Source organism: Phoca vitulina, unplaced genomic scaffold (assembly GCF_004348235.1).
Source record: "Phoca vitulina isolate PV1807 unplaced genomic scaffold, GSC_HSeal_1.0 scaffold13, whole genome shotgun sequence".
In the NCBI taxonomy this organism is placed as follows: Eukaryota; Metazoa; Chordata; class Mammalia; order Carnivora; family Phocidae; genus Phoca; species Phoca vitulina.
The window spans coordinates 43,505,202-43,629,598 of NW_022589716.1; the positions used below are offsets into that span (position 1 = coordinate 43,505,202).

At 52.3% G+C, this 124,397-nt stretch overlaps 1 protein-coding gene across 4 annotated transcripts; it reads left to right on the plus strand.

The window, feature by feature from the left end:
- The first annotated feature begins 23,949 nt into the window (after positions 1–23,949).
- GRIP2 (glutamate receptor interacting protein 2) lies at positions 23,950–119,811 on the plus strand. Of its 4 annotated transcripts, none has more exons than XM_032411999.1 (24): positions 23,950–24,016; positions 90,973–91,053; positions 91,324–91,459; positions 92,311–92,456; positions 93,095–93,181; positions 93,685–93,760; positions 94,953–95,098; positions 95,973–96,120; positions 96,234–96,403; positions 98,538–98,663; positions 99,018–99,167; positions 101,554–101,740; positions 102,231–102,376; positions 103,177–103,257; positions 104,439–104,505; positions 104,598–104,743; positions 105,620–105,764; positions 107,604–107,743; positions 108,427–108,606; positions 109,625–109,799; positions 111,455–111,560; positions 115,134–115,277; positions 116,053–116,199; positions 117,226–119,811. In XM_032411999.1, exons 1-24 carry the CDS (start codon positions 23,962–23,964, stop codon positions 117,382–117,384), a joined length of 3,144 nt encoding a protein of 1,047 aa, XP_032267890.1. In that variant the 5' UTR covers positions 23,950–23,961; the 3' UTR covers positions 117,385–119,811. The 4 variants fall into 4 exon arrangements, with proteins under 4 accessions (XP_032267890.1, XP_032267894.1, XP_032267891.1 ...); XM_032412000.1 differs by lacking the exon at positions 23,950–24,016 and adding an exon at positions 61,269–61,505; XM_032412001.1 differs by lacking the exon at positions 23,950–24,016 and adding an exon at positions 77,557–77,646.
- Positions 119,812–124,397: the final 4,586 nt, after the last annotated feature.

Here is a 124,397-nt window from a genome sequence, read left to right on the forward strand (position 1 = left end):
GCCCATCTGGTCCGTCTCTGACATCTGCTTCCCAGTCCAAGACCTTTCCTAGGGTATGTGCTGGGGAGTATTTGCTTTGTGCATGTGCACATGGAAGTCTCCGGGGATGTATGGATGGCGGAAGGAGATGCTGCCTCTTCTGGGTCAATGAAAGTAAATCTCTGGGGCCTCTCAGAGCCCAGAGACTCAGCCATTTCCGTGTTTGGGGCCTCCTGATAGACCAAATAATGAAGAGATGGTGTTACAAAGTGATATATTTTAAATGGTACAAATCAACGAATGAAGGTTTTGAACAACACAGCAAGGAGTATGTGAGGGAGGTGTTGCTGAAGACCTTGCATAATTCAACCCTCAGAATTCAAGACCCAAGAGGACAAGACAGAGGCAACCCGTGTCTCCGGCTGGCGTGGCGCCATCGTGTGGCAGCAGCTCAGGGCAACTTACAATTCTTTTCCGGCCCACGTAAATGTGAGGATGGGATGAATTGCCACTCTGCAACCTGTGACAGGTCCCATTAGTCACCATGTTCAGTGTTCACACCCCTCTCTCACTGGGTCCCGTCCCGGGGACATGGAGGCATGAAGCCAGGATGGCTGTGCCCCCCAACCCCAGGGGGTGCAATCCACACTGTAGCAATGAGTTCCTGCAGAGGCAAGCCCTTTGCTCCCAGGCTCTGGAGTGGCCCCACACCAGTCTTCAGTTTGGGATCCAAGACATCTCAGACCATCGAATCACGCATCCGGTGAGTAAATATTTAGTGAGCATTTACGACATGCTGGAGGCTGTGCTGGTACATAGAGCTCCCTCCCTCCCACTGTCCAGGGGGCTGCTTTCCCACCTTTTTGACATGCTGCATCTCACATCGGGGATTCATACAGCCCATCTGGGCAGTATAAAGGCAATGCTAGGTTTTGCATTTTGTAGGGGGTGAAGAGAAAGCATTCAATGTTGAACAATATTGTGCGAGCACCTCCCATGTGCCAGGCAGTGAGTGTCCTGTGTGCCAAGGACCCAGCCCTGAACAAAACAGGCAAAGATCCTGTCCTCTGGAGCTGCCATTCCAGTGGGGAGAACGGAAAAGAAACCACATAAATAAGTAAAATACATCCTATTTCATCGATTCTATGATGTGGATTTTTTCCACCCATTTAACATGTCTGAAATCAGGGTGTTTCCTACCTTCAATGGTGTCTTCGCATTGTTCTACAGTTTAATTGGTGGTATTTTTTCCTCCTTTGTGGTACAAAACTAATGGATCCTCTTGCTTTTGACGATGTGTGAATCTGATGAGCTGTGGAGTAAATTATACAGTGCTAAGTAATGAGGAGAAAAATCAAGCAGGGAAGCAGGATGGGGAGTGCCGCAGAGTGGGGGCTGCATTCTCTAGACAGACCTGGCAGATAGGGAGAAGGTGAGTTTCAGCAAAGACAGGAAGGAGGGGAGGGAGAGAGCCATGTGGCTCTCTTGGGGGAGAGCACTGCCGGTCAAGGGAATGGCATATGCAAGAGCCCGGAGGAAGCAGCCTGCCTGGAAGAGCAAGGAGGCCCACATAGCTAGAGGAAAATGAGCAAGGGGGTGCTGCATAGAGGATGAGTTCAGAGAGGGAACAGGGGCCAGATTATCCAACCTTTACCATCTTTGATTTTTACTCTGAGTGAACCTCAACAGCAATCTTGGTCATCTGATGCCCATTTTCCAGATGAGAAAGCTGAGTTTTAGTGAGGTTTTTAAAAATGTCCCAAAGCAACTCAGGAGAGCAGCGGAGCCCGGATTTGGAGCCAAATCTGATTCCCAGGGCTGCTGTCACCCAAAGCAGGTAGACAAGTGATTGGTGTGGGGGATGATGGTTGGTGCCTAGCCAGGGCCAAGGCAGAAGCTGATGGGGGACCTGGCATGGAGGAGGCTCTGAAGTCCAGAGGGTGGTCAGCAAGACTAGAGTGATACCTCCTTTAACTCCCTCTGATGGAATCCCCTAAAGCTCAGGCACCCTAAATTCACACAAGGAACACCCCTTACCATATAGTTCTTGAAAGAGGGATTAAATGAGCATGATTATCGTGGCAGCAATGACAGTAGAACGGATTTCGTGTGTTTATCTGGTTGCTCAAAGACGTGGGTAAATATGCTAAACAATTAGTTGCTAGTTTATGCACCAGTAATGCCCTATTAAACCAACTTCTAGAACTGTCTCAGGGATTCACTAAGTATTAGGAGCTCCAAGTTGGATGCCTGGAACACGCAGTGACAGAGCAAATCCCTCCCAGACCCTTGGCTGTTGGCAAGGACATGGAGGGAACACAGTGTTACCAAGATCCCAATCCTCTCTTCCTTCTTCCCTCTCTCCCTCCCTTCCTCTCTGGAGCAAGGCTGAATCTGCCAATTTGAAGACCCACATGCCTCAACTGTGGGTAGTGGCAGAGGATAGGCTGACCATTCCAGAATGCTTCCCTTTTGTAGTAGATTCATTGTATTAACGGCCTCCCTGTCCTCACGTCCCTTTGCAATGTGACTTTGCAGCCCCTCTCACTGAGAGATGAGTCTATTTCTCCACCGCTTTGAATCTGAGCTGAACTCATGACTTGCTCTTGCCAGAATGTGGCAGAAGCCATGGTGTGAGTTGTGCAAGTTTTGAGTACTTGCACACTTCCTCTCTCATACCATGTGAACAAAAGAGGTTAGTCTGCTGGATGTAAAACCACTTGGAGGAGAGCCCCGATGTCCCAGTTTACATCCTGGACTAGCTTCCAGCCATCTGAGCCCCAAAAGTACAAGAGGGCCCAGAGGAGATCAGAAAGCTCCTTACATGACTCTCAGCTGACCTCAGACATGTGAATGAGCCCAGCTGAGACCAGAAGTATCACCCAGCCGACCTGTAGTCTCAGGAGCAATAATGTTCATTGTTTCAAGCCATTGAGACTGTAGTGTTTGTTACACAGCAGGAGCTAACTGATACCCCTCTGTTCTAAAGTTGTTCCTGATGGGGCTGGGCAGTGTGACTTAGGATGTAAGGTCTTTTAGTCTTTTTTTTCTTGGTAGTAAGGAGAAAAATAGAAACTGGAGGATTTCTGAAGTAATGTCAGGATATTTGGATATTACTGTAACAGGATAAAAATGACCAAAAATTACTGTGACAGGAAAAAAAATGTAACCAGATAAAAGTGTGTCAGGGGACAGTATCCACTGACATGAAGTTCATGCACATGTTTTGCCCCTTACACACACACACACACACACACACACAACGAGGACACCTGTGTAAACAAATAAATGAGTATTTCCACTGGAACAGACTCATACTCATGAGCCAACCTACGTGACCCTTCCTAGAATAGCGGGAAGTGTGTATTCTTGTACTTGCTTGCTGACAAGTCTTGAGAAATGGCCAGCCTTGCCTATACTCATTTTTCACTAAGAACTCTATTGTGCTAGAAACATCATGAGTGAAGATTGCAGCCATTGAAAATGGAAAAAAGATGGAGACTCTTCAGGCTTATCAAGAAATGCAATGAAACATTTTGCCAGAAAAAAGGCACTGACCGCCTGTTTCCCCATCAGCTCACTTTCCCCCTAAGGTAGGTACTGCCATGATCCCCATCTCATAGATAAGGAAACTGAGGCTCAATGACCATGCAAGACCACAGCTGAGAAGGGCAGAGTGGAGCCTGGAAGCTCAGGTCCTGCATCCACGTCCCTAATGGGATGGTGGTTCTTGAAAAAAATGGAATCAGCTTGAAAAGGTCTAGCTCTAAAGCTTGGGGGTGGGTACATGGGTCTTTGCGACGTTACTGTTCCTCCACTTTGTATGTCTGAAATATTTGATCACAATTTTCTTAGAAGAAATTAAAAAGACTCAAGCCGTGTTGTTTACTGAACCCCAGGCACTGCATTTCAAATTCTCTGGATGCTCTCCTGGAGCTTCTTTGTTTTAAATTAAAATTTGAGGGAAACAGCAAGAAAAGTGAAGGGAGAGCAGGAAGAAGAAACAGCTTGGGGAAAACACTGGCTCAGCCAGCCACCCCCCCCCCCCCCCCGGGCCTTCCCAGGCTCTGGGGATGAGGCGGGCCCCTGATGTGCTCCACCGTTAAGGGTCTGGAATAGCCCGGATTTCAAATATTTTGGCCTGTTTTTCTGTTGAAGAGCAGTTTCCAGCTTGGGAGGATGAGGGTCGCAGCAGCCTCTGTCAGTGCCCCATGTGATGCCCCTGGCCTGGCCATCTGGCGGGGCCAGAGGCCTTTTTCTAGCTGTTGGACAGGCTGGCAAAGCGTTGCCCCAGGGAGCAGCCCCAACCAATGGCTGGAGAGAGTCAGGGTGAAAACATGCCCGATCCCCTGCCCCTCAGGTGGGACAGCTCTGAGCTCCATTCTTCCCTGACCCTCAGCTAGTCCCCACGACATTCCGCTCCAGTTGCCCCCAGCGGTGTCCACACCTGACATTTGCTCATTGGCCGCCTTTCCCTCTGGGACTCACGCGTCACTCTCCCAGCAGCGCACCCTGGACCTCCTCCCAAGTAAAACGCACGCACTTGAATCTTCGTCTCAGTGTTTGCCTCTGAGGGAACCCAAACGAAAGGAAATATTTTCAAAAAGCCCCAGAAGGTGCTTCCGAGATCCTTCTCTCTCTGTCCCTCTGAATTGAGAACCCCTTCAGCAGACCATCAGCCAGGCCTGGAAAGTCAGCCTGCTCAGGATTAACTCCCAACAATTCCACCAGCCAACTGTGTCACCTCAGATAATCGACTTAGGGCATTTGGGCCTCTCAGTTTTCTCGCCTGTCAGGGAGGGGGCACTCCTTTCCCCAGCGTTGTGAGGATTCCACGAGAGACCCACGGACTCACCCTGTTTGGGGACTGACACTGAGCAAAAACTCAATTTATGATTTAAAAAAATGTCAGGAAGCATTACCTTAATATACATGTCACAAAACTTTTTGTCAGACCCTGTTCTGATTTACTTGCTATGTAGGTCACATAGCAAGGCAATGCCTAAAATGTACAATTTAATCACCATTTATTAAGCTCCTTTTCCCTTAGGCTGGAATGGTGTTCTGGAATTATAAATTAGAAAGACCCTCGTTCCCTACTAGCTGGAGGAGGGAGATATAAACAAGTAATACGATGTGAAAAGTGCTCTAAGAGACGTTCAAGGTAGGCACTACGGGTTTGGGTGGCCTGGCCCCACTTGGCCTCTGGTTCCAAAGCTCTGATTTTCCTCCAGAAGCTGACTCTCCCTATTCTAGTACCTCGAGCTCCAGGGATGGCCATGTGACTCAGGCTGGGCCAATGGGAGCTCTTGCTCCCCTGGCTATAGTGATTGGGTCAAGGATCAGCACGTGACCAAGCCGGACCAATGAGACCCGATTCTGGGGCTTTTGCAGGGCTACTGGGAGAGTGAAGTCTTCCCGGAACTTAAAGCTAGGAGGGTCCGGTGTCGGGCTTTGAGGGGCTTCTGGGGGAGCTGTGTGAGGGAGAAGCCACACAAAGGAAGGCAGAGCCAATCCACAGCTAGAAGCAGGTCCCAGTGGCAGCTCTACCACCCGGACTTTTCCATTACACAAAGCAATGAATCCTCCCGCTGGCTTTTTCTTAAGCCACCTGCTACCCAGAGTCATGCCCTGTGTCAGGTCCGTGCAAGACACGAAGGAGGCTCGGGGCAAGAGGTCAGCCACTGCATGAGAGGGTCTGGAAGGCTTTTGAAGGAAACCTATGACTTAGGTTTTGAGGGTTAAATTGAAGCTTGTTCTTCGATGATCAAGGCAGGGAAGGGCATTTGAGACAGAGGAAGTAACATGGCAGTGGCATGGAAGTGGGGTTTGGGAGCCCTTCAGTGTGTCTAGAGTGTGGGACAGAAGAAAATGAGGCAGGGGAGTTACAAGGGGTCAGATCATAGACTGTCGAGCACCAGGCTATGAGGGGGCGCTTTTCTACTGTGGGATGCTGGGGAGAGGAGCAGATGCTGTGTGTGGTAGGCAGAAGGGAGATGATCAGCTCTCACTAGAGCTGTGGAGACTTAATACCCGTCTCTTGTTGAAAGTGCCCCCCTCCCAAGCAGATACCTTAAGGGTTTAATATGCTAAGATTTTAGCTGGGAACGCACCCAGTGGACAGGGGCAAGGCTGAGATCTGAAATCATCTGTCCCACCTCGGCAGCCAAGATTAATGAAATCCGTGTGCAGCGTTCACGTGACAGAGGGGCGGCACGGTAGGGGGAAGGGGAAGGGGAGATGTGGGTGGCAGCTTCGGTGTCTGCTCCACACCCTGAGCAGTTCCACTCTGGTCCCGGTAAGACAGAGCCCTGAAGTTACTGGGCCACCCTCCTTAGAAGGTACCAGGGCCCACCTTCCTTAGAGCCTCCCACTGGAGCCGGCTTCTCAGGAATCTCACCCCTACCTCAGTGGCTTCTCAAACCCACACAGTCCTCGCAGTGACATTTTAGCGGTGCTTAGACATGGGTGCCTTGGACACCTCTTGCTGTCAATGGTAGAACCCCTCCCCCTCCAAAAACCAGGACTTAGGAACTGGAGCAAGAAGGCTGAGTGGGTTGGAGTTGACCCCAGCTCCGTGTGATTCAGCACATGGTCCAGGACCAGCAGTAGCATCATCTGTGAGCTTATTAAAAATCCCTGGCCCTGCCTCTGACCTACTGAGTCAGAATCTGCATTTTAACAAATCCCTAGGTGATCTGCCGGTACATCAGAGTTTGAAAAACTGAGCTACACACTGCATGGAACCAGCCAAACAAAAAGACAGAAGAAAAACACCAAAAAAACTAACTTTGGTTGGGTGGAAATGAGAGAATTATAAGGAGTTGGGGTTTTTTTTCCTCTTCTGCATATCCCAAAATGTGGTTATATTACTTTCCTAATGAAAAAAAACTAGCACTTAAAAATTAAGAAAATTTGAAACACAAAATTACACACTGTTATAAAACTGGTAAATTAAGAAATGGTTACTTGCATTTGAAACAGGCCCCATTTTCGGTCTGTTATTACTTTTTATGTTAATTGCCCCCTCCCTTAAAAAAAAATACTTCTGCCTCCAAAGCCAGAAGCAGAGGTGCTTCAAAGGCAGGCTTGGGCCTTGCCCTCTGGGGTAATGGCCAGTGCAGCTAAGGGCGTCTTTCTGTCTGCAAAAGGAGCTCATCGTTATAATGTAGGTAGGTCTTATCAAAAACGAATAGAGATGAGCATGTCTGTCTCTATTGAAATGAAAGACAATGAGTTATTGAAGCATTAGGTGTGATTTGTGATTTGCCTTTTCCCCACGATGATCTCCCTTCATGAATACCTTTTCTGCACACAAGATGAGGGCCCTCCCCTTTCCTGAATTTCTCAAGGTTTTCAAGGCCCCAAACTGCTGATTTCAGAGTTGGCCTCTTTGCCTAGTTTACTCTTCTTACTCGTCCTTCAGCACTCAGCATGAATGTCACTTCTCAGGGAAGACTTCCAAGACCCTTTGGTCCTGTACTAGGCAGAGCCCTCGATTGCAAGTGGTGGAAAAACAAATTTAAACTGACTTGGGCCAAAAACGATGACAGTAGGTTCAGATAACAGAAAAGCCTAGGAATAATGGCTTCAGGTAGAGCTGGACCTCGGGTCTCAAATGACACCTCCGGGAAGCTGCCTAATGACAAATCTCTCAACTTTCTTCTGTGGGACTTCAGGGTTAGGTAGGCTGTCCTGGGGGGTCCCCATAGCAGACCCAGATTTTTTACCTTTCTAGTTTAGAAACCCCAGCGCAGAGAGAACTTACTTTCCCTAATTGTCCTTACAAAAGTCCCAGAGTTGAATCTCATTGGCCAGACTTAGGTCACATGCAAATCTTTGACCAATCATTGAAGTGGTCAGGAGGTGGAATACTCTGATTGGCTGAGGTTACGTGCCTACCTTTAACTCATCCCCACCTGAATCACATGGGCTGATGAGAGAGAAACATAAGTCCCCAAATGAAAATTGAGAAAACGAGAGAATGAGGCTGGGTGGGCAAAAGCAACAGCAGTTTACAACAGATGTCCTATGACAAATTTTTGTAGTACCCTGCAATTTGCCTTGCAACATTTGCTAGATTTCAAAAACTATACATTAATTTGAGTGGCTACTTGACTAATGTCTGTGTCCCTAACTAGACTGAAACTCTAAGGGCAAGGATTATGCGTGCCCACAGAAAATGGTATTCACAATGCCTGACATGTGGCAGGTGTTCATCAAATATTTATTGAACGAATGGACTCTCTCTAACTGCTTTAATGACAGCTACGTTTACTCACAGTTGCCAGAGGTGATTCTGGAATGCTGGCAATCAGGGTCCCCATTTTAAATCAGATTTGGCTATTGACACCGCCACCTCTGTTCTAGTTGTTCTCTGGGATAATCCGTGCCATGGAAATGCTGCTCTGCAGAATTGGGGACATCTGCCATGCAGCCAATGGCGACAAGAGACTGTTGCTAGATAGTACATTCCTGGGGTGGGTTGGCAGCAGACAGGATGGGGATAGAGGGCGGAGCTTTTAAACTCTGCTGCACTTAGCACCTGACATCTGAAAGTGGACTATCTCAAGCCTCACAGCCTCCTTGTATGGTAATAGAATTGCATCCACTTATTTCAAGGGAGAGACTGAGGTTCAGAATAGCCCACAAGACCTGCCAGCTCACACCCAACAGACCAGTACTTAAATCTGAGTCTTCCAGATGTTAGCTCTGCCATTGGTTTTCTGCATGGCCCTCAGCAAGTCCCTTTACCTCCGGGAGTCTCAGTCTTCCAATCTGTAAAATAGGCATGATTATCCTCATCTGAAGGGAGTGATATGTGATGATATGAACTCTTGTACAGTACGTGGAAGTCCTAGGCAAATAGTGGGCATTGCGTTCCCCTCCCTTTAGATGTTGTTCTAGCTAAGTTGAATATTCCAAGTGCTTTCCTAGCTGTAACTGAAGGAGAGACATGAGCTAATGGGGGAAGGCCACAGGGGGAGGGGTTTTCTTTGGATTCATCAAGACAAGGAAATTCACACCTGACCATAAGATACGCTTGTCACTCAGGACACTGTCTAAGAAATAGCCTGCGTAAGGGTAGCACCAGGACTTTCCTATCCCCAGGAGTCTCCACAGTAGTCCAAGAGCTAGTCATGTTTGGTCCCCAGGTGACAGCTTCGGTCTAGGAAATGAGATGTACATTGGGCGGGTGTGGGCCTCAAGACTCATGCCATACTAGCCAATGTCTCTTGTAACAACAGCTCTGTATACAAAGCTTCCAGGGTGCCTGCAAAGACACACCAGTTCTAGGAATCTTTGTACATAAGAAAGCTCAACATTATGGCATCCCCATCAGGCACTTATAATTCCTTCATAGTCCTTCTAGTCTAGATGTAATTCACCGGTCAAGAGCCATTTTTAACATAAGCAATGTTACCTGGCAACACAGCCAATCTGGTTTCTAGGGTTGACAGAGCTAGTACGTTAACCCAAGGTCAAATCTGTTCTTAAGAGAAGGAAAGAGTTTTGTTAACTTTTTATCCACAAATATTTACTGATGTTTCCCCCATACATGTGAACACACACACACACACCTGCCCTATCCCTGAATCCTTTGTCCTCTCCCCATCTCCCAGTGCCATTCATTCAGTTTTAAAAGTCTAGACTTTGGGGTTTCAAATGCCAAGAATTTCAGAAGCTAAGACTTTTTAGTTTGAAAAGTTGAGACTTTTGAGTTTCAAATGCCAGGAACTCTAAATTCCAAGGCCAAGATTGATAAGTTTCAAATGCCATTTTGGTTTTTCTGAGTCTGGCCTTTTGGGTTTCAAAAATTGAAACCCTGATTCAGAGCATAGGTTCATTTTCTAATCGATAGATTTGGGAAGAACAGTTGAAGAGCCAGGTTACCTGGGCCTCAGAATATTGAAGAGTTTTCTGAATTGAGGAAGAGGGGAGGTGAGGCCATGATGATGGATGAGGTCAGCAGGGTCCACACAAGGGGCCCAAGGTTGAAGGGTCTGGCTGTCCTCACTGGTACCTTATGAGGACTCTTGCTGGAGAGAAGCAGCAGGAAGGACGCTGTCTGAGCCCTGAGGCATCTCTCGGCTCTATCTGACTTACGTGGGTGCACAGCCCCCTACTTGTCCACTCCATCTACCGTGATGAAAGTGCCTGGAGCCTGCAAACTGCTCATGGCCTGAAGGGAAGCCAGTGACCTTGCACTTGGGTGGTTCTGAGCAGAGCCCACCTGTGGTCTCCCCACCAGGGGGAGCAGTGGGGAAACCCAGCCCCACTCTCCAGGAAGTCCACACCCCACAAAGATGAGAGCAGATGAAGCCTGCCTCTGTTGTGTGTATGAGAGAGGGGGATGGGAGGTCCTAGTGAGGAATACAGTTTTTCTGTGTGACAGGGGCAAGGTCATTGATTCAGTCAACAAATTGTCTTACCGCTCTGAGCCCAGGTTCTGGAGCCAGACTGCCTGGGATTGCCAGTTCTGCAACTCCCTGGGCAGGATATTTCATCTTTTTTTTTTTTTTTTTTTTTAATTTATTTGACAGAGAGAGACAGAGTGAGAGAGGGAACACAAGCAGGGGGAGGGGAGAGGGAGAAGCAGGCTTCCGGCAGAGCAGGGAGCCCGATGCGGGGCTCGATCCCAGGACACGGGGATCACAACCTGAGCTGAAGGCAGACGCCTAATGACTGAGCCACCCAGGCGCCCCAGGATATTTCATCTCTTTGTGCTCAGTTTCCTCATCTATAAAACCGGGACAAAACAATACCCACTTCCTGGGGTCATGTTGAAGTCTAGAAGAATCAGGACATGCAAAGCATTTACTGAAGTGCCAGGCACCTAGGAGCCACCCCACAAATGTTAAGTGCTGTTCTTACTCCACCTCAGACGTTTCTCGAAGCACCAGGGGTGCAGGAATGAACAAAGGATCAGCTTCATGGAACTTATGTTCTAGTGAGGAGATGGAGGATACCAGATGCAAAACCAGTACCTTTCTTGGAAAGAAAGATAAAGCTCAGATGCCTCTTTTTCTCTCTGAGCGCTGGCCCCTCTGGGGTAAATGATGACTGGCATCCAGTCAGTGCTCACTGAAAGGGACTCCATTCCCTTCTGTCTGCCCTCCTCTCTGCTGCCAGCAGGACTGGCCGTGAGCCGCCACCCCTTCCTCGGTGGCGAACCCTGGAGCACCGGGAGAATCAATAGAATCACAGATACAAAGGAAATTCCCAGAAGCACTGTTCCCACCAACCAGATGTTCCCACGCCTTTCTCAAACAGATTAGTGTCCTAGCAACTGGAAAAGGGGGGATATGGTCTGTTTCTCTCCGGGAACAGAATGGACAAAAGACATTTGTTTAAGTTCAACCTTCTGGGAAAGCCCCACGGCAGGGAAGGCATTTAGTGAAGAGAGCATTCGGTTCAGGAGGCTTCCCTTCATCACTGTCACCAGGTCACTGTCCTGCTTGGAGAGCCCTCAATGACTCCCTGTTGTCAGAGCAAATAGAATGGGACTTTTGATCTTCTCCACCAGACCTGTGCTCTTGCTAGCCTCCCGGATCTTCTCTTCCTTGTCTAGATTTAGGGGACCCTGTGCACCCAGAAACCTGGGGGTCCTCCTTGACCTCTCCCCAACCCTCACTCTCACATGCAAACGTCAGCACCTCCTGTTGACTCCCCCTGCAGGGCACTCCAGTCTGTTTCCTTCTGTATCAGCTGCCTAGTATGCTCCTGCTGTGTAACAAACAGCCGTGGACCTTAGTGCCTACAATAAACATTCTGTGTCTAGGATAAGCTGGGCGTGGGCTAGGCCATTCTGCTAACCTTAGCTGGGCTCACTCATATGTCTGGAGGTTGCTGGCTGGCTGGCTGGCTGAGGGGGGCAGTGTCTAAGCTGGCCCTGGCTGGGGGCAACTCCACACATCTCTCATCCTGCACCAGGGTGGCCCAGTGGATGGCAACGTCAGAGGCACAGGACTAGCACACCCCACGTGCATGGGCCTGTCTTAGCCCCTGCTGCTGCCACGTCTGCTGACATCCCATCAACCAGAGCAAGTCACGTGGCCAAGCCCAGCATGCGGGAGCAGGCTGCGACAAAGGGTGAGACTACAGGAAGGGGGGAGAGAATTGGGACCGAATGATGCTGACTCCCCACCTTCTCTGTGTCCCTAATGCCACTGCTTTTCCCAAAGCCACTAGCTCAGTTCTAGACCCCAAACCAGCCCCCAACTGCCACCCCGCTTTCATCCCTCTTGAAGTCTACTTCCTTGCAGAATGGACCCCACCCAGAATCCCAAAGGAACTTATAGAAATATAAATCTGACCATGTCTCTCCCCTGCCTAAAACCTCTCTGTGGTTTCCTGTTGCCCTTAGAGTGAAATCCAAATGCCTCGTGGGGGCCTCCAGAGCCTGTGGGATAAGGCTTTGCCATTTTTTCTGGCCTCATTGCCGACCACCATCTCTTGCCCCCGATCTTCCAGTTGCCGGGGCCATCGCTCAGTGTTCCGTGTGTCTCGTGATGGCCTTCTCTTCACCACTCAAATCTCAGCTTTAACACCAGCCCCTCATCATCCCCCTGATTTATGTTCTCCTCATCACTCATTGTATCTCATATATATTTTAACTTTTCTCCCATTTTCTTCTCCCTTTCCCACTAGAATGTAAACTCTACAAGGGCAAGGACTATGTCCTTCTTGTTGACTTTTTATGCCCTGAGCCAACACATAGTAGATGGCGGCTATGGACTGAATTTTGTCCCCTCCCCCCCAGCCAAATTCTTAAGTTGGGAAGTCCTAACCCCAATGTGATGGTATTTGGAGGTGGGGACTTGGGATGGTAATTAGGGTTGGATGAGGTCATGAGTCAACAGTCATTTCTACGGGTCCTCATGATGAGAGAGGCAGAGACACCAGAGCACTCTCTCTCCATGGAAGCCGTTAACGATGGCCACTAAGGGGAGAGGCCATTAAGGATACAGTAAGAAGGTAGCCATCTGCACCCCAGGGAGAGAGCCCTCATCAGACCTTTGTGGCACCTTCATCTTGGGCTTCCAGTCTCCAGACCTGTGAGACAATAAATTTTGGGGGTTTAAGCCACGTAGTCTATGGCATTCTGTTGTGGCAGCCCTAGCTGACAAAGATAATGATCACAGAGGATGAAGGACCAAAGGAACATTTTTTATCCAGTGCTCAAGGCTCTTAATATCCGGTTCTTGCAAAGACATGAGGAAGAGGGTAGGAGGGTGGTGGAGAGCAGCTGGGGTCTGGCATTAGGCCTGTCTGCTGGGCTGGGGGCGACAAACAGGATGGCAGCTCTAGGGTCTGAATAGACACATTCAGCTCAACATCCAGCTTAGCCAGGATGGATCAGTGACCAGAAAGCACAGTAATTTCTGAGCCCAAATCCAGCCCCAGGGACATCCGTTCCACACATTTCTCTTGAGCAGCCTACTCTGTGCCAGGGACTGAGCTAGGCCTTGGGGACCTCTTCTCCTTCATTCAGTGAACACCTAGCATGTGTTCTGCACAAGCACGGGGTCAAGTGCTGGGAACGCTCTTGGGGGCATTTCTCTGCCAGTCTTGTCTTGTAGTGACCCATTTACCTAGCTGTCTGTGTCCCTCACTGGTCCCCCAGCACCTTGGGGGCAGGGAACTTGTCTGAGAGACTCTGGCATCTGTGGGCCTGGCATATAGCATGGAGCTGGAGAAAGGGGCATTGACCGAAAGTGAAATGGACCAAAACTTGCCCTCAAGAGGCCATAGTTGAGACAGTGAGAGTCTGATCATTAAAATACAGTATGACAAGGCTGTGCTGGGGACAAAACGAGCTCAGATGTGAGGAGAGTGCTTATCTCATAGTAGGTATCAATATTGGGAAGTCCCCACTCTTAGAAAACCCTGGCTTATCTTTCATGACCCTGGTCCAGTGCTCTCTGCCATGGAAGCCTTTTCTCTCTCTCCTGTGCTCCACCCGGATCCCCATCACCAAAGTGGTGCACCGCCTCCCGGCTTCTGTAAGTGTTGGCTGCTAACAGCTCCCAGCTGCACCTTTCCACGGAGAATGGCTTTCAGCCAACAGGAGCCTCCCCGGGGAATTTCTGGGAAGTTACACTCTTCCCGTGGGATGGTGGGACATCCCCTCCAGTATTGCTCAGGCTCCAGAGCAACTTGTGGGATCAGGCTGGGGCTAGGCTTTTCCTGAAACCACATCTTTGTGTGATTTCTTTCCTGCCTCATCCTGCTGCCCCCCCCCCCCCCCCCGCCCCCCACACTCTTTCTAGTTACAATTGAGTTCTCCCTAAATAAATGCATGCATAAGAGTCTGGCTAAGGCTTTGCCTTGAGGAAACCTAACCTAAGATCATGCATCTCTCTCTACATATATACACTTCATGCGACGGAAGCCTCTTCCAGGCCTGGACTCCAAAGCCCTCTCAAACCTTCCTGCCTCCCGTTTCCCTTTTCACCAGCATAACGTAGATGACCATGTGGAGATGGTGGGTCACAACATGCAAGAAACTCCATCTCTGAATCCCTGCCTGGAGGAGGTAGTTTTGAACTTCACATGAGTGAGAAATAAACTGAGATCATATTTGAGCCCTAACACACTTGGGGGTCTGTTTGATACAGCAGGAAATGTTACTGTAACAAACACATGTGGGTTTCAGTCATTTGTATGCCCTGGCTGATGCTGGGAACTAATGCAAGCTTTGGAGTTAGACAAACTTTGAGTTCCAGCTCTGCTATACTTTACCTCTCTGAGACTCAGTTCCCTTATCTCTAAAGGGAAAAAAAAAAATGCAGACCATCATCTGAGGATGATTTATGAGCATTAAATAAGATCATACTTTAGCCCTGTGCTTAGCCTGGCACAAAGTTGCCAGGGATTGATAAATGCTAGTTCCTTTCCCTGAAAGTTTCACAAGGTCATCATCTCAAGCTCTAGGGGGTGCTTTCACACTACGTGTTCTAGGCCTAGGCCGGGACTTCTCCCTGAGCATGTTGGCTAGAAGGGCCCACGGCTAACATGGCATGATGGTTAATGTCATACATCAACATGACTGGTCATGGGATTTCCACATATTTAGTCAACCATTATTCCAGGTGTGTCTCTGAGGGTGTTTCTGAATGAGATTAACATTCGAATCAGTAAACTGAGTAAAGCAGGTTGTCCTCCCCAATGTGCCTGGGCCTCGTCTAACCTGTTGAAGGTCTAAATAGAATAATAGGCTGAGTAAGAAAGAATTCTTTTTCTTTGCCTGACTGTCTTTGAGCTGGGACATTGCTCTTCTCCTGCCTTTGGACTCAGACTGGAATTCACATCATTGGCTTGCCTTGGTCTGGACTTCTCAGCTTCCATAATCACATCAGCCAATTTCTTATTCATATGTATATGTAATCTTCATATATACACACACACATCCTATTGGTTCCCTTTCCCTGGAGAGCCCTGACTCATACACATGGGGTTTTTCAGCCAGCCTTCATTGCTGGAACATAGCCATATCACACAATGTCACCCATGTGAGCCTCTCTCCCTACAGCTCTCTCTGTGGTTACTGCCCCGGGACAGGCCTCCTTATGCTCACTTGGACCATCACACCAACCTCCTCATTGGTGTCCCTGTTTGTGATCTTGCCTCTGCAATCTATCCTCACCAAAGGCCACAAGAATGCAGTTTCTAAAACCCATATCAGTCCATGTTATGCTTGTACAGAAAAAGTTTCTCTTTGCTCACAAGTCCCAATTTTCTCATCTGTAAAATGGGAGGGTTGAGAAGATGAACTCTCTGACTCCTTCTAGATATTTGTTTTCATGATATGGAATGTGGTCTTCACCCCTTGGGTTAGCAGCAAAGGGATGCTCCTCATCTGACCCAATAGGGCTGCATTATTCTTCTCCCATGACTTGTGTGTGCCAATATTCAAACTGTTGTGCTCTCCTGACTGCCCCTGGCCATTTGGCCATGTTGCCCATGTCCTCCTAGCAGGCCAGCTCCACCTCCTGTGAAAATCTTTCCCATTCTTGAGGCCTGGGTCAAATACCGCCTCCTTCATGAAGCCTAGCCTGAATTTCAACAGGATAAGAGGAGATTTCTCTCTCTCTTTCAAATTCCTACTAAATGATATGGTGCAAGGGACTGTGACTCCCTTATCTGTGTATTACGCATTAAGCACAGTCTCTGCACTTAGTAAGTACTTTAAAAATATTTATTGAATGATTCCATTTTATATTTACAAACTTACTCTGTTTCCCATCTATACCACCAGTTTTATGTTCTGTTTCCTGTTTTCTTTCCTTATCTTAGACTAATCAAAAAGCAATTTTTATTATTTCATTTCCCCCTCTGCTAGTTTATTAGTTTTACTCTCTTTGGTAATTTAGTGGTTACTCTCAATATGACAATATGCATTTATCACATGACAGACAATGCTAGGACCTTATACTACTTGAACTCCTTATTTATACTTCCATTGTTGTTGTGCATTTTAATGATATATACTTTTTAACCCCCAGAAGACATCACTATAGCTTTTTGTACAAAGTTCATTTCAATTTACTCCAAATGTACCCTTCATTCCTTCTTGCATGTTCATGTTTCCTTCCAGGGTTATTGACCTTCTGCTGGGGAACTCTATAGAATGTTTTTTCATGTGGTCTGTTGGCAATGTTTCTCTAAGTTGTCTGTAAGCATCTTTATTTTACCTTCACTGTTGGAGGATTTTTTTCCGAGTACAGAATTTGGGGTTGGCGGTTGTTTTCTTTCAGTAGTTTAAAGATGCTGTCTGTTGTTTTCCACCTTACAATGTTTCTATTAAGAAGTTCACTGTCAATATAACTGTTGTTCCTTTGAAGGTCAAGTGTCTTTTCGCCTTTGATCGCTTTTAAGTTATTTATTTGTGTATGTATGTATGTATGTATGTATGTATGTATGTATGTTTGTATTTGCCTTTGGATTTTAGCAATTTTACTCTTACGGGCATATGGGTGTGGTTTTCCTTATCTCTCTCCTGCTTTGGGTTTATAGCATTTATTGGAACTGTGGCTTGGTGTGTTTTTACCAATTTTGGAAGATTCTTGGTCATTACCAGAACTAGTGCTTCTGCTCCATGCTACCTCTTCACCACGTCCCATGCATCTCTTTCCTGTATTTTCCATTCTTTTTCCTCTTTATTTTGGAGATGTTTTTCTGCATAAATTTTACTGACCTACCTTTCAGCTCACAGATCCTCTCTTCAGATGTGCAAAATCATCTGTAAACCCATTGATTGAGCTCTCAATTTCAGTGATGGTGTTTTTCAGCTCTTGAATTTCCAGTTGGTTATTTCTTACAGATCCCAGGTCTCTGATAAAATTCTTCATTTGTTGCATCTTCTTGAACATATCAATCACAGTTGTTTTAAAGTCCACATCTGATAACACTCATATTTGGGTCATCTTTGAGTCTATTTCTACCAGGTTTTATTTTTTATTATTTTTTTCATTTGGGTTCTGTGTATTTGTGTGTCTGGTGAAAAAAATTTTTTTTCTAAATTGAAGGCCAGATATTGTACATGAGATATAGAAAAGGATCTTTGTGTTGTTACCTACCTCCAGATAAGTCTTTGCCCTTTCCTGTGACATAGCTAGAGTGGGGGCTTATCATCTTAATCCAATCAGAGGCTGAGCTGATTCAAGTCTGGGTTGCAATTTTTATAAGTCTTGGCCTGCCTGTGGTTCCCTGCTTACTCCTGGGCTATAACCCGCAGTCATCCGAACTAAAACCTTGGGATATATCCCAAGACTCTTGGGAGTAGGCATCCCAGCATGCCTACTAACTGGTCTTTTAACAAAAGGGTGGGGCAGGAATCAGGCTTTTGCTTTGCTGAGTAAGATGTGCAGGCTTGTGGCTGGAGACAAGCTTCAGGGGATGAGAAAAGAAGACTGATTCTGACCCCTGCATGCTCCTCCTCACCCTTCCCCATGCTGTGTTTGGCCTTTCCCTGAATGTCTGTGACCACACGGGGTAGGTATTTAAAGAACAGTCATTTCTACGGGAGACTCAGACGCTGGGCTGCCTGGGGCTCCCAAGCCATTGTTCTGGCCCCGACACTGGATGCTGCTGTTTCTCAAAGGGAGCTGGGGATGTTTCCCTGCAATGACCACTTGGTGGTGAAGTGAGGGGGAGAAGTTGGCTTCTGGTTTTGGGGGCTGGCACAAGGTGAAGGTAGACTTGGGAGTCAGAGTGCTTTCTTTCTACACAGGACGATGATGTCCCCCTCAGTCCTGGCTGGACCATGCAGAGAGCTTCAGACTGGAGGAAAGAGGAATAAGAGAAGATCTCTGGACTCCAGTTCTTGCTCTGCCCCACCTTGGACAAGTGGCCTTGGATGAGTCGTTGCCCCTTTCTCGACTGCATTTGTCACTAGCTGCAGAATAAGGGGGTTGGACTGAGGTTCCTTCCAGGTCTAGGCACCTGGGATGCCTTCCGTCGAATGCCCCAGGTCCCAGACCTCCTCTTATCACAGCTGTCCTGCAAGGTTGGGGATTATGAGCCCCACTTCACAGAGAGGTAAATGACACTCAGAGAGGTACAGTGACCCTCCTGAGGTCATGCAGCAAATAAGCTGTCCCCACAGGATGTAAGCTGCATAAGAGCAAGGATTTTGTGTCATGCCTCGCACGTAGTGGGTGCTCAACAAATAACCATCGAGTAAATGAATACAACAGTGGAGTTGAGATTTGAAGCTAGGTCTGAGTGACTCTGAAGCCATTGTTCTTTCCAGTGCTCAATGCTGCTTCCAGGTAATCCGTTTGGAATTATTTGGATAATGTTCTTGGAGGAGCAAGGACGTATAAAAATGTAGATTACTGATCGTTTGATAGCAATAATCAGGGGAGGAGTGAAATAAAAGCTCAGGATGATGTGGAGGCCAATCCCAGACCTGAGCTTGAAAAGAGAAGCGAAGCATGAGGTCCTGTTCAGGAGCTCAGGCTAGAACACAGAGGTCTTTCTGGAGTCCTAGTGGGGTCCCACAGTAATTGCAGAGCAATTGTTAGCGGGTGATTGCACTTAACCTTCCCCTGAAGGGCTGGCTTGCATGGTGTGATTACCTTTGCACAGGGTTCTCTGAACTTTTGTAGTCTCACACACTATTGGTAAAACAACTGGGGAGCATGTACCCCCAAAATATGTACATGCTTATAAGTTAAATATATGTACTACACTCAATCCATATATTAAATACCAGTAAACTTGCTTTCTTTATTAATAAGGAGAAAGAGAAGTCATATTCGTTCCTTCCCGCACCCCAGTGGTTTGCTCAGCTCCCACACGTCATCAGACCAGGTTGAGCTTGCTGCCCTCCCAACCAAAGGCTGTTAGGTTCCCATGAAATGCAGTCAGAGTCAGGAGTCAAGAAGGTTCTAGTGTACCAGTCCTGACCACCTGGAACCAAGCCTACATGGGCCCCTTCTCCCTTGAGAGCTCTGGGAGGGGAGAGCCTGGAAGCCTGGGTGCAGCCCGGGTCCTGCCATGCCTTGGTGAGTAACCTTGGCTGAGTTCTGTCTCTGCTTTGGTTCTTGGTTCCTGCCTGTGGCAGGGCTTATAGTCCTCACCCTACCTCCTGCCCAGGAAGCTGCTGAGAGGCCCTGAGGTGAGGGGGGGGTGGGGCATGAACTAAGTGCCCTTGGGGAGGGGCCATGCCCTGGTCACCAGCGAGGCAGCAACAGGCCAGGCAGGCCTTTGAGTCAGCGGGACCTACCTCCCTGACAGGCAGCCCCTGCTGCTTCTGTTGCTCAGGGGATCTCTCCCATTTCTAGGGTATTAATAGAACTAGGAATGATGTCTAACGCTTACATCGGCCCCGCTATGAGCCAGGCACTAAATGCTTCAATGTATTAACTCACCAACCCTCATCAGGGAGATGTGATTGGGATCACCATCCCCATTTTACAGATACAAAGACTGAGGCACAGTTCAGAAACTCACCAGAGGTACAGTTTGGAGGTGGATTTGAAAGCAGGTACCAGGTTCTGGAGTGTTCCGGGTCCTAAACCACTCTGCCACACCCCCTCCTGTTACTCCTGCTCCTGCCCTCATTCATTAATTCACATCTCCCCCATACTTTTTTTTTAGATTTTGATTTATTTATTTGTCAGAGGGAGAGAGAACACAAGTAGGCAGAGTGGCAGACAGAGGCAGAGGGAAAAGCAGGCTCCCGCTGAGCAAGGAGCCCGATGCGGGGCTCGATCCCAAGACCCCAGGATCATGACCTGAGCCGAAGTCTCAACAGACTGAGCCACCCAGGCACCCCCACATCTCCCCCATTCTTACTCCTTTTCCTTTCACTATTTCTCTGATTACATCCCCATGCTGCTTCTCCCATTACTACTAGCTACATCTCCCCTGTCCTATTTCATTGCAAGATTGCTCACTTGCGGTCATTCTTCTTACTATTTCCTTTCTGTTATGCCCCAAATGCTGCTCTTCTGTTTGCACACTGTCTCTCTCTCCTCTCCTACCGTAGAAGGGCCTCTCCCATTCCTACCGCTGTTCAGGAATTCTTGGTTGGGCTGCTATTACATTTCTTGCTACTATTCTTAATGTTACCTCTCCACCCATTGTTTCTCTTCTCTTCCCTTCCTCCTACTATGACTCCTTTCATCTCTCCTCCCAGTAAGGGATTTCTTCTCTGACTCTTTCACATTACTCTTTTTCTCTTACTTCTCCTCCAGTGGATAGGACTTGCTCTATTACCGTCCCTCCTCTTCTTTCCTCTCACATCTCCCTTCTGTGGGTTTCAAACATACTTGGATCCTTCGACATTCCTCCCACAAGAGGGGGTCCGTGCCGCTTCCCTGGAATTTGGGAGGCTAAGAAGAACAGGCAGTGATGCTCCCCGATTTCCGAGGCTAGCCCATGAACGGGGATGAGGCTTCTCCCTTGAGCTGCGGCACACCTGCTCTGGCATGCCTTGCTGTGAGCCCCATGTAAGAGGTTCTGCTGCCCCGAGGTTGCCATGCTGTGAGGAAGACCAGGCCACGTGGAGAGGCCATTGGCAGACACTTGGGGCCACGGTCTCCGCGGAGCCTAGCCTTTGAGTCATGCCAGCTCAGGCAGTAGTGAGTGAAGAAGTCTCCAGATGATTCCAGCCCCAGCCTTCGAGTCTTCCCAGCTGAGGCCCTGATATCACGGAGCTGAGACAGCCCCTTTGCCCTGCCCGAATTCCTGACCCAGAGAATTCGCAACCATAACACAATGGTTGTTTCATGCCCCTGAAGTTTAGAGTGGCCTGATTTGCAACAATGGATAACAGGAACACCCTCTCCTCAATCACGCTGTCCATCCTCCTCATGTCACTTCTCTCTCCTGCCACTGCCACTCCTCTCCTGTGCCCTGCCCTCCTCACTGCCCTCCTCTGCTGGCGCCTCTTGACCTTGGTGCTGGTGAGTTTGCCTCTCTCCCTTCAGCCATCCCGGCCCTGTCATCCTCTGAGCAGCTGGCCGCCTGGCTGTGGAGCTCATCAATCTGGGTGCGGACAGCAGTGATTCACAGTTCTGCTGCCAGGGAGACTCACTCCCTTGTCAGGAGCTCACAGCCATTAAGACAAGTTCTGGAGTCAGCACTCTGCAGACCAGGGCCTGAGTGCAGATCCGCCCCTCCCTTGCCCTAACCCCCTGGGCCTGCGCCCTACTTACTGAAGTGATTAATAATTCAGAATTAATACAGGGCTGGGATATGACCCAGCTGAGGGTCTTAGGAGCACAAACAGGGGATAAATATATTAGCTGATCTGTGTGGGCAGTGCTGTCTGCGGGTGCTTGGAGCTGGGCAGATCTGGGTTTAAACGCCAGTTCTGACAATTCCTGGCTGTGCGAACTTGGGTAAGACAGTTAACTTCTCGAAACCCCTGTGCCCTCCTTTGTAAAATGGGGCTAATTATACCAACATTGCTGAAGTATTGGGGATCTAAGATCACATAAAAAGCTTACCCTCTGGGGCACCTGGGTGGCTCAGTCAGTTAAGCGTTTGCCTTCGGCTCAGGCCATGATCCCAGGGTCCTGGGATCGAGCCCCACATTGGACTTCCTGCTCAGTGGGGAGTCTGCTTCTCCCTTTCCCTCTGCTCCTGCCCTCTGCTCCTGCTCTCTCTCTCTCATTCTCTCTCTCAAATAAATAAAATCTTAAAAAAAAAAAAGCTTACCCTCACCTTACAAAAGGGCTACTTGTGAAGGCCAAAGTTTAGGTGGCTTTACTGTTAGGGTCAAGGTGCCTGGGGTTCCACCATTGAACTACCTTTTGGAATTCAAGTACCTGGCTCCAGCTTTACTGGACTCTGGTAGGACAATATGATGATCTCTGGTTTGCAGGTGGGGAATGGGAGGCTCAAAAAGATGAGGTAATTTGCCCAAAGACACACAGCTAAAAACTGACAAACCCAGGATCGAAGCAGAGGATGCTTGTTTTCCTCCCAGCATTCACAAAGGGTAGAATGTGCTCTCCACTGACCACCACATTCGTATTTTGCTCTGCTGATGACTACCAAGGCCCTCTCCCTCTCTGAGCTAGATGTGGGAGAGAGGGTATCCAGGCAAATAGGCTGACTTGTTGGGTCAGGGAGGAAACAGCTTTTACTGAGGTATAGATGTTTTTTTAAATATTGTTGTAAAAAAAATGAAAAAATAAATATTGTAAAAATGTATTTAAAAAATTTAGCTTATTTTTTGGATAGGTAATGCATTTCCAGGCTTCAAAATTTCAAGAGGCACAAAAGGGGATTCAATGAAAAGTGAGTCTCTCCCACCTGCCCCTAGCCACATGATTCCCATTCTGGAAGGGACCAGTGTTTCCACTAGAGATAATTTTCCACATATTTGAGCAAATATGAATGTAGAGCCTTCCCTCCTGTTTTCTACACATATTATAAACACTGTTCTTCATTTTGTCTTCTTCCAAAGAATATTCTCCTCCTTTTTTATGGCAGTGTAGTACTCCTCTGTCTGGATTGCACACCCACCTTCCCCTCCCCCCCTCCAACCCATTCCCATGGAGGAAGCAAATCTGACTTCTGAGGATAAGACCATCCTGTGCCCCTTCCCTGGCTGTTGTTCGCAGAATCTCTGAGACCCGGTGAACTCAACGGCTGCCAGGTAGATGGAGGGCAACTGTGATTGTGCGCAGTAGACAAAGCCTGCACACAGACCGACCTCCTTCCTGCTGGCCCCCAGCCTTTGCTGTGTGTCCATGGACAGGCCCCATCCTCCCTGGGCCTCCCCTGTCTCCTCTGCAAGATGCCGCCCAAAGGCCTCCCTCCCAGAGCAAGGGTGAGGCCTTCTGTGGAGGGTCCTACCCCTCTTACAGGCCTGAGGCCGGGGTGCACTCCCTCATTCATTGATTCACTGGTTCATTTATTTATTCCCTCAGTCACTTATTTACATATTCCTTCACCCATTTAGTCAGTCATTAATTTTCTCATTCATCAATTCACTAACTCATTCATTCATTCAGTCACTCATTTTCTCACTCATCTATACACCCGATTATTCCCTCAGCCACTCACTTCTTCACCATTTATTTAACGCATTCATTGTTTCACTCATTCATTCATTGACTAATTGGCGGTGATTAGCGTTATTAGGCTGTGACTCGGAGAGCTCAGGGGTGGGGAGCCTGGAAACGCGGGCGGTGGGGGCCGTGGGAGGGAAGCGGGGCGGGCGAGAGCGCGCGGGCCCCGCGGGGTCCCCCTCCAGCCTGGCTCTCCGCGCCCGCCCGCCGCCCCGCCCCCCCCGCGCCGGGGAAAGCGCGCGCTCTCGGGGAGCGTCGCTGCTCCGCCGCGGGCTCGCGAGCCGAGCGGAGCGCCGGGCGGCCCCCGACCCTCGGCGGCCGCCCATGCCCGGCGCGCCCCGGGCCCGCGGCCCTCCCCAGCGCTGCGCTGCGCCGCCCAGCCCGGCGGGGGCGGGGCCGGGGCCGGGCTGGCGAGGCCGGGCCGGGCCGCAGGGCGGCCGCGGGGATGCGGGGCTGGCGGAGGAACCTCGCGCTCTGCCTGCAGCGGCTGCCGGACGAAGGTAGGACGCGGCCGCTGCCCAGGCCCGTGAGCACCGGCGCGGCGCGGGGCGCGGAGGGCGGACCCAGCGCCAAGCCGGCCGGGGGGCCGCCGGCTGAGGGTCTCCGCGGGAGGCGAAGGGCCGGCGGCCGCGTCCGAGGCGCGGAGCTTGCGGGGTCACCGCAGGACACGCGGTGCGGAGCGGATCCTGGTCGGGGAAACCTGCGGGGGCGCTCCGCAGGGCGCGCGGAGGTGGCACCCGGGGCAGGGCGGCCGCGGGAGGCTGGAGCGCAGCCTCTGAACCCTCGAGGGCGCAGCCCCGGACCCGCTCGCGAGTCCGGTTCCCGGAGCGAGCCCTGGCCGGCGCGGCCGCCACGTGCCTCCCGGCTGCCGGCGAGTTTGCCGGGGGTCGGAATGTGCGGGTGCTCTCGGCGGGGGACTTCGGAACCCGGATCCCGACGCCGCAGTCGCCGGGACCCAACTTTCCTTCGCACGCCCGGCAGCAGCCCCGTGCCGACCCCACGGGCTGCAGTTCGTCAAAGTTGCATAGAGGCCGGAGGCGGGAGGGGGTGCGGGGGTGGGGTGCGGGGGTGGGGGGTAGATTCGGCCGCACTGTCCCCGGCCCGGGCCTGGCCCTGCCGCAGCGCTGCGGCGCAGCCCCCTCCGCCGGGGCGCCTCCAGGGCTGCTCCACCCCAGTACCTGTTGTCGGAACCGCGGTGGCGTAGGGAGGAGGAAGGACCCGCGCCCAGGCCCCGTCACTGCTGAGGAAAGTTCGGATTCGGTGCTAGTTAGGAATTGCTAGAACTGTGAGTCAGAGTTAGAGTGAGGTGGGAATGGCAGCCGCCCACCCTCTGCTCACTTAGGGGGGCATAATGGCGGACTTACCGGCACCCCGGAGCCTCACATCTGCTCCAGTCTTTAACCTTCACAGCCGCCCCCTCAGGAGGGCGCTGTCATTCTTTCCACTTTACAGGTGAGGACACTGAGCCTCAGAGAGAGGAAGCCTCCTGCCCAAGGTCACACGGCCAGTAGGTGGTAGAGCAGGGATATGAACCTAAGTCTTTGTGACCAACAAGATTTTGGTGGTGTCCAGCACCCCCCTTCCTGTCTGCCCCCCAAGTTGGGCCCGGCTCAGTTCATAGGAAAGGATCCATTTCCAGCCAAGGCTAGAAGCTCCTGTGTGGGCCATGGGAGAGGGGAAGAGGAGGGTGACAGCGAGAACTCATCCCTGCTCGTCCTGCCCTGTCCCCAGGGTTAAGTCTGGTCTGTAACCTCTACCCCACTGTGGCCCTAGGTTCTGAGGACCTGGAAGCAGAGCTTGTGGAGAGTCTTGTTTAGACCCTCATCAGGCCTTAGCTGGTGCCCCAAGACCCTGGCAGGCTGATAGCTCTGCCCAGCGGAGGGGCAGACCTTCCTCTCCTCCTTCAACCTGAGTCGGTACTGATGGGACAGCTATAGGGCCCAGAGGGTGTCGGTTTTTCCTTCCCTGGGGTTGAGGGAGGAGGAAGATGGATAAGGTTACCAACAAGGAGATCTTGGAGGAGTGCCCCTGAGAAGAAAATCTTGCAGAGCCAGGTGCCCATGACCAATGTTCAGTCTGAGCTTGGCCCTTTAGAAAACGGGGCAACTCAACCACAGGCATGCTCTGTGATCTTGGACAAGTCATTCCCTCTCTCTGAGGCTCACTTTCTGTATCTGTAAGGGGAGGGCCTAACGCTTGTCCTGTGGGGTTCCTAGGGGGATGAAATGAGGTCTTGGCCTTGGCATAGCACATAACCCAGAGCAGGCCCTGAAGTGGGAGCTGTGATGTCCTGGGACAGAGGATGTTGCTCTCTTGCTCCTGATTTGCACTCCCCACCCTGTGTGTGTATGTGTGTGTGTGTGTGTGTATGTGTGTGAGGTGTGCATGGAGGCATGTGGGTGTCATGTTTGAGATCCATGCGGGTATCAATGAGGCTCACGTGTGACATGTATGAGGCATGTGGGTCTTGGGATACCTACAGTCATTTTGCGTGCCACTGGCCACATCTTTTGAGAGGAGGCCACTTCTCCCTTCGTCAATGCCAGGAAGTACCCAGCATTTGAGTTTTCCTTGGAAAATCTTACTTGAGATTGATCCTTGAGCTCAGCACTAAATCAGAGGGTGGCTGGTGCATCCACCCGCGCTGGCAGGAAATTACTATTTTAAAAAGCCAAAATCCCTGGCTTTCTCTGGGCCACAGGAACATTGGATCTCAAATGAGAGGCTTTGATATATGTGTCCAGCTTGATAAGAGGCTCATGGTGGGAGGTCAGTCAAGCCCAAGAGTGACAGAGAGAGACACAGAGACAGGGATGTGGACCTGGCATCCTCAGCGAAGTGTCAGCGGGAGGGATATTTTGAATAAAACCAGCTTACCTGCTTATTCTGTGGTATAATTTAAGGCCCTGGGGAAAGAAGACCAGACTCATGTCCTGGACTTAGGCCTCTCCACTTGCCAGCTCTGTGACCTTAGGCATACTGCTTAATTCTTCTGGGCTTCATTTTTTTTTTTTTTTCCAATCCATGAAGTGGGAAGTGTAACCTTGCAGGGTGGTCTTGAGGAATCAGTGTTAACAGATTCTAGTATAAAGCCTAGCATATAGTAGATGCTCAAGAAATGCTAATCCTGCTCTTCCTTTCTTGATCTTTACATCTGCTTTAATTTCGTATTTGGAGAAATGAGCTGGTGCATTGGTCAGTGGAGTAGCTCAGGCCTCAGGGTGGATTTCTGTGTTATGAGCAGCCACCTTGAGGATCTCCAAAGCTAGGATTTGGGGGATCCAATCGGGTTGTGTCTACCATGTGGCTACTTGAATCCACCATCTGGCCTTCCCCAAGGAGGTTGGCCAAAAGCGTGGTTATGCTCCCTGTTATGCTCCCCACACACTTGCACAGCACACGTGTCCAGATCACTCTGCAGTTTTTGGAACCTGAAGTCATAGTCATGTCCATTGAAGAGAGACACGGGCTGCCACTGGGATTGGGGAACTCTGATTCTAGCTTCATGATGCTTCTGAGTTTGTGTGTGCAGGCATGCGTGTGTGTGTATGTATGTGTGTGTGTGACTTGTGTTCTAATGATATTCCACCTTGATGTTTGTGGTCCTGTAGACAGTGACACATTTTTTTTTTGTCTTTACTGCAGTAAATGCTTCCAGAGGACTCCCCCGCATGCCCCCACCGCCCCCAGGCTCTTGCTGGTTCCTGTGTGGGATCCAAAAAATGAAAGCCAGTCCTCAGCTTTGAGTTGCCCCCAGACCCTCAGATAACAAAAGTTCAAGGTGCCCAGTGCTTGGGGAACGTGAAGTTGAAGACAGCAACAATTCTGAGTGGGGAGGCTGCTCAGAGGAGGGGGGCGCTGCAGCCCGGGGCAGGTCAGCTTTCCACTGGCAGATCCTTCCCGTGGTGTGGCCTGATTAATTTTCCTCCTTATGCCAGTCCTTTCTGCTCTCTAATGGACTCTTGGAATGTGAGCCAGGAGGGTTAATAGAAGTCATCTCGTCTTATTAGAGAGATGGGGAAATACAGGAGCAGTGAGGAGGAAATGACTTTTTATTCATTCAACAAATATTTATTGGGCCCTATTCTGGGGGCTGGGGATATGGGCATGAACGAGACAAAGTCCCTGTTGTAACAGACTTCACGTTCTAGGGAGGGGAGACGGGGGACAAGGAAATATAAGTAGGACTGGGATGGTTCTAGAGTCACGAGTGAGATGAGGGCAACAGAAGAGCAGAGGGCAATGTTGTGGGAGAGTCCCAGGGGAGGGAACTTCTCCAGATAGGGTAGCCAAGGGTGTCAGGGAAAGCCTCTCTGAAAGGTGACTTCTGAGCTGAGACTAAAGAGCAGGGAGGCTCAGGCCTGCCAAGAGCTGAAGGCAGAGCTAGTAGGCGAGGGAATAGCAAGTCCCAAGAAAAGCCCTGGTCTGTAGGGCGTAGTGTGGAGAGGACCAATTTAACCTGTTGGAGGAAGAGCAAGGAGCAAGGGAGAGGGAGAGTGATGAGCAGTGAGGCTGTAGGAGGTAGATCATGAAAGGCCAGATCACCATAGGGGAAGGAGCGTGGATTTTATTCCATGTTGGGCACCTTTGGAAGTCTTGACCAAGGACATGGGCTGGCTCCGAACATGAGCAAGGTTTTGAGTGATGGAGATGGCAGTGGGGAGAGGCACGCCAGGCAGAGGAATGGCATGAGTAAAGGAGCGGAGGTGGGAAAGCTGTAGGGGCTGAGGCTGCCAGACAGGCGGGGACCAGAGGCATTGAAGGCCGCTCCCGGGAGCTGTCTAGGGTTCTGACAGGCACATCTGGTGTTCCTGCAATTATGGACGTGTGTGTGTGTGTGTGTGTGTGTGTGTGTGTGTGTCCGTGGTACCCAGCTAGCTGATGTGTCCCTGTGCCGGTTACCTAGGAGACAACGGGAAGACGATGGGGCAAGATCTGATTGGCTACTCACTCCCGCTGCTCATCTCTCTATCAGAACAGCAGGCAGAGGTTACAAATGGTCCATGCCGGCATGCCAAGTGCTGAAGGGGAGCTTGCGAATGTTCGTTGCCCTGAGTCTTGTGTGTATGTGTGTGTGTGTGTGTGTGCGTGCATGCGAATGTGTGTGTGGTTGCCAGTGCATGTGTGTGCCCGTCTTGAACAAAGCGGTGGCATCTGGAGCTAATGTGCTTCCTGCTGTGAAACATCTGCTCGTTGCCTTAAATCAGGTAGTGGGGGCCCAGATAAATTTAAGAAGAACCAGCCAGACTTGGGAAAGGTTCTTTTGTTTGGTTTTAATAACTGCAATGTCAACCTTGGAGCCGATTTTCAACGTTTCCCTGTATCTCTAAAAATGCAAATAAAGCTTTGAATGGCGGAAGTTATGTCCCGCGACACGGACTGTGATGTCAGTTGGCAGAATTGCCTCTCCCACCCCAGTCCAGAAGTTTGGTAGAAGACTGTAGGTCTGTTTTTTCCTCCCCTCTCCTTCTTTAGAACAGCAATGCCCTCTGTTTCTTCTACCTTGTGGGTAAAGGGACAAGGAATCCACACTTGAATTTTGCTTAGGAAGGGGACAAACAAGCAAAACCCACCAAAGTGTTTCCATTGCAGTGGGTTTTCTAAAGCAGCAGCAACCAGGGCAGCTTGGGAAAAAAACAAAACGTGGCAACAACAGCAACAATCAGGGCTGGAGAAGCTTCAGCATTCTTAGTCTCTTTCTCCCCACTCCTGCCTCCCATTGTGCAGGGTTTGGCAGATGAGGCAGCTGGTGAGAAAGGAAATGAGGATTTCCCTGCTCCCACCCTTGGTTTCTCTGTCCTGTGCTCAAGTTTTAATGTTCCATGTATGATGAGCCTCCTCTGCCTCTTTGTCATTGGAAAAAAAAAACATCATCCTGTTTCCTATTGGAGACAAATCGTACCATGTCTTCCATTCATTGTCTCCATTTGCCCGTCTCTCCCCCAACTAGTCAGAGGTATTTTATCTGAAACATACATCAGGGGGTGGTTTCCATCTGTTTATACATTCGTCATGTGCTCCATTACTTACAGGAGGGGTCTCACACTGACCTGCCTAAGGGGGCAAGGCAAGTGACCCAAAAGATGAGTGAAGAAGGCCCCAGGGCCTTTGCACTTGCTGTTCCCGCTGCTGGGTTGATCTTACAGGTACACGATTCACTCACTTCATTTAGATCTATGCAACTGTCTCCTCCTCAGAGAGGCCTTCCCTGACCCTCCTATCTAAAATGGAAGCTTTTTAGCCCCATAACTTTCTTTTTCTTTCCAGTGTTTTCCACTGCCTGACCTTATGTTATATCCTTGTTTGTTGCCCTCCTCTCTCACTAGTATGCAAGTGCCATGAGGGCTGTGGCTGTGTCTTTCTTATTCTCCATTTTATCTCCAGTAACCAGTACATTGCCTGACACATAGTAGTTGCTCAGTAAATATTTGTGGATGAAGGGAGTGAAATGGGTCTGGGGGACAGAGAATATAGACTTTATAGGAGCTCTGGCTCAGCATCACAGATCTGATTTTTCTAGAGAAGCTAAAAACCCACAGTTTTACATGCCACCTCCCAACTCCAGAATGTTAAACAGCAATCCAAATGAAGATCCCGAGGGTCAAGCAGCATTCCTTTTGGAGTGGAGGCCTCTGGTGTTCAAGGCCCTTTGCCATCTGGCTGCAGTAACCTTTCTAACCTCCTTAGTCATGCACAGACCTTGTTCTGCCCCACCTCCGAGCCTTTGCTCGGGCTGCCACTCTGCCTGGAGTGCCTCTCCTTCACCCTCTCCTCCACCTGGCAAAGTATTGTTTCCTCTGGTTCCAACCCCAGGCCAGGCCAAGGGGCAGCTTCCTGTTGTTCCCCTCCTCCCAACATGGCAGATTGAGGACCTCCCACCACGTTTCTGTCTTGGCCCCTTTCCTTTTGGAGCATAACTATGTCTCCTCATCTGTCTCCTCTACTACACACAGAGCTCCAGGGGCAGAAGCCTCATCTAGGCCATCTGTTGGTCTGCAGCTTATGGGCCAGCATACAGTAGGTGCCCACTAAGTGAGTGGTGCGTGAAATAGAGGAAGGAAGGGGAAGAACACACCTTTCTGAGCATTTCCTCTGAAAGGGGCCCTGGGCTGACCGTGTTCACATCCTTCGCTCACAGTGGCCTAGTGACGAGGATGTTGGGGCTCAGAGAGGCTGTGACTTGGCCCGAGATGCTGGTGGGCATGGGGCTCCCCATTGAGCAGAACAGCCTTTCCCTGCTTGCTGTAGAGTCCCCGCCTCATTCTATTCTATTCTTTCTTTTTTTTTTTTTTTAAGATTTTATTTATTTATTCGAGAGAGAGAGAAAGGCAGAGCAGGGAGTCTCGGATGTGGGGCTCGATCCCAGGATCCCAAGATCATGACCTGAGCTGAAGGCAGGTGCTTAGCCGACTGAGCCACCCAGGCGCCCCTCATTCCATTCTCTAAACAAACCTCTGTGCTTTGTCTTTCTGAGCTTCACTTTTCTTCTCTGTAAAATGGGAGCATTACCAGCCTCCAGGAGATCTGTTGTGAGGTTCCAGATATGACAGATGGGGGAGGGCTTTGCCAGTTGTGCAGTGGGGTGCGCTCGTGGGACGGCCACTGACACGGTGAGGGCAGTGCCCAGTTACTCACTGAGCAGGACATGGCTCGCCTGTATGTTCGAGCATCCTGAGGAAATACTTCTTCTTCTTTTCATTTATTCTTTCATTCTGCAATTATTAAGCCCCTACTACATGCCAGCTACTTCTCTTATACCCTTTTGTCTTATATTCCCGGAAACCTGACCCTGTGTAGGTCTTGCTATCTCCATCTCACGATTGGGAACCTGAGGCACAGAGAGGGTTGGTCACTTGCCCAAGGATGCACTGCTAGGAAGTGGCAAAGCAGGAATTTTTTACCCCAGGAATGTCTTTCTCCCAAACCAGGGCTCTTTCTGTGGCCCCAGGCTGCTTCCTTTGGAATTCTGGTTCCAGGAATTACAAGCAATGGGGCACTCAGGGAAGGGGCGTGGAATTCTGCCTGGCATTGGGGAAGTGGCGCTGACCTCTGACCGGGGTTTTAAAGAGCAAAGGTGAGTGGCCGGGAAGAGAAGGGCACTTAAGGCCAAGAGATCAGTGTGTGCAAAAGCACAGAGTTGAGAAGGACCTGGTGTGACCACAGTTGTGCAGCATGGCTGGCCTGTCGGCTGGTCGCACTATGTGTGTGGGGGGGGGGGGGGGGGGGGCACGATTCTGGCTGTGGACAGATTGTGAGGGTAGAGATGGCCACACCCCAGTCACAAATGGGTCTTGCTTGACCCTGACAGTGGTGTAAAGAAATTGGTTGTCATTAAATTTTGAGTGTGTGTGTGTGTGTGTGTGTGTATGTGTGTGTGTTGGGGGTGGGATTTGACATAACGAAAAAGATCTGCAGCTTTCTTCAGAGGATCTGGTAACACTGGGCTTACATTTCTGCTGTCCCTTGTGGGCTGGGGGTGTGCTTGCCATTGCTCCCTGTCCACCCACCGATGCATTCGCTCACTTGCTCAGCCTTAGTGGTGTTTGTGTTTGAGACCTTGAACTCACCCACTAAAGGAGTTTGAACTTCATCATCTTCAGGCAGCTGAAGGGTTTTTAAGCAGGAGGGTGGCGTGTTCAGGAAGCTACTGCTGGCTGCTGGGGCATGGGAGGCAAGGTGGGGCAGGGAGACCCGCAAAATGACCATGCTAGGAGGGTCTGCTCCACACTGCGGGGTGCCTTATTCACACTGTCTCCACTCCCCCTAACAACCCTGCAAGGTCGGGTTATCAGCCTTATCAGAGGAAATAGAAGCTACAAAAGTAGATGCCATCAAAGAAAGGATTGAAAAATTGGACTACATAAAAATGTAGAAGTTATATATGACCAAAGACACTGTTCACGAGGTTCCAAGACAAGCCACGGATCAGGAGGGAGAGTATTTACAGCATACATCACAGGTAAAGACTAATACCCAGTGTATATATTAGGATCTCCTGCAAATCAATAAGAAAAGATACACAGTCTAGAAGGAATGTCATGGATTCAAGCAGGAATTTACTAGAAGATACACAAATGGCCAGAAAGTGAATGAAAAGACGGCCGACCTCAACATTTTAGGGGATTATTCTATTAGCATGAGGAAAATGCTCAGAGAAACAACAGCTCAGTATCAATTTTAAGGGGAAGTTAAAAAATCCGTAGCATCTAGTGTTGGTGAGATCACAGGGGCCACCGAAGCTGACCTGCAGGAAGGGGAGGCATATAGGAGGGCAGTTTGACAAGTTATCTGGCAGTTTGGAAAGCACTAACACCCTTTGACCCAGCAATTCCTTTTCTAAGTATAAGTATGCTAAATATTTTCTAGTCTAGAGAAGAAAATCTAGCACAGATGCATAAGGCGTCGTGGACAGAAACATTCGCTGAGGTGTTAATGGAGGGGGGAAAAAGGAAAGAAACCAACTGTCTATCAGGGGCAGACTGGCATGAGAACACAAGGGTCATGTGGCTCAGATGAAAAACTTCCGACCACCTCAGTGGTCTTTCTCGAACCTCTGCTCCTGTTTGCCAAGCCCCCACCCCTTCTGTGGAAGGGGACGCTGTCACCTACCTGTTCCTAGCACTGTGCATACATACCCTTTCCCTTTCTTTTACACAAATAGCGGCATAACGTCATGCCCTTCTGCATCTTGCTCTTTTATCATAAGATCTGTTATCCCTAAAGAGGAGTGATTAAAACATTTGTACTTTTTGGGGCACCTGGGTGGCTCAGTTGGTTGAGCGTCTGCCTTCAGCTCAGGTCGTGGTCCCGGGGTGGGATCCTGGGATCGAGCCCCACATCGGGCTCCCTGCTCAGCGGGAGGCCTGCTTCTCCCTCTCCCTCTGCCTGCAGCTCCTCTCTGCTTGTCTGCGCATGCTCTCTCTCTCTCTCTTTCTCTTCCCCTGTCAAATAAATAAATAAATAAATAAATAAATAAAATCTTTAAAAAATTTTGTACTTTTTAAAGAGCAACATAAGACCCCAAGTTGAGAAAAAGATGGTTCTCAGTACCCACTGCCACACGGCTCTCCAAAATGGCTGTTGAGATTTGTACTCCCCTTTGGGATTTGTGTAATTTTACAAAAGAGGAAAAAAGATTTGAGGTTGGTTTGCTTGTTCAAGGTCTCAGGGCTAGATGGTGGCTTTGGTTTGGCCTGTGACCTGTCTGTTTCACAGGGTGCAGACTGCAAGCCCAGAGCAGGGGGACATGGGGGACAGAATGGACCAGACGTGGCAGTGGACAGATGTGGAGGGCCGGGCCTGGATGACACTCAGAGTTTCCGGACTGGGATTCCTCCTGGCCTGGGGGGTTATGCTGGTGCCTTTCACTGAGCTAGGGGACAGGCAGGGGTGGATTGTAGGGGGCTGAGTGTGAGAGGTCTGCTGAGCGACGTCTGTCCTGGAGGCTCCTGGATGGATAGCCCCGGGAGCTGGCAGCCCAGCTGGGGAACCCCATGGGGGGGGGTGCCCTTCGAACAGCCATTTTTCAACTGTATGAACAAATGCTTCCCCTCTCTAGTCCAGCAAGGATAATTTATCCTAGGCTGAAAGGTGAATTCTCCCAGGAAGCTTCACTGCCAGAGACCCGGGAGCTTCAAGTTTACTGCTTGCCTTCTGTGCTGATGGAACTGGGCCTCAAGATTTATGTCTGGGGGTTTGTGGGCAGCTGGCTGTGGTTGGCAGGAGTCCTAGGGGACAGGCAGGGTGGGGACAGCTGTATTTTATAGTGAGACTGGGCCCCAGGAGGGTGTAAATCAGTGTGGCCTCCTGGCCTCCCAGGAGAGGCTGCTTCCCTGAAGTGGGTGGGAAGGGGCTCAAGGGGATGATGCCTGAGGACGGCAGAGAGCACCCTCCCTCAGAAGCCACTTGGTCCAGCTCCCTCAGGTTCTAGGCGGGGAGACTGTGTCCAGAGAGAGGGAGAGCACAGGTCCCATGGGAGGCCAGGGTTCCTTAGACCCAAGGAGTCAGACTCTGGTTTGAGTGGTTTTCTTTTGGCTGTTTTGTTTCTTTCAGAGATAAACCAGCTCAAACCCCAGACGTCCCTCTGAACTACTCTCAACTGATCTCAGGGGTCTCCGCCATCCAGGAGCCCACAGACTCAGGTGGTGGTCTCCAGAGTGGGGTGGGGTGCCTCACCCAGGACAGTCTCTTGGGGAAAGAGATGGAAAAAAAAGTATTAAGAGCTTTAGTGACATTTGTTTTCTAACACATTTTAGTTTTTTCTAGTTTTGTGTATGTTTATAATATGAGTGATACATAGACATGGTAGCACATGGGTAAGTCATAAATAATATGTGTGTTTTATTGCAGAAGAATGCACAGACATTTTTATACACATGGGGTACAAGATCAAAAGGGTTTGAGGACCAGTCCCTGCCCACCTGTTGGACTATAGTAGTTGGAAGGACCCTGGGATCCTGGGCTGGGATCTCCCTTGCTTAGAGGGCAGAGGGCAACATTTACTGAACATCTACTAAGTGCTAGGCACGGGTGCATCCTTTTCTATCAAGGCTTGGATTCTACCATAACAATGGGGGTGGTTAATGCCATTTTACAGACTGGGAGACTGAGGCCAAGAGAGGAGAAGAGATTTGCCCCACTTCATGCCTGAGCTAGGACTCATTTCTCAGCCCTCCTGTTGACCAGTTTCACGGTTCATCCTTTTTCTGTTTCCAGTTAAAAAAGATAACACTTGTAAAGTGTTTGTTGGGTGTTTAAACTATTTTAAATAATTAAACACAGCAATATCAGTTAAAAAAAAAAAGACATTGCAATGTCCCTCCTTCTCCATACAGCACTAATATGTACACATTTTTCTGCCCTCTTGCTGTCATTAAAAAGAGTACCCTTTTTAAAAAAAAAAAAAAAAAGGTTTCATTTTTTTTATTTGAGAGAGAGAGAGAGAGAGAGAGAGAGCTAGCACAAGCAGGGGGAGGGGCTGAGGGAGAGGGTGAGAGAATCTCAAGTGGACTCCATGTCCAGTGCAGAGCCTGATACAGGGCTAGATCTCACGGCCCTGAAATCATGATCTGAGCTGAAATCAAGAGTTAGACGCTGAACTGACTGAGCCACCCAGGAGCCCCAAGAGTATCCTTTTATATCAGGTTACTTTCTCTCTGATTAAGTATGCAGTTATTGTTAAATGCAGACCATTTTGGAAAGAAAGAAGAAAATTAAAATCATCCTCCATCAACCCACCATCCAGGGACAGTTTGGGTGCATTTCCTTCTAGTCTCTTTTCCCACTGTCTATTTTTGTTGAGATCATATTATGTATACCATTTTATGGGTTTTTTTTTTTTTTTTTTATTTTTTTTGCTTTGCTTGCTTTTATAGGATCAGCTGCAGAGTTCCCCCTGGGGTGTCTGTACCAGGCAGAGTTTATTTACCTGCTCCCCTACGGTTGGGTAGCCAGGTTGTTTCCAGCATTTTGCTGTTATAAATGAGGCTGCAGTAAGACTCAGCTTTCCTGTGATCATCATCAGCCTTGATATAATTCTGCATGGGCTTTTCCCCCCTGCAGATGTTATTTATCTCTTACACTTGTCATTGTTAATGGCTGTGTAATCTCCTGAAGTGTTGCTGTTCCTCACATGCCAGGCCATTTCCCCCTCTTCGTATCCCACCAGACTTCCCCGCTCCCTCTGGGAAGCCACCCCCTCCCCAACCCCTCCCCCACCCCAGCACCTTCCATGCAGGGAACCAACCTCCAGTGGGGAGGGGAGGGCTGTCATCATCTTGCCCAGACCCCAGGCATTTGCTGCTTCCCTCCTGCCCTTGTCCTGGTCCTGGCATTCAGACCCTGTGTAGCTTGATTCCTTCCTTTCTCCTTTCATTCTGTGGTGGTTTAACTCTGACCTACTATGTGCCAGCCAGGGTTCTAAGTGCTGGGATACAGTAGTAAGCGAGATAGTCTTAGTCCTTATGGAACAGGGGAGACAGGCCATGAACTGGTGGAGAAACAAATAAGAGAATAGATAAGAGTCCATAGGGAAAAGTGCTACCCCTGTGACAAGGAAAGGGGCTGAGATGAAAGAGCGTGATGATGGGTGGTCAGGGAGGGCCTTCTGGAGGAGGTGACATGTGTGCAGGGACCAGTTAAGGGAGGAGCTGGGAGAGGAGGATTCCAGGCGGATGGCCTGGCAGAGGCAAAGGCCCTGGGCACACTGCATGTTTGAGGACTGGAGGCCAGTGTGGCCATAGTGCGGTGGGGGAGCAGGAGAGCAGAATGGGGTGAGGCCGGCAGGCCCAGCAGGTGGAGGGGAGGTGTTTGGGTCTCTTTTGAGAGTCACGGGAAGCCTTTGCAGTGCCTGGCACACAGTAGGTGCCTGGTGGAACTAGCTGCTCTTACTGCTGCTCTCTCTTCATGAAGAAAGTCAAGAGGCGAAACTTGCTTGCTCCAGAATGCCCTGTGGCTGCTGCCTGACCTCCTTGAGGTCTGACCTGTCTCCTCGCTGTGGCTCACACCTGTTCCCTCTGGCAGTGGCCCTAGGACAGGCTGGCTCTGCGCATCAGGAGTCCCCCCCCCACCTCACTGGGCCCCAGAGTTGGGGGTCTGATGGGCCGCTCTTTGCTCTGAACTATCTTTCTGTGTGAAATGGGCTGATTCTTCCTCCTGGGGCTATTAGGAGGTTTTGCCCGTGCCTAGTAGGGGCTTACTAATGTCAGCTCTGAAGATACGAAATCAAACATCTTAAAAAATAATATTTTACCTAGAACTCTCTATGCTGTTTGCATGAAGGGGTGTGGGAGCACCCCGCAGCAGCTCTGGCCCCGCAAGCTCCCTGGAGGGAGGTGGCCAGTGGCCCCTCGGGGAAAATCAAAAGCAATTGCATCAGATTCTGCACTTAATTTAATGAAAAGGCCCTGCAGGGAGGCAGAGGCAGTGAGGCAGGGCTTGTGGGCCTGGGCAGGAGCAATTCTGGGGAGATTTATGATGCTTCATAAAAGATTCAGATCTAGGCTGAGCTTGGGAGGTGCTGGGCTCCGCGCTCTGGGCTGTCTCCGTGACCTGGGAGGCTGATAGTCTGAGGCTCCTGATGGCCACGACTGCTGTGTGACCCTGGGCAAGTCATGGCCCCTCTCTGGTCTTTGTAGCACCATTTGGCATTCTGGGTTCCTTCCTCCCCCAGTGTCCTTGACTCTAGCCCACTGCCTGCCTCCCACCAGACCTGTGTTTTACAAGCCTTTCCACACCCGTGAGATGCTCTTCCTCACAGCCTGTGTCCTTCCCTGCCCAGTTGTTTTTCCATTTTACAGAGGAGAAAACTGAGGCTCTGGGAGGTTCCCTGGTGTTCCCAGAGTCACACAGCAGGCCTAGGGCAGGGTGGGGTCTGTCTGGGCCCTTCAGCAGGGGAGTCGGGAGCATTGGTGGTGGTGGGCTTGAAGGCCACTCAGGATTGGTGGCAATTTGAGTCTCCACACAGCCCCGTGTGAAGTCTGTCCTGTTGTGTTTTACTTTCCCATCCAGTAGAGAGGGGTCAGGAGAGTTAAGGGACCAGTGTGGGCCCCAGGGCAACTGGCGCTAGAGCCGGGAACGTAGTCACCTCCTGGTCTGGCCTTTCTCCCCTGCACACTGTGGAACTCTTTGGCGCTCCCCGAGCTTGAGCTCAGCCTCTCCACTCACTTGCTGTGTGACCCTAGGCAAGTGACCTAATGTCTCTGAGCTTCCTTGTCTTCATCTATAAAATGAGGATGACAATATGCCCACCTCTCAGGCTTGCTGAGGGGGCTGGTGGGGATCAGCTATCGGTAAATGGTGTACAAAAGTACCCCATGTCCATTTTCTCTGAAAAATTATAATTCCAGGGCTGCTCCAACCCTGGAGAAAATCATACTAGAAAGGAGCCCATTCTTTGCCAGGACCAGGGCTTTGCTGGTATGGCCCCTCCCGAGGCGGCAGAGGGAGGGAAGAAACTTACCGTAGGCTGCTGGTTGCAGATGGCAGGCAGCTAATTTATTTACCTCTTCCTAATAAATATGCACGACACATAACTAAAATACTGTACTGGTACTGCTCCTCCCGGATCCAGGCAGGCACTGACAGTCGGCAGTGTAGCTCTGAAACAGGCTCTGTGTGCGTGTGGAGTCTGGTGAGCGGGTTAATGAGCTGACGATTCCTTCTTTAACCTAATTTCTTGTCACAGATCCAGCAGCACTGAGTTCCCTGTTCCCCGTTCTGGAGGTGCTGGGCTCCCCCTCCAGACCTTCCAGCCAGGCCCTAGCACCTTTGGCTTCCCTTGAGCAGGGCAAGATTGGACTGGACTGTCCCAGGAGGTAGTGAGCTCCCCGTCAAGGCTGCCGTCAAAAGCGTTCCTGTTCTGAGGGGGCATTTGGACTCGGGTACTCTCAGGACATCTCTGGAGATGGGTTGACCACAGTGGTGGGCCTAGTTTTTCCAATTCGTGCACTGGCGCCTTGGTAGGGTCCCAGCCTCCACACTGTCCCTGCTGTAGTCCGTTCTCCCTGGCGCCTCTGACCCAGCTCACCTGGGGGCCAGGAAATCCAGTTCTAAGACAGAGTCCCGATTTCATGGAACTGCCACCCCCAGGGCTGTATGAAAACCTAGAGTGGGGCAGGAGGGCAGGGCCAGCCTGTGCAGTCAGAAGGACCGGGTTCCACTCCTGCTCTGCCATGTTTTCGGAGACCTTGGACAAGCTACCTCGCTTCTCTGAGTCTCATCTGTGAAATGGGCACAGTGTTGACATTTACCTGACGGGGTTGTTGTGAGGCTCGTTCATTCATTCACTTGACAAATGTTTACTGAGCAGCTGCTAGGTGCCAGGCACTGCCTCAGGCCCTGGGGATATAGTGGTGAATAAGACAGAGTAGTACCTTGGATGGATCTTACATTCTGTGTGCAAGCCAGCCAAGCACCATGTCAGCAGATAGATGTGTGCTCTAACAATGGTCATGGAATGAAAATCAGTGAAGCAGAGTCGGGTCACCGAGATGGTGGAAATGCTTTCTCAGTTGCAGTGCTCAGGGAAGACTTCTCTGGGGAGGTGATATTTGAGCATGCACTTGAATGAAGAGAAGGAGCCAGCTCTGCAAAGAACAGCACAGGCAGAGGGAATGGCACACACAATGGCCCTGAGGTGCAGATGAGTCTGGCATGTTCGGGGAAGGCCGGGGCAGCAGGAGGAGTGAGATGAAGCAGGTGACACATCTGGCACAGGGCTTGGTGTAGGGCAAACACTTGTTGGCTCTGTCTTCCTCCTTCCCACTGCCCTCCTGCTTCTTTGCTCTGCCTGGCCTGCGCTTAAATACTCCATGTAATCTAGATGTGAGGGTCAGAGATTCCTATAATGTCCAAGCTGGAAAAGCTTCATAATTTGTCCAAAGACCTCTTTTAGACCCATCCCAAATAAACCTAAGTCCCATGAGTAGCCTATTGTCTCTGTGCCCAACCTGTAGCCATATTTAGCATATATAGTCTACAAAGGACTCATAGCCTAAATATATAAAGAGCTCCTATAAATCAACAAGAAAAAAACCCCAGACAACCCAATAGCAAACTGGACAAGAGACTTGAGTAGGTGCTTCACAAAGGAGATCCCAATGACCAGTGAACATATGAAAAGGTACTCAACAGGATCTCACAAAGGGAAAGGGAAATTAAAACTACAGGGATATACCCACCAGAAGGGCTGACATTAAAAAGACTGACAATACTGAGTGTTCGCGTGGAGGTGGAATAGCAGGACTTTCATGCACTGAGAGTGGGAGTGTAAATGTCACTTTACTAAAGATTCCCTGGAGAGACAAGGAGCAGCTTACATCACACCCCACAGAGCAACATGGCGTCACATTCACCCGGCCATCCACTCTTCTCTCTTCCAGCCTGTCCCCTGGCAGCCCTGCTGCTGGGTCCCTTCTCCCACTCCTTCTCCCTTCCCTTCATAGCCTTTCCTCTGTTGCCCTGCTCATCAGCTTTGCTTCCAAGCTTGCACACCAGTGTCCAAAACAGAAGCCAGGCTCTTTCTCAAGCCTGCTTCAGGAGGTGGTACCAGGTTATAAAGTACAGAAACCCAACCCCAACTGGCCCAAGCCAGGGAGAGACCTTAACTGGCTCACATCAGCTTCAGGAAGGGTTGAGTCCAGGGGCTCAAAGGATGACATCACAGCTTGATCTTTCCATTCCTTGCCTCTTTTTCTCTGTTCTGCTGGCTTTGCCCAGACTCCTATTATTTTACATTCTGATGGGGAAAGAATATACAGATAGCCCCAGCCTGGGGCTGTGTCCTATTGGACAGTATTGGGTCACATATTCTGTTCCTTAGCCAGTCACTGTGGCCTAGAGAATGTCCTGCTCCTATTGGCTAAACCTGGCTATGCCCCCCTTGGAAGCAAGGTCAGCCCCATGAAGTACCTGGACAGAGGGTGGAGGAGGGCATCTCCCCACCCAGAGCAAAATCAGGGCGTTGTTACCAGAAGGAGGTCTGGATGTTGGATGGGTAGAAACAACTGATGTCCACTATGGGCACCTCCATTCACTTGGATGAGGAGAGTGGGCTCAGAGTTTTATCAGTCAGCGTTCTCCAGAGAACCGGAACCAGTAGGAGATCTATATATCTATGTATCTATCTATTGAAAGAGATTTTATTTTAAAGAATTGGTTCATGTGATCGTGGGGCTGGCATGGAGAAATCTGTAGTGCGGCTTGGGTAGGCTAGAAACTCAAGCAGGGTTTCCATTCTGAAGTCTTAAGGCAGAATTCTCTTTCTTCTTGGGGGAACCTCTGTCTTTGCTCTTAAGACCTTCAACTGATTGGACAAAGCCCACCCACAATATGGAGAGTAATCTGTTTCACCCAAAGTCAACTGATTGTCAGTGTTAATCATATCTACAAAAATACCTTCACAGCAACTTCTAGACTGGTGTTTGACGAAACAGCTGGGTTCCATAGTCTAACCACCTTGGCACATAAAATGAGTAATCACAGAGCAACAAAGGTGTGTATTTAAGTAAGTATTATATGATAATGTAAAAGTGTGTTTGTCCCCTTCCCAGCTAAGTCTGGGAGAACCACTCAGGGAAGGACAGGAGAGGCCACATGGCCTCAGCACAGGGAGAGGGGAGGAGAACCTTCCGGGGCCACCAGGACCTGGGTGTGGTTTTCACTCACTATCATGGAGTGTTGGCTCAGCATCTGCTCTAGGAGGTGGAGCTCAGGGTTGGCCAGACCAAACCTCTGTCCTGCAGAGACCCCAGGCTGGTGGGGAGGTAGCTCTGGCATCCAGCATGAAGTTTCATGGTGGGGTTGGCAGCTCTCCCAGCACCCTGGCACGAGGTGATTTAGCCATCAGCCGCTGTGCTGAGAGCAGGGGGCCTGCTGGTCACTGATGGAAGAATCACAGTAATTAGCGACAGGGAAACTGTTATACATGCAAAGGACAGGCCTGCCCCACTTCCCAGTCTGGCACTGACCACAGCCCGGAGGAATGGTGTGGAAGAGCATGGGGTTCTGACCACCTCTGCCATTGCAGAGTTGTGAGTCGTGGGAGCTTCTCCCTTCTTGGCACTGGTCTCCCCATCGGTGGGATCCTGGAGAAGTCCACGTTTGATGAGGGCCAGTCGCATGCCTGGTGTTCAGCCCAGAGCTGGGAGTTTTGCTGACTTTGAATCAGAGGACTATTCTGGAAGCTGAGACTCCGGAAGGGAAACCACTCCTTTGCCCCAGGTTGCACAGTGGATTGGGGAAAGTGGGAGGCTGAATTCTAGCCCCAGTCAGCCTGGCTCTAGAGCCAAGTCTCTTGTTCATGGGCATTTGGGTGGATTCTAGTTTGGGGCCGCTGTGAGTAAAGCTGCTACGAACACCCATGTGCAAGTTTTTATGTGAACACATTTCCATTGCTCTGGGCTAATTCCCTAGGAGTGGGACCCTGGGTTGCATGCTAAATGTATATTCAATATTTTGTAAGAAACAGGCCCATTTTATGGATAAGGAAAATTGAGGGTCAGAGAAAGCAGTGGGCCTGGGTCACCCAGTACAAAAACAATCCAGCCCAGAGCTCTTTTTTTTTTTTTTTTTAAGATTTTATTTATTTGCGAGAGAGAGAATGAGAGACAGAGAGCGTGAGAGGGAGGAGGGTCAGAGGGAGAAGCAGACTCCCTGCTGAGCAGGGAGCCCGATGTGGGACTCGATCCCGGGACTCCAGGATCATGACCTGAGCCGAAGGCAGTCGCTTAACCAACTGAGCCACCCAGGTGCCCCAGCCCAGAGCTCTTTTACCTCGCTATTGACTCACCTAAGAAATAAGAGACTAAAAAACCTCATTCACTCATAAAATTTTATTAATACCTACAAATACACCATTTCACTTAATCCTCACAACAGTCCTGTGAGATGAATCACAATATTCTCCCCATTTCTCGGGTGAAAGACTGAGGCTCAGGGAGTTAACAGGATTTGTCCAAGGTCACCAGCATGCCGTGGTGTAGCTGAATCTCAGTCATCTATGCTCTGGGTCTTTGCTGTGCACCAACTAAAGATGCAGAAGACAAGAAGACATGCTCTCCAGGCCAAGGCCACGGTGGATATTGCTAATTGATTGCTGTGCTCTCTCCTGCTGACTCAGCCTCAGAGGCTTTTTTAACGCCTAACCTCATGCAATCAACCACTCGTGATGGTTTGGAGACAGCAGGCAAGAGAAGAGCAGTCAAGACCAGCACAGGGTCCAGCTCTGCCCTGCAGCAGGGCCGCTCACCAGCCTGAAGGTGAGCCGGGAGGGACCCCAAGCTCAGATCCTCTTCACCCCACAGGCCTCGGGGTGAGGATGGGGCCATTGCTCTGTTGCCAGTAGGCAGTGCTGAGAGCGACTGCGCCGTCCTCAGCCAGCCCAGCAGCGTGGGGGCCACAGATGCCATTGGGGCAGAGGGACCTGTTAGGTGCTTCCCACATGGAGCCCCAGCCTCACACGCACCCTTGCAAGCTGGCTGTTTATCCCCAGTTCTCAGATCAGGCAGCTGAGAACTGAGGTGGAGAAACTGACAAGAGCTAGAACTTGAACCCAGCCTGCCCGGCCCCAGTGCCCACGCTCCCTCTGCCACGTCGGCTGTTCTTTCGCTGGGATTTCCCTGGCTCCAGGCTGAGGGCTGGGACTGGTCTTACTTGGGCCTGGGGTGGTGTAGCTGGCCAGTATCTGACCAGAGGCCCTCTCTACTGGGACACAATCTGAGCGACTTTTTTTTTCTTATTTTGGTAAAACTTTCCTGAGTAATGGAATAAGCAAGCCCCCAGCTGAATGTCAAGAAGGGAAGGGCCTTCTGGGTCAGGAGATGGGAATGTCCAGACTTCGACAGGAGAGGAGGCAGGGCCCACCAGTTTGGACATTGCCCTTTGACTGCTGAGTGGCTGGGAGTTCACGGGTCTCTCTCCCCCGACCCGTATCTCTCTGTCTTTGTCTCTTTGTCATTCTGTCTCTCCCTGTCAGCCCGTCTGTCTCTGGATCTTGCTATCTTTAGTCTTCTTTTATTTTTCTGCTCACAAACATGTTTCAATTTTTCATGGATTTCCTAAGAAAGAAACACAAACCGTTTGTCTCTGATCTAATCCATCATGAACATCACTGGTAGAAATAATGAACACAAAATAAAACTGACATCGGCTACAACTGTGCACAGTAAGAATAGTTATTGACCTAAAAATTGACAGGAGAATCAAATCTCCATACTGACACGAAGATCTGCAAAAATCTGACCCGAGAGAATTGGGGTTGACAGGAGTCAGGGCCAGAATGGGACGTCCCTGGTGGCGATTGTCCACAGTCGGTAGTACGTGCTATGTGCGAAGAGAGTGATTGATGAGTGAAGTCTTCATTACGAATTTTAATTAGGAAAGACTTGATCTCAATGAAATCGACCTCAATAAAGCAAAAATGGCAGTGGAACAATGTGGAAGTGGTTTGACGGCATTTTGCAGGGAATTAATCAAAGGTTTAAGTGGGGTCTTTGGGGTACGTGCCAGAAAGCTCTTTCTCATGTTCATCACAGGCAGTAGAGTTCATGTGTTTGTATTTGAGATGTCCCTGCCATCTACTGGGGAGCCAAAATGGACCACGCCATCTGGAGAGAATATCGTGGTGCCTGAGGTGTTCAGTAAATGCTGAGTAACTGAGGGGGTGTTTTTTGATAGTTCTGTGTTGCTCAACTCTTCAGCTCTACCCTGGCTGGACAGCATCTTTAAAACGCCTATCTGATGATGTCACTTCCTCCTGCCTTCCTTGGCTCCCCACTGCTGCCAGGACCCAGTTCATCATCCTCCCGGGTGGCCCGGGTGCCGCTGGCCCTCCACTCCCATCCCTCACGGTTCTCCCCCGTGCTCTCTGGGCTCCAGCCACACTGGCCTCCTTTCCTTCCTTGGGGGGAAAACAAGATGAATGAGAGGCAGTGTAGTGCAGTGGGTTCACATCCAGTCTCTGCTACTTAGGAGCTGTGTGACCTTGTGCAGGTTACTTAACCTCTCTGAGGCTCGGTTTCTCCATCTGTAAAATGGGAATAATAGCACCTACGTCAGAGCATCATCATGAGGATGAACTGAGTTAGTGCAGGAAAACCTGCCACGTGGGAGCACTCAGGACCTTATTCTCTTATTCCCACCTCAGGACCCGTGCCCATGCTGCTCTCTTAGCCTGGGGGGAGAGAGGGCCTTGGCTGGTTAGCTCCCACTCATCCTGCAGGCCTCATCCCAAGCATCTTTCCTCCAGGAAAGCCTCTTGGAGCTCCCTGTTATACAAATTAGGGGCTGCGGCTGGGGGGGGGGTGGTTTAGAGCCCTCCCTTCCGTGATGACCGGTGGGTTCCAGACACCACGCCAGCTTGTCCTGGCCAATACGGAGACATGATGTTGACACAGCTCCCTGTCTTCTATGGCTTGTCACACACAGGGTGGGCCTGATGGTTCCCGGGTCCCGTCCCCCCACCTGGGCTCTGGGGAGACAGAACAGTCTTGGCAGATGCCTGAGCAGATGCCCCCTGCCTCCCTGATGACAGACCCTTAATTGCTTCCTCCGATCCTTTTTGTTTTCCTTAAGGGGCTGTCGGCCTGGCCTGGCATCCAGGGTGGGCACACTGAGCTGCCAGCCCCTCTGCAATGGGATTTCAGTGACCGATGGACTCCGACCCACCCTCCCTTCCAGTTTCCCCTGCATCCATGGTGGCATCTTATTTTTTTTTTAAAGATTTTATTTATTTATTTGACAGAGAGAGATAGCGAGAGCAGGAACACAAGCAGGGGGAGTGGGAGAGGGAGAGGCAGACTTCCCGCGGAGCAGGGAGCCTGATGTGGGGCTCGATCCCAGGACCTTGGGATCGTGACCTGAGCCGAAGGCAGATGCCTAACGACTGAGCCACCCAGGCGCCCCATGGTGGCATCTTTAGAAATGCCCTCCTGGAGCCCACGACCACTCCTGATACAGCAAGCAGCCCACAGGGCCATTCTTTAGGGCACCAGCTTTGACTGAGGACCTACTGTGGCCCGGCCCCTATTCTGGTGGCCCGCTTGGCTCTTAACTCAGGTGCTACTGACTACTCAACACCTGTGCTGGCCCAGCTTGCTTTGAGATGCAGGACCTGTCAGTTGGGGGCTGGCTGGGCTCCTCACCCCAACATGTTCTCAGCTCATGTGGCCCCAGAACCTTGGAAATCAGAATCTCCTAGGAGTGGAAATGGGGGCATGTTTAAGATGCTCATCCCAAGGCCCCAACCCAGCTTGCGGAATCAGCTTTGCTGGGAGTGACAGACACCCCCTTTTTCCCCTTTTATTTAAAATCATTAAAAGTACACGTGGGTATAGCATGGAGGTATAGTATAATGAATGGTGAAAAGTGAACACCCTTTAACCACCCTGGTTAGGAAATAGAACATAGTCAGTCTCTTGCACGTTCCCCTCAGGTTCATCTCAAATTGTGTCCTCCTCCCTCCTCCACCCAGATGTACCACCATCTTGACTTTTCGATGGTTCTCTTGGTTGTCTTTATGGTGTTACCACCTTGTACATATCACTACACAATAAAGTTTGTTTTTACCTGTTCTGAACTTGATATAAATGAACTCTTATAGTGTGTGCCTTTCTCTGTCCAGCTTTTGTCACTCAATATCAAGTTTTTGAGGCCCATGCATTGTGTTGTGTGTAGCAATGGTGCATCCTTTTTCACTGCTGTGTGGTATTCCATTTCATGAATGTGCCGCCATCTTTATTCATCTCTTCTACTGTCGATGGACTTCTAGGTTGTTTCCAGTTTTTGACTCTTATGGAGAATGCTGCTATGAATATTCTTTTTTTTTTTTTTGAAGATTTTATTTATTCGACAGAGAGAGAGACAGTGAGAGAGGGAACACAAGCAGGGGGAGTGGGAGAGGGAGAAGCAGGCTTCTTGCCGAGCAGGGAGCCCGCTGCGGGGCTCCTTCCCAGGACTCTGGGATCATGACCTGAGCCGAAGGCAGATGCTTAACGACTGAGCCACCCAGGCGCCCCTGCTATGAATATTCTTGAACGTGTCTTTTGGTAACCAGGTGTACCCATTCCTGTTGGATACATACCTTCAAGTGCAGTTGCTGGGCCATAGCGTATGCATAGTTTTTTTTTTTTTTTAAGATTTTATTTGTTTGTTTGTTTGTTTATTTATTTAGAGAGAACATGAGCTGGGGCAGGGGCAGAGGGAGAGGAAGAGAATTTGGAGCAGACTCCATGCCGAGTGGGGAGCCCAGTGCAGGGCTCAGTCCCACAACCCTGAGATCATGACCTGAGACAAAATCAAAAGTCAGACACTTAACCAACTGAGCCACCCAGGTGCCCCAGCGTGTGCATGTTTTTTTAAACAGTTTTACTGACGTATATTTTAGGGTGTGTATATTTAAAAATTTCAATAGATACTGCCAGATTCCTTTCCAAAGTAGTTGTACCATTTTCCATTTTCACAAGTAGTGTAGGAGAGTTCCAGTTGCTCCACATCCTTACAATACTTGGTGTTGTCAGACCTTTAAATTTTTTTTTTTTTTTTTTTTGGCCACGAGTCTATATTTTTCTCCAGCTTCCCAGGGGATTCTGATCCACTCAGAGGGAGGTCTCAATTCTTGCTGTGCATCGAAATCATCTAATGAGCTTTAAAAATCCAGACCCTGAGGCCCTGCCAGGTCATTCTGAATCAGTATCCTCCCAGGGTTGGGGTGCAGACACCTATGGTTTGAACAAGCTGTGTGCTCCCTGATATCCCCTATTCAAAGCTTCTGCTCCACCAGCCTCCTTGCCAACCGTGTTGACCTGAGGTTCTCGAAGACCACTCCTCTCAAGCTCAGTCTGATGTGCTTCAGGTACCGAGCCCCTTCCTTCTGGCTGGACGCCATGGTTTCTGTCCAGCTGCTGATCTTGTCTACTGCCCCTGGTACTCTGGGAGCTGGAGGTGGCGGTAGGAGGCATTGAAGGCAGTTTTACCCCTGCATGGACTTCAGCTCTGCGAGCCCTGGTTCCCATGGCAACCTCCTTAGACCCATCCTCAGTGATAGTTTTGCCGCTTCTGTGGGCCAGCTTTAGGGAGGGGAGATCCCACGGGCACCCCTTAAGAGTAATGAGTGACACCAGAGGTTGCAAACTACAGATGTCTGGCCATGCGCGTGAGGAAGGTGGGCCAGGGATAACACACACGTACATATACACACACATCACCTGGATACACACACACACATCTACGCAGAGTCAGACCATCTAAGCCGGCAGTTCTCAACTAGGGGTGATTTTTCCCCCTAGAGGCAAATGGGGACACTTTTGGTTGTCACAACTGGGGAGGGGACGTACTGGCATCTAGTGGTAGAGTCCAGGGATGCTGCTAAATATCCCCCACAGCAAAGTATTTTCTACAGTCCAAAATGTCAGTGGTGCGAGAGGCTGAGAAACCGTGATCTAAAAAAAGTGACTTCTGCTTCAGCATGCATAAAAATTTGTGTCCTTTTGAAAGCTAAACTTTTTATGTTACAGCTTTATTTTATGTTGAATTGCATATTGGGCCAGGTACCAGCTTCTTGTCACTGGTTAGCTCCTCTAAAGCAGGGCTTCTCAGACTTTCTGGTGAAAGGCCAGTATTTTCTGTTCAGTTTCAGTCTCTTGGAGACTGATACGGGTGGAAACTACACCGGCAATATTGAAAAATGAAATAAAACAACAAAGGCATGAAAAACAGAAGCCACTGGCCAGACGCTTGGATACTGTAGCAATGTTAAATTGCTGTACCAGTCTCTAACCATTTATTCTGTGTCTGAGCTTACCTGTTGCTGTCCGTTGAGAAATAGTTCCAGAAAGGCCAGGTCCACAGATTGCACTTTATATAGCTCTGCTCTTCATATGGCTGAGGCTGTTAATTGCCTCACACTCCCTAATCCAGGCCCCAAGCAGCTCAAACACCCTCCAGCCTTTCTTTGTACCCCGGGGCAGCCCCCCACACCCTCTGACTTTCTCAGGCAGCTACGTCCCCTGCTTCCTTGGCTGCCAGACCGCTGACCATCACAAGCTCTCTGCCGGAGATGTCCCCAGATACGTCTCCTCCCTGAGGGGAGATCTGGAGCCAGCTGTTAGGCAGGGCTGATTTTGCTCCCCAGACATGTGGGGGCAGAACCTGGCCACCAGTGCCTAGTGGAGCAAGCCGGAGGAAGAGCTCCAGAGAGGGAGGCCCTAAGGTAGAGGCTAGAGCAGCAAGAGGTCAGGCTTTGCTGTCAGGCAGTCCTGGGCTCAGCCCCCAGCTCTGCTGCTTATCGGCTGTGGACTTTGGGCCAGTCACTTCTCTGTGACTGATGGTCGTTTCATTAATACCGCCCTCCTCCACCCTCACAGGGTAGTCGTGAGGATCTGGAGGGAATATGCATATAAAGGTCGCATCTTGGAGCCAGATCCTAGAAAGGAACTCCATACATGGAGGAGGAGGAGCGGGGAGAGGAAGCCCCCAGGCCTTGCAGAGTGTGGCTGCGTATGAAAATGATGAAGTCTTTCCGCATTGATCGGGGACCAGCTCCCATGATCCCGCAACCAGAAGATGAATTCGTGGCCCAGCCAGGCCCTGTCTATCCTGACTGGCCCCCACCATCACCCTGCCTGGATCTCCTGTGTCTCTGGGAGTCTGGTGGCTCAGGAAACGTCCCTCCCCGCGCCCCCCCCCCCCCCGGCCAGGCCTCAGTCTCCCATGTGTAAAATGGGTGGGGTGCAGTTTGGACCCGGAGCTCTCTCTGGCACAGGATGATTCCAAGAATCCAGCCTTCAACTACGTCATTTAGTCAATGTCCTCGTTTCAGAAGGGGCATTAATCTTTTTCTTCTCCTGAAGCCATAATCCCAGGCAGGCAGGCACGACGCAGTCATGGCTGTCACTCCTGAATTAGGGGCAGGGAGAAGGCCCTGAGTCACTGTAAAGGATGGAAAAAGGTGTGAGGCAAAGCTCCAACGGAGGGGGCAGTGGGGACAGCCAGCAGTCGGGGGAGGAGGCTCTTGCTGTGTCCCCTGCCTGGGATCCCAAGGGCCTTGTTGCTGTCTGTCCAGAGCACTTTCCATATATCTCCCCCCACAGCAGCCCCATTTAGTAGGTGAGGAACTGAGGCACAAAGAGGCTAAGTGATAGGCTGCAGGTCCCACAGCGAGTGAAGGCAGAGCTGGGATGGGATGCCCGGGTCATCTGATTGTATACTGCCTCCCCTTGGGAGGTGTTTCCAGAGTACTCCCTACATGTCCTGTACCCTGCTCCCCTTGCCCTTCACAAACAGACCTGGGGAGCTGGAGTTACATCACTGGCCGCCTCCTCTCTCACTCACCTGTCCGATCTTCCCCTCCCTCCCTCCCACACAAGCATCCCTCTGATACTCTTCCCAACTGTGCTTTGCAGCGGACCCAGGAGCTAGTGATGGGATAGGGATGCTTTTCTTCTGATCTCAGACCTTGGACCTCCTGCCACGTGAGTCAGGCATGGGCCCTGAGGAGACTCTTGACAGTCACCATGAAAAAGCAGAGGCTTTGGAGCCAGATGGCTGAGTTAGAATCCCAGCTCTGACACTTCCTCACTGTGTGACGTTGGGCAAGTGACTTAACCTCTCTGAGCCTCAGTTTACTTTCCTATAAAGAGGATGTTCATCTCCTGGCCTCACAGGACTATGTATGTCTGTAATGAGTCACCAGTTTTCTTTAAAACATACCCGGATCCCCCACATCTCACCCCCCCCATCCCGGCCCAAGCCCCCAGCATCTCTTACTTGTATGGTTGCAGTGGCCTCCTTACTGGTTTCCCTGACTCCATCCTCACCACCCACTATCTATCCTTCCCCAGCAGCCAGAGGGATCCTGTTAAAACCTGAGTCAGATCACATCCCTCTGCTCAGCATCCTCCCATAGTTCCCACCTCCTTCAGAGGGAAAGCCCAGGTCCTCACTGCACCCACCCTGGCCATCTGTCATCTGCACCTGTGACCCCCTTGACGTCCTCTGAGACATCTACTCACTCAGCACCAGCCACACTGGCTTCCTTGATAGTCTCCAAATATGCCAGGCGTAGTCCTGCCTCAGGGCCTTTGCACTGGCTGTATCCTCTGTCTGGCTTGGAGCTCTGCAGGGCTGGGTCCCCCAGTTCTTCCATTTGTCTAAAGACTTGCTCAGAGAAGTCTACCCCACAAACAATTCTCTCAGCCCACTTTATTCTTCTTCAATGTGCTTATTTCAACCTATATTCTGTTGCATATTCTGTTTATTGTCCGTCTCCCCTAGTAGAATGTAAGTGTTACATGTTTTATTCTGCACTGGAAAGGAAGAGCTGCTCGGCAACTATTTGGTGGGGGAGTGAATGAAGGATGGGGTACAGTTGAATGCGTGGGCTCTGGGAATAAATGGTACCAGATTGTTACTGCTGTCATCATTATGATCTTTCTCTCGATGCCTCTGCTGGCCAAGCTCCAGGCAGACTCTGGTTTTGGGACAAGAAGATCTCCCTCCCCCTGACAAGAGTAGTGACCCCCCCTCTGATCCCGGGTTTTCCTTATCTCTGGAGTGGCATCAGCCTGAAACTCTTGCTGTCTCTCGATTCCCTGGATGCCACGTGACATAGCAGCCCAGAGGCCTGCAGTGTCCCCAGGGAAGGCCGTGGCACTTAATAAACTCATTTAATCTAGCCATGACGGATGGTTGGCCTCACTCAACGGGAACCCACGTGGTGGCCAGGACTTTGAATGACTTGTGGTCAGGATTCCTTGTGGGGGCCTTCCTCCTTCTTCCCTGTAAATACTTTGTCAGTGTCCCGGAACAGATCAAAAGGGTGCTTGGAACCAAAGGTCCTGGGTTCTAATGCCAGCCCTGTCTCATTGCTGTGTGACCTCGAGCAAATATCTGCCCCATGTGAGGGGCCATCGAGAGGAATGAATTGTGTCTCTGGTCCTGAAGTGTGCATCTCTGGGTGATGTTGTACCCCTCAGCCAGCGAAGAGCAGGACGATGCCTCACTGAACACATCATTGTTGAGCACCTACTCTGTGCTGGGACCGGGCCCACGGTGGAGGTGGTCTCTGCCGTGATGGGGCTGACACTCCAGTGGGGGAGACAGGCAATAAATAAATATAAGGGAAAGGGGTTTGTCACATGAGAAATGCTAAGGGACAAAAATAGAGAAGGGGGTGGGGGTGCTGAAGAGTGGGGTGTGCACCTTTCCATAGTCACGGAGAAGGCACTCTCTGGGGCCTCTTTTATAAGGACACTAATCCCATTCATGGGGGTCTCCACCTTCCTGACCTAATCGCTGCCCAGAGGCCCCATCTCCTAATACCATCCCCTTGGGCCTTAGGTTTTCAACATAGGAATTTTGGGAGGACCCAAACATTCCATCTATAGTTGCCACTAACAGCCAGCCGTGTGACCTTGGGTCCCCTCCTTTCTCTCTCTGTACTTGAGGTTGGGCTTTTGAGGGTGAAGTGCATGGCATGATAAGGGTTGTGCTGGTGACAAGGTAGCAGGGGACAAACCCTGCTGCCCCATCGTGTGCGCTCAGAGTCTTCCGTACGCCCGGGTGGGGGACACACGCCGCTGACCACCGCGGACATTACTCCCTCCCGGGGCCTCCCACCCACCCGCTCTCTCTCCCAGGGCGGTGCTGTGATGTTGTCCACTTACAGCCCAGGATGCAAGTCCCAGAGCAGCTAAGGGTTACACGGCCTCTTCCTTGTGGAGGCTGCTCTCCTGCCTCTCTGGGTCTGTGGGACTCGGGGCATAGGGTCCACCCCATTAGGAGGGCAAGGAGCAGACAGGCCCTCAGGCCGGTCCCTCAGTGCACTTTCCGTTATTGTGTGGAGGCAGAGGCCTTTCCTGTCTGTTGTGAGGAACCGAGAAGCCCTCCATCAGTAAGGAGTCCAGGTGCTGCTTGAGTCACCAGCCTTGATGCGCACGTCTGCTCAGTGGGAAGGGCAGCCCTGCTGCGAGCCCAGCACCTTGGGTTTGCGTTCTGACTGCTTTCCACAGACTCCATGACCTTGAAGTTGTTCCTCACCTGCCAAATGGAGACAAGAGCCCCTCATGTGGCACCGTGTCTCCCCAAGGATGGACCCATCTTTACCCCCTTCCACTGATTCTTGCCTCAGTTTCCCAGATGTGGGTCTCACTGGCTGGTGCCAAGGGGAGAGAGTGGATGTGATACCAGCTCCCACATCTGACCCGGATGAACCTTTGCAAACCCCTGATATGCCAAGTGGATGCCCCCCCAGTGTGGATGGGGAGAGGAGCCCAGGGTCAGGGAGGGGTCCCGTCCCGTCTGCCTCTAAGTCCAGGCACATTGGCTGTTCGGCCTGCAGGGACGGCCAGGCAGTAGGAAAGAAGGTGGAAGGGCCCACAGGCCAGTGTTGCTGGAAGCTTCCGGAGCCCGGCCGTGGGCTGGGCTGTGCCCCCCAGTGCTCATTTCGCCACATTTGCTGTATTTAATCACACCCACCCACACGCTCGCGCGGAGAACGTAACAGAGGCGTCTGTGTTTGGAAAGTACAGCAGAGTGGGTATGAGGGTGGGCTTGGGGCCAGCCTGCCTGAGTTCAGGCTCCGAGCCATGTGACCTTGGCCCTTTGCCCTGCTCCATGCGCCTTGGTCTTCACGTTCATAACATGAAGCTAATCATAGTCCCCACCTCATGGGGTGACAGAGAGGGTTATTGTGTGCACAAGCTGGAACAGTGTCTACTGCAGAGTAATGCTTAATAAATGCTAGTTATTTTTATCCCCATTTTTCAGACAGGAAACTGCAATCTGAAAGCAAATGCCTGGCACATAATTAGAAGATAGGTCTTGGGCACAGAGCCCTCCCGGGCCTCAGACTTGCATTATTTCATGAAGGTGGCACAACCACCTGGTGCCTGGGTGATGCTGTAGCCCCTTTCTGGACACCCAAGCGCCGGGGCCAAACAGCGCAGGATTTGAACCCAGCGCTGTCGAACTCTAAGCCTCCCCACCAGGCCGTCCTCTCCCTAGGACCAGGGCGGGGGGGCGGGTAGGTGTGGGGAGTGAGGCCCAGGAATCAGGGTGGGAAAGGGCGGCTGGCGCTGGCACGGCCTGGCACGAGGAGTCCCTATGGGGCCATAACTGCGGCATTTCTGCAACTTCTGCCCAAGTGCCCCACGGCTTAATCTGCAGCCTCGTTAATGGTGCCTGCCCAAGCATTTGCTCCTAATTATTGCGCTGTGAAGGCAAAGCCAGGAATATTAACAGGCATGCCACCTGTTTCCTGGCAGGTGGCCCTGTTGGTGCACCTGTCAGACAGCCGCCCTGGCCCATGCCGAAAATGCTTGGTGGCGTTTTATTTCTTGGCTCAGAAACGTCTCAGAACTATCAGACAGATGAGCTGCTTCTCCTGGCAGGGTTTGAGCCTCCTGTGGGGTTGCATTCTGGCTCTTGGCCTTGGAGGGGGCTCTGGTGAAAGTGAGGGGTTCTGGAGAAGGTAAGAGGGGCTGGGCTCTGTTGGAAATCCCTCCTCTGCCACTTGGAAGCTGTGTGACGCTGGAGTAGTCACTTTCCCTCTCTGAACATCAGTGCCCCATCTGTGTTACAGGGCAGCAAGGAAGCGGTGATTCTCCACCCTCGTACCCGCAAAGTTTCTGATTCAACCGTAGTTGTTTTAAGCTCCCCAGGTGATATCACCTGTGATAGGGTGAGGCTTGATTCCAGTAGAGCCCTGAACTCTGTGCCTGGCTTGTTGTAGGCACCCAGGAAAGGCTGCCTAATGATTGTCCGAGTCCGTAATCATTATCCTCATTTTACCAGTGGGGAAACTGAGGCCCAGAGTGGGGAAGGACACACACAGAGCAGGGGCTAGCATCTCAGCTAGCACAGGCTTTCTTGACCCCAAGGCTCTTGCTCCTGACCCAAAGAAGACTGTCTGCCATTCTGCCAACGTTTAACCCTGGCAGAGGAAGGCCAGAGGAAGGGGCTGGACCTTCAGAAGAAACCGGATTCTGCCCATGTCGTCACTGCTTCTGTCTCCACCCCCCCCCCCCCCCCCGGTCCAGTGGCCACTGGTGCTCCTGGGCCTCCAGCAGTGGCTTCCTCCCTGTCTCCCTGCCTCCACCCTCCCCCGCCAGCAGCCAGAGGATGTTGCTAAATCATAGTCAGACCATGTCCCTCCTGTGCTCCAAATGCTACAGTGGCTCCCACCTCCCTCAGAGGAAAGCCAGAGGCCTTAGGAGGCCCTGCATTACACCCCCTCTCCCACCGCTCGCATACTCCGGGCCTATTCTGTCCTCTCCCTCTTGGAGCAGCGCCTTCCCTCCCATGGCTCCCTCCTTCTTTTCAGACTTTTTCAAATGTCACCTTCTCAATGAGCCCTTCTATGCCCCCCATTTATTTTTATTTTATTTGAAATTTTTATTTACTTCTAAATGGCACATATGACACAGGAATAGCCCTGGGGCATTTTAAAGGCACAGTGTCAGACTTTTTTTGTTCCGTCTGTATCTTCAACAGATAGACTTTTCCCTAAACGTACTTACGAGAACAGCATCAACCCAGCAGAATTCAGCAGGATTCGTCCCTATCAGTTGATACTCCATCCTTGTGCAGTTTCCCCTGTTGGCTCCCGAATGTCTTGTCACACTTGGTTTATTCAGATCAGGGTCCAGCTAAGCTCCCCGGATTGTATTTGGTTGATGGATCTCTTAATTCTCCCTTAATCTGTAACAACCATTTCCACCTACCCCACCCGTTTTTTTGTTTTGTTTTGTTTTGTTTTGTTTTTTTAACCCTAATTATTTGTTGAGGAAACCGGGTTGTTTGTCCTGTAGAAAGGCCTCGTGGTGTCATTTCATACATTCTTCTGTCCCCTGTACTCGCTTGTCAACTGGTATTTGAGTCTAAAGCTGGATTTGATTCAGGTCTAATTTTGTAGGCAGGAATATGTCATGGATGGTGCTGTGGGCTTCCTTCCACATCCTATCAGGAGGCACATAATGCCAGAATGTTCCACTTTTGGTGATGCTAAGATTGGTCCAGGGGTTCAAGGGCTGTCGGCTTGCCTCTCCGTCATAGGATCTCTTTCAACCTTCGACGGATGGTCGATGCTGGATCCTTTATCTCCTTAGGACTGCAAAAAGGTGGTTTTCCAATTCTCTCATTTCCTCTACACTTATTTGCTGTGGTTTTTCTGCACAGAATGACTTTCCCTTATTAGGTTCCCCCCAAATGCTATTCATACGGGAGGACAGGATAAATGCTTCATTTTTTACCTTCATTTTCTGTTTATAGAATAAGGAACTGGTACCATAACTACCTCCAAGGGGGCAGATTTTTTTTTCTTCTGAGAATCCCAAGCACATGGATCTTTATAGTTTTGCAGTCATTATTCTTTCTGATGCTCCAAGTGACCCAGAGTCGGCCAGTAGGAGCCCCTCAAGCTGGCGTCTGCGTCCTGTCAACCTTTGCTCATCAGACTTTGAGCATTTCCTTACTTTCTGGCGCCACAAAGGTGTTCCAGGATCATCTTGTAACTTTCCCCGCCCCAGTCCTGGGATCAGCCCCTTCTCTGAGGAGCCCTGGGGGCCCTTTTAGTGGGACAAGGTGTTTAGAGACCACAGTCTGGGCTCTGGAGAGACCACCCCTTTATAATCAGCAGCATCTCCCTCTGTACCCTGATACCTCTCACCCTTCTCTATTTATTTCTAGCATGTTTCAGCTCTAACATATTGCAACATTTACCTAATCATTACATTTGTCATTTCTTCTCTGCCTCCCCCACTAGAATGTACACAAAGACTTGATTTTGTTCATGGCTGTACCTCTGGGCCTGACACACAGAAGGTGCTTAATAAATGTTCATTGAATGAGTGAATGGATGGATAGATGGCCCTCATCCTCTTCCTCCCCCAGCCTGGAGAAGTGGTGAAGAGGGGTCTGCCCCTCCCCACCCTTCCCCTGCATGCAGAGCCTGGGGGCCTCTGTCTTATTTAGATCCGCAGAGCTGGGCAGCAGAAATGTCACCGCTTGGCCCACTGGGAAGAAAGGGCCAGCCCCCGAGAAGATTAAAGGCATGTCTGATGAGATGTTAATTTGTTTCTGGAAGCAGGTGGGGGTGGCAGCAACCCCAGCCTCTGGGGCTTTGTGAGGCTGAGGCAGGAATGGAAAAAACAGAATCTGAGGACTAGAGGCTGGTCTGCATCCCTCTGTGATTCGTGTCCTTCTTTTAGTCCATCCTTGCGTTCTGTCAGCTCATTTCTGAGAGAAGTCCGATGACCCTGTGTTTGAATCCTGACCTGGCTAGCTCAGTGGCAGCCATAGGAGGAAACTCTCTGGGCCTTGGGACAGAGGAAGCAAGATGGCACCTGGAGGGTGAGCACAGCAGGGATCCTGGAGTGTAACCCAGTGGGGGCTAGAGGACGGCAGAGACTTGCCCAGGGCCACATTGTAGTCCAGGGCTGGCCTGGACTTGAACTCAGGCCTCCTGGCTCTCCCTCTGGGCTGATCTGCTGTTCACCCCTGGTCGCATCTCCTTTAAGAGGTCCTGTGCTCTCCCACCCTCTCCCTGGGGCTGCCATTTCTGTAAAAGGAGCCCTTTGAAAATCTGGGGACCACAGAAGGAGGGCACGTGGCAGGTTGCGGCCGAGATAACAGACAAGTGGGAAGTGCCTGGAAACCAAAACCCCAGATCTCCATTCCTGACTGCTGACTCTGCTGTCAGCCGGGCCTGCCAGGCAAACTGCTCAGGGGAGGAGGCTAGGAATCCATCATCCAGCTGTGGCCTCCTTTGACTGAGGTGCAGGGCCCAGGGGCCACCGCTGAAGGCAGCTTAGGGAGCATGTCCATCCATATTCTGTTCATCATTCATTCATTCATTGTGCATTTGCTGAACCCCTGGTCTGTGCTGGAATCTGGGGCTCTTGAGATGAGGAGGGTACTGGATGAGCCAGGACTCTTTTGGGTCCAAGTTACCAAAAATCCAACCCAAACTGGCTTAAGCAGAGGAAGGGATTTATTGGTTAAAGCAGCTGGAAAGGGGTATTACTGACTTTAGGTGTGGTGGGTTGCAGGTGCTGGGAGGACCTCATCATCAGGGTGCCTGATGATGACAGCCTCAGTCCTCCCTCTCCTCTCTCTCTACCACCCTCAGCTCCAGACTGACACCGCTTCCCTGTGCCCCCGCCCGAGGAAGGAATTTCCTTGAGTCCCAGAATAGCCTCTCATTGGATTGACTTGGGTCATGTGCTCACCCCTGAGCCAGTCACTGTGGGGAGGGTGCTGTCAGCAAGCTCTGGGTCAAGGGCTCTTCCTGGAGCTGGGGGGCAAGTTCTACCCAGACTGAGTGCAGGAGGGGAGCAGCTCCCCAGGGAAAATGGGAGGAAAAAGGAACAGGAGGTGGGACACCAGGAGTCTGTGCAGACCCCCGGCTGTCAGAGAGCTCACCACCTGGAGAAGTTGGCCTGCACATGGGGAAAGGGGGGTGCATATTGAGCACCTACTGCATACAGATGCTGTGATATGTGGGATCATCTTTTCCTCCCTGTGGCCCCATGAGGTGCAGATTCCTGTCCCCTGCCTTCACATGGAGAGGGAGACTCAGGGAGAAGTAGCATCTTCAGTTAGGAGCTCGTAGAGCGTAGGGATTGTGTCCTCCTCAGCTCTGCTCTTGGGGTGGCACCCAGCACAGAGCCGGGAGCTTCTCAGTAGGACCTGGGTCTTCTGGGCCCCATGGAGCCATCTCCCAAATCAGCTCCGAAGGGCTGGGCCTGCATGGCTTCCGGGTGTCTCCTGTGCCCTCTAGATGGGGGCGACCCATGACGCCCTGGACTTGGGAAGAGATAAGGAAGTAAACCTACTCCTTCCCATAGTCCTTCCTCTAGAGCCCCCACAACGTGCAGGGGCCCACCCATAGGGACTCTGGGGTTGCGCTCCTCTCCCTTGGCTCCTTTTTAGGATCAGTTCTTTCCCAGGCCACCCCGCAGCTCAGCTGCCCTGCTCATTCGCCCAAGGCACCAAGGTCTCCCTGAATTCCACTAAACTGAAGTTGGAGCCCTGCTACACCTCACCACAGCCCTCTTACTGATAACGCTTACATGTATTACTTACTGAGTGCTTACCGTGTGCCTGGTACTGTTCTAGGAGCTTTATGTTCGCTTTAGCTCATTTCGTCCTCACAACATGTAAGGTACACACTATAATCATCTCCGTTTTACAGGTGAGGAACCTGAGGCTCGGGGAGGTTAAGTGACTTGCCCCGTCATGCAGTCTGAAAGTGGGGGAGCTGGGATTTGAACCCAGGTGGGCTGGTTCCACAGTGCATGGCCTTCAGCACTCCGTGACTGCACTCCATAGCACTGAACACCCTCAGGCCCTCTGTCTGTGCCAGGTGTCGTGGACAGTCCCCTACTGCCCTCGGAGCTCCCTTTCTTCATTTGACCTAGCACAGTCCTGGGGGCAGGTGAGGCGAGTTACTGTGTCCATTTCACTGCTGAGGAAACCAAGGGAAACTTCCCTAAGGCCACACAGGGGGAGTGTCTGAGCTGGGTTTCATCCCCAGGTGTGTGTGTGTGTGTGTGTGTGTGTGTGACCCCAGTCTCAAGGCTCCAGCTGTGGGCCCTTCAGCCTGTGGGCTCTGGGGTGGGCAGAGTGGGACCTCCAGCTGGGCTGACCCACCTCTACCCATGTGTGGATCTGGCCCCTGGGACGTCCTCCCCTGTGGGGCGTGCAATACTTGCAGAACATCCTCCTGGGCCAGCCTGCTGGATCTCTCCCCACCCTGGTGCCCAGTGCCGCCTCTCTACGCATCCTTCTTTATTGCTATACTTCCCACGTGTCTGTCTCAACTGGTCCCGGAGACTGTTGGGGCCATTTGTCTTCTCACTAAAGGCAGGGACGGAGGTGGGGAGCAGCCTTGTTCTTGGCCAGAGTTCTTGCTCTGGGCTCGGACTGCGTGGGCTCCCGCCCCAGGTCTGCTGCTCAACAGTGTGCATGACGCTGGGTGGGCAGCCTCGCTTCCCTGCGCTGAGCCGGCAGAGTGCTCCTCACAGCCTGGCACACAGTACGGGTTGAGCAAGAGCTTCATTACGGCCTGGATGTGGGCAGTGGTGTAGTCTGGTGGCTGGTATCAGACCCTGCTTTGCCCCTTGCACGCTGGATGAGCCCGGGGCTATCTTGTACCTCTCTCGGCCTCAGTTTCCTCACTTGAAAAATGAGGATGACCCCTGGAGCACTGTGATGTTCATGGAAAGCACTGGATTCCTGACTTTCTTGTCGGACTTCAGCCAGGCCGTCACCTCAATGAATTTCCTGTCTCCACTCACACACAGGGGTTGGGCTCCATGCAGAATAATCACAATATTAATAGCTGCTACTTATTATTTATTAAGCACCTACTGTGTGCCAGACTCAACTAAGTACTCTTTGCACAGGATTTCATACAGGCCCCACCATATCGGAGACAGGGACTGTTAGCCCCATTAGTCAGATGAGCAAACAGGCTTCGTGGGGCACACTGAAGTAAGATTCAAACTCGGGTCTGCCCATCTCCAAAGACTTGTGTTCTGTGAGGCTTCCCCTCACTCTCTCTCTGCTAGGCGGAGCTTTTCTGTCTAGCAAGAGGAAGGGATGCCAGATGCATTTATTGAGTTCTTGCTGAATGCCTGGAACACTCACTGGTACTCCTGTCCACTCCACGCAGTCAGCCAGCTGGGTGGATTCTCTCGTTATCCCACGTTTCCAACAAGGGTAATTGGAGAGATGAGTGGAGAGGCAGGGCCTAGGTCTCATCGTACACCGATGACCCCAGCAAATGTCTGTGCTGACTGTAGGGGAGACGGGACAAGTGGACCCCATCCTTGGTTTCTGGGAGCTCCAGGTTTCGGGGATAGATGGACAGCCTCTACCTGGTCTGAAAAGCATTATCGAGACCCAGCAGGCAAGGACTTCCGCAAGCAGGGCTCTCTGAAGGCTGAGCGAACATTCCTAGGCAGAGAAGTCCAATGGAGCCAAGCCAGACAGGACAGGTGTCCCAGGTGGAGGGCCCTGCAAGTGGAAAGGCCTGGGGGCCTCAAACGGCACAGCCTCGGGAGGGCGGGAGGGCGGATTGGCAGGTTTGGGCAGAAGGGGAGCTCTTTGGGAGGAAGAGGGCTGCTGCGGGTGGGGGGCGAGCACCCAGTGAAGGTTTGCCGCAGTGTTCGGAACGCCCTGGTGCTTCACTCCCCAGGCTGGGGCTGTGGTTGGAGGAAGGGACTCGCTGCCACAGATGTCACCACCCATGCCACCGCGGCTGGCTCTGGGGAGGATTATCTATTTTAGCAACTCGGGAGGGTGGAGGCTGGGAGCGCCCAGCCCCTGCCAGTTAGCACAGCGGCTCGGGAGTGCACAGAGGAGTGCCGGGTTCCAGGAGCGCAGCACGCTTGGGCGGGCGTGTCCCTGGCCCTGGGCCCCAAGGACCCGAGGGGGCGATGCTGGCTGTGTCCCTCAAGTGGCGGCTGGGCGTGGTGAGGCGGCGGCCCAAAGGTACCGAGGGGGGAGGCCGGGCACGGGGCAGCCCTGCTGCCTGCCCAGGGGCTGGGCGGCTGGACCTGGATCTGATTGGAAGGCAGAGGCTGGGGGCGCTCCCACCCCCCCTTCCCCAGCACCTGGGGCCTCGGGGCCCCCCTCCCTGCCCTGGCTCTGCCTCCGCCCCATCTCTTCTGGTGCTGTTTGGGTTTCGCTTTGGTTCTGGGTCTCTTTTTGAATCTGTATGTGTGTCTGGCTTCTCTCTGCCCAGCTGGCTCTGCCATCTTCCACATCTCTCCATCTCTCTCTGCTTTGTGCCCCCTCCACCGCCCCCACCCCCATCTCTTTGTCTCGCTGAGTCTCTCTAACTCTCTGTCCTTTTTTTTCTAATTGTTAATCTAATTTAATGGACTATATTGTTTTCTGATTGTTGCCCTCTGTCCTTCCGTCTTTCTCTCTGCCTCTTTCTGTCTCCGTCTCTCTTTGTATGGTTCTCTCTCTCTCTCTCATATCTGGTTCTCTCTGCCCCAACCTGTTTTTCCCTGTCTCTCTCTCCCTCTTTGTCTTGCTCTTCTCCGTCCCTCTCCCTCTGTGTCTCTGTCATGGTCCCTCTCTGCACCTGAGTGTCCCTCTCCCTCTCTGCCTTCCTGTGCCACAGTCCCCTTCGTTGCCCCCTTCACGTGGCATGTCCCTGACAGTCTTTTCTTTCCCCTCTCTTTGGGGCATGAAGTTGTCCTGGTCGAACTGGGCCGGCAGGGGTGTGTGTGTGTGTGTGTGTGTGTGTGTTTAGGGCCAGTGGCTGTGTGTGGGCATTCGGGGTAGGGGGGGTCATGTGCAAAGGCAGGACTTGACCCTGGGTGAGATGGAGTGTATGCTGCGCCCCCTTGTATGCAGGATCCCATCCTGTACCGGCAGCCCTGGGAGGAGACTCAGGATGGGAGAAAGGCTGGGGTGGGAGTCGGGGTGGAAGGAGGGTCGAGCTGGGAGTCAAGCTGCCCAAGCCATGTGACCCCAGGTTTCATCTGTGGCTTCCGTGTGCTGCCATCTCTCCATCTACAATGTGGAGGGGAGGTGGGAGATGGTGGGTTCACAGCTTCTATGCTGCAGGCCTCAGAACTCAGAATAATCATGCAACAGCATGCAACGAACAACAGTGACTGCCATCAGGTCAGCACCGCTGTGTGCCAGGCAGTACATTCACTTAGTAATTCCTCACAACAACCCGGCAAAGTTGGTGCTATCCTTATCCTGATTGTGCGGATGGGGGAACAGGCACACGGAGGTTAGGTAACTTGCCCAAGGTTACACAGGTGACATACAGAGGCTCTCTCAAGCCCGCTCTCATAACTGCCATGAACATTTTCTAGACTCCCAGGAGTCTGCAGAGGGAGGGGTAGCAGGGTCTTTGGGACCACGGAGGGACTCTAGGCTCTGCACTGGCCCAAAGGCCGCTGGTGGTCTGACACCCGAGAGGTCTTTGGAAGCCCCTTCCACACAACGGAGCAGTCGAAGCTTGGAGAGTACCAGAAACAGTTTCCCTTGGGGCTTTCCAGGGACTCCTGTGTTGGGACCACCTCCAAGGGAGAAGCCCCTCCCCCTTCGAGGCTGTTGTCCTCTTCAGGTCCACAGACCCTGAGAACCTGGTGGGATCCTCCCAGGCTGGAGGAATAGATACATCAAGGGCTGCTCCAGATTTGAGCTTCCCTAGTATTACTATTTAGCCAGCTAAATACTGTGGCTCAGGTTCTGCGCCTTTGGAGATGCAAGAAATACTTGTATCGTCCCCAACAGACCTGGATTCACATCCTACCCCAGCTCTTACTTCCTGTGTGGCTCACTCAGAACCTCCATTTCCGCATCTGTAAGATGGACCCAAGAAAAGCCACCTTCCTGGCATTGCAGTGATGACTGGGAAGACGGGGGCGGGGCCTGGCCCACAGGAGACACCTGGTAATTTTGAATTCCATCTTCTCATCAGAGGCCCAGCCTCTTGCTTCCTCCCCCCTTCCCCCGTATACACACCACCGACCCCAGGGTGGTGATGCCTGGGACCAGCGAACCCCTAACAAAACAGAGGGGAGCATACCCTGACTGGGGGCACACCGTGCACTGGTGTGTGCCAGGCTCCTGTCTGGCATCTCCACTTCTTGGCGGGGGGGGGGGGGGGGGGGGGCTCTGATGGCGGCACAGAGAACTTGTTTGCCCTTACAGTGAGCCTCTGCAACCGTTTGTGAAAATATAAAAGCTCAAGGGAGAAGGTTTTAAGAGATTGGGGGAAGGGGAGGTGTTTCTTCAGTCTTCATTTCCAAAATACTGTTTTATTTCAGAGAGAGAGAGAGAGCAAGCAGTGGAGAGGGGCAGAGGGAGAGAGAGAGAGAGAGTCTCAAGCAGACTCCCCTGCTGAGCTCAGAGCTGACATGGGGCTCAATCCCAGGACCCTGAGATCATGACCTGAGCCGAAACCAAGAGTGGGATGCTCAATTGACTGCGCCGCCCAGGCATCCAAACTATTGTATTAGATGTCTGAAGATGCATCTTCCCATTTCCAGCCCATATTTTCTAATAGGCCTTTCTGTTTCCCATCTTTTCTGGGTAAGACCCTTATATTCCTTACCCTGTGATTGCTTGAGAGGGGGTCCCTGGGCCCTCTGGCCTGATGAGACCCCTCCTGTGTCCCTCTGATTGGGATTTGAGGCTTTGCTCAAACTTGGGAGCCGTACTCCCCACCCAGGCTGGGACTGGGGGAAGGAAGTGTTCAGTCCTGACTCAGCTCCCCCGGTTTCAGTCAGGGGTCCAAGAGGAGGGGGGACAGCTACTGCGCATGCACGGATGGGAGCACACCACTGCGTGGTCTCAGACAGTCCTGATAGTGTCATTGCCGCCCACATCTGGACAGTGAGGAAACGGAGGCCTGGGGAGGGGATGGGCCCGAGGCGCTGGCCTGACTCTCACGTGCATGTGCTGGACCCCAGGGCCCGCAGAGAACACGGACATTCCCAGTGCCTTCCTCCCTAGCCTGGGCAGAATGACAGCACTTCCCCCTCCCCCGGGAGATCAGATCAACGAGGTTTCCTTCAGGGCCATGCTTGGCCTCTGGGGGCATAAAATGGTCATGTTCAATTTAAGGAGTGAGGGCTTCCATTAGATGTGTGTTGATGTTAGGGAGGCAGAATATACAGAGCACAGGCCTTGGGGCCAACTGCCATGTATAAATCCAGCTGTGCAGCTGGGGAAAGTGCCTTCATCTCTCTGAGCTTCAGTTTTCCCGTCTGTAAAACAGTTAATGTTAGAATCTTCCTTGCTGGGTGGCTGCAAGGACAACTGAGGTGAAACTTTCAGAGTGCTAGGTGTCAGGGCCCCAGAGGGGATTACTTGCAGTTCCTGACCCAGAGGGCTTGGGGGGAGGGAGAAATGATGTGTAGATGATGTCAGCACTTCAGTGGGGTGTGGGGGGTGTGGGGGGTGGATGGGTCCACTGCTTTTACTTTGAGGGAGGTCAAGGAAGTCTCCCAGAGTGGGGTTATTAAGGATGAATAGGAGTTTGCTAGGCAAAGGGACTAGCCTGTACAAATACCTCGAAGCTATACCTTGAAGCTTCAAAGATCTGACTCGGGGAACTGAGAACTTTAGTCAGTGTGAAAAATATAAGGAGAGAGGGGAGCTGGGGTGGAGGAGGCAGGAGGTTGTGGAGCTCGAACTGTGTTCTGAGGTCAGTGGGAGCCATGGAAGGTCCCTGAGTAGGAGAGAGGGGAGGACAGCTTCAAGTGTTAGCACAGGCTCTGGCTACTGTGCAGACTACAGGTGAGGATGCAGGGAGGAGGCTGGGGTGGGGTCCAGGTGAGAGGTGAGAGGCTAGGGCTATAGGGGGCAGAATCAATGGATGTTGAGGCAGCAGAATACCCTTTGCCATTCACTCATTCAACAGATATCTATTAGCACCTATAATGTGCCAGGTACTGTTCTAGGCCCTGGGGGTACTGTAGGGAGCAAAACAAACCTAAATCCCTGCCCTTGTGGGGCTAACAGTGACAGCAGGGGAGCAAGGAAAATGTATGGCAGTGATGCATGCTGTGGAGAAAAATAAAGCAGAAAGAGGGGCTGGGGTGTGTGGGTGGTGGTGTGCAGTTTTAAGTGGGGTGTTCAGGGAAGGCCACACTGAGAAGGTGACATTAGAGCAAAGCCCTTATGGAGGTGAGGGAGATCATGTGGCTATCCAGCGGAAGAATGTGGCTGGCAGAGGCCACAGCCAGTGCAAATGTCCTGAGGTTTGAACATGTTGGGGGTTCCCAGGCTGGCAAAGCTAGAGCAGAAGGGCTGAAGAGGGAGGATGGAGGACATGGGCTCAGCGAGGTTCTGGGCAAGGGTGTATCATCTGGCCTCCCAGGCCAGTGGATGTATTGGAGGAACAATGGGCGATTTTTAGGGATAAGGAGGTTATCCCAAGATTGAGGATAGTAATCTTCCTGCTGACTACAGGGCCCCTCCTGAGCACAGGGAGCAGCCGTGCCATGCCCTCCTGAGCTTTGCCTGTGCCCCCTCCATGGTACACATCTGTGATGAATTATTTACTCCTTCCTTCCCCTCTGTAATGAGGCTCTCTAGCTCGCCTCCCCATCCGGCTCCTGGCATTTCTCACAGTGCAGCAGCCGCACTGAGGTCTCACATCTGACTCCCCGTGTGGAAACCAGCCCCTCCCCCAGTGCCCGAGCAGCACCCGGCTCCCAGGCCCCTGCCCTCCTCGATTCCGCGGTGGGGGCGGGCATCAGAGGTTCAGATCAACTGCAGTGTCTCAGAGACCACAGGATTTCTTTTTTTTTTTTTTTTTATCAAGAAGGCAGAGATAAGGCACAAACTTCTGGACCTGTTCTTTGTTCCCCAAGCATTTATTGAGCACTTACTGTATGTCAGGTGCCATGCTAAGTATTTCACATGTACTTTCTTATCTTCACAATGGCCCTGTGAGTAGTGACCTAAGTTGCCCCATTTTGCAGGTGAGGAAACTGAGGCCCAGAGAAGTGACTTTCCAAGGTCACTCAGCTAGGAAGGAAATGGAATCTGTGCCCTCCCTCCCCCACCCCCCTCACAGTCTGACTTCCAAGCCCAAGTGTCTCACCACAGGAGCATTTCTCAGTGGTCAGTTCTCTGGCTGCCCTGCCAGCAACAGGGGACCGCTCTGTTGCATGCCCAGTGTGTGGCTGCTGGTCTGTCCTCCCCAGGCTCCCTCAAGGTTCTCCACCCTCCCTCTGCTCCCCCCCTGCCCCGAGATAGCCCTGCAGAGTCAGCAGTAGAGCCCCCCAAGATTGCCCTTCCCGGCTGAGCAGCCCCCTTTCTCAGGGTGTCTCCCCCCTCCCCACCTGGTCACCAACTCTGTCCATGCCCCCACCTGTCTGGGTCCCTCTCGGAGGGCAGAGCTCAGAGTTGAGCCCAGCGTCTGGGGAAGTCTGAGCAGGCGGAATAGCCGGGCCCCTTCCTGATTCCGGGCAGTGGACGGTCCCGATGGCTCATTCGCCTTGCCCGTGTCACCCACCGCCGGAACTAGTGCTGATCTTGTCAGCTAACGTCCCAGCATTGTCTCCATGTGTCAGCCTGAATGTTCAGTCCAGCAGGACCATCTGCCTGTCTTAATTGCCCGGATAATTGTGAAAGCCGTGGGCCCTGTCTCCCTCCCTGAGGAAATGGCCCGATGGGGCAGAAAATGTCCATTAGACAGGAGGCCAAGGCCGACCCCACTTTCTGTGGTCCTTGAGCAAGTGGCTGCTCCTCCTGGCCTCAGTTTCCCCTCTTTGCCCCTGCTATGCTCTCCAGCAGCTGGAAACCCCCTCGCTACCTACCCCCATCTGCCCATTTGCTCTCCTTGGGCTGACTTTCTCTCTCCAGTCCCCGCATTTTGCTGTCCTGGCCCAGGTGACGGTGACTCATAAGCAGATGTCCACATACTCTGCAACCTCTCACAGCCACACAACTGGGGCAGCTGGGGTCCCTGTGGGTGACCTTGGGGAAGGTCTTTGCCTCTCTCTGAGTCTTGGTGCCCCATTTGCAGAATGGGTCTGTCGAGGAAGGTGTTTGGAAAAGGTTGAGGATCATTTAGAGCCTCAGCTGGAGCCTGAGGTGAGGTGGCCCCAGGCTAGCTGAGGTTGGAGCTGAATAGCCCCCCAGAGACCACAGGTCCAACTCTGGCTCCAGCCCACACATGTACCCCTGTTTTACACATGAGAAGGTTGAGGCCACTTTGGCTCAGGGTCACCCAGCCAGTTGGAGGTGGAATCCGGACTTGAACCCAGGGCTCCACTAAGATTCCCATGGCATTACTGCTGGAGGACGAGGTGCTAACAAGCTGGGAGGGGACAGTCTAGAATGTTCCTCACCACTTTGGTGTCAGGCTCATCTGGGGGTAGATGGGCAAAGAAGAGGGTGGGATGTTTGGTTGAGTTGACAGAACTGGGACTGAGAGGCACCCGAGGGTGTTGGGGACCCAGGTGAGGCATCAGCCAGCTGAAGGATCAGGGAAGGCTTCCTGGGGGAAGAGACAGTGGGGACTTGCAGCATTTGGCCAGGCAGGCAAGGGATGAGGGAGGGGACATTCCTGGGGGACCATGAAGAGGTGGAAATGGCTCAGGATACATGGTGCTGGGGACGGGGTGGGGGGAGGCGATGCTGGAGAGGGGGGTAGCCAGTTCTGGACACGGGTTGGCAACCTCCCAGTGGTTCTTCCTAAACAGTGCTGAGGGGCCATGGGACATGGGAGGCCTCATCTGGCAGGCAGCAGGCACGGGCCCAGAAATCTCAGGGTCAAGCCTTGTCCTCAAACAAGGGGCCTCTGCCAGGTCCCATCCCCAACCCTGCAGGGCCCTCCCACCCCACAGCTCCACCAGTGGGAGACCTGCTGCCTGGCTCTCGTGGCATATTCATGAGCTGTGTGGGACCCTTGGGTGGACGTTCCCAAATTATGACCCTGCCTGAGGTTTCACATCAGCCCCTGATTGTAGGGTTCTCTTTCAATATTCAGGTCCACCAGGAGGACACGAAATAAAACGAGGCTCTCACACAAAGCCCTTTTGAGAACATATGTCTGCTGGACTGCGATTAAGGCTTTGGAGCCAGACACCCGAGTTCCTCGGTCTCTTGCCCCTCTAGACTCCAGTTTCCCCATCTGTAAAAAGAGGTGATTATCCCAGCCTCGTGGGCCTCGTGCAGATGCACTGGAGGTGAAAGCATGCAGAAATTGGGATTAAAGGCACATGTGTGAGCATGGCCCCAGACCACTGGGGTGCGTGGCCACCCACTCGTTCCAGCCATACACCCAGGAGAGGTCCCCGAGATGGGAGGGGAGCTGGTGGGACACATGGTGGAAGCCACATCCAGACTCTGGGCTCTTCTGCCAGGGCTCAGAGGCCATGGCCTGTGTCTGGACGTGGCATCTGACTCTATGCAGGGCAGTTCTGGGGCAGGGGGTCCTGGGGCTCTGGGGGGGCCACAGGGAGGCAGGCTCCAGCTCAGGATAATGGAGGGACTCATCCCTCAACTACTCAGGAATAGGGTAGGCTGCTTATGAGTTGGTGAGCTCCCCATTTGTGGAGGTATACTAGCTGTGTCAGAAAGCAGAAAATTTTATTTTGTTATGTTATGTTAGTCACCATACAGTACATCATTAGTTTTTGATGTAGTGTTCCATGATTCTTTGTTTTCGTGTAGCACCCAGTGCTCCATGCAGTACGTGCCCTCCTTAATACCCATCACTGGGCTCAGCCATCCCCCCACCCCCCTCCCCTCTAGAACCCTCAGTTTGCTTCTCGGAGTCCATAGTCTCTCATGGTTCGTCTCCCACTCCGATTCCCCCCCTTCATTTTTCCCTTCCTTCTCCTAATGTCCTCAGAAAGGGTTTCTATGTTGGATTGAAGTGTTAGAGGGGATGAATTACCGGTTTCTTTCCAACATAGCAATCTAGAGATTATGTATAATCATCATTTATTTCTCATTCATTCATCCTAGCACTTACTGCATGCAAAGCCCACCCCTGGATGTCAGGTTGAAATCAATGAGCAAGATAGTCAAGGGTCCCCTGTTTAGTGGAAAAGAATAGGTGAGCAAATGCATTGAAGGAAAGACTGGAAGGAGGTGTGGTCAGGGTGGGCTTCTTGGTGGAGGCAGCATTTAGCATTTTCATCCTTAGATGGGGAGAGAGAGTTCCAGAAGGAGGGAAAGGCCCATCTAAAGGACCCAAGGAAGGAGCACCTGATTCCGAAATCTGACCCTCGGCCCATACTAGCTCAAGGGCTTGGCCAAGTCTCTTCTCCTCTCTGGACCTTCAGTTTCTCCTCGTAAAATGGGAGCAGCAGGGCTTTTGAAAGATTTCATAAGACACTAAACATCAAATGTGAGGTACCCAGTAGGCACTTTATACACCTTAGCCCCTTCTCTTTCTCTGGGGCATATGCATTTGGACAAGGGTAATTCTTGATCTAGAGGGTGGAAGGTGGGACTCCAGGCATTGTGTTTGCCACAGGCTGAACCTGGGCGCAAGGCCAGTCTCCCGCTCCACTGAGTCACCCAAGGACACAGGTTGAAGGCTGCGCCTGCCCCTCCCAGAGTCTCATCGATTGCCACCTGCAAGGGGGTGTCGTTGTAATCAGACTCCCCTGTGCAGAGGCTCCAGCCACTGCTCCTGACAGCTTGGTCCCCGGGTGGCTGCCCTCTGTGTCCATCCCCCAAAGCATCTCATTGGAGGGGGCTCAGGAGAGCCCACTCTTCCCTAAATGTCATGGCAGCCACAGAGCCAGGAGTGTCCCCTTCTGTGCATTCCTTCCTCCAGAGCGGGTCCCTGCGTCTTCGGGACCCGGCCCCACCTGCCTGCCCAGCCCACCTGCTCTTTGGGGCCTTCTGACCCCAGCCATGCTGGTGGGTGCCTTTCCCTACACATACTGTGCACCTTTCTACCTCCCACCCTTTGCCTAGGCTGGCCCCTCTGAGGTGGGAACCTCATCCTTGAGTGGTTGGTTCCTTTCTCCCTCAAGGCTGAGGTCAGATGCCACCTCTACCAGGCAGCTTTCCCTGACTCCTCCTTCGAGCAGCCCTGACTCTTTGGCCCCCTTTGTTATGTTTGAGCTCATAGCAGATCCTCTTTGGGTATAGTTCCTTCTGCAAGAGATGCTGATGTTCTGATATCACATGTGATGTTCTTGGCATGGAGGAGGTCCTGTGTGAGTAGTTGCCAGACCTTGAACCCGATCTTTTGACACCCAGCCCAGGGTTCTCTCCAGGGCAGGACGGGAGGGGCCACTGCCAGGGTGGCACTGACATCGTGAGATTGGAACGCACAACGCTGCTCTTTCCCAGGGCTGAGCCCTGACAACTTGCCCATTTATTTTAATGTTTTGCTCTTTTCGTTTGGAAGGCAGCGAGAGGGCAGGGGGGCAGAGCCTGAGCAGCGCCCCCGCCCCCGGGAGGAGCATGGCCGAGGGTTGACTGAGGTCAGCTGAGGCCCTCGCCCCCATGCAGGGGCACTCTTAGCACCCACTCAAGTTAGTTTTCTAAAGCACTTATCCCTTTCTCCCTCTAAACTCTTCCATGGCTCCCCAGTGTCCTCAGGAGAGAGATCCATTCGAGGCACCTATTAATTTTTTGTTTTTAATCTCAGGCTCCAAGGGTTGAGCTGAACTCCTCGGTTCGTGGTACCCGTGGTCCTGTGGTGGTCTAGCACCCACGCTGGCTCTGTTTTATCTAATTTTTTCTCCTTTGTCCCCTATCCCCATGCCCAGTGTGTCCCTTGAAACTGTCACTCTGTGAAACAGGTCTTTACACACGTGTGCACCCTTGCAGTGCTTTCTGTGTATTTTTCAGTTATATAAATGAAATGACAGGGTAGGTCTCATTCTCTTTCCTCCCCTCTCCCTCCCCCCTTCTCCCCTTCTCTGCCCTTCCTCCCTTCTCCTTCTTCCTCTCCTTTTTCTGCCGTCCTTCCTTCCTTTCTTTAACTGGACCCTTTGCTTCCTAAATCCATCCGCTGTGCTTCTAACTGCTGTGTCATACACCATGGGGAGTGGCCGCCACGCGTTACCTGTCCCCTCCCCCGGGATGGAGACCCAGGTCAGCTTCACCAACAGCATTCCCATTCCTGCCCCTTTGAGCAGTGGCGGATGACCACCAGCAGTGAGGGTGCTGGGTGACAGCATGCACCGACACCTCATCTCTCTAGGCTGCCTCAGTTTACCCCCCACCAGGAGTGTCCATGACTCTCCACCTACCCCCCATGATCACCAACACTTATTTTGTCTGCATTTCTAATGTTCGCCATTCTGATGAGGGTCAAGTGGGAGTTTATCGTTCCGTTTGCACTTCTCTGGTTGGAACAGCTCTGCACGAACTTGGGGCTGTTTGCCTTCATGCTTGGTGCCTTGCCTATTCAGTCAGTGCCTGTTTATCGTTTTTTTTTTTTTTTTTTTTTTTTTTTTACTTTTAATGGTTTTTTTTCTTTTATTATTTTTTTATCAGAATATCATTGACACACAATGTCCCATTTTTCCATCTCTTCTTGTTTTGCAAGATGCATCCTGACTCCGTGCTTTCTGACCTCTCCCACCTGGCAGTTCCCCAAACTCGCACAGCTGGCTGTTCTTAGAAGGGCTTTAATGTGTGGCAGAAGGGGAAACTGAGGCTCTGAGCAGGAAGGGGTTAACGGGGAGTATAGAGAAAATTGGGTTCCAGGTTTCCTACTTCAAGGTGCCTTTCATCTTTCCTCTCCTCCCTCCACCTGCCCCCCCCCCCCCCCACGCATCCTGACCCCGCAGCCTATTCGGTCTGGCCACCATTTGGAAGAAAGTCAGATCACACATGACCCTGCTCAGAACCCTTCAGCAGCTCCCCTCGTGCCCAAAGCAGAATCCTGACTCCTCTTCCGCCCAGCGACCTCAGCCACACTGGCCCCCTGACCGCTCCCCTTCTGATCCTTTGCCTCTGCCTGAAAGCCATCTCCCCTGGGAGGCTCCCTGGTCCCCCTGCCTTGTGCTGTCCCGACTCCCCTCAGTACCATCTCGTTATGTATCTATATTTGCATGTTTTCCTCCCTGAACTGGCAGCCAGAGAGGCAGGCTCTACATCTGTTTTGTTCACTGTAGAAAACTCGGGCCAAGCTCCGTTTCTAGCAGGTAGTGGGTGCTTAATAAATATTCTTTGAATGAATGAGTGGCCAGAGAGATGGGGCAGGGCTGTGATCACACGAGCTACTTCTGCATGCCCTGTACTCAGACAGTTTTCTAGGTGTTTTGTTTTTTCACTGAGTTTCTCAACAGTAGTCCTTTGAATGGACAATTTCATCATCAGTACTTTAGAGGAGGAACCTGACGCTCAGAGAGGCCCTCTGCACGGTTGTGGCCTTGTGTCCTCTTTTCTAGGAGGGAAGCCATGGCAGGTGTCAAGGGAAGTACAGAGGCCAAGAGAGGGCCTTAGGGAGCTGCCCTATCCATAGCTGGGCCTGGGATGGTGCCTCTAGCCCCTCTCCAGTCAAAAGATTCCCAGAGACTCCCCAGGAGCTGCAGCTTGGCCCTTCCCCTCCACCCCATAGACCTTTTGTCCTTCCTGAATCTGGGTGGGCTGGTGAGAGGGCTTCTGAGTGTGCCTTTCTCAGGGGGCTCGGGGTTGGGGTGTTAGTGTGGATGGTATTAGGAGGACCTGGGTTCAAATCCCAGTTTACCCTTCACCCCCTGTGTGACTAAGAGCAAGTGGCCTCACCTCTCTGGGCTCCTGTTTTTGTTTTTTTGTTTTTTATCTCTGAAATGGGGATGTTGTGGGATGAAATGAGGAAATAAGTATAAAATGTTGAAAGTCAGGCCTGGCACACAAGCGTTCTTCGCCTGGTTCTGCAGAACAGTCAGCTGTGGTTCCTCTCACATCCCAGAGCCTTCCCTTCCTTGGTCGGAGCACATAGCCTGTCACCTGAGTCCCCTTGGCCGGATGCTCCCGTGCCCTCCAGGGCTGGGGGAAGGCTGCTGTGAGGGGCTCTGGGAACTGGCAGGTGTCTGGGGCCGCAGCCTAGGAGCAGCCCGCCGAGGTGGCACTGCCCCTGAAGCTCTCCCCAGCCCACCCTGAAGTCAGGGGAAGGACAATGGGGTGCGTGTGGAACAGCTTGGCTGGAGTGGGGGCTGCAGCCAAACAGCACCTCCTAAGAGGGGGTCGGCTAGTGCCTCCCCTGCGGCTGCTGGAATCACAGATCGGGTCTCAGTTTCCCTATCTGTAAAATGGGGACCCACCTTGTGGAAATGTTTACCAACCAGGCAGGGGGCAGCAATTGTCCTGGCCTGGCCTCTGGGGTGGTGTGAGGAGAGAGGCAGGAAGAAGCAACAGAACAGCAGTAAAGGGTTTCTCTGTCTTGTCTTCAGATCGCCGTCTCTGCCTCCTTCCCACCCAGACTTCATTTCCGGCTGTCAGTCAGGGGCGGGGAACGGGGGGGCAGGGTGGGGCGGGCTCACACAGCTCCCCTGTGGTCATGGTGGACTCAGCCCTGGGGTCTGAGAGAAAAGGCGGAGGCTGAGGTCCAGGCCCCACCCCCCGTGTTGGCGGGGGTCCCCAGATATGGCCCCATCTGGATTTCGGTTTTCCCACCTGTGTGGCATGGGGTCAGTTGGTTCCCAATTGTGGCTGTCACTGTCCCTGGGGGAGGAGGGGCAGGGATGCCAGGAGTCCTGCGGCGAGTCCTTCAGGGACAGCCTGGCACACCAGAGAACATGATGCCCGTGGAGCCCCGTTAAGAGACACCAAGAAGGACCCCGCAGGCCTGGCTCCGCGTAGGGAGGAGGTCAGGAGTACGTGCTGGACAGTCACAGTCCGCAAAGCCCTTCCAAGTCTCTGGCCCTCACGGGCGGGAAGCGGAGGCTCATGCAGAAGTGACTTGCCCAGAGTCACATAGTTTAAGGGTGGCAGAGCTGGGATTTGAGCCTGGGTGCACCTGACCTGTGCGCTCAGCCACCTTCTGGTCTGTTTCACAGTGTTGGTATGAGAGTCTTGACAGGAGGATGGATGGATACGTGCTTTCTGACTCATGAGTATGTAGCCTCCCCATCCCTAGAGGGTGGGTGCTTATATTATCCCGTTGTACAGCGAGGAAGCTGAGGTCCAGAGAGGGTTGGACGCATGCTCCTGGTCGCCCAGCAATCCGTCCTCCAGTTGTCTCACAAAACCTGAGGACGTGTGGGTGGCAGGGCCTCTTCTGAACATGGAGGTGTGCCCACCAGCTCAGTGGCCCTTCCACCTCCCGTACATGGTCCAGTCTCCCTCTCGGCCCATTCACAGTGTTGGAAATGCGGGACAATCCAACACTCTGACTGGGAGATGCTGTGGCCCAGATCCCCGGCAGGCCTGGCTTCCAGCCACCTTGCACACCCAGCAGCAATCTGTCCCGCTCTTCCTCTGCTTCCCTGAAGTTTGGCAGCGTTCGTTGGATGAGAGGGGTCGTCTGGAGCAGGACCAACAGCAGCTCCGCCTGCTCTCGGCTCCCAGAAGGGACCCTTGCTGCTCATTGCCAGGCCCTCCTCCTTTCTCCCTCAGGCGGTGCTGCCCGGCTGAGGTCCTCGCAGAGCCTTCTTACTCCCTGGCTCTACAACCATCCTTGGCTCCCATTGCCTGCAGGATGAAAGCCAAACTCCAAACAGAGCACTACTCAAACTTCATCTGTGTCCCCTGGGGAGCTTGTTCAGATGCAGATTCTGATTCAGGGGGCCAGGGTGGGGCCTGAGAGTCGGCATTGCTGAGGAGCTCCCAGGGAGGCTGCTGCTTGTTGGCTACCCTTGGAGGAGTGAGGCCTTACTAGACCCTTGGTGACCTGGCTGTCCCGGGACATGTCCCTGTGTGCATGTCCCACTTGGTGTCCTCACTGCTCACACAGGACGGCGTGCCTGGGCGCACCCCTACAATGCGTTGTCCCTTCTTTGACTCATTCCCTCTCATCCTTCAAAGTCAGACTCAAAACACCTACCTCCTCGGTGGACCCCCGACAGAGCTAACTGCTCCTCCTCGGCACTTCCAGACCCCTTTATAACCCCTGAAATCCTGAGAGGCACACAGCAGTGCCTTTTAAAAGAGACCTCTTGGGTGTGAACCTGGCTCCACCCCATAGCTGGGTGACCTTGGGCAAGTCGCTTAACCTTTGTGCCAGATGTTTACTTAAACCCTGCCTTATTCCAAAATGGACCAACAGTTGCTTCCAAACCCACTCTTGGATAAAATCAAGTGAAAACGTGCTCCGTGGGATTACAGGGACAGAGGGCAGGGGGAAGACACTGTTTCCCACGTGTCTCCTGGTTTCTCGGTCCCCAGTGCCTGGCACAGCAGGCATTCAGAGAAACGCTGCATGGAAGCTCTCCCATAACCCATGGCGTGACCTTTCCAGGAGCTTCTCATCCACAAAAGTAAATTCCAAAGGAGCAGGAAGAGAGACAGATCACCAATCTTAATCGCTCATTTAAATGCATCTGTAGGGCGAGCAAATATTTTCTTACAAGAGGGGACGGATGTAGCTCTAAAATCTTGTGCACCAGGCAGCCCTCCACCCTGAAGGGGCTGTAAATATGGGGTGGAGGGCTGCCTGGTGCACAAGACTTTAGGGGAAGAGACTGGGGGTCTATTAAGAGCAGTTTACAGGCTGACAAGGGCCATGTCCCTTCCTGCCTGGTGTGGAGCTGAGACAACCCCGAAGTGGCCCTTTGTGTCCTGCTGATGGTCAGGGTCCTCACTGAGAGCTTCATCCTGACTATTGCTGGGCACCATAAACCACACTGAGAGCCTGCACCCCCTCCCTGCCTGCCCCCATTCTCCCAGCAAATTCCTCCCAATGCAGGTCCCCTCTCTCTGACCCAGTGCTCACCACCCCTTCCATGGCTGAGACCTTGACCTCACTGCCGACCCAACAACTTTGCCTGGAACCTGGAGCCTGCCCCCGGGACATACGTGAAGTCACCCAAAGAAGCAGGCACTCTTGGGAAGTAGGCAACGGGAGGGAACCTAGAAGGGCACCCAGTCCCTAACCACAGTGCTGTACATTTTCATTCACTGCAGCACACGGAACAAATTTGAACCCCACTTGTTCCCATGTGTCCAAGAACTCCACGGGAGCTAGGACCTCATCTGTCTTGCTCTGCCTGCATTCAGCAGGAGGGGACGTATAGTCAGGCGTACGGGCTATTGACCCTGTGTGGCTCTCACCCACCCTTCTTCCCAGCACCTATGTGGTGCCTGGCCCTCAGCTGGTGCCCACACACACTGGTGGGATGGGGAGCACAAGCAGCTGGACAGCTGGAGGAGGGGCCTTGTGTGTCCATCGGGGTTGTCAGGGTCAGTCCTGAGCTGGCGTGGAGGAATCCAGGAGTGTGCAGGGCTGAGGCCCAGCTGGGGCTGGAGTTGTGACCAGCTGCCCCTGCCCGTCAAGCCCAAGGCAGGCAGATCCTCTGCCCATCTTGCTCGGTGTTCCCCAAAGGCTGGGGGGATGCTCCATGTGGCAGGCTTTGGGCTTATCCTCCCCACTCCCCACCTGACAGAAAAGGAAACTGAGGCCGGGAGGAGGTAGTTGGAATGTCAGCAGAAGAGCCCCAGGGGACTCTGAGCTCAGGGGTTTCTAACCTGAGACCTGCAGACGCTCTCTGGCGTATGGCTGCGCTTTATCTGGCTCATGTTCTGGCATTCTGTGCAAGATTCTGTTGGAATCTGCTACTTAAAAAAAAAAGTTTGGAAGGCACTGTTCCTCTTTTCTAGATGGAAAAACTGAGGCCTGGGGAGAGCAGTCACTTACCAAAGTCCCAGGGCCAGTTAGGAGCAGAACTGGCCCCCCGGGTCTGTCTGCCTGGGGACCCAGCAAGAGGACCCGGGCGTGCCCTCTTCTGAGCTCCCCACCGAGACTCAGACTGTGGGCATGGGGGGGTGTGTAGGATGACTTCCGAGAGCCAGCCACACAGTGGCCGTGTCCCCTTTAAGCAGAGAGCCGCCCGCTGCAGTGGGTGGACTCGGTGCCCAGCCAGTGGGAGCTGTGAGCTTCCCTCCCACAGCCCCTCCCCGGGGGAGGGTGAGGGAGGGTGAGGGAGGGCTGAGCAGCGTGGCTCCCTTGGGAGTTGGTGGGCAGCCGAGGAGACAATAGCGGACATGCTGTGTGGGCTCAGCCGGGAGACCCCTGGAGAGGAGGGTAAGTCTTGGGGACCTGGAGGCAGAGTGATGGGGCTGAACCCTCTGGAGCTCCTGCTCCCAGGGAGGAGACTGGGACGGCTACTCGCCAGAGACCCAAAGCCTGGAGAGAGTTCAGGGCCGGGACCCCTGGCCCCGGGTGGGCGCACGAGAGGACTCTCTGTCTGACCTGGCTGCCGTCCTGTAGTCCTGCGGCTGGGCACTGAGCCCACCAGGCTGTCCCCTGTCCCGTGCGGCAGGGGCAGCAGGCAGGTCTGGGGCTGCAGAGGGCAGCGCTCAGCCCCTCCGAGGCGCCTCAGGGAGGCGCGTCCTGCCTCCGCATGGGCATGAGCTGGCGGGAGTGAGCTCCCTGCCCAGCGATGTGAGGGCAAAGGCCGAGCTCAGGCTGGCGGGGGGGGGGGCTCCTGTAGCAGGCGGGAGGCTGGACCGGCTAGCAGACGGCAGGAGCCCTGGCCCAGCATCTGGCTGGCGAGCCCGGGGCGGTGGGAATGCATGCGGCAGGAGCCCTCCAGCAGCCCCGTTCCTAGGAGGGCCCAGGGTTGGCCCCGCGGGAGGGGCTCTGGAGCAAACGTGGTTGCTCCATCCATCTGGCTGGCTGCCTGTCTCTCCAGCCTCATCCTGCTGGGCTGCCTTCCTCCCTTGCTCCCCCCTCCCCCAGCTTATCAAGAGCCACCAGCAGGTCACGCTGGGGCTACCCCTGTTGATCCCTTCCCACACTCAACATACTTTTGATGGTACCTCTTTGAAACAGTTCCAAGGGCAGGGGCTGTGGTCCCAATGGACAGATGAGGAAACAGGCTCCGGGGGTGGGGGGGTGTTGCCCACTCAAGGCCCCACAGCTACGGTGAAGCGGCCAAGCCAGGACTGGCACCCAGATGACTTTTATAGCCCAGTGAACTTAGTCTCCCACTCCACACCCATGGCCAGGGGCAGAGACAGGGCCACCCCCAGGTCCCCAGACAATAACACAAATAATAATAGTAGCTGACAGCTGTTGAGATCTGACTTTGTGCCAGGCTCTGTTCTAAGCTCTTTCTGTGCATTTTCTCATTTAATATTCACAATACTGTGAGTTTGGTACTATTCTTCTCTCCATTTCACAGCTGGGGAAACTGAGGCATGGAGGTGTTAAGTGACTTGTCCAAGGCCACACAGCCAGAAGTAGCAAAGCTGGGATTTGACCCCATGTAGTCTGCCCCTGCTCCCTCCTGGGGACTACACTATTAATGGGGGCACTGCCTTCCTGGCCTGGATTTATCTGTTCTGTCGACCTAAGGCTCAGGTTAGTGGGGTGACCTTGTCCTGCTGTGGTCAGAGCCACAAGGTCAGTAGTGCCCTGGAGACTTCCCCTGGAGGACTACCGGGGAGGTGTCTTCCCCCACCTCATGGGCCTATGGCCTCCACCTGGGTTCAGACCTCAGCATTGCCTGCCTGGACCTTTGCCCCAGTCTCTTCCTTGGCCTTCTAGTCTCCACCCCACCTCCCCATGCTGCTCTGGGAGGGAGCTTGCTAAAACTCAAATCTGATCACAGCTCCTTGTCTTTTTTTTTTTTTTAAAGATTTAATTTATTTATTTGTCAGAGAGAGAGAGAGCACAGCAGGGGGAGCGGCAGGCAGAGGGAGAAGCAGGCTCCCTGCTGAGCAAGGAGCCCGATGTGGGGCTCGATCCCAGGACCCTGGAATCATGACCTGAGCCGAAGGCAGACGCCTAACTGACTGAGCCACCCAGGTGTCCCACACAGCTCCTTGTCTTGGCGTTCAAGGCCCTTCTTCATCTCCCTGGCTTTTTCTCTCTCTGTTGACTTACTTGACGCCCACCCTCACCACTGCAGTCCTCACCCTAGTCTCCTCCCCAGGCCACACAACCTTATGATTACATCTGCCATAGTTGATGTCAGCACTGAGACTTTTTTTTTTTTTTTTTTAAGAAAAGTCCAAAGATGGAGCTTAGGCACAGTGGGATCCAGGTGCTCAGTTAACATCATTAGGACTCTGGGTCTCTGCTTCTCTTTAGGTAAGCTTCATTTTCATGCAGACTCACTCCTCTCCTTGAGGTGCCCAGAGGGCCCTATAACCCTTGAGTTTAAGGTCAACCAGGTCAGTCATCTCTAAGGAAAGAGAACCTGTTTCCAATTGTTCCAGCAAACATCCCAGGGCCACCTTTTGTTGGCCCAACTTGGATCACATGCTCACCCCTGACCTGATCACTAGGCCTCTGATTGACCAGCCAGGCCTGGGGGGAGGGGGACAAGAGCAAGGGGGACAAGAGCAGCCAACAGGTGGCCACTCCATACACTCTCCACATTTTGCAGGGAAGGCTGAGGCCCCGAGAAGTCAGGCCCCTTGCAGAGCTCCTCAGTGAGAGCCAGGCTTGGGGTTGGGGTCTGTGAAACGCACTGCTCAGTGCCCTTTCTCTGCCCCTGATGGACTCCTGCCTGCACATGTCCTGTCTTGCTTCTGGGAGCCTTGTTCACCACCCACTAACCCTAAGCCCCTGCGGAAAGGGATGTGACCAGGCTTGGGTGCACAGTAGGCCTGAATAGAGATTTTGGCAGGAAGCTCCACCCCTCAGCCCCTCAGTGTTCACTCTCTGCCTCCCTGCCACAAAGTGGTCTTTGTTCCCAGGGCCTACTGGGCCTCAGTGAGCACCGGCCGCCCAGCCAGGTCCTGGGAAGGCTCAGACAGGCTGTGTATGCATGTCACGGGGGTAGGGGAGGGTAGTCCTTCCGCTGTGGCCTGGGCCGCCCATCCTCTGAGGGACTCTCACCATAATTGCCTAGATCGTCAGGCAGGCCTGACCTCCTACCCCACGGCAGGGGCTGTGGCCACGGGGAAACCCCAGGCCCTTGATCACAGAGGCCGCAGTGTGGAACCAGGGAGGTCCAGCTTTGCATCCTGGCTCTGCCTCTTCCTGATTTTGTGACCTTGAACAACTTATTTCACCTCTTTGATCCCCATCCTCCTACTCTGTAAGTAGGAATTGAATTCCATATTATTTACTGAGTACTTACCGTATGCCACACTTTCCATGCTGGACGTGGTAGTGAGCAGACAGACGTAACCCAGCCTCCTGGTGGGCAGAGGCGGATAGTAAATGAGAGCATGACATTTTTTTAAAAAGTGAGGTCTGTTACATGGTGTTGAGTGCATGAAAAAGATAAAGCAGGAAAGGAGTGTATGAGAGGTGCTAGAGGTATGTCTGTGTGTGTGGGGTGGGGGTTGTGCAACAAGTTTATTGGGGAGGACCTTCCTGAGAAGATGACATTTCCACAAATTCCTGAAGGACGTGAGGGAGGGAATTTGTGAATCCTGGGGAAGAGCCTTCTGGGCAGAGGGAATAGCCAAGGCAAAGGCCCTGGGGTGGGCACAAGTCTGGTGTGGGGAACAGTAGGAAGACCAGGGAACTGGAATGGAGCTGGCGAAGGGGAGAGTGTTAGGAGGTGACGTCAGGGAGGCCGAGGGACTGTCAATTGTGGTGAGAACTTTTGCTTTTATTCTTCACAGAGTGAAATGAATCTTTTTACTGCCCCAGGCAGCCACCGTCAGGAAATAAAACGGTTCCATTGATGACCCAGTTTTAAGGTCATGCTCCTCAATATTGCTGGTTTCAGGGTGAAGCGGGAGAGCCTCGGCCCAGAAGAGGCAGAAGGCCGAGGCCTGACTCGAGCCTGCACCCTCATCCCACATGATGTTGGGGTCACCGTGGGCTCTAGGGCCATGGCAGGGATGTCAGCCTGAGCGTGGCTTCAGGGCCCAGTGCCAGGCGTCCCACACACCTCATGGAGGGGGGATAGTGGACTGGCAGGCTCTTCAGATCATGCCCACGGCCCCTGGTACTCTGCTGTGCCCAGCCTCTGGGTGCTTGAGTCCTACCTCGGGGCCTCCTGGAGGCTGGCCCTGGCTTCCCTGGTGCCACTCCTTTGGGTCCCTTAGCCTTGTGTTTAGAGGGAGAGCGCACAGCCGAGGGGTAAGGATGTGGCTTGCTGGGAGGCCAGAAAGATCTGGACTCCAGTCCTTCCTCTGCAGCTCACCAGCTGAGTGACCTCTCTGGGCCTCAGTCTCCGCATCTATAAAATGAGGAAGTCGGCGAGCTTCTCTCCCGACGCTCTCGGCAGAGTTAAATGAGTTAGTGCATGGAAAGTGTGGGCCTGGCGCTCCTTTTTCATGTTCTTTTTTCTCAATCCTTGGCAGCAAGTGAATCGGGCATCTACTTTTAAAATCTCTTGGTATATTTCTTGCTTCCCTTAAAAACATGCATTGAACAGAAGGAGGGGTCATGCTGTTGCCAAGTTGATCTTTCCTTGCTTCTCTCTCCGTGGGAGGCAGCCTCTGGAGAGACTTGTCAGCTGTGGGGATCAGGGATCGGGGCTGTCCCTCCGAGGTCGGCCTGTACCGGATGTGTCCCCGTCCAGCTATCTGCCCTGGTCTAGCCTGCAATGGCCTGAGGGGCGTCCTTCTGTGGGCAGTGCCCAAAGGAGCTGGGCTGTTGCCTGGAGTGCAGGGATCTCAGAGCCATAGGCATGACGGCGGAGTCTCCCCAGGACTGTCATGGCGTGGGAGGAGGAGGCTGGAGGGGGCCCATGGCTCTGCCACTTAGGAGTTGTGTGACGCTGGGAAGTTCCCTTGACCTCTCTGTGCCTCCGTTTCCTCATCTATCACATGGGGATGATAATGGCACCCACCACATAGGAGTATCGTGAGGATAAAGTGGTAATCATTTTAAAGGTCATAGAACATGGCTTGGGTTCAAATCTCGACCCTGCTCCTTACCATTGGAAGTCAGTTAACCTTTGTGTGCCTCGGTTTGCCCCTCTGTAAAATGGGAATAATGATCATACCATCGCAGAAGGTAGTGAGGATGAAACGAGACAATGCTTATGAAGCACCTAGCACAACACCCAGCGCTTAATCAGAAGGAGTTGTTACCATTATTAATCTACGAAAACCGTTCTAACAAGGTCAGCGATGGGGGCAGGGAGAGAACTCCTGAGTTTCATGGCTTCTGTGTATACCCCATCATCCCACTAATTCCTCACACCGCCCCAGGAGGTGAGCCCTCGCACTGTGCGGAGGAGAAGCCTGAGGCTCAGAGAGGAGTGACTTGTCCCGGATCCCTAGCCAGTGGGCAGCAAGGTTTAGAATCAGAATCTGAAGCTGGCCTAAGTCCAAAGTCCATCCTTCCTTTTCCCTGCAATGCCTGCCGAGGTGGAACAACCAAGCTGGGACTGGCAGATCCCTTGGGGGTGTGTCGGCACAGCGAGCAGCTGCTGCCCCCGGAGGCGGCCGTGGGCCACTGGGAACAGTTGTGAAGGGTGGACCCAGGAGCCCCCTTCTCCTCCTCAGCGTGGGGCTGGGCTGGCCCCGCTGGTGGCTGGCCCTCCCTTCAGTCATTTCCTCTTCTCCTCAGGTTGAGCCTCTGGGCCTTCGTTTTCTCAGTACCCCCCCCCCCCCCCCCCAAGATGCGGAATGCTGCCTCCTGGAGGCCCAGAGAGCTGGGCTCAGTCACTGCTGAGTCTGTGGCCCCGCCCTCCCGTGCCCCTCTCTTGCTGAGGCGGGATCCTGGCAAAGGCAGCCTGGCCAGGGGCAGACTTCCTTTTCCCTTTGTCAAAGCTCAATAGCTTCCTGGGGCCCCAGAGAGACGGGGATAATGAAGGCAAATTAGCAAAGCTTTCAAGAGAAATAAAATAAAAAAGAAAGGCAGCCGCCCACCCCTGGCTGCAGTGCGGGGCGGGGGACCAGGTGTACCCTGTGTTCTCAGCACTGCTTCTCTCCCTTCGGCTCCCCCGACGAAGGGCCAGCCCGCATCTGCCGGGCCAGGCTGGCATCGCTGTGGAAATGCATTTCCCTCGGAAGCGGGTTCTTACAGGACGGATTGACTGAAGGCAAAAGCTCATAATTGCCCATTGCTGGAAGGAGGAGACGGGGAAAAAAGAAACATGCGGATAAAAATATCTCTGTTTTTATGCACGTTTCCAGCTGAAAATTGGTGGGAAAGATGTTTTTGAAAAGCCTTCATCTCTAAGCATATAATTACCAAGTCCCAGAACAAAAAAGAGACAGAGCGGGAGAGAGCGAGCAGGTTCTGTGAGGGAGGAGGACTGGGGTCTGAACCCCCATGGGGTTTTCTATAAATAAAATAATTCCCTCAAATTCTCAAGCCTGGGCTGGCTGGAGCCTGCAATGGGGGGGATACACCCCTATTTTATGGATGGAGAGATAGAGACTCAAATCATACAGCCAATTGGAAATTCCGGCCCTGCCTTGATTCTTGGTTTGAATGCTGCCTCAGTTTCCCCCCACCCTGGGATGCTCATGAAAGTGGGGCAGTGTTGGTGAACAGGCATCTGCAAACATGGTAGCATTCCTCATAGGGTGCCTTCCTGAATATGGTAGGGGGTCTTGGATATCCAGAAGCCTCTTATCTAGCAATTAGCTGTCCTGAGTGGCCTCAGTCTCCAAGAGAGCTCATCAAAGCCACACACTAAAATGCACGTGCCTTCCCTAGAGAGGACTCCGTCCACTCCCTATTTATTGCCCCCCCCCCCCCCCCGCCCCCGCCGGCTCTTTGTCTGCACGCAGTTGTATGAATTCTGGTTTGCAGCACACAGTCAGCCTGCCTGACGGCCAGGAAAAGAGATGCTCACAGCCTGCCCCCAAAGCCAGCAACAAATTGTAGAAAGGAGGGAGTTGGGATCACTCAGTGTTGAGATGAGCACACCGGACACTTCTGACCCAGTGGAGTCATTGCAGCCCAATTCGGCACCGTGCACTTCCGCGGAGCAAAATCTGAATATTGAGGTGTAGATGGGGAGGAGAGGCAGTCTGGAAGCCAAATGTGGAGGACACCTCAGAGACACCCTGGACATGGGTCCTGTCTTTCAGAGCCAACATCCTGCAGGCTTTGGGGGTCCACATTTGGGGATCCCACTGTTCCTCACTCTAGGTTTCTGGATTTTTTTGTTTTTAATATCTGGGTTCCAAACACCACATTTAACTCGCTGTTGTTTCATGCTCCATTCTTTGGGATCCTACTGCTCTGAATTTGGTGAACTTGACCCTCTGCTTTCTTGTCCTCTCCTTAGGAGATAATCTTCCCCCTCCCCCCTCCCCAGACTCAAACCTGGAGCCAGCAAGCTTATCTCTGGTCTTCCCAGGACAGCCCAGGAGAGAGGGATTTTCCAGTGGCAGAATCTCATTTGCAGGGGATAAGACAAATTTTAATTCCAGAATTGCCCACGTGAAATACCAGAGATATTCACTGTCACATAGCTGATAGAACCCAGTCTTTTTAATTTTATTAGCTAACATCTTGTTGAATCTAAATGAAGTGCAAATTAGGGAACCGTAATGGGAGGCATTATACTTAATGGCGTGTTGCCTGAATTGGTGGCTGGTGTGAATAAGGGGCCTGGGGGACGAGGTGGAGGGGGGCTAGTGAGCGAAGCTGCTGGGGGCCCAACTCCAGGGGCCCTGGAAATGATTCTGGGCTTAACTGCTGTCTGATTTGTTATTAACTACCTTCTGGAAAGCAAAGGGAGCCTAGCCTTGGTCTGCAGAAGCAGAGTGCTGGGGGAGCTGGGTGGTTTCTCAGTGGTTAGAGCTGCAGGTGGTGAAGGGTCTCATCTTCCTGAGATCCTGGCTGGGCCATGATCCTGACCTCATGCTGAACCTGACCCAGTCCCAGCCTGGGCCCCACCCAGACTCTAGAGCAGTGATTGTCAAGGCGGGGGGTTGGGTGGAGCAATATTGCTCCCCTAGGGGATGTTTGGCGATGTCTGGAGTTATGTTTGGTTGTCATGATGCGGTGGGGTGCTACTGGCATCTAGTGGTTAGAGGGCAGGGATGCTGCTGACCATCCTGCAATGCAGAAGAGAGCCCCCCACTACCACGACGTGGAATTATCTAGCAAAAAAAAGATGTCAATAGTGCAGAGGTCGAGAAACCTGCTGTAGTTTGAACCCTGTCCCTGATTCTGACTGAGCCCTGACCCTGACCTCAAGCTGAGCCCTGACCTTGACCCAGGCTGACTCCACCCCCCACTGAAACCCAATCTGATCCTCTCTCTCCTGAAAAGGACCTGGCTGGGATGGGATACTCAGCTTCTGCCCCTGGCCAGGACTGAGTCCTCTTCAGCCCTGCTTCCTCTCCAGCCCTGCTTCCTCATGCCTCCACCGAGGAAGGAAGATATGTCCTGCGAGTTAGGTCTCGCCATGGCCAGAGGCCTGGGGAGAGGAGTGGCCTTCCCACAGCTGGTGAATAGCTGAGCCAGGGTTTGCCCTCGGGCTGGGCTGAACCCTGAGCCCATCATCTTAACACTGGGCTAGGGTAGAGCTGCAGGGATGAGGGCAGCTGGAGAGTTCTTCTTCCAGAGCAGGCGGGGGCGTGTGCAGGCTCAAGTGAGGCTCAAGGAAGCTGTGGAAGCCCAAGGAGCATACCTGGTGCTGGGAGGAGTGGCCCCCTGGGACAGCACGGGAGAACCTGCCAGCCTGATGGTTTGTCACTTGTCTTTGCTCAGCTCAGTCCTGTGCTGAGAAAGGACCTGGAGAAGGAGTGTGAAAAAAATAAACTGGTCCAGAGAGCCTGGAACATGGGGTAGCATGGGCAAGGGGCCTGGGGTCGGGTCCTGGTTTTTTGCAGAAGCTGCCTTGGCTAAGGACTTTGCCCCTCTGAGTCACAAGTTTTCTCCTCTGTCAAGTGGAAGTGACCGTGATAGCATCTGCCTCCTCCCAGGGCCACTGTGAGAAGTGAAGGAGATAGAAGGGGGTAGTGTGGATGGTTGGTGCATAACGCATGAGCCCCCTTTCCCTTACCTGTCAGGGCATTCAGGAGAATTCAGAATATGCATGGTGCCTAAGATAAGGAGGTGCTGAGGGGAGGCAGGGGCTCTGGCATTCTCACAGAGCAGGTAACCTGAAACCTTCCAGCTTCAAACTCCTTTGAGATGCGCAGATGAATTCACAGGAAATGAAGAGGGTGAGCTGGAGAGGAGATAAGCATGGGCTGTATAACCACTTCTATCAGTTTTGTACTGGATGTCTTGCCGGTGCAAAAAGGCAAATAACAAAAATAAAAAGTATGAAGTTTAGAAAGTAAGAAATAAAATTGTCATTTTTCACAGATGACAGAAAATCCTGAAGAACCTACAGATAAATGATTAGAATTAATATGGGGATTTTAAAGGTCAGAATACAAAATTAACTGTATTATTATATGCCAGCAACAAATGATTAGAAAATTAAATTTGAAAAACAATCCAATTTACAATAGCATTAAAACACTTCAAATATCGGGGCGCCTGGGTGACTCAGTCGTTAAGCATCTGCCTTCAGCTCAGGTCATGATCCCAGGGTCCTGGGATCAAGCCCCGCATCAGGCTCCCTGCTCAGCGGGAAGCCTGCTTCTCCCTCTCCCACTCCCCCTGCTTGCGTTGCCTCTCTTGCTGTGTCTCTCTCTGTCAAATAAATAAATAAAATCTTTATTAAAAAAAAACTTCAAATATCTAGAAATATATTTAAAGAAAGATGTACAAGGTCTTTGCCCATGAAAATACATAATATTCTTGGCAGAGATTAAAGAAGACAAAAATAAATGAAAGAATAGACCATGTTCATTGATTGGAAGACCCAGTATTGTAAAGATGTCACCTGTCCACAGATTGATCTATAAATTCTATACATTTCTCATCAAAAAACAAAGAGAAAACTGAAAAATGGTAGGATGAGTGTAGGCTGACGCTGAGGCTTCCCTTTTGGGGTGGTAGCAGGAATGAGGGTGTTAGCTGGTCTCTAACCAAGGGCTTGGGTTTTAATAGCTTAAGGATACAGGAGATGATGCCCCTTATACTTTCCCCAGTTGGAACTCACACCCCAGCAGAAAGCCAGGACCTTTAAAAAGATATACTCTCAGTGAAAGTGGGGATTTAGAAAATATCCGTGCATCTACCAAAGAGAGAGCCTGTCTGTCTCAACTAGGTCTTGGGTGGTCTCCTTTGAGAATGTGTGACCTGAGATGTGCCCCTTGGTTCTGTCGAAGGTTGTAATTCACACTACGCCCCTGGTTCCAGAATCCCTGAGCCAAGGTGTTGGTAATGATGCCTTGGCAGACACTGACGGGAAGGAATTGCAAATGCTGTCTGGACCCTGGAGGGACCTGCTCGCAACCAGGCTGAATAAGATTCCCACAGATAAAGCCCCACTAAAGATGAGCTCACAATCTAACAATTACCAAACACATGAGGAAATAGTTCCCTGGGAGGGAGAGTCATCAGATGTCCCAGACAGCAGAAACAGCCCTCAAGAGTCTGAGATAATAGAAGGCTGAGTAACAGATGAACATTGGAAAGATTTAAAATTATTAGAGACATAAAAGGCACAATAGAAAAGGACAGAACAGCATATGAAAGCAGAATGAGAAGATAAGCAAAGGGACCAAACAAAGCTTTCCAAAACCAAAAATATACTCGTTGAAATTAAAAGCTCATTGGAATTGGGAAGATTTGAATATGGAGTGGGTATTAAATTAATAATTAAGGAATCATTTTAATTTTATAAGGTGTGATAATGGTATTTTTGTTGGATAAGAAATATGTTCCTATTTTTTTTAATGCATACTGAAATATTTAGAGGTGTAATTTCATCATGTCTGGGGTTTGTTTTAAAGTATTTCAACATAGAGGGGAGCTTGAGTGGCTCAGTGGGTCAAGCGACCAACTCTTGGTTTCAACTCAGGTCATGATCTCAGGGTCATGAGATGGAGCCCTGCCTTGGGCTCTGTGCTTAGCTCAGAGTCTGCTTGAGACTCTCTCTACCTCTCCTTCTGCCCCTCTCCCCTGGTCACACAAACACACACACACACACACACACACACTAGCAAATAAATAAATAAATCTCTAAAAAATAATAAATGTAATAAATAAAACAAAATATTTCAACATAGATAAAAATATATGGAATAAGTATGACAGTGTTAATAATTGTTAAAACTAGATGTTGGGTAAATAGGACTCATTATACCAGTGGTACTCAAACTTCAGTGTGAACAGAGTCACCTTTGCCAAACACAGATTATTGTATCTGACAAAGGACTTGTATCCAGAATATATAAAAATTTGATAACAAGAAAACAACCCAACTTAAAAATGGACAAAAACTTTGGATAGACACTTCACCAATGAAGATATGTATGGATGGCAAATAAGGAGAAGCATATGACATCATTAGTCATTAGGCAAGTGCACATTTAAAACCACAATAAGAGGGATGCCTGGCTGGCTTAGTTGGTGGAGCATGTGACTCTTGATCTCAGCGTTGTGAGTTCCAGCCCCACGCTGGGTGTAGAGTTTACTTAAAAATAAAATCTTGGGGCGCCTGGGTGGCTCATTCAGTAGGCATCTGCCTTCGGCTCAGGTCATGATCCCACAGTCCTGGGTTTGAGCCCCACATCGGGCTCCCTGCTCAGCGGGAAGCCTGCTTCTCCCTCTCCCACTCCCCCTGCTTGTGTTCCTTTTCTCACTTTGTCTCTCTCTGTCAAATAAATAAATAAAATCTTAAAAAAAATCTTAAAAAAAGCCACAATAAGAAACTTCTACATATCTATTAGAATGTCTAGAATTAAAAAAAAAAAAAACAAAAAAACCCTAACTAACATTGCCAAATGCTGGTGAGAATGTGAAGCATTCATCCATTACTGGGGGACATGCTCCCCTCTATGTTGCAGCCACTTTGAAAACCAGATGGGCAGTTTCTTACAAAGTTAACCTCATCCTTACCATATGACCCAGAATCCCATTCCTGGATATTTACCTAGGTGGAATGGAATGTGATGTTCAAACAAAAACTTGTATGCAGATATTTATTACGGCTTCCTATGAAATCGCCCCAAACTGGAAAGAGTGGAAATGTCTTTCAACAGGTGAATGGCTAAGCACACAGTACATCATCCCTGCAATTGAACACCAGTCAGCAATAAAGTGGAACAGACTACTGATCCATGAAAAAACATGTGTGAATCTCAAATGATGATGCTAAATGAAAGAAACTAGACTCCAAAGCCCACACACTATGATTCTATTTATATGGCATTCTAGGGAAGCCAGAATTATTTAGAGAGAAAACAGACCATTGGTAGTTGGGGGCGGGGGTGAGGCAGGGTCTGTCTACAGAGGGGCAGCAAGGGAGAATTTTGGGGGCGATGGAAATGTTCTAAATCCTGACTGTGGTGGTGGTCAGGACACATTTCCCAAAACCCAGAGAAAAGCACACCACAAAGAATTAATTTTAATGTCTATAAGATTTTAAAAATAGATGAAAATATAAGTTAGGGTAATACACTAAAACATACGCACCTGCAGATTGCTGAACCCCACCCTCCAAGTTTCTAATTTACTCCGTCCTAGGTGGGGCCCAAGAACTTGCATTTCTGACAAGTGCCCAGATGATGCTGGGCTAGGGACCCTCCTTTGAGAACCTCTGCATTGTACTAGTCTATTTTCCTTATGTTTGAAATCTATGACAAACTTCTCCAAGCATTAAAAAGGCTAATGTTACTGCAAATGAGACATCCCCGAGAGAGACAGAAGTAGGAAATGTGATAGAGAGAGGTGATGGGTCGTGGGAGAGAAAAATGCAAAGTCCCAAGGAATATCCATTAAGCGTTTCGTAAGAGAGGGAAGGAAACAACACTTAAAGAAATAATAGGAGAGTGTTTTCTAGAATTAAAACTAAAGGAGACAGACTTATCTCTGGCTGCCTAGAATGTCTGAGAATATGAATTGTAAACCCTAAAGTTCAGTCCTCAAGAAGGAGCACTAACTGGGTCCGTTCAAGATTGAGTTTGCTCACGGTGGGCCCTGTCTCACATGTGCGGTGGTACCCGTGCGTGAGAGAGCTGCCTGTCCCAGCGGGCGTGCAAGCACGCCCCGGGCAGTGGAGTCCGCAGACCTGCATTCTAATTCAAATTGCACAACTCCCCAGCTGTGTGCCTGGGGGCCTGAGTAGTCCCGCTGGGATCCTGAGCTCCTTTATTTGTACGGTGGAATAATCCTGCCCATAATTACGTTGTGGAGATGGTTACCCACAGAACAGCTGTGAAGCTCCCTGTATATCATCGCTGTTCAGAAGGTTATTCAGCCCAAGGGCAGAGATGGAGCCTCTGGCGGGGGAGGGGGGGGAGCCATGAGGATGCCCCAGCGGAGACTTGGTGGAGCTGGTGGCAGAAGGAACCCCCTCTTCCAGGCCACATCCGCGAACCAGAATTCCCAGGGCTGAAAGGGTTCTCCTGCACTGAAATGAAAGTGCAACTCGGGGCTTTTTCTCTTTCTTGCCTGCAGACGATGGGCCTTACTCCAAAGGAGGCAAGGATGCGGGAGGGACGGACGTGGCCCTGGCATGCCGCAGACAGAGCATTCCAGGTAAGGAGCCTCCTCTCCTTCCTCCTTGTCTGTCCTGGAGGCGCGGAGAGCTCAGAGTCGGGGTCAGACGGCATTGGCTCTGCCGCTAACTCGCTCTGTGACCTTAGGCCAGTCACTTAACTTCACTGATCCTCTGGTGTAAAAGGGAGATGATCTTACTCAGCATTTTGTGGCCAGGTGCCCCATTTACCGAGTGTCGGTTTCAGTTGTATTGGAGCTGGGGGTCCGGAATTGCCCCATGCTGCCTGCTCACCCCCCATCTGTTGACAGAGGAGTTCCGCGGGGTCACCATGGTGGAGCTGATCAAGAAGGAAGGCAGCACGCTGGGCCTGACCATCTCAGGTGGCACCGACAAGGATGGGAAGCCCAGGGTCTCCAACCTGAGACCGGGGGGGCTCGCCGCCAGGTGAGGAGGGGGCTTGGTGGGGCAGTAGGAAAGGGCCAGGGGCCAGTGGAAAATGGACCAGGGCTGTAGGCAGAGCGATTAGGTAGGTGTTTCTAGGAGCACCCAAGTGCTTCTCGGACGGAAGCGTCCAGTGGAGGCTGTAATTCTGGGCCCCAGCTTCTCTTCCCTTTACGTAAGGGGCTGACTTGGCCACAGCATCCCACTCTTGCCAGGCCCTCCAGAACTTTGCACGAGCAGTTACCTTCTCAGAAGGCCTGTTCCCCACTGGCAGACTCTTATTCACCCCCCCCCCCACCCACACCGCCTCTGGGAGGCCCCCCATCCCAGGGCGAGGCCGCTGCCCTGCTCTGCTCACACGGCCCTGGGTGCCACTTCTGGACACATTGCTCTGGATTTTCCTGTCATCTTACCTACGTGGCTCCCTTAGACCATGAATTCCATGAGACCTAGGGGTTAGCCTCTCTGGGCCTCGTTCAGGGCAGGCGCTGGTAAGTGTCCGGTGGAACAGAACAGATTAGTAGTCAGAAGCCAGGGTGAGTGCTTTAGGAACTAGCAAAGGGGGAGATGATCTGGCCACTCTTGCAGGCTCCTTGGGGCTGATCAGAGCCTTCATCAGGCGGGTAACACCCCAGCAGGGGAAAATGCCAGGCCTGGGTGTCAGACAGGTCCAGGTTAGAACCCACGCTCTCTTACTAACTCGCTGTGTGACCCTGGATGATGTCTAACCTCTCTGAGCCACAGCTTCCCCATCGGTAAAATGGGGATTCAGAGATCAAAATGATTCAACAGAAGAGCGGGTGTGGATGCTGGCACTTGCCACCATGCATGTGCTCTGGCCTCCTTGCTCCCAGGAGTGACCTGCTGAACGTGGGCGACTATATTCGGTCAGTGAATGGGATCCATCTGACCAGGCTCCGCCATGATGAGATCATCACCCTGCTCAAGAATGTGGGCGAGCGCGTGGTGCTGGAGGTGGAGTATGAGCTGCCCCCGCCCGGTGGGTGCCCTTGGACTGGGAACTTTCTCCACTGCCTTAGTCGTGGGTAGATACAGCCATCTCCCCACCAGCACCTGGGTGGTGGGGTCCATGCCAGCTGGGGACCTGGGTGGGTGGGACCTGAGGATTGGCCACAAACAACTAAGCCGCACCTAGGGACTTTGCCTACAATTGCAGTATGCTGTCACCAGGAGGTGGCAGGGCCCTGTTTATAAACCAGTGTCATTTTGTATATTTAGTGCTCAGATGCTTTTCCTTCAGGGGGGAAGGTTTGGGGAATGTTGGCTAAAAAAATTGTTCCCTGTCCTACTGCTCTCTCCACCCTACCAGCCTGCATTGAGTACAGTGGCCTAGGGTTTAGCCTAGGTCTGAATTTTCAAAGTTGGTCTAAAGTCTTAAGATTTGAGTAACTAGAATTCAACCCTGGCCTGAACCCATAGCCACGGACTCAAGTCTGAGTTCAGCAGAACTCTTGAAGTCTTACTTGTCCTACCTGTAAATGGGTGGGGGTGGGGGGAGTTTACCCTCCCTGTAATCTCTGTGACTGGTCACCCAGCTCTCCCGGAATGAGCTTTGGGGATGTCTGTGGCTTGATGATGTGACTGAGGGACTCAAAGGAGCCCTCCATTTCTCCCCAGCCCCTGAGAACAACCCAGGGATCATCACAAAGACAGTGGACGTCTCCCTGTACAAGGAAGGCAATAGCTTTGGCTTTGTCCTCAGAGGTCAGTGTAAGAGAGTCACACTTGGGGTCAAGGGGAGGGAAGGAGGCTATTGCCTATTCCATGTGTGTTCTGTTTTGCTTTATATGGATAGATAGATTAATAGATAGATAGCTTCTTGCTTCTGACTTTAAAAAAGTGAGGACCATTAAGTCAAATGTTAAATGGAAAAATTTGCCAAGAAATGAAGTGTGCATGATTGCTGGGAATGAGATTGAGAATAAAGTTTAGAGCTGCCTCGGAACCAGGGCAAAAAGGAAAATAGGATGGCGTCATAGGAAGGGAAGCAAACCATTTAAGAGAGAGAGAGGATTTCAGTCATGTCCCTACTTTCTGTCACACTCTGGGGATTTATAGTTGGACTCTTATAAGAGGGCCTGTGAATAGCAAGGACAGGTCCTCAAACAGATTTAATGAAGGGAGCCGGCTTAGGGCTGAGTCAGGTCCTCTAGGTGTCAGGGAAAGAGTGGGTAGATGACTGCCACCTCCTGTTGAATTCTGTCCAGGGGGTGCCCATGAAGATGTACACAAGACCCGCCCGCTTGTCCTGACCTACGTCCGGCCTGGTGGCCCCGCTGACAGGTGAGCCTGAGCCGGAGGAAGCTGGAGGAAGCCTTTCCCTGCCCTGACTATGCCCAGATCCCCTGTGAAGAAGGCAGACCAGAAGCCATTGTGCCCATTCTCCTGATGAGCAAACTGAGGCCCAAAGAGAGGATGCCCGTTGCCCCAGAGTCACTCAGAATTGTTGGTGGAACCAGGACTCCATCCCAAATGAGAGAGACCCCAAGCTCTTTCCTCCCTGGCATCCTACTGTCTCAGGGGTGGGGAGGGAAGCAAGCCTTGGTGTTATGTTGTTCTTCCCCCATCTGTGGAATGGGTCTGATTCTGCAGCTCCTAGGAGTTACTGTGAGAGATTTGGGGCACCGTGAGCAGCACCACTGTGGCCTCTGTCTTGCAGCCTCTGAGTCCTGGCTGTGCCATCCCGCCTGGTGCTGCCTGGGCTGAGCGGGCAGGGCCAAAAGGAGAGAATGTGGGAGAGGAACATGTCCAGTTCCCAGCACCCGACCCCCTGACCTCCCCAGTGGGAGATTCTTGGCCATTTTAAGAGAAGCCTGGAACAGCCTTGTCAGAAGTCTAAACCCGTTCTTGGGACGGGGCCCTGTGACGAGCTATTCATAGAACCTCCCAGAATAGCTTTGGCCACCTGTTGGAACAAGCATTCCAGGGTGGGGATTTGACCCAAACCGAGGTGAACCCCTGCTCGGCCCTTCTCCGGGGGCCCCTGCCGAATTCGTTCCCAGGCGCATTTGTCACCAGGCCAGACTCGCTGCTGAGAAACCAGAGTGGGGGCAGTGAGAAGGGACCTCAAGATGGGCAGCGCGAAGCCTCCAGGCCGCCCCACCCCTGACGCTGTGTGGCCCTGGCAGGGCTGCTGTCCTTTCTGGGCCCTGGCAGTCCCCAGTGTCCCCGGGGCATCCCCACGCAGACATTCTTGGGTTGAGCCGGCGCTCTGACTGTATTAAGCATCGAGCAGGGTGGGAGATGTCGGAGCTGGTCCCAGCTCTGTTTGCATCCCCGCTTCATTGACTTAGCTGCTCCCTCAGAGCCTCCCCCATGCGCTCCCTCACTGCGCCGCCCCTTCCTCCTTCACCCACTGCCTGCTCCTCTCTGTGCCCCGCCACCCCACCTTTCCCAGCGGCCTCTCAGCCTCTCACCAGGGCTGTGGCTGGTGCTCGCACGGGGCCGGGCTGGCTGACCGGGCCCTTCCCTGCAGGGAGGGCTCCTTGAAGGTGGGGGACAGGCTGCTCAGCGTTGACGGGATCCCGCTGCACGGGGCCAGCCATACCACTGCCCTGGCCACACTACGGCAATGCAGCCACGAGGCGCTCTTCCAGGTGGAGTACGACGTGGCCATCCCAGGTGAGTCGGGGGCCCGAGGACTTGGGTTGGGGCAGGACGAGACCCAGGGCTTGAGGGAGGGGGTAGCGGGCACAGATCCTCACCACTGCAAAGGCGGTGTGACCTGGGGCCAGTCACCTAGCCTCTCTGAGCCTCTCTGGGCAGTAAGCGCTATGTGCCAGTTGACTGTTGGAGGCCCTGGGGATCCAGGTGAGAACGATACAGACGAGATCTCGGTTCTAATGGAGCTCACCGTCTGGTTGGGAGAGAGGGACAGTAAACAGAATAAATCAAATACAGAGGCTGTCAGATGGCAGTAAGTGCTGTTGGGGAAAAAAAATCAGGGAGGGAAGGGAAAGGCTGGGGGAGAGAGAGGTGATGGGGGCCCCACCAGGCTGGGTGCCGAGGAAGCACAGAAGGGTCGCATTCAGGAAATGATGAAAGTCAATGGGGTCTGATTTGCTGACATGTGGACCCGGTGGCAGGGGTTGGGGGGGGGGGGGCGGGCAAGAGCAGAAGGAGCTAAGTTTTGCTTTCACGCCACCGGGTGGGTTCCTGGGGGTGTGGTTTCTGAGTGCAGAAAGGTGGTAGTGAACATGCAGCTCGGAGCCAGCGAACTGCAGGCTCTCCAAAACTGTGAGCATGTTAGTGTCGTCTGGCAGAGCCCTGGGGTCCGAGTCCCTCAGAGCCGAATCCCTGTCCCGCCTCTGCTGCTGAGGACTTGTGTGAACTTGGACAAGGCCTTTGCCTACACATGCCTCAGCTTTCTGATCTGTAAAATGGGTGCAACAGTCCCTCCCCAGCAGTGAGGATAATACCGAGCTAGCAGAGTGAGGCTGGGGAGGCAAGTGCTCAGTATTTGCATTTCAAACCCTTCTTTCCTTCCTTGTGCCAGATACGGTGGCCAATGCTTCGGGGCCCTTGATAGTGGAGATAACCAAGATGCCTGGGTCAGCCCTGGGGATCTCACTCACCACTGGCTCCCAGCGGAACAAGCCAGTCATCACCATTGACCGCATCAAGCCGGCCAGCGTGGTGGACAGGTGAGGCATACGCTGGGTGCCGCCACCATAGTGGGCAGGGATACAGGGGGAGAGGCGGCCCAGAGCTCCCTCTGGCCGGACCAGCCTCCCCCTTCACTCTCCCGCCTGGCCAGGAGTGGGGCCCTGCATGCTGGAGACCACATCCTGTCCATCGACGGCACCAGCACGGAACACTGCTCGCTGCTTGAGGCCACCAAGCTCCTGGCCAGTGTGGTGGAGAGAGTGCGGCTGGAGATCCTGCCTGCACCCCAAAGTCGGCGGCCCCTGAAGCCCTCAGAGGCAGGTGGGTCCCCTTGGAAGGTCTCAGGACCCAAACCTGACAGCTGATGGGGAGGGGTGCACGAGGTCCCAGAGGCCTGGGACCGAAGCCCTGGGCAGACTAAAATGTATTAGAACAAATGTCCATTCCTGTTGGGAAGCTCAGATTGTCAAGTGCAGCAGCTGAGGGCGGGGAGGTGGGGCAGAGGAACAGCCTGAATGTTTGAGTTGACAGTCTGCTGGTGTGGATGCCCCAAAGCTAGCGCCATCACTCTTTGCTAAGTTAATAGAAGTATAAGGGCTAGCTCGAGGGAGAGGACAGTCCTTCTGTGCTCAGAGCTTAGATCTGGGGCTCAGCTCCGGGGTCCTCAGCAGGTCCAGAGGAGGCAGCCAGGGAATCAGGAAGGCCTAAGGCCCCCCCTACCTTTTGAGGAGTTGGGGTCTCCCAGACCAGAGCAGGGAGCTGGGGGCTAGGCAGTCCAAGAGCAGAGGAAGCCGGTGATCTAAGAGACCAGAGGGCAGAGCCGAACCCGGGGCAGGGTGGTCACAAGGAGGCAGCTTCCCGTTCAGAGCCTGGAAGTGCGTCCAACATTCCAAACCTTGGGCTTTGGGTACAAATGCCAGCCCTGCCCCAGCTGAACAGGTGCTTTATGCCTCTGAGCCTCAGTTGCCTCATCTGTAGATGGGAGCGCAGCCTTGGGAGGGGTCAAACGAGGTAGAGGACAGAGCACAGCCCAGGACTGTGGTCTGGGTGGTCAGGCTGTGAATTCCAGCCCTCAGGACACCGTGTATGGGCAAGGATGGAGTCAGCCCACCCCATCCTTTGCAAGCCTAATTGATCATCTGGGAGAGAAAGATATCCCCCAAATAATATGTGGGGAGACAGGCCTTGGGGACGGTCCGTCTCTGTGGCTCTGTGCAGACACATCTCTGCCGGGGTCTGCAGAGGCCCCATCAAGCCACAGCCAGGGCCTGCCACAGGAGGCTTTGGGGCTTGAACTAGAGTGACTCATTCTCGCGCCATTTACAATGCACCTGCTGTGAGCTGGGCTCAATGCTGGGGCTTCCCATGGGTCATCTCTTTTCATCCTCGTGACAAGTCTGTGAGGGCGGTTTTGCTGTTATCCCACTTGACAGAGGCGACTGAGGCTCAGAGAAGCACAGTGCCTTATGAGGGCACAGGGCTGCGACAGTCTTCCTGGCCCTCATTAAGTGGCCTCAGCTAGGTGCCAGGCACTGCTCGAGGCACATCCTACATCTTAACTCACCCAGATCCTTCCCATTATCCGAGGAGGCAGCCACTATCTTAGTCCTGTTATACAGATCATGACAATGAGGCACAGAGGGGCCAAGGGACCTATCTCAGGGACCAGGCAGCTGGCTCCCAGGCTGGCCAAGCCCCTCATCCATCTATGGATACGCTGCACCAGCCTGGACCCCTCAAAAGCCCCGAAGCTGAAGGAAGAGCTAAGACAAGACCTGGGGAGACTGGGAGAAGGTGTTGCATGGCAGGTGGTTGGGAGGATCAGGTGGGGCAGGTGGGGGAGGCAGGATCTCTGGGGTCCCGTGGGAAGGGGATGGAGAAGGAGCGCAGAGAATTCATCTGGGCGGAAACCGTGTGAAAGCTTGGAGGGGAGGAGGCCAGAGCAGCCTGTCTGCAGCGTAGGTCTGAGCAAACTTCGGCCAACCCCACAGGGGCCCTGGAGCATAGGTTGCCCCCGAGGGCCCCGCAGGGGGCGGGGGGCAGAAACGGCCAAGCCCTAGTGCCCCCGGTGCTTGACCCCTGGCCCCTGTGCCCAAGGCTGCCCAGGCCACAGCACTACTGCAGATCCTGAAGGTGCAGGGGCCCTCTGCCCTCTGCCAACTGCACTGCTCAAAGCTGATGCGCCGGGTCTCAGGCCGGGGCTACTTTCCCTCCCGTCCCTGCTGCTGCTTGGCTGAGCACTGAGCACGGTGCCTGGCACATAGTAGGCGTCCGGGACACGCAAGCAGCATCTGAATGCCTGGCTTGGCTTGGCTTGGGGGAAACTCAGGCTGTCTGGTCCTGCTTTCCTCACTTCATCTCGCAGATGGGAGCGTGGCTCCAGGGGGCTGTGCTGAGTCCCGACTCGCTCAGTCTCTGACGCCTGCACTTCTCTCTCCTCTTCCTTGGGCCACAGTGAAGGTGCAGAGGAGTGATCAACCACACCGCTGGGACCCCTGCGTGCTCTCCTGTCACAGCCCCCGGCCCGGCCACTGCAGGACGCCCACCTGGGCCACACCTGCTGGCCAGGACCAGAGCCGATGTAATGTGTCCACCTCACTGTGGCTTGTGCATGTTTCATAGGGGAGGAAACCAAGACTCCGAGAAATTAGGAAGTCTGCCCAGCGTTACCTAGCACATTAGTGATGAGATGGGCCCCTATCCCTGGCAGCTGGGTTTCACCATGTCTGTGAAAACCCTGCAGTCTTTGAGGCCCAGAGCGGGCGAGACCTGTCTGAGGTCACACAGCCAGTGTTTGAGGTGAAAGGGGGAAGGCGTCCCAGTGTCTCTCTGCGTCCCAGTGTCTCTCTTCCGTGGGGTGGTTGCCTGGCACCCACTGTGTGGCAGGGTGGGGGACCCTTCTGGGGTTCACGGGGCTGTGCTCTCATCTCCCCAGCCTTGTCCTCGACTCCCTTTTCCTCGCCGACCATGAATCATGCCTTTCCCTGCACCAATCCCAGCACCCTTCCCCGTGGATCCCACCCCATGAGCCCCCGGACTACAATGGGGCGGAGGAGGCAGCGAAGAAGGGAACACAAGAGCACATGTAAGTAAGCCATGGTCTCTTCCCTCCTCTTTGGGCTGCCTGTATGGCTGAGAGATTTGCCAAAGAATGGGGGTATTTGGGACAGGGTCCCAGGTGTGTGTAGGCTCATTAAATAGCATGAGTGGCCCACCAGGCTGCCATGGACGGTTGGGCAGGTTGTGTGCTGCACAAGGACGCACCTGAGGGGTGTCAGTCACTTTGTACATTTTAGTCTTATATTTTGATTATGGAAAATTCCCAGCAGGTGATGACACAGTGTCTCAGGAAAGGATACCTTTTCAGATGTGCATAAAGGTTTCACAGTAACTCCATTTCATTTTCTTTCATTCTGTGATTCATTCTGATGCATTCAAAGAGAAAGTCTGAGTGTGGTGTAGCTGTGTCTGTACCACTTCTCTGACATTTTTTAATTTCCCCTAAAACAAAGACACATAGGCCTGAGACTAGCCATCCAGGATGTAATAGTTTATAATAATTTTCACTTTTATTATATATATCTCATATATATAGTGTATATATATGTACATGTATATATACACTACACTTATATATATATACACACATACACATACACACATATATTTCTACTTCCCTTTTGTTTATAGGCATTTCTCTTTATTTATGATCACTATGTCTATAATTCCCTTTTGAAATGAAGGTATTTAAGAATTTTACAAAGTGAATAAATGGAAAGACAAATAATAGTGAATGATAATGTGGAGGTAGCAAAAGTCACGAGAATGCCAAGAATTTTGAAGTCTCCTGGGAAAAGTCCTTGCTTTGCTGATGTAGAAAGTCTATCTAGCCTCCTGCCATGTGAACTGCAGAGGCCTCCAGGAAGGATGAAAGGTCAAACTGGGCCATTTGGAATTGAGCCAAAAGAGGGAAACGAGGAGTACAAATCACCTGGCACCTGAAATATGGTTATGAGCTTCCTGGAAGCCAAGGTGAAAAGGGAAACAGATTTCAGAGTCAGATGAGAGGTAAAATATGCCTTTACCAACCACCTTTGTCAACCACCAAAGCTGGGAGTGTGTAGGTGAAAAGATTCAGAAATGCTGTTCATAGGCAGGGGCATGTGGAGGCTGGGGGCTCTCGTGACCACTTATCTGTCCTTTTCCTAGGATGGATGACAAATAAAATGTTATCATTATTATTGTTGATGATAATTATTTAATTGAACAATTTGAACACCTCCTATGTACCAGGCACCATTCTTATTATTAGGGATGTAACTGTGAAAATATAATAAATATAAATACAATAACGCAACATATGTAACAATATAATATATCATGTGTATTGTAATGTGTAATATAAATATAACAAAATAGTAATAAAGATATAATAGTTTAATATAATTAGTAGTAGAATTAAATATGGTAAATTATATTTAATAAATGATATCCAATGTCCATGTTAATAATACAAATGTATTTTATATATGGAATATAAAACGATATACATTAAGTAACATATCAAATAGATAGAAGGTTTTCATATGACCCAGCAATTCCATATCTAGGTATACGCCCAGGAGAAATGAAAACATATGTCATGTTCACCCAAAAACTTACACATGAATATTCTTAGCGGCATTATTCATTTTCGCCAAAAGGTGGAAACAACCCAGATGTCCATTAAGAGATGAATGCATAAATAAAATGTGGTGTATTCATATAATGGGATATTATTTGGCCATAAAAAGGTACGAATTCCAGAGACATGCTACAATATGGAGAAACCTTGAAAATTATGCTTAGTGAGAGAAGCCAGACGCAGAAGGCCACAGATTATAGGATTCCATTTATGTGGAATGCCCAGAAGAGGCAAATCTACACAGAAGCAAATAGGTTAGTGGTTGCTTAGGGCCAGGAGAGATGGGAGGATTTGGGGCAATAGCTAAAGGGACCAGGGTTTCTTATTTTGAGGTGATGAAAGCGTTCTACAATCGATTGTGCTGATGGTTGCACAACATTGTTAATATACTAAAAAACCACTGACGTGTACACTCTAAAAATAGGTAAATTGTATCTCAATAAAGCTGCACCAAAATTAGCATACTATGTGGTATTATGAGAGCGTTCTGACAAAGCTAACATCACGTACCAGCACAACCCTCAGAAGCTCTGTTTATAACGCGGCAGTCCCAGGAGCTGGTTTCCTTCATCCTTGTCACGGCCCTGCTGGGTGGGACTCACCCGCGGGCCAGACAGGGAGAGCACGGCTCAGAGTGCACTATGACTCTGCACTCCGCAGGGCGAGGCAGGGCTCCCACCCACTCGCCCCTCTGACTCTAGGTCCTTGGGCCTGGGCGTGGGTTGGTGCTGGCAGGAAGGGCTCTCTGGGACTGCCCACCTGAGAGCTGTGCCCACCTGTCCCGCAGTGTCACTGGCCTCCAGCACGGTGGGGCCTGGGGGACAGATCGTGCACACGGAGACCACGGAGGTCGTGCTCTGCGGAGACCCCCTCAGCGGCTTTGGCCTCCAGCTCCAGGGAGGCATCTTCGCCACCGAGACCCTGTCCTCCCCGCCCCTCGTGCGCTTCATCGAGCCCGACAGCCCGGCAGAGAGGTGAGCCAACTGCCCCCGCCCCCTGGGCCTGCCACTCTCCAATTCAGAGGGCTCACAGACAGCCAGGGAAACTGAGTCACATGCCAAGCCTGGCTTCACGAGGGTCTCTCACCTAACCATCCCATCCACTCCATCATCAACCCCACTTTACAGATAAGGAAACCGAGGCGCAGAGATGCTGATTCCTTTGCTCAGGGTCACACAGCTCGTGAGTGACCCAGGACTTGAACCTCTGTCTGTCTGAAGTCAGCGTTCTCTATACACACATCTCGTAAGGCACAGCGTCATCCCCCTTGGACAGACAGAGAAACCGAGGCCCAGCGAGTTTACCCCCTTAGCCAGAGTCACGGGGTTAGTTGCCTGAGGCTCTAGAGCCGGCCCAGGGCTGAGCTGTGAGTCAGACCCAGGCCTGCCCACACATGGCATTCTCGTGCCCCAGGAATAGCCGTGATGGTAACGGAGCTGCTTCTTTCTGTGGGACTGGGTTCAGGTGTGGGCTGCTGCAGGTCGGGGATCGGGTCCTGTCCATCAACGGGATTGCCACCGAGGACGGGACGATGGAGGAAGCCAACCAGCTGCTGCGGGACGCGGCGCTGGCCCACAAGGTCGTGTTGGAGGTCGAGTTTGACGTGGCAGGTGAGTGAGTGTCCCTACCCACCTCCTCATGCGTTGGGACCCTGTGCTCCCTCCTCTCTTTATCCTGCTCCTGCCCGGGGCACATGCTCTTCCAGCCCCATCCCACTCCCCGCCTGGTGACCCTCTGCCAGAGCATTTGCGGTGTGTACCTGAGGACTAGTGGTGGCAGGGAAGGCCCTGGCCGGGGAGGCAGGAATCCCACACGCCAGTCTGAGGGTTGATGAGGGATTTTTGTGCCAAAACAGGACCTAAGGGAGGGCAGAGGGGAGCTGAAAATATCCCATGCCCCTCTGCAGGCCTTAGGTAAAGAACCCCAAACACAAACTCAGGTTAGAACTCTGGTCCTGTGATTTGGACATTCTGTGACTTTGGACAGGACTTTCGTGCCCACCACCATCCTCAGTTTCCCCAACCGTGAAATACTGAATAGAGTCCTTCTACTACAGTGGATATTGTTTGAGTTAGATGAGATCAATCGTGTGAAAACACCCAGCTAACGCCTGGCACGTAGTAGGTGCTCAGTAAATTGTTGTTGGATCTGAACTGGGTTGGGTTTGCCTCTGGGGTACCCCCTGGATGGCAGTCATGGGGTCTAGGTGCCAGCCCCAAATCTGCTCTGATCAGATTGATTGTCTGAGACAGATGTCAGCTCACCATGCCTCAGTTTCCTCCTCTGTCAGGATAGGGTTGGGATGGTGACTTTGCATTCTCTCCCAGCTGGCCTAGAATGGGTGGGGAGCTGGGACTCCCTGCATCTCCTCCCTTGGGTCTCACACGCGTCCACGTGTGTTTGCATGCAGAGTCCGTCATCCCGAGCAGTGGCACCTTCCACGTGAAGCTGCCCAAGAGGCGAGGCGTGGAGCTGGGCATCACCATTGGCTGTGAGTCCCTCCCCGCTGTCCAGTCCCCACCCCCAGCGAGCCACACCTCCAGCCTGGAGGAGGGGGATGCTCCTGGTGCAGCCCCTTCCTACCCCAGACTCCACAGTCAATGGAGGTGGGAGTTTAAGCAATCTGGGAGGGGAGAAGCTGCTCCTAGCCCAGGAAACTCCAGATAGGGCTGCCAGATACAGTTGCACAAGTTGTACATGACATTAGGGTGCCCATCTGAGGTAGACTTACCATTTTATTACATCATTTCCTCAATGGACTAATTGGAAGGGGCGCCCTTGTCTTATCTGCAAAGATGCCACATGGGCTAGAAAGGGCTCCTACCATCTGGTCACTAATGGGAAAACCCATTAGCCCAGATGGACTTTTTTTGCAAGAAAATGTAGCTACTCATGTAACACCCATTGTCTTAGGTCACATTTCCCCAGAAAGAGCTTCTTAGACAAAGTTACATTCGGGGGGGTTTTACTGAGAAGGGCCCTTGGAATCAACACCTGTGCCAGGTGAGGGATGTGGGACTGGGTGGACGGAGAAGCTGGTTGTGATGCAGCCGGTCCCACGGAGAGCTCTTGGGCCAGGAAGGCTTTGGAAGTTGTCGTGAATGAGGCTGGGAGCCAGGCCTTTGCACCACTGTGTGGACCAGGCCGCACCCAGGAGCTGTACAACCTTGGGTGAGGCCGTTCTCTCGGCCAAAGGCAATTCCCAGAGAGGGAGGCCCCTGGGAGCCATTCAGCCAGCACTCCCTGCAGCTGGGAGAAGGGAAAACTCAACTGTGGATGGGTCACCTAGTTCTGGGGCCCACCCTGTGCTAGGTGGGAGTGCCAGCCAGACACAGCCCCTGAAGGGGCTCACAGTTTGCTGGGGGATGGGCTGAGCAGAAGGGCAAAGGGCTGATGTGGATTGAGCACCTACTATGTGCCGGGATCCACGTTAGGTTTTGCCTTGTCTAGTTTAATCTCGTGACATCTCCATGAGTTCTGTGGTGCCATCCCCATTTTGCAGTGGGGAAAGTGAGGCAGAAGGGGGGCTGATTTACTCATGGTCACCAGGCAGGAAGCAGTGAGAGCAGGGCATGTGGCTCAGCATTCATGCCCCAACTCCTGGGCCCTCCCAGCCCCCCTCCTCGAGGCTGAGGCCATCAAAGGTTGGATTCATGGCTTCTTTACCCCCAGCGACCAGCAGGAAGCGAGGAGAGCCCCTGATCATCTCTGACATCAAGAAGGGCAGTGTGGCACACAGGTAGGGATGGCCCTGGACACAGGGTAAGGGGAGCCGTCCATGGGGAGTAACATGTGCCAGGCTCTTTGTGTCCCCCACCCCTGCTCCTGCAGGACCGGCACCCTCGAGCCAGGCGACAAGCTGCTGGCCATCGACAACATCCGCTTGGACAACTGCCCCATGGAGGATGCTGTGCAGATCCTGCGGCAGTGCGAGGACCTGGTGAAGCTGAAGATCCGGAAGGATGAGGACAACTCTGGTATGGCCCTCACCCGGCCCTGCCACCTCTCTCGGTCCCCCCACGGGATCAGCAGTTTCCAGCTTGCAATGTGGGGCTCCCTCTGGCCGAGGAGGGAGGGTGGCAGGCTGCTGGTGGAGACTCCTTGAATGAGCAAATGCAGGGAGGCAGCCCCGCACTCGGATGTCTCCTGGTCCCCGGGGCTGCCTGGATCCTCCATGGCCAGCACAATGCCTAGCAGAGGAGGCCCACAGGGGGCAGCAGTGAGCAGAGGGGTTGGTGGGGCAGGGACGCCGCAGGGGGATACATCCTGCGTGGGTGATGTGTGAGTGAAGAAGTAAAGACTGCCAACTCTAACACCTCTGAGGCCAGACAGGTGACAGAAGTGAGTGACCTGGACAGAAGGTAAGAAAAAATGATGCAGGTTGGGGAGGCAGAAGGGAGGCGTGAGGCTTGTGGCCCCTGGAGAGCCAATCCCTTATTCAGAGGGGCAGCTGCCGACTCCTGCCCTGGGAAGGATGGTCTCTTGTGGGCAGATTCTTCTTCTTCATCTTTTTTTAAAGAAAAGCTGGAAGTCTGGTTTCTTCTTATCCTCATGATTGTTATTTTGTGTCCTGGGTGAAATCTATAGTTTAGAATGTTGGTTTCACGATTCTTTTCTTTCTTCTTTTTTCCATGGGGTTTGGGTGCAAGAAAACATTTGTGGAGGCAGAAGGTGGCCTCAGGATCCCCGGGCAGTGCCATCTGAAGTCATGGCACGAGCAGATAGGTGGATTAACGAATGAGTGGATGGATGAGTTTGAGGGATAAGTACATCAGGACCCTGGGGGCTGGGGGCATCCAGCTCCCCTGGGTCCTGCTCCACTGCGCCCCACCTGATGGCTGCCACCTTTGCAGATGAGCAGGAGACCACAGGGGCGATCAGCTACACAGTGGAACTGAAACGTTACGGGGGTCCCCTGGGCATCACCATCTCGGGCACAGAGGAGCCTTTTGACCCCATTGTCATCTCAGGCCTCACCAAGCGTGGTCTCGCTGAGAGGTGAGCTGGGGTTCTGTGGGGACACACAGGGCAGACCTGGGGACCCTCATGGGGCAGGGGTTGGGCTTTGGGAACGGTCAAAGTGGATTCTGACCTCGGTTCCAACGTCGATGTCCTGGGTGACATCAGGCCTGTCCCTTCCCTCGCTGAGCCTCAGTTCCACAGAGGCAGACCAGCCCCCCTGGCAGACCTCCCTCCCAACCTGGAGATTCCGCGCGTCTGGAAAGTCAGCACTGTGAGCCATTTTGGAGCGCCTGCTGTGTCCTTCAATCCTGGCACAGCCTGGGGCTTTTCAGGAGGCATTAGGGGCCGCCCTGCTGTCCTCTCCTCTGGGAAAGCTGTGAGAAAGAGGGTGTCGCAGGCTGTCCAGACTGGGGGGAGCAGGTGAATCTGGGGCCCAGAGGTGGAACAGGGCCCCACAGGGGTCACAGGGATGCCAGGCCTGGGTGGGACAGGCTGGGCCCCCCGAGGAGGATGAAAGCAGGAGGGCCCACATGGTGGTGGGCTGCAGCAATAGGATGGAGGGGACTGAGGTTCGGTGGAGGGCTCCCTGTTCCTGGAGCGCCCCCTGCTGGCCCACTGCAAAGGTCAGCGTGGACGGTTCCTATCTCAAGTGTGTTCATCTACTCCCACCTTGACTGGGTACCTACCGGGTGCCAGCCCGTTCTGGGAGCTGAGGACGCAACAGACAGTGCCCTTGCCCTCACCGGGCTGATCTAGCTCAGTGCTGACCAACTGCAATGTAATGTGAGCCCCACGTTTCGGTATAAACTTTCTGGTGGCCATATTAGAAAAATAAAAGGAAAAGAATAACATGAATCTTAAATACGTATTTATGTTAACATGTGTAGTCAAGATACAAATTATAACGAGATGTTTTACATTCTTTTTTGTCATACTGTGTCTTCAGAACCCGTTGTGTATTTTCTATAGTCAAGCCATCTCAGTTTGGGCCAGCCACGTTTCGGGACCCAGTAGCCACATGGGGCTGGTGTCTCACGATCACCTTCCCCAGCCCAGTTCCCAGGGATACCATTTCATCGGCCAGGGGTCAGGGCCAGGCAGCACACATTTTTAAAAACGCTCCTCAGGTAATTCTAACGGTGTCCAGGTAGAGACCCCACTGGGCCAGAGCAAGGCTACTGCCTGGCCCTATCAGCCCCTCGCACCCCCTTGTGAGGTCAGCTGGGCATCCTGTGCTCATTCTCTGGGTGAGAAAACAGGCCAAGGGAAAGGAAAGGCTCCCCATGGATTTCTGTTGGAGGGAAACACGAATCCCTTCCACCCAGCCATCTTTCAACTACAATTAGATAAAGTAAGTTTATCACTCCCATTTTACACATGAAGGAACTGAGACTCAGGGAAGTTGAGAAACGGGGCCCCAGATCATGCTTGACACTGATTCCAGAACCTAACTTTAGAGTCAGGCAGAACAATCCCCTCCCCCGCCCCAAATTCTAGACTTAATTTTTTTTTAAATTTTTTGTTTTTTAGAGAGGAAGAGAGTGGGAGGAGGGGCAGAGCGAGAGGGAGAATCTTAAGCAGGCTCCATGCCCAGCACGGAGCCCAATGCAGAGCTCAATCTCACGACCCTGAGATCATGAGCTGAGCCGAAATCAAGAATCGGACGCTTAGCCGACTTAGCCACCATGCATCCTCCAAATTCTAGACATTATACCTTTGTTAATGCCACCTTAGATGATACTTGCTTTTTGCTACAGCTGGGTTTAACTGAGGTCAGTCAGGCTTGTGCCTTGGGGTTCCTGAGTTCCCTGAGGGCAGACCCCCTCCCTGAAGCCTTGAATGTCTCTCATTCTCTGTCCTGTGCCCCCTCCCCAGGACTGGCGCTATCCACGTTGGGGATCGTATCCTGGCCATCAACAGCGTTAGCCTCAAGGGCCGGCCTCTGAGTGAGGCCATCCACCTCCTACAGGTGGCTGGCGAGACTGTCACACTGAAGATCAAGAAGCAGCTAGACCGTGAGCCTCCCCCCCTCCCCCCGGGGCCATCCACCCATTTAGGAAGGGAAATCCCTCTGTGCCTCTGTGCCAGGTTCATGTGCCCAACCCCATGGCATCCTCACCAAATCCTATGCAGGTGGGAAGACACCTGGGACAGCTGAGGAGGCCAGACTCAGAGAGGGGAGTGGTGGTCCTAAGGTCACAGCTTGTGTAGGGCAGAGTCTGGGTCTGAACCACCCTCTCCATCGTCTCCCGCCTCTCAAGGCTGCTTGTTCTGCCTTAGGGCCGAAGTTTGTACATTCCTCAGTTCCCCTGAATTTGCACCCTGTACCTTGGCAGGGAGGCCACCACCTGCAAGGGAAGGAACCTGAGCTTTTGGGTCTTCCTTCTAATCTGGGCTCCACTGTTGTTCACCATGTGACCTTGGGCGTGTTGTGCAGACCCAGAACCTCAGGGACTCCCCAGGGCCCAGCTCAGAGAACTCAGCCTCAGTTTTCCTGTCTGTGAAATGGGTTTGCCCGTTAGTGTGCCCCTTCTCCTCCTATCAGATTGCTCAGTAGCAGGCTCGGGGAGTGTGGAGGGGGCGCTCAGTGCCTGTGAGTTCCCAAACCAGACTGAAGTGGGGAAACTGAGGCTCACTGAGTGTCTCTGTGTCTCTGAGGTCAGAGGCCAGTGGTGGTGACACCCCTTTTCTGTCCCAGGCCCCCTCCCATGCCGCAAGTCGGGCAGCCTCAGCGAGGCCAGTGATGCAGATGAGGACCCACCAGAGGCACTCAAAGGAGGCCTGATGGCAGCCCGGTTCTCATCCGCTGTGCCCAGTGTGGATAGTGCTGTGGAGTCCTGGGACAGCTCGGCCACAGAGGGTGGACTCGGGGGCCCAGGTAACGCCTCGGGGCCCTAGGCCAAGTGACATGCTCTCTCTGGGCTGCCCCAGCTGCCGGGCCTTTGCAGGGGCTGTTCCCTCGGCCTCATCCTCCCTCCTCCTCTCCCTGCTCCATCCTTCAGGGACACTTCCTGGAGGCAGACCTGCCTGGGCCCCATTAGCCATTCGCAGGGCCCCTCACTGCTCAGAGCATGGACCTCAGGCCTTCATACATCTTTTGATTAGCATCCATAGCACCATGGAGTTCCCCACCTTGAGGTTAGGGACCAAGCTGGCCTCACCTTTGTCTTTCTCATTCCTAGCCCGGTGCCCTGTACACAGCAGGCGCCCAAGCAGTGTTTATTGCATCCAGTTGAAGATGGGAAGGCAGAAAGCCCCTTCCCACCCCGTCCCGCAAGACCCTGCCTTAAGGTGGACACGTCCAGGCTGCCCTCTGAGGACGCAAGCTCCCCTGCCCGGGCATGTTAAGACTCATGGGTGGCCTCGGGGTTTGGGGGGCATTTGAATCTAGCAGCTGGCCTTCTGGCCTCTGTAAGGCCCGGCTCAGAGAACTAGTGGAGCAAGGCCTCTAAGTGGCCTCAGGTGGCTCCCAGCCCTGGTCCTCACTGGCTGTATATCTATCTGCCTTCCCTGGGTCTCCGCTTCCCCGTCTCTTGTACTTGATAAGCATCTCTTAGCTGACCCCTGGGGCAGGGTCTTGAGAGCTCCCAAAGGCAGGCAGAGAGGAATGGTTACAATGGTGAGCCTCCTCCCCAGGTAGGAGGCAGCCAGGCTAAGCCCATGGAGCCGGGACAGGGTCTTGGAGCCCTGGCCATGAACTCCTCTGCTGGGGGATCAGGAGTTCTGGGGGGCTCTGGGGGTAGGGACTAGGTGGCAGGGCCCTCAGGGGACTCTGGGTAGTCATGCAAGGCCAGAGGGGGCCAAGACCTATCCAGGGTCATCTAGCACAGCTGGAAAAGGGGTGGGAAGGAGGGCAAGCTGAAGTGGATACAGACACCCACCTCTCCACCCGGCAGGCTCCTACACTCCGCAGACGGTGGCTCGGGGCGTGACCCCCCAGGAGTGGCGGCCCAGCCGGCTGAGAAGCAGCCCCCCACCCACCGAGCCCCGGAGGACGAGCTATACCCCGGCCCCCACGGACGAGAGCTTCCCCGAGGAGGAGGAAGAGGAGGATTGGGAGCCACCAACTAGGTCTGTGGTGGGAATGCCACGAGGGAGGAGGCAGTCATGGTCTCCTGGTCTCCATAGCGGTGGGGCAGCAGAGGGGTCTTGTCCGGCTCCCGAGGAGGGGCGCCTCCCGGGAGAGGGGAGGAAGCATCGGGCAGAGCTGCCTCAGCCAGGCTGAGATGGGGACAACGGTGTGCCGGGCAGAGGGCACAGCAGTGGCAAAGGCGTGGAAGGTGTTTGCCTTTCCAGAGTCTGGTAATCTCCCATTCTCAGAACAGCTCAGAACTTGAACCTGACCCTCCTAACTTAGCCCAGATTGCTTGATGGCCTCCTGCAAGGGCCCTCGGGTCCCAGGCACCCGCCCTGGCCGTGGATGTGGTGGGTTTGGTAGCGGTTGGCTTTGAAGGACACCGCATCAGTCCTGGAGGAGGCTCTCGCAGAGAGCAGACCCTGTGGAGAAATGCTGTTCCTCACCCAGCCCTAGCCACCCCTCCTGTGTCTGTGCTTTGGATCGGGCACTTCTGCCTCCAGTGCCTTTCCCTCTGTCTCCTGGCCAAGGCCCGTGCGGCCATGCAAACCCAGCTCACATTCTCCCACCTCCTCCGGGAGGCTCCCCCGACTTTCTCAGGCAGAAGGCATCCCTCCCTCTGCTGGTCCCCAAGCCGCCACTGCGAGCCTCCTCGTGGCACTGGCTGCCTTGTGCCCACCTGGTTCATGACCTGGCTGCGGTCCCTTCTGCGTAGCGCCCCTCGCTGAGTGCCTGGCACCCAGTGGGGACTGCTGCACACTTTGTGACTGACTCACCAGCTCCTTGAGAACAGGGGCTACACCTTACTCACTGCCGTAGCCCCAGGCCCTGCGGAGCCCTGGCCCGGGGAATGTTCGTAGAATTGGTTTGAATGGAGAGAATATCCTCAGCCTTAGTCTTCTCATCTGTAAAATGGGAAGGACAGGAGGCAACTATTGCCCGTCATCCTCCCTGAGTCTCCCTAGCAGAGAAAAGCTCGTGGGCCTTTGTAAGAAAGTGCTTTGCAAACCATCCTTTCTAAGCGGCCAGGACTTTGTAGGTGGCAGTTGGCTTTGTGAACTATGAAGTGTGCAAGTGTGACTTGTTACCATTCTAACGAGCCTCGATTTTAGAGCTGATGACGGGCCCGTACAGCCTGTGACGGAAGCTGTGGGGTGGCCTGGACCCTTCCCCAAGCGCAGATACACTCTCCTCTCCATCCATCTGTGTCCTCGCTGGCTCCAGCTCTGTCCCTGTCACTGTGCTATGATGCCATGTGTCTGGGTGGGGCCAGGGGCCGTCCTCTGGGGCTACACCATGGATCTCCTCTCTGTCTGTCTGTCTGTCTGTCCGTCCGTCTGTCTCTCTTCCCAGGCGTCCTGTGTCACCGCTCTCCACCCCGTCTCATCTGCCCCTGTTCTAACTGGCCACCGACAGTCCTGGTCGCCCCTAACTGCGTCTTCCCCCCATTCCGTGTCACCAACCACTGCCCCGGGGCCCCAGCACTGCCACCGAGGACGCCCGCCTGCCTGCCCGCCCGCCTGCCCGCCCACCCTATGGCCCCTCGAGCCCAACGCTGGGCCCCGGGGCCCCGAAGACTCCTCAGGCCCCAGCCCGCCTGCCCACCCACCCGCCTGCCAGGAGTTGACGCTCTCTGGTTCCTACGTTACAGCCCAGCCCCTGGCCCTGCCCGTGAGGAGGGCTTCTGGCGCATGTTCGGGGAAGCGCTCGAAGACCTGGAGTCATGTGGTCAGTCAGAGCTGCTGAGGGAACTGGAGGTAGGGCCACCCACCCCACAGACCTTCCTGGGGGCCCCCGTGCATGGACACACCGACGTGCGTGCCCGTGGGAAGCAAGCATGTTGATGGGATCCTGCTCATGTGTAGTGTGTATCATGCACTCACTCGGCACCCTCCGTGTAAAGGCGTCTTTACCCACGTGCAGGTGTGATTGAGAGCACCATGGTATGGCACGTGGAGGTATGTGCACATACGGACGTGTCTGGCATCATCATGTGCGCACCGGGGGCATGCGTGTGTGCATGTGTGTGAGCATGCTCATGTATCCACAAATGCTGAGGGTATTTTCAGAACAGGTGTGTCTGAGCGCCCATTTGGATGCTGAGGGGCAGTTTTGGGGTGTGTGTGTGTGTGCAGGTGCAGTCTGGGGACGTGGTTGTGGGCATGCTCCGTGGAAGCATGTGGATGTGAGCATCAGGGACAGACAGCACAGGGGATGAGGGGTCAGGGGAGCTGAGAAGTGAATACAGCTTTGTGTGAGGTCAGCATGGCCCACTTTGGAACAGGCTGCCCGGGAAGGTCTAGGAAGGATCCGACTGGTCATTTCAGAAGCTCTTTCATGCTCTGAGAGCAATAATTTAAACTTCCACTTTATCTGTGCTTTTGCCCCTAAATTGTTGATTGGTACCATTTTTTTCCTCCATCAGTCTTGCCAATTACTAGGCTCCTCAAAGAACTGATTTTTGGCTTTGTTAATTCTCATTGTTTTCTATCTTACTCATTTCTGTGTTTAGCTTCTACTTTATTTGTGTTATTTAAATAACACAAATGGTTTCTTAGCTCCTTCATTTTCAGTCTTTCTTGTTTTCTACCATAGTGCATCTTAAGCTATGATTTTACCCATAAGCACTGCTTTGGCTGCATTCCACAAATTTTGATTTGTGATGCTTTTGTTGATCATTCAATTCCAAATATTTCAAAAATTTCTATTACGATTTTAGTTAAGCCCTTGAATTACACAGAAGTGGAGAGTTTTTTTTTTTTAAACCCACATTTTAAAACCAATTCATATTTGCTTTTAATTCATATGTACTGTGGCCAGAAAATATGTTCAATTTGCTATGAATTCTTTGGAGTTTGCATCCTTATGAAATGTTATATGCTTTATCTTTATAGTTTTTTTATTAGCGGTATGATAAAATTCCCGTCATGAGTGGAGATTTGGCAAGTTTTTGACATTGTCAATTTTTGTTTTCTATCCCTTGAGGTTATATTGTTAGTTTCATATAAATTCATGCTTGCTATAACTTCTTGGCGAATTTTTCTTTTTATTATTAATCAGTATCTCTATCCGGATCTATGTGCTTTCCACTTTAAATTCCATTTTCCCTCATAATAATATGGTTCCATCAGCTTTATTTTAGCAGTGTTTCCTGTCTTTTTTCCAATTTATTTATTTTCAAGCTTACTGTGTTACTAAGTGTGTACATTTATCATTTTAAATGTATCTGTTATATGCTGTATGTAGCTTATTTTTCCCCCAATCCAAGAGTCTCCTTTTTAAGCTAGTTCATTTATATTTATTGTGATTACTAATATAATTAAACTTAATTCTAGCATATAATTTATACTTTCTATGTATCCTACTTACTCTATACTTCTGATCTATCTTTCCTGTTCTTGTATTGATAAATCTTTTATTCCTGTTTACTCTCTCCACCACCAAAATGGACATTTTATAATTTTATTCTTTTAGTGATTATCCTTAATTCATTTAATATTCAGTTTTTAAATTTCAAATTTTTTATTATTACAGGAGCCATATATGTGGATGGTGCAAAATTAGATAAACAAAATAAAATCAAAACTAAAATAAGCAAAATAAAACATAAGAACACAACATTCCCACTACACATAGATCATGACTGTTACTGCTTAAGTGAGTGTATATGTATTTTTAGGATAGTGAAACCATGATGTACATGCTCTTTCGTGCATTTTTTCTGTCAGCTACCCCATTTTTCCCCCACATATGGAAATAACTATCTGATACATTTTCATTTCTTCTAATACTAAGGTCATATGCAGGTTTTCACAGTTGACCCCAAATTTCCCTTTATACCTGGTCTGGCTAAGCTGGTGCCCAATCAAAGCTTGGCACCTCGTTGTTATGCTTTTTCAGTCTCTCTTAATTTTAGTCCAGTGCCTTTTTAATAGATGCTAAGTTAAAATTTTTGTTTACCAAGATAAAACTCACATAACATAAAATTTACCACGTTAAAGTAAATTGAATATTAAAAGCAAAAAGAAGTAGGGGTGCCTGGTTGGCTCAGTCAGTTAAGCATCTGCCTTCAGCTCAGTCATGATCCTGGGGTCCTGGAATCGAGTCCCGCATCGGGCTCCCTGCTCAGCGGGAAGCCTGCTTCTCCCTCTCCCTCTGCCTGCTGCTCCCCCCTGCTTGTGCTCTCTCTCTCTGTCAAATAAATAAATAAAATCTTTAAAAAAAATAAAAGTAAAAAGAATTAATTAAGGATAATCACGAATAATTCAGGGGCTTTTAGTGTTTTCATGATGTTGCGTATACATGACCAGAACATTTCTAACATCCCAAAAAGAAACCCCACATCTCCCAACTGCTATCTGCTTTCTGTCTCTATGGATTTGCATGTTCTGGATATTTCTTATAAATGGGGTCATGCAGTATGTGGCCTTTCATGTCTGACTTTTTTCATTTAGCTTGATGTTGTAGAACGTATCAGTACTTCATGCTTTCTATGGCCGAATAATATTCCATTCTATGGGTAGACCATGTCGCTAACTTTTTGAAAAGACTAGGCGCAACTGACTTGGCCTTGAATTTTCACTATCTTCGCTTTGCTTTTTCTAGCAAAGTCGAATCAATGCCTTTGGCCCCCCTTCTGAAGGAGACAGGGCCTGTAGAATGCTTCCATTTCCCTCTAAACTCTCTCCTCTAGTCTCCCTGCTTGTTTACAAATTGCTCGAAGTTAGTTAATGTGGGATTTTAGTCAGTACTCATTAGGGTTGTAGGCAATTAATTTCTTTGCTCACTGTTGCTTTTTGCATTCTACTTTTTGCTTCTGAGTTCATCTTTAAGATCTTTTAGTGACAATCTTGGGGTGGTAAACTCTTCTAGGTTTTGTGTGTGATTTTATCTTATTTATTTTTATGATCAGCAAGATAGCAGAGTGTTAAGACCCTTGACTTTGAAACCAGATTCTGAGTTCAAATCATAATTTCTCTTAGCCTGGGTTTCCTCACCTGTAAAATGGACCCCCAAAATGGTATTTGCCTGTCTTTCTTGTAGTATCGTAGAGGACAAAATGAGTTGTGTGTGTATAGTGAGTAGAACTGAGCTCAGCACAGAGTAAGTGTTAACCATTCAGTGCCAACAATTAGTATTCTGATCGTGGGTGTGATCAAGGACCCCCCCCCCCCCCGCCCACGATCAGACTGGAGCCCCTGGAGAGCAAGGACCCTGTCTATGCTGTGCACCATTGTGACCTTGAAGGCTGATACATAGTAGGTGTCCACAGATGCTGACTACAAACAGCGAGCAAACAAGCATCCGAGTGAAGGGCTCTGTGTCCGCAGGCATCCATCATGACGGGCACGGTGCAGAGTGTGGCCCTCGAGGGCAGGCCCAGCCACCGGCCCTGGCGGAGGGGCCAGGAGGTACGAGCGTCCCCTGAAGAGATGCAGGAGCTGCTGCTGCCGACGCCCTTAGAGATGCACAAGGTGGGCGCTGGGGCTGGGCATGGGAAGCCTGGATGCGTGGCCTGGTGTCGTGAGGACCCACCAGGGGCTCCAGATGGGCCCACCCCTCTCTGGGCTTCATTTTCCTCCACCAAACACAATTTTGTACTAGGTGGAACTTGTCAAATTCTCACCATTTGGGTGATACACACACACCCCTGTGATACACACTGGGCTGCTATGAATATTTTTCTTTAAGTAGACTTTTTCCCCACTTAAGATAGTGTGTGTGTATATAAAATAGGAACACGTTTATATATGATACATGTATATGTATTTGTGTGTGTGTGTGTGTGTGTGTATATATATATCATATATATCAGTTATCAGTTCCTTAAAGGAGAAGCCAGCCTCCCTTGCCATCTGTAGGTTACTATATAGAAAAACAAAGGAGAAGAAACCTCTCAGCCAGTAGCCCTCAGAAGGCTCAGAGCCTCTTGTTAATTGAGAGATGAGCAAGTGTTAGAGGGGTGAAAACCCGTCGATACCCCACTGAGACTTTCTCCTGGGGGGGAAGGGAGAGGATTGAAGAAGAACAGAGAAGGAACCCCTTCCCCGGCTTCCCCACTGTGACTGGTGCCGGGAACCGGAGGTTGTGCTGCCATGGAGAACGCGAGGGGGCGCTGTGTGGTAGTGGCAGGGAGCGCGGCTGGGCAGTGGGCTGGGCGTGGGTCCCACACCAAGGGATGTGGGCTGCTGTGGGGAGCTGGGGACAAATGTCAGAGCTCCAGGGACTTCCTCCTCCTTCTGCTCCCAGGTGACCCTGCACAAGGACCCCTTGCGGAATGACTTTGGTTTTAGCGTCTCTGACGGCCTCCTGGAGAAGGGTGTCTATGTCCACACTGTGCGCCCTGATGGGCCAGCCCAACGTGGGGGCCTCCGGCCCTTCGACAGGGTTCTTCAGGTAATGCTGGGCTGGGGGCACCATGGATAGTGTGGCCTTTCCTTGCCTCGGGGGAAAGAGCCCCACTTCCACCCTGGCTGAGTGGCCTTAGGCCGGTCACCTTCTCTCTCTGAGCCCCGGCTTCCTCATGTGCGAAGGGAGTAACACCACCAGTCCTATGGGCCCGTTAGGCTCAGTTATGTTGCACTAACGACCCCGAATCTTAGTGGTTAACACACGAACCTTTATTTGTCCGCTGGGGGGCGGCATAGGCTTGCTCCGCCAGGCTGGTGGGGGCTCTACCCTCTGCTAATGCCTTCGACCACGTGACCTAGGAACCGAATCTGGAAAACCACACGTGGGTTTTTTCCTGCCTCCACCCAGAAGCAACACCTGCCACTGCCCTTCATGGCCTATTGGCCGGAACCAGTCACGTGACCTCGCTAACTGCAAGGGAGCCTGGGAAATGCGGGTGAGCCCAGGGAAAGCTCTGGGACAGCCCTGGCCCAGCCGCACTGCGCTGCTTTTCCCTCGCCCCAGCTACTTTTGTTCCTTTGGTGTGATTTCTGCTATGTTAGCGCTACATTTACTGAATATGTTTCCTTTAAATTGGTGGAGTTTTTCTGACTTAAATTTATTTTGAAAAGAAGCTTTTCGTGTCATTTAGGAATGAAAGACCAGCACCCCTTGCTTGACATAGAAGGTCAGTGTGAAATAAAAATAAAACAGAAACAAAGCAATGTCACCAATTCTAGGCAGGAAGCTGAGTGTGTGGTCTGCTCTTTCATGAGAAAAGGAGAGAAGTAGGTGTTAGAGGAGCAGGAAGGATGTCCTGGCACCTCCTTCGGGGTTTCTCTTTGATAAAACCTAACCAGAAGGATTGAAAGAGAGCTCGATGAAGGAGGACTTCTCTTTGTGTGTGCTCTAGATTTACCCTGTATCTGGGCTGGGGCCGGGCCCACACTGGAGGACATCTCAACGATTCCTACCTACTTCAGCCCGGGCTCAGCTGATGCCCGTCTGTCCCCTTGGCTGTGTTCCCTGCAGGTCAACCATGTTCGCACGCGGGACTTTGACTGCTGCCTGGCCGTGCCACTCCTGGCGGAGGCAGGTGACGTCCTGGCGCTGGTCATCAGCCGCAACCCGCTGGCCCAGAGCGGCCGAGCCCCACGAGCACCAGGCCCCAACAGCCCCCGGATGCTTTGAAGTCAGCACGTGGTCTGGACACCCAGGGGCCTCGGGAGTAGGTCCTGGCCCCCAGACCTGTAACTGGGCTGGAGACCTGGCCACTCACTTATCCATCTGTCCGTCTGGCAGGCTCTGAGCCATGGACTGGAATCTGTCTCTATTCTCTGGTTCTCTGGTGCCTGGAGTACCAGGCAGTGAGGTCCCTGCCCCAACTGGAGTGACATCTAGGTCTTTCTCCATGTTGGGACTCCAAGATGTCCAGAGGAGCCCCACTCAGTAGGGGTTGGGACAGGCTGCTCAGCTGGAAGAGGGGCCCTGGGGGCTAGGGAGCCCAGCTACTATAGGGAGTGCTTTCTCCCAGCAGAGCTATGGAGTTGCCAGGGAGGAGTGAGCTCCCTGTCACAGGAGGTGGGCAAGTGGGAACCGGATACCCCCAGTGCAGTCATGGACTGAGGTGTGAGGCATCCGGGCAATGGGTCCACACAGGCTCAGGTAGTTAGTTTCCCCATAGGGGGAGCATTTAGGGTGCAGCTGGGGGGCCACCTTTTCTGGACAGCCTCCCCCCAAGAGGGATGCCACTCAGGGTGGCAGCCTAGCCCCTTCCCTACTCCAGAATTCTGGTGTTTGGGGCTTGCTGGCATCCCCGCTTAAGAGGCTCTTGAGCTGGGATGGCTGAATCCCAGGAGACATTGGCCTGTTGATTCTGAAAGTGAGTGATTCTTTCATTTTGGCAGCTCTGGTCTGAAGCCTCTGGGATTTGAGACCCACAGTTCTGGGCCCTTTGGGCCAGCTGGGTGTCAGGCTTTGGGCTCTCAGCCCCTCCTCCTTCTTTTGTAGGAGGGGCAGGCAGAGATCCATATGAATACACCCCTCTCAGGCCAGGCCCCTCGCGATGGGAGGGAGTCATCTGGGACAGAAGACCTAGGAGTTTTCGTTCACCATTTCGGTGGAGATGGGAAAACCATAGAAGTATCACATATAAGATGATACAGCTCCTCTTCGATCTCCAAATCCATGAAGGAGGAGAGACAGGGAGAGGGAGGCACAGAGACAGACGGAGGCAGGCAGGAAAGCGATGGGCCATTCTCTCTCATGCCCAGAGGTGACAGTGTCCAAAGAGGTCATTTAAGGAAGTTTATTCCCACTTGAAATCTGAAAGCACCAGCATCCCTTAAAGTCGTTGTCCTCATTTTCCGCAGACCAGAAATCCTTTTGATTTTGAGAAGGGCATAGGCCTTCACCTGGTGGTCTGGGCTGCGGCCCCAGGGATGGAGGTGGGCAGGCAGGATTCAGTCAGGGCTGGGGGGTTGCTTTGCTCTTAACGGGGGTCTCAGGAAAACGGGGCACCCACTCCCGCCTGCATCCTCCATGCTTCCGTCCCTTGGAGGCCCCCAAATCCTCTTCCACTCGAGGGACAAGATGGGGAGTCAAGAGGCTTGTTCTTTTTGCTCTGGGCTGCTGCTTGGTTGCTCTGTGACCCCTCTCAGTCTGCCCTTCTCTGGACAGTCTAGGGGTGGATAGTCTTTCTGAGCAGGTCCGGGCCTCCCTGTCAGGGCCAGAACCATGCCCACTGGGCACCCTGCTCACACTCTCCCTGAGGGCGTGCATTCCCTCTTCTCCCTCCACTTCCCCACACCCTGCTGCTCCCTGCGTTCCCTGGAGAGCCCTCCATGCCAGGGCTGGCCTGCCCAATGCCTCTGCTATCTTGGATTCCTGTGTAAACACCCGCCCCAGGGTGAAAAGGTACTGCCCCCCCATCACAGGGGTACCGAGCAAAAGCCAAGAGCCCTCAGCCTGGGGGGCCAGGGGGTGCCACAGCAGAGACATGGCCACTGGCAGCCGCAGCTGTGTGAGCTTAGGCAAGTTGCCTAGCCTCTCTGGGCCTCTGTCAAGTGACAGGGCTGGACAGGCCGCACTCCCAGGGCCTCTCTGCTCAGGAGAGCTGCCTTCGACTGGCGGTGGGAAGAAGCATCCCCTCCCCGACCAGTGCCCCCTGCCTCCTCCGGCTGAGGCCTCTGCCATCTCCCAGACATATGCAACCAGGCCCGGCAGGTGGCCCCTGGCCGTGGCCAGCCTTCTCATATGCAATATTCTGGCTTCTCATGGGGGTCGTAGATCCCAGACTTGACATTTCCCGATGCCCGTCCCCGGTGAGCGTCCTGCCTGCCTATGCATTTTGGGTACAGCTCCTGTGACCTGCCCCTCCCACCCCCAAAAGCTGTATTTTTCTCTGGCTGAGATTAGAGCATATTCCTTGTAAAGTATTTTTCTACATGGGGTTTTCTTAGGGCTCTTGGAAACACATGCCAAGGGGCTGTGTTGCAAAGGCCATTTGGGGTCTCTTTGGGGCCCGTGTATAAATCTGTTCTGCCAGGGGTTGCAGTGACTTAGGAGGTGGGGGGGGATGCTGCTGTTGGGATGATTTTTTTAAATAAAATTATTTAAATGCAACTAGATTGTGGTGTGTGCTTTTTTTTTTTTTTTTTTTTTTAAATCATAGGCTGGCAATAGTCAACTTCTGTTTGGATCTTATGACATCTTCCCTACTTTCAATTAATTCATCCATTCTAAAGGTCTGCTTGGGCTCTGCATCATTCCAGCCCCTGGGAAAACAACATGAACACGACAGATGAGGGAGGTCCCGCCTGCATGGGGCTTAGATTCTCCGGTGGAAGACAGACAGTGAACAAGGGAGCAAATCGTAAAGGATTATTTCAGGAGGTATGGAGTGCAGTGAAAAAAACCCAGTCATGGGGATAAAGTGGGGGGCGAGAGCTTTAGCTCAGGGGTCAGGAGGGACTTCTCTGAAGAGGTGATATTTGGGCTGAGACCTTCAAGACAGGAGTCCCTTGGGGAGACCGGGAAGAACAGTGTCCCAGGCAGAGGGCACAGCAAGTGCAAAGGTTCGGAGGTGAGAATGAGCTTGGTCGGTTCAAGGAAGAGAAAGGAGGCCCAGAAGCAGAGTGGGGAGACCAGGTTGGAGGTTTGCAGGGCCCAATGGTAAGGGTTTGGGTAGGGACTATGGATTTTGTTCTGTCAGCAGGGCGAAGTCAAGGAGGCAGGTGAGTGGTGGGTCTGCTGTATGGAGCCCCTTTAGCCTGGGTGCGGCCCCATCGATGCCCTGAGTCTTCACAGGGCAGCCAGGGCACGATGAGCCCTGAGGTCATGGCCAGGCCTCCCTGGGGGACCACAGCTCTGTGTGGGCAGAGGGAGCGCTTCTTCCCATCAACCATGCAGGATGGAGTGCGCGCCCCATCTCTGGAGGTGTGCTAGCCTGGCTGGACCACGCTGGGGGCAACGACGTGGCTGGGCCAGGGAAGCCAAAGGCGAGCTGTGCATGGGTCACTGCGGCTCCTCCCAGGGCTGGGTGATAGGTTCAGGGCCCTTCCGCAAGGGGGAGAGAGGTGTGGGCGGGTCGTGACCAGGAGAGGCCCGTCCTACACACCTGCTTTGTGCAGGCATTGTTCTGCGTGCTTTTCAAGTATCCCCTGGGTCCTCCTGCAGCCTTCAGAGGTGGCTCTGTTATCATCCCAATGTTCTAGGTGAGGAAAGGAGGCACAGAGAGGTTAAGTAACTTGCCCTAAGTCACACGGGGAGTAAAGGATGGAGCTACAATTTGAACAAGTTATGTGGCCAAGGCACACAGGGAGGAGGAAAGTGGACAGAGGCCATCAGAAAGGCTAATAGCCAGAAACAGAGCTGGGGGAGTGGTATTTTATTCTAACATTGTCTATAAATAATGAGTTACCAAGAGACCTTTCTTTGGTCTGGGAAGTTGGGGAAAGGACCCAGCAGCCTCCCCTGAACTTGCCCACACTCATTGATCTGCCCAAAACATCGACCTGCCCTGTGACCCCAGCGAGGCTGAGCCCCTCTCCCTGCCTCAGTTTCCCCATCTATAACAGTGGGTTGGGTACATGATTCCCACGGCGGAGGACGTCTGTGCCAACCACTTATTTTCTGGGGTCCTGCGTGTCCTCTCTTCTGAGGCCCCAGTGTCTGTGGCATGATTTCTCTTTGCATCCCTCTAGGGCTTACCCCTCCCTGCAGCCTGCCCCACTCTTGGACTTGGCAATCAGAAAGCCCCTGCTTGGGCGTCAGTAAGTGACTACTCCTGGTGCGTCACCTCTAATCAGCCCAAAGCCTCAAAAGGGGCAGTGGTTTATTCCAAGTGGGGAAACTGAGGCTCGGGAGACCGATGTGAGCGGCCCCGCAGGGCTGGGTGTGCGGCAGGTGGGCTTCAGTCCCCAGTGTTGGTGGAACCAGCCGGAGCAGACTCAGGAGTCGGAGGACAACGCTTTCACAGACTTGCTGTGTGCCCTGGAGTTGACTGCATCCCCTCTGTGATCCTCTGCCTCAGCGTCTCCGACCATGGATGACAACACCACCTTTGGGGAGCACCCTGGGGCAGAACTGAAAGCCTCTGTAAACTGTTAGGCGCTTGCCACACAGAAGGAAAGAGAGCCTCATCAAAACTGAACCCACACGTGTTGGATTTTAAAAAGGAAATGTTTATTTTCATGTTATAAGGTGATTACAAACTCCTCTAAAAAAAAGCAAAGATGAATTTAAAATATCGATATACATATTTATCTAAAAAGCAAAAGAGGAAAAGAAAAGCCCTGCAAAATACAGGGATTCATATCATAAAACATTTATACACAAAAGCTTGTATACTGCAAGACTGAATTACACACCAAGGATCTTATTCAGATACAAATGTTCCTCCTCAGAAGAGTCTCGTTGGTTGATTTTTTTTTTACAAAAGTTTAAAATATCTTAAAAATATTTTGAAGTTTTAAAAAAAAGTCCTGATGAGCCAGACATATTTCTGGAAGGAGGCAAGACCCACGTTCTCAGCTTTCTCTTGTGCTAAATACAGAGTCACAGTTGCTAGGGATTCGAAAATTAATTGGGGGAAAAAAAAAAGAAAGAAATGGAGCCAACATCTCAATTTGAAGCCAAATATATAACAAGATGCTCCATCCCTCAGGGAACTGTCAGAACACGTCTGCAGTGACACCCACAAGAGAACAATGAAACACAGCTTCCTATTAAAACAAGAGCGTTCTGAGGGCCAGGCGTCAACAGGGTGCTGGGGGCGACTGAAATGCTGTTCTCTGGCTTCCGGGTTGCTCACGCCCCTCTCTGAGTTTTGATATCTGGGACTTGGTTTGGTTTGTGCTTGTTGGATTTTTGCACGGTGCTATTTACAGCATCCACGTAGACAGCCCAGCCTGGGGCTGCCTGACACTGGGGTCTCGGGCCGGAGGGGACCTCGATGTCTCTCTTGGATCCTTCCTGGCCTGTGTCTGAGGCTTGAGGGTAAGGAAGGCACCTCTGCCTTTAGCACTGGCTGCCCAGAGCATTGCCTGGTCCAGAAGGGCAGTGTTGGGAAGATCCCGACTGGGCCATGGACCACTACGTGGTGGCACCTGGGTGACACAGATCACCCCGTGCTAGGCTGAGGCTGGCTCACTCCCCTTGTGCTTCACCACCTTCTCTGGGGGGGGGGGTGTGCTGGAGATCTGGGGTGAGAAGGAGGGAACAGAGGTACAGAGAGGGGGCTGTGTGTCACCCAGAAATCCCCCAAGGCCACTTCTCGCTCCCTGGGAATGTCCTGCATTGCCTCAGGCTAAATCTTGCCTAAGGGATTCTGCCTCTTGTACACCAACTGGCTTCACTGGGCCTCAGTTTCCTCACATGCAATCGGGATCTCAATTCCTAGCTCAGAGGGTTGTTGGGTGCAGTCACCCGTCCCACAGAGCCGCAGTGTGAGGTCCGGCGGGCCCGAGGATGGTGAGAGGGTGGGGGTGCTGCTCTCCTCGTCCCTGAATGCTGGGGGACAGAGCGCTTTCCTTTTTCATAAAGGCTCGTCTTTGGTCTTCAGGGAGAACAATGGGGAGCTGCACTCACCACTCGCCACACACCCCTTGGAGAACTGGAGCAGCTGGAACTGACTGCAGACAGTCTGGCTCCAGTCCCTGCTCTCTGTGCCCAGTCTCTTCCTCACTCCGGACCTCATTTCCCCCATTTTACAAGGGCGTTCATGGGGAGGCGTTGACCATGCAGGACGGTCCACTGCAGGGACTGACACGACCCTGACATCTCCCTGGGTGAGATTTATCCTGAGGCCCTTACCCATTTCTGAAGCCTCAAAAAGTTCTTTAACCATCTCCCTGGCATCCCTTCTCAGAGCCGGCAGACTGGGCTACGTGGGGGCACCAGAATTTCTGACCCATCCCAAGGCAGAGAGCGGGCGGAATGCCTGTTCTCCAGAGACAGGAGGACCAGAGTCATGAGCTCCAAAGACAAGTTTCCTTTATGTGGAGACATATAAAAGTCACGCATCATTACACCTTGTACTCACAGAGCCAAGTTCTGCAGATACACAAGGGCAAGGGGGGGTAGACAAGAGGGTCCAACTGGAGACAGGTGCACCGGGAGATTGTCGAGGAGTGGGCTTGGGTAAAGTGGCTGACCTTCCTTCCAGGCAGGGCCTGGGGACTTGGTCTGCATGTGTCTTTGGTCTAGAATTTGGTCTGCGAATCTTATAGGAAGAAGCCTTTCTCAGGCCATTTCCAGAATGTTGCAATTTGCCTACCAACCCAAAATACTGTAGCCTTTCACCGGAGGGGAGATATTGTAGCCTGAAATGACCACAAATGCCCAGGCAGCCACAGTTTGCCAAGCCCCCCTTATCCCCACACATCGCCTGTCCCCAATCGTCGACAGTGGTTAGTTTACTAAGTTCCATGAGACAAAGGAAAATAGGTCACATTGCTACTCAGTAAAATTAGGAAACAACAAAAATAAAATCAGACACAGCGGCAACCATAAATACATAGAAAAAAAGGAACACACAATTGTTAACAGTTTGGAATAGGACTGGGTATTGTTTGGCAGAGTATATGCTTTGGAAACAGTGAAATGTGAATGTTTGCCAAAGAGAAGAGGTTCAGGATTGCCTCTGCCCCGGGGGAGGGGGACACCAGAGGCTCCTCCCCTCCCGAATTTGGGGAGAGGGTTCC

Coding starts and splice junctions, on each gene's coding strand:
- GRIP2 (XM_032411999.1), top strand. CDS start 23,962: ATGCGGGGCTGGCGGAGGAACCTCGCGCTCTGCCTGCAGCGGCTGCCG. Junction 95,099..95,972: donor GTACGACGTGGCCATCCCAG/GTGAGTCGGGGG, acceptor TCCTTGTGCCAG/ATACGGTGGCCAATGCTTCG. Junction 99,168..101,553: donor AAGGGAACACAAGAGCACAT/GTAAGTAAGCCA, acceptor CCTGTCCCGCAG/TGTCACTGGCCTCCAGCACG.